At 38.7% G+C, this 133,367-nt stretch overlaps 11 protein-coding genes across 13 annotated transcripts in view; 7 read left to right on the top strand and 4 right to left on the bottom strand.

The window, feature by feature from the left end:
* The window catches only part of LOC121373763 (pyruvate kinase PKM-like), a 98,626-nt gene extending 86,045 nt beyond the window's left edge, over positions 1-12,581 (bottom strand). Inside the window, 2 exon segments of the mRNA XM_041500519.1 lie at positions 7,829-7,897; positions 12,446-12,581. Of these exon segments, the coding sequence (XP_041356453.1) occupies positions 7,829-7,897; positions 12,446-12,490 (114 nt within the window). The 5' untranslated portion in view covers positions 12,491-12,581.
* A 5,216-nt stretch (positions 12,582-17,797) lies between these two features.
* On the top strand, positions 17,798-20,726 carry LOC121373775 (gastrula zinc finger protein XlCGF7.1-like). Its single transcript, XM_041500531.1, has 2 exons — positions 17,798-17,851; positions 18,896-20,726. The coding sequence occupies exon 2, from the start codon at positions 19,558-19,560 to the stop codon at positions 20,464-20,466; it is 909 nt and encodes a 302-aa protein (XP_041356465.1). The 5' UTR covers positions 17,798-17,851; positions 18,896-19,557; the 3' UTR covers positions 20,467-20,726.
* A 6,392-nt stretch (positions 20,727-27,118) lies between these two features.
* On the top strand, positions 27,119-30,663 carry LOC121373782. Of its 3 annotated transcripts, none has more exons than XM_041500541.1 (2): positions 27,119-27,794; positions 30,263-30,663. In XM_041500541.1, the coding sequence occupies exons 1-2, from the start codon at positions 27,726-27,728 to the stop codon at positions 30,572-30,574; spliced, it is 381 nt and encodes a 126-aa protein (XP_041356475.1). In that variant the 5' UTR covers positions 27,119-27,725; the 3' UTR covers positions 30,575-30,663. The 3 variants fall into 3 exon arrangements, with proteins under 3 accessions (XP_041356475.1, XP_041356474.1, XP_041356476.1); XM_041500540.1 differs by having other exon boundaries at positions 27,141-28,013; XM_041500542.1 differs by lacking the exon at positions 27,119-27,794 and adding an exon at positions 28,092-28,518.
* Positions 30,664-34,901: 4,238 nt separating this feature from the next.
* Positions 34,902-43,193, top strand: LOC121373778 (gastrula zinc finger protein XlCGF71.1-like). Its single transcript, XM_041500534.1, has 2 exons — positions 34,902-34,944; positions 40,972-43,193. Exon 2 carries the CDS (start codon positions 41,337-41,339, stop codon positions 42,033-42,035), a length of 699 nt encoding a protein of 232 aa, XP_041356468.1. The 5' UTR covers positions 34,902-34,944; positions 40,972-41,336; the 3' UTR covers positions 42,036-43,193.
* Positions 43,194-56,245: 13,052 nt separating this feature from the next.
* Positions 56,246-64,618, bottom strand: LOC121373779 (oocyte zinc finger protein XlCOF15-like). Its single transcript, XM_041500535.1, has 2 exons — positions 64,589-64,618; positions 56,246-57,626 (listed from the first exon to the last, which is right to left on the bottom strand). Exon 2 carries the CDS (start codon positions 57,259-57,261, stop codon positions 56,563-56,565), a length of 699 nt encoding a protein of 232 aa, XP_041356469.1. The 5' UTR covers positions 57,262-57,626; positions 64,589-64,618; the 3' UTR covers positions 56,246-56,562.
* A 2,455-nt stretch (positions 64,619-67,073) lies between these two features.
* Positions 67,074-73,938, top strand: LOC121373780 (gastrula zinc finger protein XlCGF71.1-like). Its single transcript, XM_041500537.1, has 2 exons — positions 67,074-67,112; positions 72,728-73,938. The coding sequence occupies exon 2, from the start codon at positions 72,875-72,877 to the stop codon at positions 73,562-73,564; it is 690 nt and encodes a 229-aa protein (XP_041356471.1). The 5' UTR covers positions 67,074-67,112; positions 72,728-72,874; the 3' UTR covers positions 73,565-73,938.
* A 2,840-nt stretch (positions 73,939-76,778) lies between these two features.
* Positions 76,779-80,505, top strand: LOC121373773 (gastrula zinc finger protein XlCGF7.1-like). Its single transcript, XM_041500529.1, has 2 exons — positions 76,779-77,039; positions 78,920-80,505. The coding sequence occupies exon 2, from the start codon at positions 79,503-79,505 to the stop codon at positions 80,451-80,453; it is 951 nt and encodes a 316-aa protein (XP_041356463.1). The 5' UTR covers positions 76,779-77,039; positions 78,920-79,502; the 3' UTR covers positions 80,454-80,505.
* A 5,500-nt stretch (positions 80,506-86,005) lies between these two features.
* LOC121373770 (zinc finger protein 708-like) lies at positions 86,006-97,171 on the top strand. Its single transcript, XM_041500526.1, has 2 exons — positions 86,006-86,291; positions 95,214-97,171. Exon 2 carries the CDS (start codon positions 95,681-95,683, stop codon positions 96,803-96,805), a length of 1,125 nt encoding a protein of 374 aa, XP_041356460.1. The 5' UTR covers positions 86,006-86,291; positions 95,214-95,680; the 3' UTR covers positions 96,806-97,171.
* A 6,286-nt stretch (positions 97,172-103,457) lies between these two features.
* On the top strand, positions 103,458-105,950 carry LOC121373764 (zinc finger protein 883-like). Its single transcript, XM_041500520.1, has one exon. It carries the CDS (start codon positions 103,872-103,874, stop codon positions 105,477-105,479), a length of 1,608 nt encoding a protein of 535 aa, XP_041356454.1. The 5' UTR covers positions 103,458-103,871; the 3' UTR covers positions 105,480-105,950.
* Positions 105,951-116,999: 11,049 nt separating this feature from the next.
* On the bottom strand, positions 117,000-118,399 carry LOC121373774 (gastrula zinc finger protein XlCGF8.2DB-like). The gene has a single exon (XM_041500530.1). It carries the CDS (start codon positions 117,991-117,993, stop codon positions 117,043-117,045), a length of 951 nt encoding a protein of 316 aa, XP_041356464.1. The 5' UTR covers positions 117,994-118,399; the 3' UTR covers positions 117,000-117,042.
* A 9,195-nt stretch (positions 118,400-127,594) lies between these two features.
* LOC121373772 (zinc finger protein 708-like) lies at positions 127,595-130,282 on the bottom strand. Its single transcript, XM_041500528.1, has 2 exons — positions 130,169-130,282; positions 127,595-129,337 (listed from the first exon to the last, which is right to left on the bottom strand). Exon 2 carries the CDS (start codon positions 129,220-129,222, stop codon positions 128,263-128,265), a length of 960 nt encoding a protein of 319 aa, XP_041356462.1. The 5' UTR covers positions 129,223-129,337; positions 130,169-130,282; the 3' UTR covers positions 127,595-128,262.
* Positions 130,283-133,367: the final 3,085 nt, after the last annotated feature.

Below are 133,367 nucleotides of genomic sequence, written 5' to 3'. Positions count from 1 at the left end.
GTGTCCCGTGCATGATCCGACAACAATCACATGTTCCTGGACTTACAGGTACACCGTACAGTGTATTATCTGTCACCCGAGGTGGTCAAACTACCTCTGTGACGTTTAGGAAATCAACTGATCGAGAGCTGTCAAGCAAAGTGTCCCGTGCATGATCCGACAACAATCACATGTTCCTGGACTTACAGGTACACCGTACAGTGTATTATCTGTCACCCGAGGTGGTCAAACTACCTCTGTGACGTTTAGGAAATCAACTGATCGATAGCTGTCAAGCAAAGTGTCCCGTGCGTGATCCGACAACAATCACATGTTCCTGGACTTACAGGTAAACCGTACAGTGTATTATCTGTCACCCGAGGTGGTCAAACTACCTCTGTGACGTTTAGGAAATCAACTGATCGATAGCTGTCAAGCAAAGTGTCCCGTGCGTGATCCGACAACAATCACATGTTCCTGGACTTACAGGTACACCGTACAGTGTATTATCTGTCACCCGAGGTGGTCAAACTACCTCTGTGACGTTTAGGAAATCAACTGATCGAGAGCTGTCAAGCAAAGTGTCCCGTGCATGATCCGACAACAATCACATGTTCCTGGACTTACAGGTACACCGTACAGTGTATTATCTGTCACCCGAGGTGGTCAAACTACCTCTGTGACGTTTAGGAAATCAACTGATCGAGAGCTGTCAAGCAAAGTGTCCCGTGCGTGATCCGACAACAATCACATGTTCCTGGACTTACAGGTACACCGTACAGTGTATTATCTGTCACCCGAGGTGGTCAAACTACCTCTGTGACGTTTAGGAAATCAACTGATCGAGAGCTGTCAAGCAAAGTGTCCCGTGCATGATCCGACAACAATCACATGTTCCTGGACTTACAGGTACACCGTACAGTGTATTATCTGTCACCCGAGGTGGTCAAACTACCTCTGTGACGTTTAGGAAATCAACTGATCGATAGCTGTCAAGCAAAGTGTCCCGTGCGTGATCCGACAACAATCACATGTTCCTGGACTTACAGGTAAACCGTACAGTGTATTATCTGTCACCCGAGGTGGTCAAACTACCTCTGTGACGTTTAGGAAATCAACTGATCGATAGCTGTCAAGCAAAGTGTCCCGTGCGTGATCCGACAACAATCACATGTTCCTGGACTTACAGGTACACCGTACAGTGTATTATCTGTCACCCGAGGTGGTCAAACTACCTCTGTGACGTTTAGGAAATCAACTGATCGAGAGCTGTCAAGCAAAGTGTCCCGTGCATGATCCGACAACAATCACATGTTCCTGGACTTACAGGTACACCGTACAGTGTATTATCTGTCACCCGAGGTGGTCAAACTACCTCTGTGACGTTTAGGAAATCAACTGATCGAGAGCTGTCAAGCAAAGTGTCCCGTGCGTGATCCGACAACAATCACATGTTCCTGGACTTACAGGTACACCGTACAGTGTATTATCTGTCACCCGAGGTGGTCAAACTACCTCTGTGACGTTTAGGAAATCAACTGATCGAGAGCTGTCAAGCAAAGTGTCCCGTGCATGATCCGACAACAATCACATGTTCCTGGACTTACAGGTACACCGTACAGTGTATTATCTGTCACCCGAGGTGGTCAAACTACCTCTGTGACGTTTAGGAAATCAACTGATCGATAGCTGTCAAGCAAAGTGTCCCGTGCATGATCCGACAACAATCACATGTTCCTGGACTTACAGGTACACCGTACAGTGTATTATCTGTCACCCGAGGTGGTCAAACTACCTCTGTGACGTTTAGGAAATCAACTGATCGAGAGCTGTCAAGCAAAGTGTCCCGTGCATGATCCGACAACAATCACATGTTCCTGGACTTACAGGTACACCGTACAGTGTATTATCTGTCACCCGAGGTGGTCAAACTACCTCTGTGACGTTTAGGAAATCAACTGATCGAGAGCTGTCAAGCAAAGTGTCCCGTGCACGATCCGACAACAATCACATGTTCCTGGACTTACAGGTACACCGTACAGTGTATTATCTGTCACCCGAGGTGGTCAAACTACCTCTGTGACGTTTAGGAAATCAACTGATCGAGAGCTGTCAAGCAAAGTGTCCCGTGCATGATCCGACAACAATCACATGTTCCTGGACTTACAGGTACACCGTACAGTGTATTATCTGTCACCCGAGGTGGTCAAACTACCTCTGTGACGTTTAGGAAATCAACTGATCGAGAGCTGTCAAGCAAAGTGTCCCGTGCATGATCCGACAACAATCACATGTTCCTGGACTTACAGGTACACCGTACAGTGTATTATCTGTCACCCGAGGTGGTCAAACTACCTCTGTGACGTTTAGGAAATCAACTGATCGAGAGCTGTCAAGCAAAGTGTCCCGTGCATGATCTGACAACAATCACATGTTCCTGGACTTACAGGTACACCGTACAGTGTATTATCTGTCACCCGAGGTGGTCAAACTACCTCTGTGACATTTAGGAAATCAACTGATCGAGAGCTGTCAAGCAAAGTGTCCCGTGCATGATCCGACAACAATCACATGTTCCTGGACTTACAGGTACACCGTACAGTGTATTATCTGTCACCCGAGGTGGTCAAACTACCTCTGTGACATTTAGGAAATCAACTGATCGAGAGCTGTCAAGCAAAGTGTCCCGTGCATGATCCGACAACAATCACATGTTCCTGGACTTACAGGTACACCGTACAGTGTATTATCTGTCACCCGAGGTGGTCAAACTACCTCTGTGACGTTTAGGAAATCAACTGATCGAGAGCTGTCAAGCAAAGTGTCCCGTGCATGATCCGACAACAATCACATGTTCCTGGACTTACAGGTACACCGTACAGTGTATTATCTGTCACCCGAGGTGGTCAAACTACCTCTGTGACGTTTAGGAAATCAACTGATCGAGAGCTGTCAAGCAAAGTGTCCCGTGCATGATCCGACAACAATCACATGTTCCTGGACTTACAGGTACACCGTACAGTGTATTATCTGTCACCCGAGGTGGTCAAACTACCTCTGTGACGTTTAGGAAATCAACTGATCGAGAGCTGTCAAGCAAAGTGTCCCGTGCATGATCCGACAACAATCACATGTTCCTGGACTTACAGGTACACCGTACAGTGTATTATCTGTCACCCGAGGTGGTCAAACTACCTCTGTGACATTTAGGAAATCAACTGATCGAGAGCTGTCAAGCAAAGTGTCCCGTGCATGATCCGACAACAATCACATGTTCCTGGACTTACAGGTACACCGTACAGTGTATTATCTGTCACCCGAGGTGGTCAAACTACCTCTGTGACATTTAGGAAATCAACTGATCGAGAGCTGTCAAGCAAAGTGTCCCGTGCATGATCCGACAACAATCACATGTTCCTGGACTTACAGGTACACCGTACAGTGTATTATCTGTCACCCGAGGTGGTCAAACTACCTCTGTGACATTTAGGAAATCAACTGATCGAGAGCTGTCAAGCAAAGTGTCCCGTGCATGATCCGACAACAATCACATGTTCCTGGACTTACAGGTACACCGTACAGTGTATTATCTGTCACCCGAGGTGGTCAAACTACCTCTGTGACATTTAGGAAATCAACTGATCGAGAGCTGTCAAGCAAAGTGTCCCGTGCATGATCCGACAACAATCACATGTTCCTGGACTTACAGGTACACCGTACAGTGTATTATCTGTCACCCGAGGTGGTCAAACTACCTCTGTGACATTTAGGAAATCAACTGATCGAGAGCTGTCAAGCAAAGTGTCCCATGCATGATCCGACAACAATCACATGTTCCTGGACTTACAGGTACACCGTACAGTGTATTATCTGTCACCCGAGGTGGTCAAACTACCTCTGTGACATTTAGGAAATCAACTGATCGAGAGCTGTCAAGCAAAGTGTCCCGTGCATGATCCGACAACAATCACATGTTCCTGGACTTACAGGTACACCGTACAGTGTATTATCTGTCACCCGAGGTGGTCAAACTACCTCTGTGACGTTTAGGAAATCAACTGATCGAGAGCTGTCAAGCAAAGTGTCCCGTGCATGATCCGACAACAATCACATGTTCCTGGACTTACAGGTACACCGTACAGTGTATTATCTGTCACCCGAGGTGGTCAAACTACCTCTGTGACATTTAGGAAATCAACTGATCGAGAGCTGGTCAAGTAAACATGTGACCATCTGTAGATTTTCACGCTTTCTGCCAGAGGGTAAAACAGGTATGGCGCCATACCCAAATGTTTTAGCAGATTTATTTTGTTTTAAGTTAACCTTTTTGACAAAATCAATTATTCTTATTATTACTGAACAATTTTCTCAACCCTATCCCGTAACCCATTTTCTTTCAAGGGTAGGCCCTCATGCTCCCTGTTGACTGTGGTTGCATTCAATTCTAAATAGTGCCATACCCAAAAATGTCTTTCTGGCAGAAACACTGATTTTATATATAATACAGGTGGGAGTATTTTAAGGTATGTGCTTACTGTTGTTAATAATTACATGACCTTTACACAATCGTTTTAAAGATTTTGTTTTGATTTTGTTTTTGTTTTTTTGCCCCAAAAATGTCCATAATCTCAAGGATGGTGCTCTGAATGACTATCTTATAAATAACGTTAAACACAAATAATAATAATAACAAATACAAAACGATCACTGCCAAATTAGCTAAGTGCTAATTTTTATACAAAGTGTTATTTGGTAGTGGGTTATACTTGGGAACTGGGAAATTGTTTAACGTGCACATTCAGAGCAAGCTGTTGTAGCGCATGCCTGTCCTGGGCACAAGTACATGCCTCGGCCGCTTCCTCCGTCCAGGAGTGGGTTTTGCATTTAGGGCCTACTATTTATGTCGCCAGGAACGGTGACGCCAATTGCTCAAATACAGGGCATTATCCTGTTTCAGACCGATATAAAAAGAATATAACGACGACATCTAATCCGTAAAAAGGTATTATCTTGTATTGGCAGCTGTGACGCATTATCCAAACCACTACACATAATAGGCCAAGTCATTGCATGTTTGGTTACCATTAAAGTAAATTGATTTCCTGATTGCCGATAACCACCTGTCAGCGAAGTGTTAAATTAGAAAACAATAGGAAAATAAAACAAACACTGAAATTCAAAGCATGACTGGGGTTTACTTGATTGAGATTAACCTGTTGTCACGATTGGTGATTTCCAAGTGCTTAGCCTAAAACATATATGCGAGATTAACTACCACGTGACGTGTCCAACCAATCAAAACACGAATGTCATTAGACTTATTTCCTGTGCCAGAAACTTGAAAGGTAAAAGTAAACAATGCATGCTGTAACTGTGATGATTTAGAGATAGCATGTTACTGCAGTTTGCAGACCTAGTTCAAGTGGATTATTATTATATACTGATTGCGTTGTTATTATTCGATGACAAATGTCACAATCAAATTTATTAAATGAAATTTCAGCCGAGAGAAAAAGAAAACCCCCCAAAAAACATGATCGAGTGATAGGGGTGGGGGGACTTAAAAACCACTAGCCATGGGCGTCGGGCTAGCGGATTTGTCGAACTCTGGGAATGTCCCTTTAATAACAGTACTGAACTAAAACAACCTTTCTGCACTCAGAAAAATCCTTGTTGTGCCCAAATGAGTGAGCTGTAAAGCCCTGCACGTTCCTCATTTCATCACTCATTTCATCACACATTTCATCACTCATTTTTAAGGGTTTTTGTTTTATTACACAACTGATTCCAGTTTGGCTTGACCTCACGCCATCAAACATTACCAATGTCGTCATACTCTCCTCGATAAGCGCAATCATCTGATAGCCCATGAATGATGACAAGACTCCATCATATGAGGCCATGTGGGGAAGAAAAAGTACACCTGAGGTGGTAGAAATTTTCACTACCAAGGGTGTACTTTTTCTATCCCACATTACCGGAGTGCATATGATGGAGCCTTTTTCTCTCATTCATTTGGTAAATAAACCATTATTTTACACAAACAGACAAAGATGGCTGAACAAGTAACTTTTTTATTTGACCATTTTATTATAAATAAACTACACTATTATATTTTTTCCGTGTTTGTTTCATGTGTTAAATAAAATTTAACACAACAAATTAATGTTATAATAAAGGTTTTAATTACAAAATATTGATTTAAAATTGTTGTCTGATGACATCACATCACCATCTCGCTTTAATATGACGTCATATTACCAACAACGTCATGTTAAGCACAAGCACGTGATATCCCATAGGGATGTAACAAATACACATAGTGGCGAATACGATACATATCATGAAAATGAGGTGATAAATACGAACATTTATCCATGTCTATGAATACAAAAGTGAAAAGGTATTGCAGAAAGGAAGAACAATATTTTTTAAAAGGGAAAGGTGTTGTAGAGCACTGTCCAATGGGTAGAACAGGCATTGAAATAAGTCGAGAACGGTCATTCAGGTTACCGGGAGATCACCACATGTAAGAAAAGTTGAGAACGGTGTTCGTTCTTGACAAAACTTTCAACCGTAATTTTATTTCCAAATGTAAACCAGGCAATGCATTCCGGACTTCCACGTTTAATTTTTCGTAAGGAATTGCATCGATGTTCGCTTGCACTTGTGCATTTGCAAGCAAATATAGTCATTCCGCGTTTAAGCAGCGTTCACTAGATGAATTTACTTTCACGTTTCCTTTTCTCATACGAAATTGCACCAATATTTGTGTACACTTGTGCAATTGCAAGTAACTTCGGCAATCCGCGTTTAAGCAGCACCCACCAGATAAATACACTTCCGTATTGTGTTTTTTGTACCGATGTTTGCGTGCACCGACACAATTTCAGAACATCCACGTTAAAAGTAGTAGTAACAGTAATTCAATTCTAACGTTCATATAGTTGTGGTAACCTATAAGTGACCAGCCTATATTTTGTGCTTATTTCGATGCCTGTAGAATAAAAAGGGACTGGTCTATAGATGTGCTTGATCTAATACAAAACTGGTCCGGACATTATCAAAACAATCGTATCGGTATTGCCTTTTGGTTAGTGTCAGTTAGAAACATAAATTGTACAGCTAGCATTTCATATATTTATTTGTGTATTCGGTTCAGCTAGAGACGAATATGAATGCAACTACGATACAGATCACTGTTCGGTGCACCGAATATTTGAGTATATCATTACACTCCTAATATCCCATGTGGGGTTATAAGACTCCATCATATGCGGTCATGTGACCAAATATGATGGAGTCTTTTTCTCTCATTCATTCGGTAAATAAACCATTATTTTACACAAACAGACAAAAATGACTGAACAAGTAACTTTTTTATTTGACCATTTTATCATAAATAAACTACACTATCGTATTTGCTGTGTTGGTTTCATGTGTTAAATAATATTTAACACTACAAATTAACAAGATAGCTTTTAAAATGAAGGTCTTAATAACAAAATATTAATTTAAAACTGTTTCTAATGACCTCACGTCACCACCTCACATTAATATGACGTCATATATTACCACAGACGTCATGTTAAACGCAAGCACGTGATATCGCATGTAAGATAGAAATTTCTTACATAACTTTCTTTCATGGGATAGCTCTGCATGTTGCATATACCCGAGGATGAAAGAAAGATTTTTTTTTACATGGCTTTCTTTTATGGGATAGCTCTGTCCCATGTATATGAGGATGAGGGAAAGAAATATCTTCCATAGCCTTCTGTTGATTGGGTACACATAGCTTTGCCCTAGATACAGGTAGACACAAGGATGAGAGAAAATTATATCTTACCCCACTTGATACGGTCTTGCTTCCACTGGGGATCTTAGCAATTGGCCGCGGTGCTGAATCTGATGACATCTATAAACAGACAGATATATGCTCAACAAAGATCAAATATAAAACACGATAAAATATTTGGAATTAAACCTTCCTCACATGGCATATATATATATACAGGGGTCACGTTAAGATACGTCCATACGTCCCTGAACGTATGGAAAGCAGACTTGGACGCCTGCTCATCACCACAAGTGATAATAAAACCGTCCCAGTTTATTTTCAAAGACGCATTCCAGATGTTCATTCCATTATTTCATCATCACCACGTCCTGAGTGATCTGGATGCATGGAATCAGTTAGCCAAGTCAATCCGTCATTCATAATCCCGCCATGATCTCCGCTATCGTTCCCACTATAAACCTATTGTAAAAAATGAGTGGCAATCAGTTTCTTCTCCTGATTGTCTGGTGGATTTGTGGAAATGGCAAGGCGAGTCTATATTTTGAAAAGGTACAGAGAACGCTTTGGTTGATTAGTTTATTCTCTCAGGCCGAAACACCATCAGAAATCCTCGTGTGGCCAATGTACATCACAATCAATGGGGTTTCCGTAAGCAGAACATGGGCTACATTACTAACACCGGAGCCGTGTTAACAGTCAACGTGTACCTTACTATAGTGGAAAGATGAAATGTCACAATAACTTAATAACTGCGGCCACTACATCAGCAAACTACATCACTATATCACTATGTATCTGAACATTGACATAGTTTAGGTATTTTGTGGATTTGTTTAATTATTTATTTAAACTATAAACACGACTATCGAAATTAAAGTTTACAAAATGATGTCATTATGACATAGATTGGCCACAATGATATTGGGCAATCGGAAATCCTCGTAATTTCAGTGTAGCTATACAGTTTACGGACTTGTTTGAATATTCCTACAAGCAGAAAGATTTTCCGTTACATACAAAACAATCTAAATTAGATATGCATCACCAATTGTTTATTTTGATAACAAATAACTAAACTATAACAACATACCAGGTAAGATCAATATGATAACCAAGAGAGTAAAAAAATCGCACCCCTATTTGGAAATTCAACTTGCCCGACATCAGACCTAGAAACAATCATGGCCGCCAAAGTTCCCCACAGCTAATATACCTTACAATTTTGGCAATTGTAAATTCTTATTAGGGTTCCCCTACTTTTTTTGAAGAGTATATATATATATATATATATATATATATATATATATATATATATATATAAATAATTGTAATATGACTGGCATACTTAACTAGAGTACTCTGCCCTTAGAGAGCTAGACAGACGTTTGGACAGTTATATCACTAACCACTACCTCACTGTCCTGGACAGACAGTCCAGATAGCTGAGGTGTGTGCCCAGGACAGCGTGGTTGAACCTTAATAAGATAGGCCCTATAAGCATGGAAAGGTAAGTACGGTTATAATCACTCTTTCATTCAGTTCAGGGCTGGCCATATCAAAAAACAAATCAGTTGCCCACCAGGCAAGTAACTAAACAATTTACTTGCCCACAAAACAATTAACTTGTCCCAACACGTAAGCAGTTTAAATAAAAATTTAAACTGTACGTGTCAAACAATTTCATATCATACAAAGCACTTGTATGCCCTGTGTTACTAAATATAAATATGTTTACTTCCCTTCAACAAAAAATTACTATCAGAATAAAGGAAAATTTGAAATGAGTTTATAATTTTTTTTTTTTTTTAAACTTTAACACTTTACTTTAGAATGATCATCAAAAATATTCTTTTTTGCTTTTAAATATTGTTTTAAAAAGTAAACCCTTGATTTTCCAGGATGAATTTTACTTGTAGAATGCAAGATATTGCATTTCAGGTCATTTAATTTACAAAATGTTCCAGGGAGTATACCCTCAGTTTTTCTTAGAAATTCCGGCGTTTGGAGCTCTCGGTGTGAGTCTGACACACAGACTCAGTTGGAGACTGCTGAGATCCCGTTACAAATTTTCCTACAAGCGTGCCTACTCACTGTTCTTTAACATTTTAAGATTTAGTCAATTAAATGTTAATTGCATCTACATTTAATACATCAATTTAACTAGAAAACAAATGTAAAAATTTACAGATGACCAACTTAAGTTTGTAATACGAAACACTACTACATTAGTGAGAAACTGATCGTCTGGTGGGAATTCCCTGACCTATTTTTACGTCACACGTGTGTTACGCGTGCTCACACAGATAAAGGAAAACTAACTTTACAAAGAGCCTACTTATCAATTTTAGTAGCGTGCTGGATCGTAATGTTGTTCTAAAACAGCTTTTTCTCGATCCTTCAACGTTTTTGGCAATTTACTTCACGGACACTGACATGAAACATGACTTACAAATAAAGGCCTAATTTCTTAAATGCCTTCAAAAACGAAGGGGGAGGGGGACTTATTCAAAGACGTCGGCCTACTTCCGGTCAAATACAGTACTCAATATAATAATCATGGAAAACAAAAGTTTGGGATGGAGAGAGAGAGAGAGAGAGAGAGAGAGAGAGAGAGAGAGAGAGAGAGAGATTGAGAGAGAGAGAGAGAGAGAGAGAGAGAGAGAGAGAGAGAGAGAGAGAGAGAGAGAGAGAGAGAGAGAGAGAGAGAGAGAGAGAGAGAGAGAGAGAGAGAGAGAGAGAGAGAGAGAGAGAGAGAGAGAGAGAGAGAGAGAGAGATTGGAAGTGGGGGTGGGGGGGTGTTGGTGCAGATCAGTTATAGTTTTCTTACTTGCCCAACTAATCGGTGTCTGTGAATGGCCTCGCGGTCTTGGCCAGGCTTTAAAATGGCTGACGACGCTTTCTGCAGACTACGGAATTACAAAACTCACAAGTGTACAAAAGGGATAAAGGAAAGAAAGAAAGAAAAAAATGTTTTATTTAACGACGCACTCAACACATTTTATTTATGGTTATATGGTGTCGGACATATGGTTAAGGACCACACAGATATTGAGAGAGGAAACCTGCTGTCGCCACTTCATGGGCTACTCTTTTAGATTGGCAGCAAGGGATCTTTTATATGCACCATCCCACAGACAGGATAGTACATACCATGACTGTTGTTACACCAGTTGTGGAGCACTGGCTGGAACGAGAGAAAACAAAGGAATAAAGAGGCAGTTTGTGTTTGGAAATTTTGGTTGCCTGGCAGACAACTGAATTGTAACTTTTACTCGTCCGAGCACATTTTCACTCATCTGGGATAAGCAGATGAATACTTTTGGCCAGCCCTACAGTTGGAGATAACTCTATTTATAATAAAAACATGGAATGTTTGCCTTATCATCAAGTAGACTCAGTAGACAAAGATTTCGACTCTAAATTAGAAGAATCCTATGTTTGATATTAAATACCTTTACACTCATCATTTTCAGGCATCGAAATAAGCACTGTGTCTGGTAACCCATTTACAGGTTACCACAAAATATAGCCTGGTAACCTATAGGTTAACACAACTATATGAAAGTTAGAATTTAATTCCTGTTTCTACTACTTTTAATGCAGACGTTCTGAAATTGTATCGGTGCGCACGAACATCAGTACGAGAAACGAAATCCCGAAGTAAATGAAAATGCGGATTGCCAAAATTGCTTTGCAATTGCACAAGTGCACACGAACATTGGTGCAATTTTGTACGAGAAAACGAAATGCGGAAGTAAATTCATCTAGTGGACGCTGCTTAAACGTGGAATGACTATAATTGCTTAATTACACAAGTGTGCGTGAAGATCGATGATAAATTCCGTACGAGAAAATGGAACGCTGAAGTCCGGAATGCATTGCCTGGCTGATATTCGGAAACGAAACTACAGTTCGTTAAATTTTTTGTAAAGAATGAAACACTGTTCGACTTTTCTTACATGTGGTAACCTCCTGGTAACCTGAATGACCGTTCTCGACTTATTTCGATGCCTGCATTTTCGAGTTAGCAGATAACAAATATTTCACATACTAACAACTAATACACACACTCCAAGAGGAAACCCGACCGCACCTCATTTTATTAATGTTAAATACATAGGTGGTGACAGGTTTCTTCCCGTAGATTGTGTATTGGTGATTAATATGTGAAATATTTGTTAGCAAACTTGAAAATGAACGATGTACTAGTAATGGTATTTGACATAAAACATAGAATTACTGATCTGTATTAGAGCTGAAATCTTTGCTGACTAATTGAGCTATTATAACCGTCCAAACGTCCGTCTATCTCGAGAACAGCAGAGTAATCAGGCTATGGTATGCTATATGTTCAATAAAAAAGTATACAGTTTTGCACTTTTTTGTTTTCCTTTAAATTACCCTCAAACAAACTCCAATACAATAAAATTCAATAATACATTTGAATCCTATCTGTTACTAAGTGAAACAGAATCCTGTAAAATGACAGTTTCACTTGTTGGACACTGTCTCACTCTCAGTGTCTGCTAGAACAATCCCGACATAATAATCACTTACAGTCACAGTGTGCATTGAATTTGAAACTCTCCCAAAATGAGATAAATTTTACGACATTGATGATTGAGTGTACGGAATTATTTAGCCTCTTATTTTGTTAAAAACCACCTGTGATTCAGCATTTAGCGTGTGGTCTACGTTGTTGAACTCCATTTCTGGTTTTGGCAACAATCTGACGGCAACTCAATTTTCCGATCTTGCACGACCAAAACATGTGATAGAACTTACGATATTTTCTAGACGACCAGAATGACCTTGAGGATTTCTTTTTACTCGGATGAATATCCTGTAGAATTTTAACCAGCTACATACTACAACTACAACAAAAATGACATTATATGTTTAAATTATCTAAACGTTACTTATTTGTTAATTATTTTGTGAAGGAAAACGATATGTGATATTTCATATAAAACGGGATAAGCATTTGTTCTTAAGAATGTAGCGGGGAAAAATAAACATGGGAATTCCCTTCCGGTTTCTATTTTTAGATCATAAAAGCAAGTTCAAAACTAGCTGTCGGTTTGCTGCAGAATAAAACACGGTTTTAAAAGAATGCAAAACAACACATATCGTTACATTCAAATGTGTATTTAATCCGTACAGATTTAGTCTTTGTATTTCTTCAAATAGCTGAACAACGCGATAATGAAAACTTAAACTGACAGTTGAGGCATTGTAATTACCGTGTCAAGGACAACGTCAAGGCCACAACTTTCTATTCGGTGCACAAAGTTAAGTTTGTATCTTAGAGTTTGAGCGGGTCAGCTGTTTTAAAAACAATCAATGACATAATTACGATTTTATTTCAAGTTACCTTTACTTGATTCTAAAATACCATTACTGGAAATCCTGCAGAAAATTTCTCGTGTAATTCCGGATGTCGTAGATTATGTTATGTTGATACCGAATTCAGATTTACGGGCCCTCCTACTTCCAACGTAGATGGCCCCGATTAGGCGTACTAATGAAAACATTTGGCACATGGCCCACACACAACACCCCATTTGGCAGGCATGGCGGAGCACTGGGGGTGGGGGTGGGGGTGGGGTTTGGGGGGGGGGGTGAAAGAGGCTTTAGCCCCCGTCCAATAATTCTGAATAAAAAGTTTCAAAAAATAATATTGGCATTTACCAGCAGTTATTTATCATAATGACGTTTACCTGAAGAAGAAGAAGAAGAAGAAGAAGCATGTAGGAACATTTGGAGTGGGGGTCGGTTAGGTGGGATCACAATTTCTAGTGTGGAAGAACATAAGCCACATTTTTATCTTTATTTATACAGATGAAAACAAACATACCCCCCTATATTTTCGTCTTTAAGTCGGGGGAAGGCAGCCCCCCCCCCCCCTCCCCCATGATGGGCCCATCGCCTTCCCGGTTCCTATATGGGCCTGTAGTCTGCAGAAAAACAACTAGGATGTAAACTGTCAGTCTTACATCACGACGAGAAACAGCACCCGCAGGAAGAACAATTATTCATTAAAGTTTTAATTTTATTTAACGACACACGAAGAGCATATTGATTTATTAATCATCTGACTATTGGATGTCAAACGTTTTGTCATCCTTACATAATAGTCTTAGAGAGGAAACCCGGTACATTTTCCCATTAGTAGCAAGAGATCTTTTATATGCACCATTCCACAGACAGAATATCACATTCCACAGACAGAATATCACATACCACGGCCTTTGAGATATCAGTCGTGGTGCATTGACTGGAACGAAAATCATCCCAATTGGCCCACCAGCGGGGATCGATCCCAGACTGACTGCGCATCATTCACGCTCTTTACCACTGGGCTACGCCCCGCCCTAGTTCAGACTGATTTCTTCCTCAGGTTTCATAAAGGAAAATCAACACTTGTTGGTTCTGACAGGATAGCACATTCCACGGTCTTTGATATACCAGTCGTGTTGCATTGGGTAGAGCGAGAATTAGCCCACATTAATTATTCTACATAATCCCCTTGTACATTAATCACACCGAGTCCAGTGGTCACGGAGAATACAGACCCCTTCCTTGTCGAAAACGGGAAATGTTTTATTTATTTAACGACGCACTCAACACATTTTATTTACAGTTATATGGCGTCAGACATGTGGTTAAGGACCACACAGATATTGAGAGAGGAAGCCTGCTGTCGCCACTTCATGGGCTACTCTTTTCGATTAGCAGCAAGGGATCTTTCATCTGCACCATCCCACAGACAGGGTAGTACATACCACGGCCTTTGATATACCAGTCGTGGTGCACTGGCTGGAACGAGAAATAGCCCATTGGATCCACCGACGGGGATCGATCCTAGACCGACCGCGCATCAAGCGGACGCTTTATCACTGGGCTACGTCCCGCCCCTACCTACACAAATAGAGATCGGCTGTTGAGTGTCATTGCCCCCCCCCCCCCTCCCCCCAAAAAAGAAGGATTTTCTGGATTCGCCACTGTTACTATTAGTGGTTGAACGACAGTATTAACAAGCATTCTGAGAATACTGCTAAAGCATTACATGTCCTCTACAGGACCCAACGCATTTTCTCTCAAATTCAAGGGTCATAACTCTGAAAAATCGGTAAATCGCCATGAATGTTAAACTTGATCTGTAACGGTACATGATAAAGCTATATACAAAATGTCATCTCAACATCTTCTGGCATTACCACAAAAAGTCCGGAAAACAAATTTTCATATCTTCTAAATTCAAGGGCGATAACTCTGTCAAAAAAGGGTAAATCGCCATGAAAGTCAAACGTGACCTGTAAATGTACACGATAACACTATACACAAAATTTCAGTATGTCAAGGCATTATGAAAAAAATATTCGGAAAACTATATGTTGAACGGACGGACAGACAGAAAGACGGAGATGAAACCTATAGTCATCTCCGGTTCCAAGGAGCGGTAGGGGACTAATACGATTCAACGCCCATTCCAGCTAATGGGGAGCAATTCGAGAATTTTATAAACTGAAAAATGAAATATCTTGAAAACAAAAGAAATATCAACAAAAGATCACCTAACACTCAGCTAGCGGGAAAGGGGGGGGGGGGGGTAGTTCCCCTCACCCCCGAAAACAAATCCCGAAAGCATTATAGAGACTCAAAGAAAATTATCTCTTAATTGTTTAAGAAGTTTTAGACTAGTAACTACTCAGTTGCCTCCCCCCCCCCACCCCCACCCCCAAACGAAACATCCTAGCTACGGCCCTGACACACTGGAAAGAATTTCGTTTTAGCGAATTTTGAAATATATAGAGTATTTTCGTGAACATGATTAAAAAGGGGCTAATTTATATATAATATATAAAAATATTAGCCAAAGACTAAATGTTCTAGCCACTTTGTATATAAATTAGCAATTGGCTAATGTGGCAATGGACGGAGTGAGCCCTAAATACACAATACTCAGTAACATAACCCAAAATTTAAACTTTTTTGCTTTGATATCTACGATACCAGTGTCGGATCCAGAAAATCCGACGGGGGGGGGGGGGGGGGGGGGGGGGGGGAATGACATGTGGCCGAAGGGCACAAATGTCCTCGAAGAGATTTCTCGGATTCTCCAATGTAAAAAATGAACGAATAAAATTATAATATAATTGTCGCAAAATTTAGGGGTGCGGGCGGGTCTCTGGGGCCCTTAGATCCGCCACTGGTTTCATTGTTTATGGATGAAACTGCAGAGAGTCTTTTATCTGTTCAGTAGCCTGTAATACGATTTGTAATGCTGGATGAACATTTTACAAACTGCCGCTACCTTAAAGTGAATTTAATTAACTCTAAAGTATCAAAACAAAGGATAAAAATGTTTTGCTGAAATTTTAGCTTTAAAACCTGAGAGAGCAAAACTCGACAGAAACATTTGGTAATTCCAACACTTAGTCATCGGAGGAAACCCTCTACATTTTTATAATGTAGGAAGGGATCTTTTATATGCACTGCCCTACAGACAGGAAAGTACATACCACGGCCTTTGACCAGCTGTGGTGCACTGACTGGAATGAGAAAAAAAAACCCCAATCAGTTGAATGAATCCACCGAGGTGGTTCGATCCTGCGACGCAAGCACCTTAGGCGAGCACTCAACCGAGATAAAACCCAATCAGTTGAATAGATCCATCGAGGTGGTTCGATCCTGCGACGCAAGCACATTAGGCGAACACACAACTGCGCTAAACCGACTGCATTAAATCCCGCCCCACACGAGATAACTTTTATATGGCACTCCAGTGTACGTACAGCTATACAGAGGAATGTTTTTTATTTGGCCTGCCATAAAAGTATTGTATGTATGTCAAAATGAGCGACATGTTATTCTGAAATTGTGTAATAAGGCCAAACAAAACATAATGCTGGTCTCTGATCAGAAAACGCGGCAATTTAGAACTCGAGCGTCAATTTATTTATTTTTTAAATTTCTCGTGGTAGATACTACAGCACCATCTATACACGGATTAAGGGGTCCAAATGAGGTTATCTGGGGGCAAAGTCAAAGTAATAAAAGTTGCCCTGGCTAAATGGAAAATGTAAAAGAAAGCATTTAGGCTACCACGGCAAATGAGTAGGATATAAAATCAAAACAAATATGTCCACCTTTTTGTGCAAAGAAAGAAACATAAAGAGAAGAAACCCGCATCCCCGCATCAATTCTAGAATTTTTATCTGTCCGGAGACCGACTAGCCTGTTTTCTTTTGGCCTAAAAGTCGTAGATGATAAAGAAAAGCATCAAATCGCTAGGGTTTCGAACACGCCCATCCAGAGTCCGACCTCCGATAAGCCTAATGGGGATGTCATGACAACGCACGTCATTTGAGATTTTGGGGGCGGGACGTAGTCTAGTACGACCGTATTTAATCACTGCACCACCGAGGACGATTCTCCGTGAACTGACGAAGTGGTACAGAAACTTTCTGTAAAGAGGCGGGACGTAGCCCAGTGGTAAAGCGTTGCTTCATGCGCGGTCGGTCTGGGATCAATCCCCGTTGGTGGGCCCATTGGGTCATTTCTCGTTCCAGCCAGTGCACCACGTCTGCCGTATCAAAGGCCGTGGTATATACTACCCTGTCTGTGAGATGGTGCATGTAAAATGTAAAAGATCCCTTGCTGCTGATCGAAAAGAGTAGCCCATGAAGTGGCGACAGCGGGTTTCCTCTCTCAATATCTGTGTGGTCCTTAACCATATGTATGACACCATATAACCGTAAATAAAATGTGTTGAGTGCGTCGTTAAATAAAACATTTCTTTCTTTTTCCCTTCCTTTCTGTAAATCTCGATTTGTTTCACTAGGCGAAATAATTCCTTGGGTAATAAGGAATTAAACACACAGTTAAAAAAGAGAAGTTTAATATATTTTTTTATTTTTAAACATTTTAATTATTATTATTACCGAGTGTCCATACATGGGAGGTAATTAGTCGCAGTCCGCATATCAAAAAATATTATAGTCCGAACAACAGGTCGGGATAGGTTTCTCATGTACGTTTCCTTTGTGATAACCTGATTGTTGTTCGGTAGGTTTATTCAATTTATTAAAAAAAATTCTACGTTTTACATTTATAAACTACAAATTATGTTCGTAGGTATTGTATGTTTTAAATAAATGTCTTCATATATTGTACATATTGCCATTTTAAAGAAAACCTGTTGGTTGTTGGTCGTATTATCTGACACTCGAAGTAGAACAAGGAAACGGACTGATTGTCCTAACCAAAATTTCATTTTTTTTTTCTCAACTACAGTCTCTTGCACTAAATTATTTATTGATATAAATCAATTGATATTGCTGACAACTTTAAAAAGTTCAAATCAAATTAATATAATATTGTTGAATTAGTGCATTTAATGTTGAATGAAATGGACAGGTTAAAGGGACACTCCCGAGTGTACTGCATTGTAAGATGTTTCCGACTAATAAAATATTTCTACGATTAAACTTACATATTAAATATATTTTCTTGTTTAGAATATCAGTGTCTGTATATTCAATGTGTTTCTGGTTGTCTTAATATTTGTAAGAAGCCACAACTGGATTTTGTCGTCAAATAATTTCGTACGTACGAAAAAAATCGTTTTCAGGAAATAAAATAAAATTTAACCTAGTACAACTATTAGAACGATCAGAAACACGTTTAATATACAGCCACTGATATTTTGTGTAGAAAAATATAAATGTAATTACAGTCGTCAAAAAGTCTCTGTTAGTCGATAACATCTTAAAAATTGCAGCAAACTCAGGAATGTCCCTTAAAAAAAATATATAATAAAATAAATAAAAAATAAATAATTAATCCAAAAAATAAATAATTAATCCAAAAAATAAAATTCAATTTAATAAAAAAACCCCATAAATTTACTAGTTTTAAGGCACAGTAAAACACAAAATCCATTCAATCACCCCACTAGTTTTTGCTTTATTTGAGAACAGATGTATGTATAACTTAAACTGATACTGAAAATGTAAGTGCCTTTTTACAACAATAAATCCTGTGGAAAGACTTGCTTTGTACAACTTTCAGTTTTAGTTTTATTTCTGGATTTTCCTGGTTCTGTTTCAGTACCTCCTGACTTCAGACTCCATCTCTGAAGACGTCACAGAGCGTTCATTGCTGGCTGGCTTTACAGAAACGTGTAGGAAAGAAGACATTCTTATATTCTTATAGATGTTACACTGTTAGAGAGATTTGCTCAGGGCTTCTGTATGGACAGCAATACCATATCGTAGTGTTGATACTTCAATGCTATAGACTACATCTATGATGACGTCAGAGAGCGTCCATTCAGGCTGGATTTATAGAAAACTGGTAGAAAATAAATTCTGACATACGTTCAGGGCTTCTCTATGGACAGCAATACCATATCGTAGTGCTGATATCTCCAGACTATAGACTACATCTTTGAAGAAGTCAGATAATGTTCTGTTCAGGCTGGATTTATAAAAATAAAAAACCTGGTAGGAAATAAATTCTGATATACGCTACACTCTTGAAAACATTTACTCAAAGACTTCTTTATGGACAGAAATACCATATCATACAGTGTTGATACCTCCAGTCAACAGACTACATCTTTGATGACGTCCGAGAATGTTCATTCCAGGCTGGCGTTGCAAAAACTCGTAGGAAATAAATTTTAATTACTCAAGTCGTCTGTATGAAAAGCAAAACTCATAGGAAATAATTGTGATACGCTGTTAGAAACCTTTGCTCAAGGCTTTTGTATGGACATCAATACCATGTCATCGAATGATTCTACCGACAGATTTCTTGAACGTGATCTCCCTTCAAAATACGGTAACGTCAATTCTGATCAGGAAACACGAACTCACACACAGAAAGAAAAGTCTTTTAAGAAACCTTTCAAATGCGGGATCTGCTTAAATTATTTCTCCAGCAAGGGTAACATTAAGCAGCATATGAAGACCCACACTGGTGAAAAACCATTTCACTGCGAGGTGTGTAGCAAGGGCTTTCTTCGTAAAGATTACATGAGACAACACATGTTGAGCCACACGGGCGTTAAGCGTTTTAAATGCGAGGTGTGTGCAAACACTTTCTTTCAGAGGTCCAGCCTTCGAAAACATATGGTATGCCATAGTGATGTCGTACCTTACAAATGTGGGATGTGCTTGAAGACTTTCTTGTACAAGGGTAACGTTAAGAAGCACATGCTGACCCACATCGACAAAAGACCATTTCAGTGTCATGTATGCGGGAAATGTTTTCTCAGTAAAGACTATTTGAAACTGCATATGTTTTTTCACACTGGCGTTAAGCCTTTCAAATGCGAGGTGTGCGCAAAATGTTTCAGTGTGAGTTCGATTTTACGAGAACACATGTTGGTTCACACTGGCGTTAAGTCTTTTAAGTGTGACGTGTGCGCAAAATGTTTCGTTCACCGTTCCAGCTGGAGACAGCATGTGTTGGTCCATGCTAATGTTAATCCTTTTAAATGTGATGTGTGTGCAAAATGTTTCTCTCAGAGGTCACATTTGAAACAGCACGTGTTGATTCACAATGGCGTTAAGCCCTTTCAGTGTGATGTATGTGCAAAATGTTTCTCACGGAGTCACACTTTGAACAGACATATGTCGATTCACACTGCTGCTAAGAAGGTTACTATTTGTTAAGAAAGTTCTAATTTGAAACAGGATATGTTGATTTACACTTGTGCTAAGAAAGTTCCAATTTGAAACAGTATTTGTTGATTTTTACTGGTTTTAAGATAGTTCCAATTTGAAACAGCATAATTGTTGATTTACACTTGTGTTAAGAAAGTTCCAATTTGAAACAGCATAATTGTTGATTTACACTTGTTAAGAAAGTTCCAATTTGAAATAGCATATATTGATTTATGCTGGTGTCAATAAAGTTCCAGTTTGAAACAGCTTACGTTGAATTAGTTATGTTAATAAAATTCCAATTTGAAACAGCGCAATTGTTTACACTTGTGTTAAGAAAGTTCCAATTTAAAATAGCATATATTGATTTATACTGGAATGAAAAATGTTTTATTTAACGACGCACTGAACACATTTTAATTATGGTTATATGGCGTCAGACATATGGTTAAGGACCACACACATATTGAGAGAGGCAACCCGCTGTCGGCACTTCATGGGCTACTCTTTCCGATTAGCAGCAAGGGATCTTTTATATGCACCATCCCACAGACAGGATAGTACATACCACGGCCTTTGATATACCAGTCGTGGTGCACTGGCTGTGATTAGAAACAGCCCAATGGGCCCACCGACGGGGATCGATCCCAGACCAATCTAATTAAAATTAGTTCCACTTTTACATGTGGATCTAACAGCAGCCAGTTGGAGCTCATGTCCACCAATCAAAACTTTACTTGCAGAATCATGCCAGTGATTTGAAATAATTTGAAAACATTCCCAATTATCCTGAGGGTATACGACGTTTCATGTGAATTACGAATGTCTTATTTAGACCAGTAGAAATAATTTTAATCAGATTGCTAACAACACTGCGTAGTCTCCAATGTCCAAGTAACATTTCGTCTGTAAATAATAATTTAAAGGGAAGTGAAGGGAACTATTTTAACGTGCCCACATCCTTACGGTTCGGGCACGCCCACCACGGATTCGGATTCTGGCATAGCCAGTCCCCCGACTCCCTGGCGGGAAGGTATAATTTATATATTGACCTTGACCGTGACACTAGTTTTAACATGCCTATGTCCACTAGGGTTCAGGCATGTCTCCCCCTGGTCCCACCTCTGGCAAGGCCAGTGGTTTGACCAGGGGCAGAGAGGTTGTAAAAAAGGGACCAATTTTGAATCATTACACTAAACATTGGGATTTAACCATATTTTGTGTGTGTCCGCCAAAATTAATAAGTAAGTGGTATTATTCATTATGTAGTATATTTAGTTGACACCAATTTTGACTGGGCTTCCAAAATTACCAATTTTTGTTAATATCTTTAGGCCCTGGAGGAAAAGGTTAACGATCGGGGTGGGCATTGCGTACAATCCTGATTCGCGATCCAACACCCAGGTGGAAATATACACCACCGAACCGGGCCGGATCCCCGCGGCAAGTGGGGGGCGGGCAGGGGAGGCCGGACACACCTAGCCCTATCCCTAACACCCAATCGCCAACGCCCTACCGCCCTACTTCCGGCATACCCGCCCCCCCCCCCCCCCCCCCCCCCCCCCCCCTCAAGTCACGGGAGGCCATTCCGGCCAGTGGTGAAAGGTATTGCTATGGTGAGCTTTTTAGGGCTCCATATACACACCTAAGTGTGTTTTGGTTCATGTATTCATGAGTAGACTACCATATGTGATGGGTATTTTAACCACAAGGTGGTGGTTAGTTTAAGATCATAGGAGATGATCCATATAGTTCTTGATTACAGCCGCCGAGCTCGAGTAGTGGAGTGAAACGTATGTTGGTTGTTGTTTTGGAACGGTAGTCCCCAATGTTCTCCTTCATCCGTCGCATGTACGTAAAGTACCAATGTGTCGCATATACCGATGGCCCAGACAAGCCATTAATGTACAAATGCCTGGCATGCACACGGTACTACATAGTACCGCAAACACACCAGGGAGCGATCGGTCCTATGATCACTTTGATTGTTTAAAATAAAAACATGTTATACATTTGGTTAAAATATACATTATCAATTTATTACTAAATTAAAACAATCTATATAAAAATTAAAATTGTCTGTAATACAATTCATGCAATTAATACAACATTATTAAAAAATAAAATTAAAATGAATTAAACATCCAACATCGAGCCGAGTTGAGAAAAGATCCTGCCAGGGATCAGGTCAGACTAGTGTAGGGACGAAGAAAGCAGTCATTCATTCTAAACATAATTATAAAAAATATAGGTCCTGTCTTCCAGGCCTATTATAATACTAAAAATCAACTTATAACATAAAATGTAAACAAATTATACCCAGACTCTACCAGAAGTCTATGGTATATATCAATCTAAAAGAACAATTAACAATGTTAAAAGAAGTAATCCAAGCACTATGCCAGACCCACTTACTAGGTCCATCTTGCATAGTATAGTAAGCAGCACTCCATGCGAATATAATTAATAATTTACCATATTGCCCATAATCTACAAAACAAAAAAAGGAGAAAAAAGGAATTAGTGCCGTCTTCCTGAGAAAAAAAGAAACACAACTACATTACAGGTTATATTAGCAGTCCCGTCTAACCTCCGGGATTGCCCTGCCAGAGGCCATACCCGGTGTGTCGGTCCAAACCAATCCTCCCCCTTGGATTATCCACCATGTTATATTTAGATACATATTTCTGTTTTAGTAACATAGTCCCTAAGTAGGGAAAACACTATTTTACTATTAAATTTATCAGGGTTTAACACATTACGTGGGTTAAAGACCAGACCCATTTCTACCAATTTATTTTTAAAAATATTTCTAATATTGATATATTTATTACAATAAAATAAGTAATGTTCTACATTTTCTACCACTTTACATTGGACACAATTGGGAGATTTGATTTGTTTTAATTTAAATTTCGTGTCATTAAGCCCGGCCACCACTCCAAGCCTTAATCTGGTTATTAATTTAGTTATATATATATTTGGAGATGTGGGACCTACTGTGTTAACTTTATTTTTGAGTTTTAAATGCCAAATATTATCATTTTTAGACCAATCTAGCTGCCAAATTTTAAGTATTTCCATGCTGGCCATAGACATGATTTCGGTATAATTATAACCAAGCCTACAGCCAACATTAATATCATTTAAGGATTTTTTGGCATTGATATCCGCGTGCTCGTTTCCGATAATTCCCACGTGGGCCGGGACCCATTCCAATTTAGTAATGATGCCCCTGCCCACTAGAAAATCGTTTATAGCATAAATTTTATGTATTAGGTCCTTTCTGACTGAGTCAGCCCCCCTCAAAGCCAGAAGGGAGCTGAGACTGTCAGAAAAGATAATGTATTTAGTTTTAATATTTATTTTATAATTAGAGTTGATCCATAGGAAGGCGTGGAAGATAGCCATAAGCTCGGCCGTATATACCGACACATGATCGGACAGCCTGGCTCTCCCCACAAATCGTTTGAGGGGAGGGTCAGGCTGTACATAAAAGGCCATGGCCGCTCTTCCAGTAATAGGGTCCTTGGATCCATCAGTGTATATATGTACATATTCTGAGTATAAATCTTCTGCATTTACTCTAAATATAATATTTTTAAAGGGTTCATAATTATTAATTAGTATTTTTTCCCTGATTAAAAGCGGAATTGGAGGCCTACTTTGGAGCCATGGAGAAAAGTTTTTAAAACTATCGTTACTTATTGTGAGGTTATTAATCTTAAGTAATTTACATAATTTGTGCATGAGTATACCAAAGGAGTCACCAACTCCTTCTGTTGATTTGAACCCCAAGCCAATTTTGTATTCTGGATGAGTCTGTATTAGATTCACCGGTTTATCTGGTGTTATATTTTTAGTTTTCATCCAATATTTTAAACATAATTTATTCCTAATTTGGCTAAGGGGAGGTATACCCAGCTCTACTTGTATGTTAATATTAGAAGTAGTTATAAATGCCTTGGAGATGATTCTCAACGCCTTGTTTTGAACCACGTCCAGGGCATTTAGTATATTAGGATCTTCACAGCAAAATGCCTGTGCTCCATACTGTAGTTTAGAAACTATAAAAGCATTATATAACATAATTAATGATTTCCTATCTCCTCCCCAGGTAGTCCCAGAGAGGATTCTAAGAATATTAATATAATGGCCACTGTGGGCTACAATTTCGTTAATATGTTGTTTAAAGGTAAGAGCCTGGTCGAATATAACTCCCAGGAACTTAACTTTATTGACCTGTATTAAGTCTTTATTATTAAGTAGTAAATTAAGCCTATAGCTTCCGCCTCTACTTTTATGCTTAAAAAAGATACAAACTGTTTTAGAATCGGAAAGTTATATATTGACCAATCACACATCGCCTTTTATAACGTTATTTGGGAGCATACAAATTCTAAAAATATCGGGCGAGTCTATTTCAGTGGTCGCAGTACAGCGAACCATACCAATACGTACTGGATGGGTTATCAGTCTTCAATTTTGCATTACAAATTATTTATTTATTAAAAAAACTAAAAACTAAATCAGTCTTCAGTTTTACATTACAAATTATTTATTTTATAAAATAAAACATGTTTTAAGGCATTCGTAATTCACACGAAACATGTCGTATACCCTCAGGATAATTCGGAATGTTTTCAAATTATTTTTAAATCACTGGCATGATTCTGCAAGTAAGGTTTTGATTGGTGGACATGAGCTCCAACTGGCTGCTGTTAGATCCACATGTAATAGTAGAGCTAATTTTAATTAGATGGATTCCAGACCGACCGCGCATCGAGCGAGCGCTTTACCACTGGGCCACGTCCCGCTCCTGGTTTATACTGGTGCCAGTAAAGTCCAGTTTGAAACAGCGTAAGTTGATTTACACTGATGTTAATAAAAGTCCAGTTTGAAACAGCGTAAGTTGATTTACACTGATGTTAATAAAAGTCCAGTTTGAAACAGCGTAAGTTGATTTAGACTGATGTTAATAAAAGTCCAGTTTGAAACAATTTATGTCGATTTACACTGGTGCTAAGAAAGTTCCTATTTGAAATAGTACATGTTGATTTACACTAGTGTTACAGTATAATTTTGCTAATTTATACTGGTGTTACGAAAGCTCCAATTTGAACAGCATAGTTATGCTAATTTACACAGGTGTTACGAAAGTTCCCATTTGAACAACATAATTATGCTAATTTACACTGGTGTTACGAAAGCTCCAGTTTGACAGCATAATTATGCTAATTTACACTGGTGTTACAAAAGCTCCCATTTGAACAGCATAATTATGTTAATTTACACAGGTGTTACGAAAGCTCCAGTTTGACAGCACAATTATGCTAATTTACACCGGTGTTACAAAAGTTCCAATTTGAACAGCATAGTTATGCTAATTTACACTGGTGTTACGAAATAATTATAATACCTTTGCAAAGCAATTTTAAAATTTACTAATGAAAGTAACGCGAATCAACAGCATCCCCCTGCCACCACAAGGACGAAAATGCATGGGGTTTTGTGTTGTTCCTCTATTTAAATAAAGGTAACAATATAGCTTGTAACACCCCCCGCCCCCCAAAAGTTGTACCCACTCTCCAGATATCGTTACTGTGCAAAATTATTGGTTTTAATAGTTTGTAACGTTTTGTATTAAGATACTTACTTGTCTCAACTTTATTGTAAATCAAAAAAAAAAAGTTTGTTTTATTTAACGACGCCGCTAGAGCACATTGATTTTTTATCTTATCATCGGCTATTGGACGTCAAACATATGGTCATTCTGCCACTATTTTTAGAGGAAACCCGCTGTCGCCACATAGGCTACTCTTTTTACGACAGGCAGCAAGGGATCTTTTATTTGCGCTTCCTACAGGCAGGATAGCACAAACCATGGCCTTTGTTGAACCAGTTATGGATCACTGGTCGGTGCAAGTGGTTTACACCTACCCATTGAGCCTTGCGGAGCACTCACTCAGGGTTTGGAGTCGGTATCTCGATTAAAAATCCCATGCCTCGACTGGGATCCGAACCCAGTACCTACCAGCCTGTAGACCGATGGCCTGCCACGACGCCACCGAGGCCGGTTGTAAATCAAAATGTTCACAATTTGTGAAGAAAAACCTCACAAATGAACGACATGCAGACGAAAACAAATCGGATGTTGATTGTGCGAACTGTGCACAAAAAACAAACCGAACAGAGTTAGGTTCGCTGACGATATTGTTATTTCCAAAACACTTACTTTTCTTCTTACGTCAGAACCGGCCTCGGCGTCGTCGTGGTTAGGCCATCGGTCTACAGGCTGGTAGGTACTGGGTTCGGATCCCAGTCGAGGCATGGACTTTTAATCCAGATACCGACTCCAAACCCTGAGTGAGTGCTCCGCAATGCTCAGTGGGTAGGTGTAAACCACTTGCACCGACCAGTGATCCATAACTGGTTCAACAAAGGCCATGGTTTGTGCTATCCTGCCTGTGGGAAGCGCAAATAAAAGATCCCTTGCTGCTAATCGGAAGAGTAGCCCATGTAGTGGCGACAGCGGGTTTCCTCTCAAAATATGTGTGGTCCGTAACCATATTTCTGACGCCATATAACCGTAAATAAAATATGTTGAGTGCGTCGTTAAATAAAACATTTCTTTCTTTCTTACATCAGACAAAACTGACATTATTTACAAAAACAATTTTGTAGGAGGATGGGACCTCACAACGCAGACAACAACAAATCTAAACCATGCACGACACAAAATATCTAAATTTGAAGCACATGTTTCACGGCGAAATGACACTGTGTCGTCACGCATTCGTATTAAGTATTCAACATAAAATAAACGCTTTAAATTGCAGACTAGTCAATCAGAACAACGATGTTGCCTGTTGGACTGGTGGTTATATTGTTTAGCTAGTCCTTGTGAATTTGTTACTCGCATGTGGCTAGCTAATTAGTAATTTCTGCTTTCCTGAAAAACAAAACTTGAAATGTCCGCCATTTTATCTTCTTGCTGCACCAAGTCATCGACTGGCAGAGGTGGAGTAAGTCCTGGACAGTGTTCCCGTTCACTCCATTACCGTGCGGAGTACTCTGGCTCTCCGGGAGAGTGAAAGGAGCGCACCCATTATGTCACGCGTACGACTGCAGGTGGCCATGGCAAACAGTGACGTCATAACGAAAAGAGCTCTATGACGTTACATCATGTAATGGTGGTTCTTCACAACCGCTTTCGATTTTGACGCCTGATCATGGACAATTTCGGAAACTAATATTACAATCTCAAGATGGAGTGGTTCCAATATTATTTCTCTGGTCTACGTTCGCCACAACCCGTGGAACGTTCGAAACACAAGGTTACCGAAATGCTGGCTTTTTTCGCATTCGAAGGCGATGGGACTCATCCGCACACTGAAGCCACTGTTATGTTTCTCACTGCCTGTCTTCTTTTAGTATTTCCCACCCTGAAGCGGATATGCACCAAACGATTTCTGAGAAAACTCGGTCTACTAGTTTTTGTTTCTTGCAGTTTAACTGTTCTGGCAGCGGTATTGGTTATGCCCTCAGCTATCCAGGTGATGTTTTTGGGGTGGGTTTTTTTCCTATTTGCTCCCCCCCCCCCCCCGTAGGCCCGTATGGACTAGGTCGGTGGCTGTGCCACCCCCCCCCCCTCCTCTTTATGGCGCAAATATGCTTTCGTCTCGGTCATTGATATAGAACAACCTTACCAATAAGATAAATCGATCTACCACCAGTGTCATATGAACACTACGTGATACAGATATCAGACACAATCGTCTCGAAAACAAGGCAAACAATAACAAAATAAATAAAGTTCTAAAACTGATGTGGCGACAGAGGAGATCGGAGAGAGGGGGGGGGGGGGGGGAGGAGAGAGACCGAATGAGAGAAAACTCGGGCTAGTTAAAATGATGCGGTGACAGAGATGGAGGAGGGGGGGGGGGCAATCAAGCTATGTGACTGAGAGATGGAAAGAGAGAGACAGACAGAGAGTCGGAGGAGAGAATGAAGGAATGTTTTAACGGCAAAAATATACATCGGCTATTGAGTATCCAAAAGGTAAGTATATGGGAATATTATTTATATTAAGAATAAACAGAGAGGAGACTCAAGCTAGTTCCAAAATTGATGCGGCGACACCGAGGAGTAGGAGAGAGAGAGAGAGAGAGAGAGAGAGAGAGAGAGAGAGAGAGAGAGAGAGAGAGAGAGAGAGACAGACAGACAGACAGACAGACAGACCGACATAGAGAGGACACTCGGGGTAGTTAAAATGATGCGGCGACAGAGATGGAGGAAGGGTGGGGGGGGGGGGGGCACTCAAGCTATGCGACACCAGAAGACGGAGAGAGAGAGACAGACAGAAAGTCGGAGGAGAGAATGAATGAATGAATGTTTAACAATAAAAATACATATCTGCTATTGGGTGTCAAAAAAGTATATGGAAATATTATTTGCATTAAGAGTAGAGAGAGAGAGAGAGAGAGAGAGAGAGAGAGAGAGAGAGAGAGAGAGAGAGAGAGAGAGAGACAGAGACACACACACACACACACACACACACACACACACACACACACACACACACACAGAGTGAACATTTGAGCTGGGTTAAAATCGACGCTGGCGCTAACCAGAGACCAGTCAATATACATGTATATGTTTTGGCCTTAGATATGTCTTGAAACAGTCCGTAAGATAAATGGGAATATAACGGCCTCATTAGTATTGTCAATAAAAAAAAAAAAAAAAAATATTGTTTAACGACACTACTAGAGCACTTTGAGTTATTAATCATCGGCTCTCGGATGTCAAACTTTTGGTAATTTAGACATATAGTCTCAGAAAAGAAACCCGCTACAGTTTTCCCATTAGTAGCAAGGGATCTTTTATATGCACTATCCCATAGACAGGATAGCACATACCACGGCCTTTTGATATACCAGTTGTGATGCACTGGCTGGAACTATCATGGTAGTAAAGTCACCAACAGAAGTTTGATATACATGTATTTAATGATGCTTATGATTATGTCGATGATGATGATGGTGACAGCTACGTCAACAACAACGTCGTCGACGATGATGCTAACAACAGACGTGTGTGTGTGTGTGTGTGTGTGTGTGTGTGTGTGTGTGTAGGGGAAAGGCTTTGGGGATCGAAACCCCTCCCTGTTTGAAGCCTATTTTCTGTTTTTGAATATATTTTCATGGGGTTATAACACAAACCCTCTAGACATTTCGTTCCCCACAGACTAGAACCAACCCCACCCTGTACAATGCGCCTGAATAATGACAACGACAACGAATATTAAAATTCACCGCCATATTAGGCTAAGCAAAAACGACGAACTATAAATGACTGGAATGTGTGCAGGGTTGGACAGGTAGAGGTCGAACCGCCCTGCTCCAAGCGATTTATAAACATTATTATTATCATTAATTTTATTATTATTATTATTAATTTTATTTTTAAATATATTTTAGGGGTAGCACGACTCGACCCTCCTAAAACCTTCGCTCGCCACAACAGAGACAATCCCTCGCCCGCACCAGTTCTTGTACAGGTGACTGAACTGGGCCCCAGTCTACGAAGTGATCTCAGCGCTAAGACCCAGTCTTAAGGTGATCTCAGCGCTAAGGTCAGTCTTAAGGTGATCTCAGCGCTAAGGTCAGTCTTAAGGTGATATTAGCGCTAAGACCCAGTCTTAAGGTGATCTCAGCGCTAAGGTCAGTCTTAAGGTGATCTCAGCGCTAAGATAGCTTTGTAAAATGGCGTCCTCGTTATTTATTTATTTATTAATTTGCAGGCAAACGATTTGTTCCTCTTCATGGCAACTAAGTGTCTGCGATTCCTGCAGGAAATAAACCAGCAATGGAAGCCGGCAATCGCAGTCCTAATCATGGTCTTGGTCAACATAGCCTGCGCGCGCATCGTCGAGGCTGGCGCGCGCATCGTCGAGGATGGCGCGGTTAAAACGCGGACCTTCGTCAGTGGCTTAATGAAAAAGAAAATATTGGTGAAGCGAAATGCCTGTGGAAATGTCCGTGTGTTGAATACTGATGTCAAAGTCACACGCAGTGGCACTGTTTACGGATCGAGACCATATGAAGATATCTGAGATGGGGAAAGAAAGAAGAGAAACTGTTCATTCATTTACATGTCATTATGATACTACTGTGGGTATATAATAAAGAATATATAATATTATATTGCTGTCACTTTGTTTAAATATTGTTCGTTTGTATTGTTTAACGACACCACTAGATTTATTAATCATCGCTTATTGAATGTTAAATATTTGGTAATTTTTACATAATCTTAGAGAGGAAACCCGCTAAAAATGTCCATTAGAAGAAGGGATCTTACGCCCATGGGGCTACGTCCCGTCCTGCCCAGTCTGTGTTACACACATGCAATTTCCCCTCCAGCTTGTAAAATATTGGTAGAATATATATTTGGTGTATTTCACTGCCCAGTCTGTGTTACACATGCAATTTCCCCTCCAGCTTGTATAATATTGGTAGAATATATATTTGGTGTATTTCACTGCCCAGTCTGTGTTACACACATGCAATTTCCCCTCCAGCTTGTATAATATTGGTAGAATATATATTTGGTTTATTTCACTGCCCAGTCTGTGTTACACACATGCAATTTCCCCTCCAGCTTGTATAATATTGGTAGAATATATATTTGGTGTATTTCACTGTCCAGTCTGTGTTACACACATGCAATTTCCCCTATTTGGTTTATTTCACTGCCCAGTCTGTGTTACACACATGCAATTTCCCCTCCAGCTTGTATAATATTGGTAGAATATATATTTGGTTTATTTCACTGCCCAGTCTGTGTTACACACATGCAATTTCCCCTCCAGCTTGTATAATATTGGTAGAATATATATTTGGTTTATTTCACTGCCCAGTCTGTGTTACACACATGCAATTTCCCCTCCAGCTTGTATAATATTGGTAGAATATATATTTGGTGTATTTCACTGCCCAGTCTGTGTTACACACATGCAATTTCCCCTCCAGCTTGTATAATATTGGTAGAATATATATTTGGTGTATTTCACTGCCCAGTCTGCGTTACACACATGCAATTTCCCCTCCAGCTTGTATAATATTGGTAGAATATATATTTGGTGTATTTCACTGCCCAGTCTGCGTTACACACATGCAATTCCCCCCCCCCCCCCCCCCCCCCCCCCCCCAGCTTATATAATATTGGTAGAATATATATTTGGTGTATTTCACTGCCCAGCCTGTTACACACATGCAATTCCCCCCCCCCCCCCCCAGCTTATATAATATTGGTAGAATATATATTTGGTGTATTTCACTGCCCAGTCTGTGTTACACACATGCAATTTCCCCTCCAGCTTGTATAATATTGGTAGAATATATATTTGGTGTATTTCACTGCCCAGTCTGTGTTACACACATGCAATTTCCCCTCCAGCTTGTATAATATTGGTAGAATATATATTTGGTTTATTTCACTGCCCAGTCTGCGTTACACACATGCAATTCCCCCCCCCCCCAGCTTATATAATATTGGTAGAATATATATTTGGTGTATTTCACTGCCCAGCCTGTTACACACATGCAATCCCCCCCCCCCCCCAGCTTATATAATATTGGTAGAATATATATTTGGTGTATTTCACTGCCCAGTCTGTGTTACACACACGCAATTTCCCCTCCAGCTTGTATAATATTGGTAGAATATATATTTGGTTTATTTCACTGCCCAGTCTGTGTTACACACATGCAATTTCCCCTCCAGCTTGTATAATATTGGTAGAATATATATTTGGTTTATTTCACTGCCCAGTCTGTGTTACACACATGCAATTTCCCCTCCAGCTTGTATAATATTGGTAGAATATATATTTGGTGTATTTCACTGCCCAGTCTGTGTTACACACATGCAATTTCCCCTCCAGCTTGTATAATATTGGTAGAATATATATTTGGTTTATTTCACTGCCCAGTCTGTGTTACACACATGCAATTTCCCCTCCAGCTTGTATAATATTGGTAGAATATATATTTGGTGTATTTCACTGCCCAGTCTGTGTTACACACATGCAATTTCCCCCCAGCTTATATAATATTGGTAGAATATATATTTGGTGTATTTCATGCCCAGTCTGTGTTACACACATGCAATTTCCCCCCCAGCTTATATAATATTGGTAGAATATATATTTGGTGTATTTCACTGCCCAGTCTGTGTTACACACATGCAATTCCCCCCTCCCCCCAGCTTATATAATATTGGTAGAATATATATTTGGTGTATTTCACTGCCCAGTCTGTGTTACACACATGCAATTTCCCCCCCAGCTTATATAATATTGGTAGAATATATATTTGGTGTATTTCACTGCCCAGTCTGTGTTACACACATGCAATTTCCCCTCCAGCTTGTATAATATTGGTAGAATATATATTTGGTTTATTTCACTGCCCAGTCTGTGTTACACACATGCAATTTACCCTCCAGCTTGTATAATATTGGTAGAATATATATTTGGTGTATTTCACTGCCCAGTCTGTGTTACACACATGCAATTTCCCCTCCAGCTTGTATAATATTGGTAGAATATATATTTGGTTTATTTCACTGCCCAGTCTGTGTTACACACATGCAATTTACCCTCCAGCTTGTATAATATTGGTAGAATATATATTTGGTGTATTTCACTGCCCAGTCTGTGTTACACACATGCAATTTCCCCCCCAGCTTATATAATATTGGTAGAATATATATTTGGTGTATTTCACTGCCCAGTCTGTGTTACACACATGCAATCCCCCCCCCCCCCCCCAGCTTATATAATATTGGTAGAATATATATTTGGTGTATTTCACTGCCCAGTCTGTGTTACACACATGCAATTTCCCCCCCAGCTTATATAATATTGGTAGAATATATATTTGGTGTATTTCACTGCCCAGTCTGTGTTACACACATGCAATTTCCCCTCCAGCTTGTATAATATTGGTAGAATATATATTTGGTTTATTTCACTGCCCAGTCTGTGTTACACACATGCAATTTACCCTCCAGCTTGTATAATATTGGTAGAATATATATTTGGTGTATTTCACTGCCCAGTCTGTGTTACACACATGCAATTTCCCCCCCAGTTTATATAATATTGGTAGAATATATATTTGGTGTATTTCAATGCCCAGTCTGTGTTACACACATGCAATTCCCCCCCCCCCCCCCCCCAGCTGATATAATATTGGTAGAATATATATTTGGTGTATTTCACTGCCCAATCTGTGTTACACACATGCAATTTCCCGCCCAGCTTATATAATATTGGTAGAATATATATTTGGTGTATTTCACTGCCCAGTCTGTGTTACACACATGCAATTTCATATTTGGTGTATTTCACTGCCCAGTCTGTGTTACACACATGCAATTTACCCTCCAGCTTGTATAATATTGGTAGAATATATATTTGGTGTATTTCACTGCCCAGTCTGTGTTACACACATGCAATTTCCCCCCCAGCTTATATAATATTGGTAGAATATATATTTGGTGTATTTCACTGCCCAGTCTGTGTTACACACATGCAATTTCCCCCCCAGCTTATATAATATTGGTAGAATATATATTTGGTGTATTTCACTGCCCAGTCTGTGTTACACACATGCAATTTCCCCCCCAGCTTGTATAATATTGGTAGAATATATATTTGGTGTATTTCACTGCCCAGTCTGTGTTACACACATGCAATTTACTCCCCAGCTTGTATAATATTGGTAGAATATATATTTGGTGTATTTCACTGCCCAGTCTGTGTATTTCACTGCCCAGTCTGTGTATTTCACTGCCCAGTCTGTGTATTTCACTGCCAGTCTGTGTATTTCACTGCCAGTGCCCTATTCAGTTGGTGTCACTATGATGGGGGCATATAGTTTTAATGGGGGGGGGGGGGAGTATACTTAAGGCATGCATACATTTTGACAATAGCATGTTTATTCTGAAACTGAAAACACGTCTTTCTAAAAAAAAAAACCCCACCCAAAAACAACAACAAAAAACACCCACCAACGAAAACCAAAAAACAACAAACACACAAAAAAACAACAACAACAAAACAACCATTCCATAAGCATATTCCCAAACTAACAGATCCTACTCCCTTTCGGCGCTCTGTTCATTTATCTTCGACAAACTCGTAAATTAATATTTTTAGAATTATGTGGACCCCACCCCACCCACCCCGTCTAATGCGTACTAGTTCAGACAAAGACGTTGTGGAAATCTGCATTAGCATTGGGAGAATAAAAATTAAACACTTTATTTTTATTATTGGAAAGATAGCAGATCATGTCCGAACAGGTAATTTAATTAATGACAATCCGCATATGAATGTGTGTTATAGTCCGAATAGCCGGTCCGAAGAGTTTCTTGTGAACATTTCTTTTCAGGCGGTTGTTTCATTGTTGTTTGGTAGGTTTATTTAATTAACTGTAACATTTAAAAAGCAACAAAAACAAACGTTTTTTAATTATAAATTACAAATCAAGCTAATATGTGATGTATTTCATAATAATTTTATAACTTGTTTTTTTGACCAAAAACATATACTATGTTCTTCGCAATTTTAGTCACAACAAATGTCTTGATGTTCGAAGTAGAACAAAGATTCGGACTGACGATATTTGTGGAAAGCAAACAGGTCGGCAAATCCCTGTCATTATCCTTTCGGATCTCAGAATGGAGTGCAGCGGCACAATTCCATCAATACTTAAACCAATGTAATTAAAATTACACACACATACACACTGCACAGGCACACACACACACACACATACACACTGCACAGGCGCACATACACATACACACTGCACAGGCACACGCACATACACACTGCACAGGCACACACATACACTGTTCCCAGCACACACACACACTGTGCACAGGCACACACACACACACGCACAGAGGCATGTATGCACACATGTACACACACATACAGACACATACACACACAGAGGCAAGCACACATACACACACAGAGATATACTCCACCACACACACACACACACACAAAGAGATACACAGACATGCACACACACAGACAGACACATACATACACAAACACACATACATAAACACACCTACATACATACAGAGGCACACATACACAGGTATACACAGGTATACACACAAACACTCACACACACACACACACACACATGCACACACAAACACTTAAACCAATGTAATTAAAATTAGTTCCTCTATTCCTCTAACAGCAGCCCGTTGGAGCTCATGTCCAGTTGACCTTTCATTCGACCAATCAAAACCTTACTGTCAAAATCATGCCAGTGATTTGAAAAGAATTTGAAAACATTCGGGATTATGCCGAGGGTATACGAAATGATTCGGTGAATTACGAAGTATGCCAGAAACTAATTTTGATCTAAAATTTGTTTGAAGACGGAAAAAACCCCGTGATGGTATAGCCATAAAATCAGTTTATACTAGTATACAATCCAAAGTTTATTACTGCACTTTTCCCCCTGTTTTTTCAATGTTGAAATAGACCAACAAGTTCGCCTATTGCATAAATAGTCTCGCCCGATATTTTTAGAATGTGTATGCACCCGAATAACACTGTAAAAGGTTAAGTGTAATTGGTTGATATTTAAATTGTTATTTATAGATGAAATGTCACCTGGACATGGGAGTCCACGCAATGCTGTTAGATCTACTGGTAGACCCAGTAGAGCTAATTTAAATCAGATTGTAATTAAACCTCATACTTGGAATTAATTCTTAGTAGCTTAAATTTTAGTGATTAAAATTATATGTAAGCACCAAGCCCGAGTATTCTGCCGTTCAAGAGCTAAACAAACATTTGGACTGTTATGGTCGCTCTCTCAGCCAGAGCTATCTCTATAGCGAAATCATGGAATGTCTGCCTGTCATACGGTATACAAACATCCCCGCTCTAATACAACAACAATTCTAAGTTTAACGCTAAATACCGTTACATTGATCACTTTCGAGTTCGCCGATAACAAATAATTCATATACATGTAGTAACCACTAATACACCCACTACAGGAAGAAACCCGACAGCACACCCTTTCAATAATGTGATTGTTCCAGTTAAATACGCAGGCATTGTATATGTATTAATGGTTACCAGAAGCAGATCTAAGGGAGGGGAGGGGAGGGGGCGTGCCCAGGTGCCTGCCCCCCTAAATTTTGTGACAGTTATAATCTTATTATATATTAATTTTCACCCCCCTCCAAACCTCTCTCAAAGTTTCCTTGACATTCTACCTGATGTCATTGCCCCCCCCCCCCTCCTTAATGGATTTTCTGGATCCGCCACTGATTACTATGTGAAATATGTGTTATCTGCGAAACTCAAAAATGTTCAATCTAGCTTTGTCAAGTTAATTACCAAGTTATACTCGTCACTTGGCTTGTATGACATGACAAACTTGTAACCACAGGGTGAGAACAACAGGAAATAAGGATTTCTCAGTGAAGCAGGGGCTGGGAACATTTTGTTGTTTCTCTTCCTATGGCCCTCGCATAGTATATATCTCATCATATACATTGCTTTCATGGCCGTACCAACTTTCAGTTGCCGAAGCTTCTGTGAGGTAAGAGATTTCCACATGTATATGAAAAAAAGGTTTCAAAGCCTAAATTAGAAAATTATCTTAAAACAAGGCTATTTAAGAAATGTTTGCATGTAAAAACAAAAAAAGAGAAACAAGAAAGAAAAGATGTCTACCTTGAATAGAAGCCTGAATAGAGACTGGATCTCTGGGCGTCACACATACACTGTGCACAGGCACACACACACACACACACACTGTGCACAGGCACACACACACACACAGAGACACACAGACACACATGCACACACACCCAGACACAGAGATATACTCCGGCACACACAGAGGCACACGCACAGAGATATACTCCGGCACACACAGAGACACACACACACACAGAGATATACTCCGGCACACACACACACAGAGACACACACAGAGATATACTCCGGGACACACACACACACACACACACAGATACAAGTTAATTACCAAGTTATACTCGTCACTTGGCTTGTGAAATGTGTTATCTGCGAACTCAAAAATTTTCAATCTAGCTTTGTCAAGTTAATTACCAAGTTATACTCGTCACTTGGCTTGTATGACATGAAAAACTTGTAACCACAGGCTGAGAACAATCTAATTAAAAACAGCTCCACTATTACATGTGGATCTAACACCAGCCAGTTGGAGCTCATGTCCACCAATCAAAACCTTACTTGCAGAATCCTGCCAGTGATTTAAAAATAATTTAAAAACATTCCAAATTATCCTGAGGGTATACGACATGTTTCGTGTGAATTACGAATGCCGTAAACATGTTTTATTTTATAAAATAAATAATTTGTAATGTAAAACTGAAGACTGATTTTTTATATTTTTTTTTATAAATAAATAAATAATTTTTAATGTAAAATTGAAGACTGATAACCCACCCCGTACGTATTGGTATGGTTCGCTGTACTCCGGCCACTAAAATAGACTCGCCCGATATTTTTAGAATTTGTATGCTCCCAAATAACGTTATAAAAAGCGAAGTGTGATTGGTCAATATTTAAATTATTATTTACAGACAAAATGTTACCTGGACATTGGGGACTACGCAGTGTTTTTAGCAATCCGATTAAAATTAGTTCTACTGGTCTAAATAAGGCATTCGTAATTCACACAAAACATGTCGTATACCCTCAGGATAATTCGGAATGTTTTCAAATTATTTTTAAATCACTGGCAGGATTCTGCAAGTACGGTTTTGATTGGTGGACATGAGCTCCAACTGGCTGGTGTTAGATCCACATGTAATAGTGGAGCTAATTTTAATTAGATTGAGGCTGAGAACAACAGGAAATAAGGATTTCTCAATGAAGCAGGGGCTAGGAACATTTTGTTGTTTCTCTTCCTATGGCGCTCGCATAGTATATATCTCATCATATACATTGCTTTCATGGCCGTACCAACTTTCAGTTGCCGAAGCTTCTGTGAAGTAAGAGATTTCCACATGTTTATGAAAAAAAGGTTTCGAAGCCTAAATTAGAAAATTATCTTAAAACAAGGCTATTTAAGAAACGTTTGCATGTAAAAACAAAAAAAGAGAAACAAGAAAGAAAAGATGTCTACCTTGAATAGAAGCCTGAATAGAGGCTGGATCTCTGGGCGTCCCACACACACTGCACAGGCACACACACACACACACTGTGCACAGGCACACACAGACACAGACACACACACACAGGCAGACACACACACAGACACGCGCACACACACAGACACGCACACACAGACAGACACACACATACTGTGCACACACACACACATACTGTGCACACACATACTGGACACACACACACACACATACTGTGCATACACACACACATACTGTGCACACAAATATTGTGCACACACACACTGCACACACACACTGCACACACACACACACTGTACACACACACTGCACGCACACACACATACTGCACAGTATGTGTGTGTGCACAGTATGTGTGTGTGTGCACACTGCACACACACACACTGTGCATGCACACACACATACTGTGCACACACACACATACTGTGCACATACACACACTGCACACACACACATACTGTGCACACACTGCACACACACACTGTGTGCACACACACACATACTGTGCACACATACACACTGCACGCACACACACACATACTGTGCACACACACACACTGCACGCACACACACTGCACATACACACATATGCACAGGCACACACACACACACACACTGCACAGGCACACACACACACACACACTGCACAGGCACACACACATACTGTGCACACACACACACTGCACACACACACACTGCATGCACACACACTGCACATACACACAGACTGCACAGGCACACACACAGACACACACACTGCACAGGCACACACACTGCACAGGCACACACTCATACTGTGCACACACATACTGTGCACACACACTGCACGCACACACATACTGTGCACACACACACACATATAATGTGCACACACACACACATACTGTGTGCACACACACACATACTGTGCACACACACTGTGTGCACACACATACTGTGCACACATACACACACACTGCACACACACACACACACAGACTGCATGCATGCACACACATACTGCACACATACACACACACACAGACTGCATGCATGCACACACATACTGTGCACATACACACATACTGTGCACACACACACACACACACACACGCTGTGCACATGCACACAGGCACACACACACACATACACACACACTGCACAGGCACACACACACACACACACACTGCACAGGCACACACACACATACACATGGCACAGGCACACCCACACATACACACACTGCACAGGCACACACACACTTGGCACAGGCACACACACACAGAGAGAGGCACGCACAGAGGCATGTATGTACACACACATACAGAGAAAAAAATAAGTTTTATCTATGTACATATACCAGTGGTGTATGAAGGTGGCAAGGCGGGGTGGGTGGGGGGGATGTACGCGCACATACACGCTTGCACACTCTCTCACACACACACACAGACACACACACAGACACATATACACACACACACATAAACACACACATACATATATACACACACACACAGAGGCACACACACACACATATACACACATAAACACACACATGTACACACGCGCACACACATACACGCACACACACACATACATAGATACAAACACACCCACACACACACACTAAACAAAAAGAAGAGAAACACTTCTTACTTTATACTTAAAGTTACCTGATGAACACCTGTTACTTTATATTATTTTATTTATTAATTTACTGGATCTGTTTCAGCTCGCTTGATGTGCGGTCGGTGTGGGATCGATCCCCGTCGGTGGGCTATTGGGCTATTTCTCGTTCCAGCTAATGCACCACAACTGGTATAACAAAGGCCGTGGTATGTACTATCCTGTCTGTGGGATGGTGCATATAAAAGATCCCTTGCTGCTAATCGAAAAGAGTAGCTCATGAAGTGGCGACAGTGTGCTTCCTCTCTCAATATCTGTGTGGTCCTTAACCATATGTCTGACGCCATATAACTGTAAATAAAATGTATTGAGTGCGTTGTTAAATAAAACATTTCCTTCCTTCCTCTACAATATTGGAGATTCATAAGACACTGCTCATTCTATGCTGCTTTTGGAGAAACTCAGAGTTTCTGCCAAAAGGTAAAATGGGTATGCTGCGCGCCATACCCAAATTGTTTGGCAAATATTATTTTTTAAAGTTAACTAGTCCATCTAGTTATCGAAAGGCAGTGTATTCGGGCTATGATGCCTTCAGTTGTACAACCCCTGGTTTCATGTTAGTTTTATCATTTACTGGTTTCATTTCAGTATCTCTTCATTCTACAACTTTGGAGATACATCAGAAAATATCCACGCTGTTTTCAGAGGAGCCTGTAAGGAAACGTAGACATTTTGCTATGAATTAAACACTTCAAAACTTTGACTGTAACTCGTCTGTATAACTTTTGACATATACTTTAGGAAATATCCACGCTGGCTTTGGAAGAGCCTGTAATGAAACTAGGCATTTTGCTATGAATTAAACACTTCAAAACTTTGACTGTAACAACTCTGTATAACTTGGGAGATACATCAGAAAGTATCCACGCTGGTTCAGAAAAGCCTTTAAGGAAATGTTGCTATTGAATTAAACACCTCAAAACTTTGATTGAAGATCCTTGCTGTGGTAAGCAATGTCATCATCCAGTGACCAGGCATGTGTCGAACGTGAAGTCTCATCAAACTGTATTGAACGCAACTCTGATTTAAACATCCATGTACAAGCACAGACCGATAGTGAGAAGCGTTTCCAATGTGGAATGTGCTTCAGATGTTTTTCAAGAAAGAGTACCATCAAGAATCACATGAGGACGCACGGTGACGCAAGACCATTTCAGTGTGAAGTGTGCAAGAAGTGTTTTCGGTGGGGTGATTCATTGAAGAAGCATTTATTTGCCCACACTGGTGCTAAACCTTTCAAATGTGATGTGTGTGCAAAATGTTTCTCCAACAGATACCGCTTGAAGCTTCATACATTGGTTCACACTGGCGATAAACCTTACAAATGTGATGTCTGCGAAACGGGCTTCTCACTGCCCGGGAGGTTACGTCGACACGCATTACTGCACAGTGGTGTTAAGGATTTCAAGTGTGAGTTGTGTGGGAATGCTTTCTCGCAGAGTGCTGGCCTGATTTCTCACATGAAGACCCACACACGCGACAAAGCGTTCAAGTGTGAGATCTGCAAAAGGGAGTACACACGCAGCTCGTACTTGAAGCAACACATGTTGAATCACGATCACGGGAACGACTTCGAGTGTGTGGTGTGCGCAGAACGCTTCACGCAACATTCCCATCTGAGACAGCATTGTGTTGCTTCACACTGGTCTTAAAGACTTTTAAAAGTGAAATTGTGTACCTAAGTCTTTTATGGAGTCATGGCAACGATTCATATCAAGGCTTTAGATCTCATCACTAATTTGGGCATTTAAAAAAAAAAAAGTATATATATATTATTTATTTATTTATTTATTTATTATTAGTATTATTAGTATTATTATTATCATCATGATCACTATTATTTTTTATTATTATTTTTTTATATATATATTTTTTTGGTGTGTGTGTGTGTGTGTGTGTGTGTGTGTAGACAGAATATTTCTGTCTCTGTAAAGCTTTATTTCATGATTTGTCTATGTTTATATTTATATCTGGCTTTTACAGAGACTGAACGTAATCTGTGTTAAACGTGGTGGTGGTTAGAGGTGGTCAGTTCTGAGCACAGTTAGGTCTTATGAAGCACACTAATGAAGGGTTGTAGAAATTCGGAAACTGAATAATCGCTCGCCTGATGCGTGTTCGGTCTGGGATCGATCCCATCGGTGGGCCCACTGAGCTTTTATGACCGATATATCAAAGGCCGTGGTATGTGCTCTCCTGTCTGTGTGATGGTGCATAAAAAGATGATAATAATGAAAGAATATATATCGGGTTTTCTTTCAGAGACTATAAATATGTTAAAAATTACCAAATGTTTGACATCCAATAGCCGATGATTTAATAAATTAGTGTGCTCTAGTGGCGTCGTTAAACCAATCATCCAATCAAAGTGTCTAACAGTGTTTTAGGCTACTAACATTACATATAGAGTATAGTTTCTTGTTTAGAATAGCAGTTTGTATATATCCGTGTTCTTATGGCTGTAATGGTCGTTTGTCATTTTACTTCGTAATATATTTTTGGACGTACAAAATTTGTGGAAGGAAAACAAAACTGTTTTGAGTTACTACAAATATTAGGACAACAAACGCCTTGTTTATACAGATATTACAGATATTGATATTCTAAACTGGAAAATATCGTCAATAGCCTCTATTAGAAACATACTTATCTGCCCTTGGTTTTCATCACGCTAAGCGGCCCAAATTAGCCACTAAATTATTTCCGGCGCGTTACGCTCCAGTCGCTTGCTACAAAGGCCCTGTGTTACTACTGAATTGTGTAGTAGTTGTCGACTTGTTCTTTTATTTTTTGACGTTAATAAAAGTTTTCTATTAGTATTATTGTTTGTCAGATTGTGTGCAATCTCCTTTTACAGAATGTTTTGTGCTCAACAAAAATACTTACGAACACGTCTTGGGGGGGGGGGGGGGGGTTGACCAAGAAAAATGGTTCATTTATTATCGACTCGTTAAAACGGCACCTTAATAAACTTTTGATATTTGCAAGTAATATGCATGTGTTTGTGTGTATATATCACTGTATACAAATGGAAGTGTACATTAATTTGACTAAATGACTAGCTGCGATTTTCTGTAGGCCCTGCCGCTAGCTGCATTATTAACTACGACCTATGTAGTAGTTAATAATGAATAAACTAACGATTCAGAAATTCACTTCCTCGCCTAACGATAAGGTTTCTACTGTCTGATTCGCAAACAAATCGAAACAGCGAGTCCAGTGTCATTGTCAGACGGACATATTGTAACAGACACAATTCCATGTGTTACTTCCCCGAAAAGACAACTGGACTCGGTGAAGATATTTTAATAGGGTTCTTTATTCCGGAGAATAAGGATATATATAGTCAAACAAACCCTATAAACAAAAATAGCATTATTAAAATACATTCACACTATACATAAACAGTCTTAAAACACCATATTAAAACGCATTAAAATATATATAAATACTCTGCAGTCTAGTTATTATCTACAGATAATAGCAAATCGCTTAAACAAAAGAAAGAACGATACACTGAGCAATAGTTAACATCGCCACAGTAAACATCAAATATAGACATAATACACATACAGAATTACCGTACGTTAAACAACTGAACATTAATCAATCGCCGATAATCTTAAATCATTATTTACAGCAAACAATTACACATATGGCGATATACAGTATAATAAAATAAAGGTAAGCTACACAAAACATTATCTCCACAGGTGATACGGTTTACCTAGACCCATTGAAATACCAATACCTTTAGCTGTGGGCTTTAGGGCGGTAACACGATGAAAAAGCGTCAAACGTCTACAAGAAACAAGTAAACTAAAACGAATACATTTCTAATTTAATATACACACATACACACTATTCACATACATTTCTAAAACAATAATAACGACTCATTTAATTATGGCTTGGCTATAGGAATATCCATTATTGTTACAGCGTAAGTGCCACGCCCAAATTCTAATACTTACAGTAATTCAGTTTATTCCTTTATCAAAGTAAATGTTAATTGAAGTAGTTATTTATTTAAACCTTATTTGTAATTTATAAACTGTACTTTATATGTTAGTAAAATAGTAAAGTGAATTAGAAAAGTAGAAATATAACTCACCAATTATTCCAGTGTAAGATTGAAAGCAGATGAGTGCGTGGCCTGTGCAGCTCGTGATGTGTCAAGAAATGTCAGGTGAGTGACAGTGAATAGCCACCAACTGGGTCAAACACAGCTGGCCAGTCTATTGGTTGATCGTCACTGTCCCTGGTCAGAGGTCAGATGTAAAGACAGGTAAATGCATGTCCCTACAGCTCCTAGCCAAAAGTTTAGGTGCATGTGCGTTGTGCATAATAAAATCATTAAAACAATAAAACCTACATGGTTACATTTGTGTAATTTAATAATTACGATCGACTATCTACCTGCAATTATTAATATTATGCACAACCATTAAAACTACATTCCCTGGAATATTTTTATTATTTAAGCATATAGAACAGAAAATCCAATTACGTTTGGTGCATATATGACGCCGCACTGCGCATTGATTTCACTACTCTGGCTTATCCAGGTCAAAAACAAAGCCAGTATTTTGAAAGTGGGACACTTTTGACGGGCTCGTACCGATCTCGGTTTTTATTGGCTTATCACAAGTATAGAATTCCACAACAAGCGATCACGTGAGATTTCGCAATTTTTGAACAAATTTAACTGTCTTGATTGAGGGGTCGTCTCACATCTCCAAAACATATTTATATCCATAGAGGTATGGCACAACACCTTTCCAGGGGTCGGTGGGGGATTTGCCTTGAAATTTTGACAGTGGCCAGCTGTTGGCATACGCGTTATATTATTTTAATTCATTACTTAGACCTAAAAAGGTGGGTTTTTTGGGAAATGCGCGGTCAGTCTAGGATCGATCCCCATCGGCGGGTATATATAAACGATCCCTTGCTAAAACAAAAATGTAGCGGGTTTTCAAGGTGCGTGTGCAAGGATTTCAGCGGGGTTGGGGTTATAGACTGTGTTGAGCGAAGTTTATATGGGGCATGGTCCCCCAGAAAATGCATTTCAATTTTTTTTAAGCTTGGACAAGTAAGGGTTTCGACCTCCAATACCCTCCCCCTGCACATGCACCCGATTCCTCTCTAAGATTATATGTCAAAATTACCAAATGTTAGACATCCAACAGCAGATGGAAGGAAGGATAGGATATGTTTTATTTAACGACGCACTCAACACATTTTATTTACGGTTGTATGGGGTCGGATGATTATTAAATCAATATGCTTTATCTTTGATGTCGTTAAACAACACCCCCCTCCCCCCCCCCATCCCAACTTTATCCTTTCCAAACGAAATAATATTTATTTGAATTTGTCGATTTTAACACATAAAATTAAGAAGTCTACTTTAGTATATTTTATTTTAAAAATATATACATGATTAATGTGTTACTAGTATACAAACTAAACTTTGAAAGTTCTACTAACACTTTATAAAATATCAATTCTGAAATAGGAAGGTACGACTGTCGATAATACGTTGTCAAGATCAAACCGGTTTTAACTAAAGACTAGTACCGTATCCTCAACCGAACGTTCTTCGTACAGCGCAAGATTTCTCTTTTAATTTTTTGAGACGAACCCTACAATTTGAAATCGGCAAACGCACGTGTTAACTTGTTAAAGGGACACACCCTAGTTACGGCTAGTTGTTAACCATTACGGCGTTGTTTTTCGCTATTAAACCCATTTTTTCACAAATAAAATTGCACTTTACTTACCGTTTATTATTTAGAATATATATTTCCATTCACCTGAAGTGTTTTTTGGTAATCCTGGTAATCCTGGTGTTTGTAATACCACAAAATGCATTTTTCGTATTTCTGAAAAACGGACGCACGTTTGAGAAAAAACCGTTGAGCAGACAAGGTCTAATCTATTTTTAGACGGGATATTTCCATTTCAATGTCACAGACGTTAGTATACCACGTGACCGTTATCATTTTGGTTCGGTTTGTTTTCTCGTGCACGGTTCGCGCAATCAACATCCGATTTGTTGTTGTTCATTTGTGAGATTTTTCTTCACAGTTCGTGAACATTTTCAGTAACAATAAAGTTCAGACAAGTAAGTATCTCAATACAAAACGTTACAAACCCTTATAAGTCCTACGATATCTGGAGAGGGGATACAACCTGGACAGAACAGTTGGAACATGTCCAGGAGGTGAAAAGAACGCATCACAAGTCTGTGAAATTTGTCGTGACGTAGGCATTGTTGTGCTTCGAGCGACATCTACCGGTGACATCAGAATACAAACTTTCAAAATTATTTCAAGCAATTGGGACATGGGGATTCCCATGGTATTTATCGATATAAAACCTGCTTTTTCACTCCATTTGATAAAAACGTGATCTAAGTGTGTTACAGGTTTGTAGATTAACCAAATTATAATTTATTTTCGCTGGATGGAACTAGGGTGTGCAGCTTTAACTGAAACTGACAACAGGCTGTCGTTTGTGCTTTGCCGAGCTATGGCGGCACAGGCGACGAATCAAGCGTATACGTTTGACGATATCCGTTCATGGCGAACACACGACTTTTTTAAAAGTGCATTTGAGCATTTGTACATGATGTTATAATATTGTAACCAGATAATGTAACTTTAAACACATTTCAGTGGCGGATCCAGAAAATTATTTGGAGGGGGGGGGGGGGGGGCAATGACATGAGACGGAATGCAAATGGAACTGGGGGAGGTTTAGAGAGGATCGTAAAAACAAAAAGGAGAAAGTTATATAATAAAATTATAACTTGCAAAATTTAGAGGGGGGGGGGGGGGGGGCCTAGATTCGCCTCTGCATTTTACAGTCTTTGACAGGAAAGGCGACCAATTTTTCAGTGATCACTCCTCTCTACTCGCCAGGAAAGCTTTTGGGTGAACGGCCATTTCATCGCCTTACAATAAAATGTATTAATCATTTCAAGATAATGATTTCAGCTCATTCATCTGTTTTATGCTGATGATAACATTTTCTGATTTGAAATCTTTGGTGAGAGCAACATGTTTTAGACGCAGCCCGAGCGTAAACATATTTTATGCTATTGGTAAAAATGTTCAGATTACAGATTACAATATCAGCTAAATGTCGCACTGGCGTAGGAAGGGGATGGGGTGGGGGTGGGGGGGGAGGCATGTGCCCCCCCCCCACACTTTGTAGCAGCAGCGAGGGTTTATATATATATTTATTTTTATATTTATATATATATTTGTGTGTGTGTGTGTGTGTGTGTGTCCCACACGTTTTTGTACTTTTGGCGGAACGCATCTTCATAAATCAAGGCTAATGTTCGTTCCTCGTATTCAGCCTTGATACATGTAGTCAAGATTACTGATATCCACTACTAGCGCCCTCTATTGGAAGAAAATGTGTAACACCGATTATGTCCCTTACACGATGACATCGCTGACCAATCACAGCATCGGTAACATGTGACAATCTTGAAAGCAATATCAAAAATTAACCGCCGAAACCTTTTCTTTTTTTTACATATCGTGACAAACACGACACGTTTCCACGGACGCTGACGCTGCCATCTTTGTTTACAATAACAAGGGAATCTATAAGGAGCGTTGCGATTCGTTGCAATCAGATCTCATCGCATCCAATGAAATTTAAGCATTTTGTGGCACTATTTCTTGACGACATGTATCAAGGCTGAATACGAGGAACGAATATTAGCCTTGATTTATGAAGATGGGCGGAACGTAGCCCAGTGATAAAGCGTTCGCTTGGTGCGCAGTCGGTTTAGGATCAATCCCCGTCGGTAAACCCATTGGGCTATTTCAAGTTCCAGTCAGTGCTCCACAACTGGTGTAACAAAGGCCGTGGTGTGTACTATCCTGTCTGTGGGATGGTGCCTATAAAAGATCCCTTGCTGCTAATCAAAAGGAGTAGTCCATGAAGTGGCGACAGCGATCCGTAACCATATGTCTGACGCTATATAACCATAAATAAAATGTGTTGAGTGCGTCGTTAAATAAAATATTTCCTTCCTACGCCCGTGTGTTGTGTTACGTTAGCGTGTGTGTATAAACATCTGATATTACAGGTTTGGAGTTCTATTCTTCTATAAGTTTATACTGAGATGATGCAGTATATATATAATACACGGTAATCTGTATGTATTAATAAATATAAATAAAGGACGGGGCCAGTGGGAACTTGCCCCCTCTTCCAATACCCTTTTTAAAGCCGCACACCCTAGTTCCATCCAGCGAAAATAAATTATAATTTGGTTAATCTACAAACCTGTAACACACTTAGATCACGTTTTTATCAAATGGAGTGAAAAAGCAGGTTTTATATCGATAAATACCATGGGAATCCCCATGTCCCAATTGCTTGAAATAATTTTGAAAGTTTGTATTCTGATGTCACCGGTAGATGTCGCTCGAAGCACAACAATGCCTACGTCACGACAAATTTCACAGACTTGGGGTGCGTTCTTTTCACCTCCTGGACATGTTCCAACTGTTCTGTCCAGGTTGTATCCCCTCTCCAGATATCGTAGGACTTATAAGGGTTTGTAACGTTTTGTATTGAGACACTTACTTGTCTGAACTTTATTGTTACTGAAAATGTTCACGAACTGTGAAGAAAAATCTCACAAATGAACAACAACAAATCGGATGTTGATTGCGCGAACCGTGCACGAGAAAACAAACCGAACCAAAATGATAACGGTCACGTGGTATACTAACGTCTGTGACATTGAAATGGAAATATCCCGTCTAAAAATAGATTAGACCTTGTCTGCTCAACGGTTTTTTCTCAAACGTGCGTCCGTTTTTCAGAAATACGAAAAATGCATTTTTTGGTATTACAAACACCAGGATTACCAGGATTACCAAAAAACACTTCGGGTGAATGGAAATGTATATTCTAAATAATAAACGTTAAGTAAAGTGCAATTTTATTTGTGAAAAAAATGGGTTTAATAGCGAAAAACAACGCCGTAATGGTTAACAACTAGCCGTAACTAGGGTGTGTCCCTTTAAGTTCCCACTTGTTTTGAGTTTGTTTACAATTTTCATTGAAGTGTCATGTCATGTCATATTGCTTTACGTGCATTCAGAACAAGCTGTTGTAGCGCACGCCTGTCCTGGGCACAGGAAAAGGGTTTGGGTGAATGGAAGAGGGGATCGTGCTGGCAAGTACAAGAGAACACCAGCAGACCGACCGGAATCGGTAGCGTGGAGGGGGAAGGGGCAGGGGGATTGAAGTGTCTCTTTCATGTGCCTTTATTTACCCTTGGTCCCCTCATTAAAATATTAACGGGTTCGCATTGGTCTTAATGTTCATGTTTTATTATTTATTTATTTGTTTTGTTTTGTTTTGTGTTTTCTTTTTCTGTACTCTGTGAATGGCAGGCGGACGTTTCGCCCCTATATCCCTACCCCATCTCCTATAGTTAGTGCCAGCCCTGACCTTGGTCCTAAATCTGTTTTAACCCTATATCCCTACCCCTACTCCTATAGTTAGTGCCAGCCCTGACCTTGTTCCTAAAGCTAACCATGGCCGTCTGTTGGTAGACTGTGAAACGAGGCATGCTGGTTAAGCCATATGACATAATGTACGGCTGAAAGGTACTGGGTTCGCATCCTGGTACCGGCTCCCACTCTTGAGCGAATTCAACGACTCCGTAGGTAGGGCTTAGGCCACCACTCCACACGGACCTGTCTCTCATTAACCACTAACTCACTCTCCAGATGTATGAGATGTGTGCCCAGGACAGCGTTACTTGGAACATTAATTGGAGCTGAGCACGAAAATAAATAGAAATACAGGCGCATGTGCAGGGGGAGGGTTTCGGGGAAGGGGGGCATCGAAACCCCTCTCTTCTCAACAATTTTTTTTTTTTTTTTTTGAAAATATATTCTAGAGGAGCATGACTGTCCCCCTTATAAAAAAAAATATTCCCATTCCAGCCAGTGCACCACAATTGGTCAAAAGCCGTGGTATGTGCTCGTCGTACACTAGTTGGAACGAGAAATAGCCCAATGGGCCTACCAACAAGGACCGACTTTACAAAGCCTGTCAATGTCTAACATGCGTTTATCTATATACATTTACAAAGCCTGTCAATGTCTAACATGCGTTTATCTATATACATTTACAAAGCCTGTCAATGTCTAACATGGGTTTATCTATATACATTTACAAAGCCTGTCAATGTCTAACATGCGTTTATCTATATACATTTACAATGCTTAAAGAAGAACTCGAGTCGGATATGAGCCATATGTGTTGGAATGAAAGTAAAGTTTGTTTTAGTTAACGACGCCACTAGAGCACATTGATTTTTTTATCTTATCATCGGCTATTGGACGTCAAACATATGGTCATTTCTGACACTGTTTTTTAGAGGAAACCCGCTGTCGCCACATAGGCTACTCTTTTACGACAGGCAGCAATGGATCTTTTATTTGCGCTTCCCACAGGCAGGACAGCACAAACCATGACCTTTGTTGAACCAGTTGTGGATCACTGGTCGGTGCAAGTGGTTTACACCTACCCATTGAGCCTTGCGGAGCACTCGGGGTTTGGAGGCGGTATCTGGATTAAAAATCCCATACCTCGACTGGGATCCGAACCCAGTACCTACCAGCCTGTAGACCGATGGCCTAACCACGACGCCACCGAGGCCGGTAAAAGTGTGTTGGAAAGATGCATACCCGGACCACTAGCGCATACTGACACTGTAAGAAATGGAAAACGCGTAATTTTAGAGTTCATAAAATAAATTAAAGGGACAGACCCTAGTTTTTAAACACTAAGGCACGTTTTTCACTACTAGAGCCGTTAATGATCGCTGGAATCAAACCTTATATTTTATTGCTTATAATATCCATTTCCGTATAACAGAAGTGTTTCTGGTCATCCTGGTGTTTCTAATACCACAAAATGCAGTTTTCATATTTTTAAAAACGCACGTGCGTCTGAGAAATAACGGTTATGGAGTCGCGTTTTAAGGATCTATTTTTTTAAGGATATTTCAGCGTCACATACTCTTGTTTCACTCTGTTGTATCCAAATTTGTTACATGTTTGTAAATTAACTAAACTTACGCCCGATTTCTCGTTGACCGCTCAAAGCAGCTAGGTTTAAACCTTCGGTCAAGATCAACTAAGCCAAGATCATAATAAACCATGATTCATTTCAAATCCTATTTCACGTACGAAATCATTATCTCGCTCAACTAAACCAGGCTGTTCTATGAAGCGGACATTCCATGTACCCCTTCATATGTTCATGTTTTGTTTCTTTTTGCCAGTAATGACAGCCCGTAGTAACAATTATTCCTTATATGAACGAGAAATACTTATTTCTATTATTAGTGAACATAGGGATGTTGTCGAGGATAAAAAAACACACCCAACAAACAGCAGAAGTAACAGGGAAATAGAACGTGCGTGGACGACAATAACCACTAAATTCAATGCAATTCAAGGCACCTTAAATCGTACAACTAAACAATTAAAAGGATGCTGGAAAAAAGTCGCCGAGTCTTGCGTCAAAACAGCAAAGATGTATAATATTGTTCTAAAGACTTTGCTAGAAAAGAGAACTGATTCATATTCTGCAGTTATAGTTGGATACTCTAGAAAACATACCGACTTTCAGACAATCTGTATATTCAATATTGTCCAGATATATAAAAAAAATGTTTTGTTTAACAACACCACTAGAACACACTGATTAATTAATCATCGGCTGTTGGATGTCAAACGTTTGGTAATTCTAACACGTTTTCAGACGAAAGTCGGTACAGTTTCCATTAGTAGCAAGATATGTTTATATGCACTTTCCCACAAACAGGACAGCACATACCATGGCCTCTGTCTATACCAGTCGTGGGATAGAAAAACCCTAACATTTTAGTAACTCATTAAAGCATATTCAAGTAATAAAAAACACTTTATCTCGCCTTCATGTAAAATTCTTTAATCCCATTGGTTGTTTGCCGTTGGGCAAATCCCTTATCCCCCTGTGGGCGGAGCCAAATTCTCTTATACCCCGTCTGTAATTTCCAACAGTTTCCAGCCGCCCCAGTTAATGCTAAAGCAATAATTAGATTATAAATAACATTGATAATCAACCAAGTATACATAATTAATTTTATTTTTACTATAAAATACACTATTTCAATACTTTTAAAAGCTGCAATGTTGAACTCGGCCACCTAATTACGGTCGTGGTGTTATTGTATTAATGCGCGATTAGCAACAGTTGTTGTTGTTGTTTTGTTTTTTTAATATTTTTATTTTTTTACTACATACATTTCTAATAAAAAAAAAGTGTTTTTTATTTTTGTTATTAATATCTGTTTCAGACAATTTCGTATTACAAACATTTGAAGTTAAAAACTCGTTTATCGACGGAACTATTTTTCGTCACTGGCAAGTGGTTTCGTTCGCGTCCGCGTGGTACGGCTCCGTTAATAAATTGTTAACAATTATTTTCTGGCGTTATTTTGATTATTTGGCTATATGGTTTAACATGTCGGCAAGATAAATTCGTTGTAGAAGCATCTCTCGGGGTATATGGCTTTTTATGTACCCTCTGTGTGCTCTTTTAAGAACACACAGAGGGTACATAAAAAACCATATACCCCTCGTGATGCTTCTACAACTTATATTATAACAAGATGTTAAAACAGATAATGTATTCCCTGTGTCATGCTGCAATGACTAAAATGGTGTGACAGATAGCACGGTTTGCATTTGCTATACTCATAGAAGTTAAATCCGCACATAGGCCTACTATTTGAAATGATCCTGTTGCAAGAAACCTCAAAGTGACCAATAGTTGTTGCATAAGTGTAATGTTATGGCCCCTCTTTATACGTTGTAATTGATTACGAAAGATAATTTCCAAGTTATGCACACCTTCTTTGGTAAAACGGAACCGCTGCAAAAATTCTTCGTCACTGTATACATCAAATGGGTTAAACTGTAATCTAAAAACACGCGGTATGTTGAATATACGCCTATTTTCTAGCATTATTTCCATATCGTCAACGTCCGCGTCCGCCATATTTCCTTGGATCAAGGCCTTAAACGCCCGATTTGGAGGTTTAACTTGAACCTGGTTCAAGAAGATTTTGATCCAAGATTCAAATTTGATTTGCAACGAGAAATTAGAATTTTAGTTAGCAGAGTTTGAACCGCGAATCAGGTTTAAACCGGCGACGAGAAATCGGCCCTTAGTGTCCATTTTTACGGGTTGAAACTAGGGTTTAGATGAAAAATATGCCTTAGCGTGTAAACACTAGGGTCTGCCCCTTTAATACAACAACAGGCTTCATAAATTCTGCCCATTATCATTATTTAGTTTGGCGGATCGACACGGTTAATTAGTGACTTAAAGGTGGCGGCATTCACAAGTGTTATTTATTTATTATTTAATTTATACATTAGCTACGAAATTTATTGTCTAGCTGGCCTTTTAATCCCAAAAGGCAAGAAGCAAATGTTTATGGCGTCACCAACCACATTAAAAATGGTTTGGTTTGTTAAACGACATCACTAGAGGACATTGAGCAAGATCTATTAGCAGCAAGGGATCTTTTATATGGACCATCCCGACAGGATAACACATGCCACGGCCTTTGATCATGGTGCACTGGCTGGGACAATTCACACGGCTTCTAGATTATGGTAGCCCCACTCCCATGGCTAGTGATATTCAATGTTGGGCTAGTAAATAACTACTATTGCCATGCCCGATGGCTAGTGAAAAAAGTTGTTAAATGCCCACCAATCTTAAGTGTCCATGTTCCTCTTTATGTAATATCCGATTATTACTATTAGTAAAATTGTATTAAGTAAAGTAGGGCTAGGGAATTTTTAATCGTGGCTAGTAAATGTTTTCTAATCAGATCCCATGGCTAGTGGATTTTGTACATTTTTTACAAGCCCTGGACTATCCGTAACAGTAACAGTGTAGTTGTGAAACCCCTCTATTAGATTACAAGAATTTTGAAAGAAAGAAATGTTTTAATTAACGACGCACTCAACACATTTTATTTACGGTTATATGGTTAAGGACTACACAGATATTGAGAGGAAACCCGTTGTTGCGACTTCATGGGCTACTCTTTTCGATTAGCAGCAAGGGATCTTTTGTATGCACCATCCCACAGACAAGGTAGTACATACAACGGCCTTTGATATACCAGTCGTGGTGCACTGGCTGGAACCAGAAATAGTCCAATGGGTCCACCGACGGGAATCGATCCCAGATCGAGCGAGCGCTGTACCATTGGTCTACGACCCACCCCAAAAGAATTTAGAAAAGTATCTTCAGTCAACATTTACAAAATGGTCTCAAAATTAAAAACATAAAACGTAAACATTAAGAAGTTCTTTATTAATAATCTGATACAGACATAGACAGGTGTAGACATTGAATATTATCAGAAAATAAACTTATAAGAAAACCCAAAATATATATAGCAAGCTGAATAATTTTGTTCACACGGTCCTGTTTAGAGTATCAATATCTGTAAAAATCATATCAAATATGTATGTTGTCCTAATTGTGGGAGCCCGAGGCCTGTGTCGTGGTTAAGCCATCGGACATAAGGCTGGTAGGTACTGAGTTAGCAGCCCGGTACCAGCTCCCACCCACAGCGAGTTTTAACGACTCGGTGGGTAGGTGTAAGACCACTACACCCTCGTCTCTCTCATTAACTAACCAACTAACAACTAACCCACTGTCCTGGACAAGACATCCCAGATAGCCGAGGTGTGTGCCCAGAACAGCGTGCTTGAACCTTAATTGGATATAAGCACAAACATAAGTTGAAATGAAATGTAGGAGCCTAACCCGGATTTTACCATACAACAATTTCGTACGTACGAAGACATATTGTACATGTAGGGCCTCCAAAATATTGGACTCGATTACTGAAGGGTCAAACTCGACCCGGACCCGAGTACCAGACTAGATATAAGTAGACTAAGATCTCACTACACGTCATCTGCCATTGAAACCCATGTTAAATTTCCCAACTTCAAACGAAGATTGCCAATAGAACGGGTTCTCTTTGGCACTAACAACATACACCATTGTGAACATACATTATATAAGCATTTATTTTCACTCCAAAAGTGAGAACATTTCCGTCTGTTTTTTTTTGCTATATGACCACATCTGGCTGTAGTACCGGTCCGAAAAGGTGGTTCATTAACCGATTCACTCCGGCTGTCTCTTGCGCTATACACCCATGTCCTAAAAGGTCAATGCACAACATCACAAAATAACATGGGCAAAATACAGTCAGAAGGCTTACCATTATTATTAAACATACATATTGTTTTAATTCTTCACCATTTCCTAGAAGTGAATATGTGAATCATAACATGTGTCACAATTAGGAACTATAGTAGACCGTGATAAATGAACTCTCACCCTGAATTGATCTGTGTAGTGAGACCCAAGGAATAAGGTGAAATAGCATTATGCATCTTAATTCTTAGTGCTGAACATGGATACCAAATCAAGCCATTGTATTTCAATCCACACATTCATGTTTTCCCTTTATGTCTCATAGCCATATAATGTAACCGGCGGCAAGCATATGGCAAAATGACGTAATTAAAATAAATAAATAAATTAAGAGTGCTCTCCCATGCGCGGCCTTTCATATACCAGTCGTGGTGCACTGGCTGGAACGAGAAATAGCCCAAAAGGTCCACCGACGGGGATCGATCCCAGACCAACAGCGAATCAAAAGGACGTTTTACCATTGGGCTACCCCCCCTCCCCCCCCCCCCCCCCCCCCCCCCCCCCCCCCCCCCCCCCCCCCCACCAATCACATTTAAACGTCTTTAACACCAGTGGGAAGCAACCTTGGATGTCAAACGTTTGGTAATTCTCACTCGTAGTCATCACAGGAAACCCGCTACATTTTCCCAAAGGATCTTTTATATACACCATCCCACAGACAGGATAACACATACCACGGCCTTTGGTATACCAGTCGTGGTGCCCTGGCTGGAATGAGCCCAATAGGTCCATCGACAGGGATCGATGCCAGACCGACAGCGCATCAAGCGAGCACTTTACCACTGGGTTACATCCTACCCAACCCCCATCATATTTAAGTCTTTAACACCAGTGTGAAGCAACATAATGCTGTCTCAGATGGGAATGCTGCGTGAAGCGTTCTGCGCACACCACACACTCGAAGTCGTTCCCGTGGTCGTGAATCAACATGTGTTGCTTCAAGTACGAGCTGCGTGTGTACTCCCTTTTGCAGATCTCACACTTGAACGCTTTGTCGCGTGTGTGTGTCTTCATGTGAGAAATCAGGCCAGCACTCTGCGAGAAAGCATTCCCACACAACTCGCACTTGAAATCCTTAACACCACTGTGCAGTAACGCGTGTCGACGTAACCTCCCGGGCAATGAGAAGCCTGTTTCGCAGACATCACATTTGTAAGGTTTATCACCAGTGTGAACTAATTTATGAATCTTCAAGTGGAATTTGCTGGAGAAATATTTTGCACACACATCACATTGGAAAGGTTTAGCACCAGTGTGGACCATCATATGCTGCTTCAAGTTATGACCCCACCGAAAACACTTCTTGCACACTTCACACTGAAATGGTCTTGCGTCACCGTGAGTCCTCATGTGCATCTTGATGGTACTCTTTCTTGAAAAACATCTGAAGCACATTCCACATTGGAAACGCTTCTCACTATCGGTCTGTGCTTGTACATGGATGTTTAAATTAGAGTTGCGTTCAATACAGTTTGATGAGACTTCACGTTCGACACATGCCTGGTCACTGGATGATGACATTGCTTACCACACCAAGGATCTTCAGTCAACGTTTTGAGGTGTTTAATTCAATAGCAACATTTCCTTAAGGCTTTTCTGAAACCAGCGTGGATACTTTCTGATATATCTCCCAAGTTATACAGACGAGTTTCAGTCAAAGTTTTGAAGTGTTTAATTCATAGCAAAATGTCTAGTTTCATTACAGGCTCTTCCAAAGCCAGCGTGGATATTTCCTAAAGTATATGTCAAAAGTTATACAGACGAGTTACAGTCAAAGTTTTGAAGTGTTTAATTCATAGCAAAATGTCTACGTTTCCTTACAGGCTCCTCTGAAAACAGCGTGGATATTTTCTGATGTATCTCCAAAGTTGTAGAATGAAGAGATACTGAAATGAAACCAGTAAATGATAAAACTAACATGAAACCAGGGGTTGTACAACTGAAGGCATCATAGCCCGAATACACTGCCTTTCGATAACTAGATGGACACTGGGACAATTGTAATATCTCTCTCAGTCAGAGATAACTCTATAACAAAACAAAAATACCGGTCTCGGTGGCGTCGTGGTTAGGCCATCGGTCAACAGGCTGGTAGGTACTGGGTTCGGATCCCAGTCGAGGCATGGGATTTTTAATCCAGATACCGACTCCAAACCCTGAGTGAGCAAGGCTCAATGGGTAGGTGTAAACCACTTGCACCGACCAGTGATCCATAACTGGTTCAACAAAGGCTATGGTTTGTGCTATCCTGCCTGTGGGAAACACAAATAAAAGATCCCTTGCTGCTAATCGGAAAGAGTAGCCCATGAAGTGGCGAAAGCGGGTTTCCTCTCAAAATCTGTGTGGTCCTTAACTATGTGTCTGACGCCATATACCCGTAAATAAACATTTCTTTCTTTCTATAACAAAAACAGAACTAGTGCCTACCACTGGGTAGACAAATATTTCAGAGCGAGTTCTAATGACTCAATGGATAGGTGTGAGATCACCACATCCTCTTCTCTCTCACTAACCACTAACACACTGTCCTAGACAGACAGCCCAGATAGCTGAGGTGTGTGTGTGCTCAGGACAACGTGCTTGAACCGTAATTGGATATAAGTAGGGAAATCAAGTTGAAATGAAATGAAATGATGTATATCAAAAATAAAGACTTAAAACAATATGCCAAATAGCTGGGGTAATTAAATAAATAGAATTGCAAACTCGGGTACCAGTTATTATCAAATTTATGTCCCTCGTTACAAGTGAAAATTATTTCACTCGGGACATAAATTTGATAATATCTGGTTAAGTTGTTTATTGTCTATATAACCCTAAAATATAGGGCTATATGTTTGACGTTAGATACTACTGCACTGATAATTTTCGAGTTCATCGGTAAGTATTTTACATAGTAACCAAAAATACACATACTACAGACAGAAACCCGACAGCACTGTTCCTGTTCATTATGTAGGTGTCTTGCTGTAGTCACTAGTTTGAAGTTAAATACTTTTACAACGATCATTTTCCACTTCGCTGATAACTCAATATGCTCTCAATATGGGCGATACTGTTGACAACTGGAGAGGAAGGATTGGGTGTTTTCAGCAACCCAGAGCAGTGAAAAGATGGAAAGAGAGAATTACGCATTATGGGTTCGTTTTTGATGCGAAACTTTAAACTTTTTCTCATTTTGAACCTCGCTATCCATGTAAGCGTAATGTTTCTTCCTGTGCCAGTGTGTGGGGGAGACGAACAAGGTAATGTCGCTTTGTTGTGGTGTAAAGCAGACTCATGTAGGTTCGGTGGAAATATTTCAGCTGACTATTTTGATATACCCTACATATCACGTTTACATGAAACATGTGGCGACATAGAACTAAATCCTGGCCCTCGATATCAAGGAAGGGGTACTGCTGTTAGATCAATGAAGGGGTACTGCTGTTAGATCAAGGAAGGGGTACTGCTGTTAGATCAATGACCATTAGACAGTCTACTTTGCGGTTCTCTAATGATGTGTAAGGCGATAATGTTGTGTACAGTAATGACCACGAAAACACCGCTGATTTGCTTAAAGCAATACGGGCTGATATACAAGGTTAAAACAAAAAAATTGATACGATTCGAGATGAACTTAAAGAAGATTTTGAACAACTGAGAGCAGAAAATCATGAACTTAAGAAACAGTTATTAAAGTTAGAGGTTATGGTACACAGTCAAGATGCCCAAAGTAGGATAAGTAATGTAATTATACATGGGTTAGACAGCTCTACCAATGAGACATGGGAGGACACAGAGTATCTTGTTAGAAATGTTTTACAGACTGAACATGGAATGGAAAATGTTGAATCCTTATCTATCGAGAGAGAGCACATCGTGCTAAGTCTAAGAACAAAACAAAGCCATTTATTGTGAAATTCAGTTTTTATAAGGATAAAGTCAGAGTAATTGAGGCAGCTAAATATGAACTTAAAGAAAGTGATAAATATAGGGTGATGAATGATTACACTGCTAAAGTAAGGAGAGAGAGAGAGGGCAGAACTTATTCCATTTATGGTGCAAGCACGAAAATAAAATAAAACTTCGTACCTGTCATATGATAAATTTATTATCGACAACAAGATTTATGTTCACAGTGATGATGGAATACAGCAGATTGGAACAAGACGCAGCAACAATGCAGCCCATAGTGAGAGTAACAAGAAAGCATTGGACCAGGGATGAGAACTTACCACAGGGACTACCTTCAACACAGACACTTAACATTGATACCAGTGAGCAACTTGAAGCTACTACAGTCAGTTAGTGAGCTGGCCGTGGCCATGTATCAGCAGAAAACAGGTGTACTACAAAGGCAATTAGAAAGAGTACAATCAAATACCAGTTGGAATTTTTGTACTTGGAATATACAGGGCATATATTCTAAACTTGGTCAGGGTGACTTTTTACAGTTCTGTCAACAATTTGAAATAATAAATTTGGTAGAAACTATGCAATATGATTGTTTTAAACTTGAAACTATTTTTTCAGAGTACAAGTGTTATTATGTACCTGCTAAGACAATCTTCTTATGGAAGGTACTCTGGAGGTGTTGCAGTCTTTATTAAACATGAATTGGTTAAATATTTTGTTAGAATACATGAAGAATGGGATAACTGTGTATTTTTTTGTTTCTGTCCCCCATCTGTAAACAATATATCTTTTATTCTAGGATGTGTATATATTTTGCCAGAACGTTCTCCTATGTACATGTATGAGTAAAGATAGTAATGGGATAGATGAACTTGAAGCGAAATTATCCTGTATTAGAACAGAAAATGACTTTGACATTGACATAATGTTAACAGGGGACTTTAATGCTCGTATTGGTTTAAATGAAGAATATATTGTGGAACATGAAGATGAAATAGACCAGTTAAATCTCGGAGAGATGTATATAATAGAAACATTTTGTGAACCTAGATTTTCACAAGATTTAACTGTTAATAAGTTTGGTTTAACTCTACTAGAAATGTGTAAGGTGTATGGGATTTATGTTGTAAATGGCAGGAAACCTGGAGATAAACATGGTTCATTTACATGTATTAGCAATAACGGAACAAGTCTGGTTGATTATTTTATTGTTTCTTCATCTATATTTAATTTAGTAAATGATATGACAGTACATTCTAGAACTGAGTCAGATCATCACCCAGTTTCCTGTGTTTTAACATTTACCGAACTGACCATAGTAAGTGTATTGTGCCAGAAGTGGTAGTTACAGAACCAGTAGTTAGATATAAGTGGTCTGATGATAGTTTTCAAACATTTCAACAAATGCTTCACTCGGATAGGGCACAGGTTGTCTTTGATTCATTTGATCACTTAGTGGATATAGATGTAAATAGTGCCTCTGATTCATTAATTGATTTATTGTGTTTTGCTGGAGACCATATGAAGTGTAGATCTTCCATTATTATAAAGGAACATAATGTAGGACAATCTGTTGGGTTTGATAGAGATTGTTGTGAAGCTAAACAAAATAAATATCGCTTATTAAATATGCTCAGAAAGTGCCCAATTAAATCAAATGTGACTGCTTATAATAATGTTAAGCATTTTTTTCGAAAATTATGTAACAATAAGAAAATGTTGTATAACCAAAGTATTATTAATGATATTGATTTTGCTGTTAAAGAAAAGGATGGTCAAACATTCTGGAAAAAGGTAACGTCGCTATTATTTTGCAAAAGTAGCCAATCAAGCATATCTCTAGAAAAGTGTCATTCATATTTTAAAACCTTGCTTAATCCTAGTGTTTGTCATGGTTCATCTTTTGATGATGAGGTAAACGATTTTATTATTAATCATGACCCTGTTGATTGTGTTGACTGCATTACATTTAATTCTACCTTTGATGCTATTAATCATGAAGAAGTAAGAAGTGCTATAAAATCACTTAAGTTAGGTAAATGCCCAGGTGTGGATGGTGTGCCGTCAGAGTTTTTTAAGAATGCATTATTTATTATACCATATCGAAGGATGTTATTTAATTCTGTTGTAAATAGTGGTACATTCCCAGATTCTTGGAATGTGGGCTTAATTATTCCATTGTTTAAGAAAGGAGATATTACAGATCCAAATAACTTTAGAGGTATTTCGTTATTAAATATTATTATTATTGGAAAATTATTTACTTCTATTTTAGAAATTAGGCATTAGGACATGGCTTGAATTTGATAATATTATCCATGAAGCACAGGCAGGTTTCAGAAATGATTACTCCACAATAGATCATATATTTACACTTCAGGCATTGTGTCAAAAATATCTTAGAAAGCCTAGACATAGATTTTATGTTGCTTTTATTGATCTTCGCAAAGCTTTTGACTTGGCAGATAGGAAAAAGTTACTGTATGTGTTGCATATGAGGGTATTCAAGGTAAAATGTTTAACATTTTAAAAGATATGTATGAAAAAGTAAAGGCTTGTGTTAGAGTAAAGAATGTTAGGACATATCCCTTATAACATCTAGTGGTGTCCGTCAAGGGTGTATGTTAAGCCCAGTTTTAATTTTTATTAATGAATTTATAAATAAGATGAATAATAGTAATCTTAGAGGAATTTTTGTGAATGAAAATATTAATGATATATTAATGCTTCTCTTTGCTGATGATGGTGTACTTATTGATGATACAGTAATAGGTTTGCAAAAAAAGCTTGATGTATTAAATAAGATTTGTGTAAAATGGGGATTAGAAGTTAATGTTGATAAATCTAATATAATTGTATTTAGAAATGGTGGGTACTTAAGACGTAATGAGAAGTGGTTTTATAAGGGCAGTCAATTAACAACTGTGTCATATTGTAAGTATCTTGGTATAATATTCTCTTCTCATTTGAAATGGTCTAAGGCTTGCGAGACTATCTATTCAAGCGAGAAAAGCCTGTTTTCCTATTTTTACTTTATTCAAGAAATACCCTACATTATCATATAGTATTGTCCAGAATATATTTGATACTAAAATAGCTATTTTATTATATGGCACTGAAATATGGATATTTACTTACTGAGAATCTACTGAAAAAGTACAAAGTATTTTGTTAAAAAGTTTTTTAGGAGTTTCAAAGAGAGTATCATCAAATGCTGTACTTGGGGAAATAGGCAGAGATCATTTGTGTGTGAAATACTTTAGCAATTGTATAAAATATTGGTGTAAATTGTTATATATGGATTCATCCAGATATCCAAAAGCTTGTTATGATATGTTGAAATGTCATGATGAAACTGGTAAAATTAATTGGGTATCACAATGTGACATGTAAGAACATTGTTGTTTCAAACAGGGTTTTCTTATGTTTGGATTGCTCAAGAATGTGGCAATATCAAATTATTTATGTCCAGCTTTGTACAGAGATGTAAAGACATTCATTTTCAACACTGGCATGATAAAATTAACTCTTCCCATTTTTTACAGACATATTCTTCTTATAAATCTCTTTTAGAAACAGAAAAGTATATAATATATTTGTCACAATACAAAGATCTCTTGAGAATTGTTTCTAAATTTAGGTGTTTGTCACATAAATTAAAAGTACAGAAAAGCAGATATAATCCAGTAATAGAAAGAAATGAAACAATCTGTTTAAAGTGTAATCTCAATCAAGTGGAAGATGAATATCATTTTCTTTTAGTAGTAACTCCTTCAAGAGAAATATTTAATTTATTGATTTCCACCCAAAATATAAAGTGTATTAAAGGAATAGCCTTGTTTTTAAAAAGAAATCTGCCAGTTTAAATTGACTATACATGTATTGTAAATTTGTACACACGTAACGCACAATTAATTTGTTTTTAAAAGTAGTTATCTTGGTCATGTGGCCTCAATAACTGAATAAATATCTTGTCTATCTTGTCTATCTTGTCTTGTGATAACAAATATTTAACATCATAAACATGTTGATCAATATGTTAAATATTTGTTACCAGCAAACTGGAAATCAAAATGATTGTTGTAAAGGTATTTAACATCAAATATAGACTATTGTTATATGTAGTCATAATAGCTGTTGATGCATGGTACTGTGGTCTCTTGGAGTGTGCCGTGTGGCCCAATACCTCTGATTTCAGCACTCGAGGTATCTGTTAGGGTTACCTCACCCTCAGTCCATATCAGTCTAGCTGACCAGTCCAGTTTGGGTGTCCCTAACAGTAGCCAAAGTTCCTGCTGGCATGGAAAAATATCCGCCCGGTCCCCCTCCCCTTCCCTAACCCCAACCCCAACCCTAACCTTAAACCCTAACCCTAACTAAAAATAATGGAAAGGACCGGGCGGATATTATACCCTATATTGAAGCCCAACCCCTTAATTAAGAAAGAAAGAACAAGAAAAAGATGATATATTACTTTTATCTACTCACGTTTCCGTTCATCGTTATATTAATTACCAACGAGCACTTTGTGTTAGAATACATATCAAGATCTTCTAAGACAAGCCGATCTCAGAAAAAAACCCATTAATTACTCACGAAAATTGTGTGTTCGATATAAACAAACGGATAATGGTTTTAAAAAATAAACAAAGGTCACAATAAATATATGACCAAAACACTATGGTACGAAACGACTATTGTACGAAATGACTATGGTACGAAATGACTTTGGTACGAAATGACTAGTAACCACAGTAACGACCAGTCCGATCCAACGGTCTACTCTTACGATTATAATATCGTAAAATAAAATTGATGTTTTTGGTCAAAAATAACCAACACGAACAAGTGATGTCATTTGTTTAAACCTGGCGTTACATATGAACACTAGTTAAAGTTCATATAAGCACAAAACGTATTTAAAATACCCTAATTGATTAAATAAACCTACCCAACAACCTGGGTCACCCATAAAGGAAACGGATACGATATTCAGAGTATTTTAGGGCTGTTGCTCGGACTGTGTAGGTACTGTGATATGCGGACCGATTAATTATATTACCTGTTCAGATATAGTCTGTTACCTACTAATTAAATGTACCATCGACGTCCCAAAATACGTTCACTTAACGGGAAAAACACAAATACGATATTTACGGAAATACAATTCTTCATTTTTCAGCTACGATACGTGAAACAAAATAGATTGCAATTAGTTAAGGTAAAAAAAAAAATCAACAATGTGGACATAAAACATCCATTCTAGTAAACAAAAGTGAAGCGCCCTCCAGTGAACACGAAAGAGGGCAACGTTTCTAACTGTTTTCAAATTTAGATACTTAATTCAGGTCCGTACCCTGATCAAACTCCGGGGGGTGGGGTTGGGTGGGGGGGATGGGGTGGGGTGGGGCACTACTTTTTACAAACAAATGAAACACTATACAAATTAAAGCCTGAGATGTGTATGTCTCAGGGTTTAATTTATACAGTATTTCATTTGTTTATAAAAAAAAGTATAGTGCCCCCCCCCCCCCCCGGATTTTGATCAGGGTACGGCCCTGCACCACTAGCATATGTGTACGGACTCCCATTTTTGTAAGGGGGGGGGGGGGGGGAGAGACTAGTTTTACCTGAACTAAAATTACTGAATCAAGATAACAACATGTATTCATATTAGCATTACTACCAAACAGCTATTATAAGGTTGCAAACGAATCACAACGCACTTTTACATGGATTACAACTAATTTTGAAGGTAGAATGATGCAAATACATGGTAAAAAGGTCTCATGTTAGCACATTCTTCCCGAATATCTCTTAATTTTTGCCCGAATTTGAGGTTTTGCTTCAACACTCGGGGGGGGAGGGGGAGGGGAGGGGGAGTGGGGGAGGGGGAGTGGGGAGGGGAGGGGGAGGGGAGGGGGGACTCGTACACTTATGTTTACTAGGGCGCATTGATTTATTATAATTAATGATCGGCTATTGAATGTTAAATATGGATTAATTTGTTTTAAAGTAATTAAAAAAGACACGGGACCTGTGTGATGCCCCCCTCTGGATAAAGTGTCAAACAGCGACTCCATTCACACATTTTTGAAGTTAAAACTATCTTTCGAAGTATGTGCGTCGTATCGCGTTGACATCAATAAGCATATATTAATTAAAACGTTAAAGCATTGTTGACGTCACGCAACGTTTTTAAGGGAACGTTTCCGGCAATTTTCGTAACTTAACGTCGCAGTTGCATAATTATCTCAGAAAGGAAGGCGGTTGCAATAAATAAATAAATAAATAAATAATAATGAAAAAAATTTAATAAAAAAGAGAAAGAAATCAAAGGCATCCACATTATTTCAAAGTACACTAACATGCATTAAATAAACCCCCAAATTGTGCCTGTCAGGGGCGGATGCAGTGGCGTAGAGAGGGTGGCCCACAGAGGCCATGTCCTCCAATGAAACCTTTATACCCCCACCCCCAACCCCAACCCCCCCCCCACAACAACACCTATTAATTTTTATAAAATCAAATACATACATACATACATGTGTGGGTTGGTCCCCCCAATATGGACCCCCCCCCCATATAAAATCCTGCCTACGCCAGTAGGGGGGAGTAGGATTTTTGTAGGGAGGGGAGCACCCTTCCACAAAAGGCGTATACAGTAGGCTATTCAGGGCGTGGAATGTTTAAAAAGGGCTTCTACAGCGTTCAAACGTAGGCCTACATTAACAGACATTACGTATGCATATGGCAAGTGTTTTTCCCTAAACACCCAGCTGATCAATATTATTATATTACAATATAATACCTTCACTGAATGAATCCACGTGATAAACACCTCACCACCCTCCTCTGAAACCGTGCCTCACAGGGAATAAACACCCTCACCACCCTCCTCTGAAACCGTGCCTCACAGGGAATAAACACCCTCACCACCCTCCTCTGAAACCGTGCCTCACAGCAAATAAAGGTACAGCACGATTTCATGTTCAAAAACGCGTTTTAATGTAAGATAACAATTCGTGCGATTGTATATGTCGTCTCGGATGTCCATTTGCGAATCTGCCCCTTAACTTTATTTTGTGGATGGTGAATAATATATATATATATATATATATATATATATATATATATATATATTTATATATTCAAAGTCATTAAAAGGGGCACTTCAAACAGTCGGGTAGAGGGGGGTCACGGGATCCATGTGACACACACACCCCTGGAACCGTTAATGTGACCCCGGTTGTGCGGCACCTGTGACATAATTAGAGAGGAATAAATCGTTTACCGCCAAAATTAATTATTTTATGATACGAATAATTCCTTGGATAATCTGTGAATAGAAGATTTCGTCTGAAGATGAGATGTAGTTGAACAGAGTCCGCATATCAAAGTATATTTTAGTCCGAACATCAGGTCGGAAGAGGTTTATCATTTCCGGTTCATTTGTGATAACCGGATTGTTGTCAGTAAGTATTTAATGTATTGTAACAATTCTCTACGTTCTAAACTTATAAATTAGAATTTTTGTTCACGGATATAATATGTTTCAACAAAACATTACTTCACAATATGATCATATTGCCTATTTTCGGCCCAAACATTTATTTTGCTAATAATTAACTGATACTCGAAATAGAACAAGTGTATGGGCTGTATGATTCAAATCTTCTGGGTGGCGTCAGGCCATTAAAAAAAAGAAGAACAAAAAAGAAACACACACGTCACACGAGAGAGAGAGAGAGAGAGAGGGGGGGGGGGGGGAAGGAAGGAAGGAAATGTTTTATTTAATGACGCACCCAACATATTTTATTTACGGTTATATGGCGTCGGACATATGGTTAAGGACCACACAGATATTGAAAGAGGAAACCTGCTGTCGCTACTTCATGGGCTACTCATTTTCGATTAGCAGCAAGGGATATTTTATATGCACCATCCCACAGACATGATAGTACATACCACGGTCTTTGTTACCAATTGTGGAGCACTGGCTGGAGCGAGAAATAGCCCAATGCCAATGGGTCAACCGACGGGATCGATCCTAGACCGACCGCGCATCAAGCGAACGCTTTACCACTGGGCTACGTCCATTTTAACACCCTGTTAGCATGTAAATTTACATGGTTGTGACAGGCCTCTGAGAACTGAAAATCTGCGTGACCCATTTATCGGTTACACAGAAATACATCCAGGTAATCCATTTCCTTTCAGCGTAATACGTTATACCCAAGTAAATGATGATTCATATTTCTCGCGAACAAAAAATAGGTTATGCAAAATTAGATTCGCGTGACCAACGCGCGAATGAAACAATCGTTCTCGCAATTTTTAGGGGCCTGTTGTAATATCTTTTATCCCGAGTACTTTGACGGTATGAGAGCTATATAGTCCGTCCCACAGGGAACGCCTTTTATCCCGAGCACTTTGACGGTATGAGAGCTATATAGTCCGTCCCACAGGGAACGCCTTTGACGGTATGAGAGCTATATAGTCCGTCCCACAGGGAACGCCTTTTTTTCATACTATGAAATTTACTACAACTTATTTATTTGTAATTTGCACACACAAATAGTTGGGGTTTGTTTTGTTATTTCAAAAACACTTACGGTAGTTTTCTTCATACATCAAACCAAGCCAGGCCCGTACGCAGAAATTTATGGGGGGGGGGGGGGGGGGCATAATCGACAGCCCAAAGGGCCGGAGTTGCTAGGGGGGTCCGGGGGCATGCTCCCCCCCCCCCCGAAATGTTTTTAAATCTAGAATGCAGGAGATGCATTTTCCTGCATTCTGGGAAGTAAATTTGAAATGTTTCTTTGCCTCAAAATATGTCAAATTATTATTTTATACAGAAATTGTAGAAGAAAGGTTATTACCCCATGTCTGCTGCGGTCTGACCATGCCCTATGTTGTCGACATTCAGTCATCGAATGAAAATGTTTCGCGTGCACAGACTGATCTGGAAGTTCCTAACTACACGTGTGACAAATCCATGGTCTGGTAACGGAAGGTTGTGACTGCTATGCATAGCTGTTATGACCGTCTGTCACTAGACCATTGGTTTTCTATATGGCCATAGATGAAATCTCAAGTTCAGACAGTAGCATAATGATTGTTTTATACAAAGTTTCTATAATGCTTTCCGGATTTTTTTCGGGGGGGGGGGGGGGCAAAGGGGGCCCTCCTTGCCCCCTGCTAGCTACGGCTCTGAAAGTGTACACTCGGTATCAACCAATCTATTTTGCTTGAGTTTAAAATTTCAGCAAACTGGTACATGTATAATCACACCATTGGGTCAACCTACTAAAGGCGTGTATTGCCACACATTTCAGTATTGCAATATTTGTTTCTGAAGCAATAAATAAGAATACTAACTATAAATGAACAAAAAAAAGTTTATATTTCTTGCCATAACAATATAAACAAGTAATGACTAGAACATAATTGTATCAAAACATATTTGTGGCGGCATAGATATAGGGAAATAGTATGGGGCCGTTTTGAACTGGGGCCGTATATGACTGGAGACGTTTTGACCACACCGAGTCTTTTGGACTCACTGGGACCGTTTTGAACAGGGGCCGATTTGACTTGCTTCCTATTGCCTACTGACAAATTAAGATAACATTACTTACACTGTGGTCTATAATCGGGGCTTGGATATGGCATAAAGCGTGCAATTATACTGAATCTTCAGGACTCGAACTTACGAATTTGTCTCCCACGGCAATTTTGAGCCTGCCTGTGACAATTGTTTTTAAAGTGGCATTTGCAGCAAATAAACCTGACTGAAAGGCTATCTTATTATATGTAGTCATCTTTTAAATGTGCAAATGTTAAATATTGGCAGATAATGTACACCAGGTGTATACATTTCGCCATTATTGAGGAGCACAAAAGTGCCATCGGTGATGCTCTCTACCTATGGCAATTTATATCTCAACGACGGCAATTGAAAGGGAGATAATGAAGTTAGTGTCAGGATCCGCGAAAAAGTTAACGACATTGGTTACGTTACAGCACATTTCTACTGCGCATTACGCCATAACTGCGAAAACTTCATATAGTTCACATTGTCGGACTATTTTTTTTTTTACACATCCACGGACGGACCTCGGCAGACTATGGGGGATGGATACGCACCCCTCGCACCCCCCTGCGTACGGGCCTGCTAAGCTGAAATTATTTGCACCCACCTCCCCTCCCAACATATTGTATAGAATGATGGGACGGACTATAGACTGACATTTGGACAATCTAATTAAAATCAGCTCCACTATTACATGTGGATCTGACAGCAGCCAGTTGGAGCTCATGTCCACCAATCAAAACCTTACTTGCAGAATCATGCCAGTGATTTAAAAATAATTTGAAAACATTCCGAATTATCCTGAGGGTATACGTGTGAACTACGAATTCCTTAAAACATGTTTTATTTTATAAAATAAATAATTTGTAATGTAAAATTGAAGACTGATAACCCATCCCGTACGTATTGGTATGGTTCGCTGTACTGCGGCCACTAAAATAGACTCGCCCGATATTTTTAGAATTTGTATGCTCCCAAATAACGTTATAAAAGGCGAAGTGTGATTGGTCAATATTTAAATTATTATTTACAGACGAAATGTTACTTGGACATTGGAGACTACGCAGTGTTGTTAGCATTCAGATTAAAATTAGTTCTACTGGTCTAAATAAAGCATTCGTAATTCACATGAAACATATCGTATACCCTCAGGATAATTCGGAATATTTTCAAATTATTTTCAAATCACTGGCATGATTCTGCAAGTAAGGTTTTGATTGGTGGACATGAGCTCCAACTGGCTGCTGTCAGATCTACATGTAATAGTGGAGCTAATTTTAATTAGATTGACATTTTGACAGTTGTCAATGCTCTCTAACCGTCTGCGCAATACAAAACGGTAGTCACAGATTCCCGCTCTATTACAGGTTCTAATAGACCAATTCAATTTCTATTGCCGATAATGTTCACGTTTACTAATAAAACATTGTGACACACACTTGCACACACAGCAGAGCACACAAAACATACATTATACAAACAACATGCACGCACGTGCGTGTACACACAAAACAAACACATTACACATACAGCACACAAACACGCGCACGCAACAATTGTATTGCCAGGCCTGTAGAAACCATTATGAAATCTAGTGTACGGGCACAAGCAATATGTGTATTTATTTATTTATATAGAGTAGGAGAAAAAATCCCGTACATTTTTGCCACCAAGTGGGTTGGGGCAACAGCCCAATCGCGATTCCTACAGGCCAGGGGCCTAATTCACAAATGTCTCTTAGGCTCTGCTAGACAACAACACATCATCTGTCTTTTAGCATGGCACTGCGAGATCCCAGGGTCCTAATTAACAAATATCTCTTAGGCTCTGCTAGACAACAACACATCATCTGTCTTTTAGCATGGCACTGTGAGATCCCAGGGTCCTAATTAACAAATATCTCTTAGGCTCTGCTAGACAACAAAACATCATCTGTCTTTTAGCATGGCACTGCGAGATCCCAGGGTCCTAATTAACAAATTAGGCTCTGCTAGACAACAAAACATCATCTGTCTTTTAGCATGGCACTGCGAGATCCCAGGGGCCTAATTCACAAATATCTCTTAGGCTCTGCTAGACAACAAAACATCATCTGTCTTTTAGCATGGCACTGCGAGATCCCAGGGGCCTAATTCACAAATATCTCTTAGGCTCTGCTAGACAACAACACATCATCTGTCTTTTAGCATGGCACTGCGAGATCCCAGGGTCCTAATTCACAAATGTCTCTTAGGCTCTGCTAGACAACAACACATCATCTGTCTTTTAGCATGGCACTGTGAGATCCCAGGGTCCTAATTAACAAATATCTCTTAGGCTCTGCTAGACAACAAAACATCATCTGTCTTTTAGCATGGCACTGCGAGATCCCAGGGTCCTAATTAACAAATTAGGCTCTGCTAGACAACAAAACATCATCTGTCTTTTAGCATGGCACTGCGAGATCCCAGGGGCCTAATTCACAAATATCTCTTAGGCTCTGCTAGACAACAAAACATCATCTGTCTTTTAGCATGGCACTGCGAGATCCCAGGGGCCTAATTCACAAATATCTCTTAGGCTCTGCTAGACAACAAAATATCATCTGTCTTTTAGCATGGCACTGCGAGATCCCAGGGGCCCAATTCACAAATATCTCTTAGGCTCTGCTAGACAACAAAACATCATCTGTCGTTTAGCATGGCACTGCGAGATCCCAGGGGCCTAATTCACAAATATCTCTTAGGCTCTGCTAGACAACAAAACATCATCTGGCTTTTAGCATGGCACTGCGAGATCCCAGGGGCCTAATTCACAAATATCTCTTAGGCTTTGCTAGACAACAAAACATCATCTGTCTTTTAGCATGGCACTGCGAGATCGCAAAGTTGCGAGAATTTAATGAATTAGGCCCGCAGAGTTGCGATCTCGTAGTACAGTACAAAAAGACTAGCAAAGACGGTGCGGTATTGCTTAAGAAAGCCTGAGAGGAAATAAACGACGCACTCTACACATCTAAGATCTTATTTACGGCTATATGGTGTTGGACATATGGTTAAGGACCACACAGATATTGAGAGAGGAAATCCGTTGTCGCCACTTCATGGGATACTATTTTCGATTAGTAGCAAGGGATCTTTTATATGCACCATCCCAGAGACAGGATAGCACATACTACAGCCTTTGTTACACCAGTTGTGGAGCACTGGCTGGAACGAGAAATAGCCCAATGGGTCCGCCTACGGGAATCGATCCTAGACCGACCGCGCCTCAAGTATACGAAAAAGACTAGCAAAGATGGTGCTGTGTTGCATAAGATAGCCTGAGAGCTTTGTGAATTAGGCCCCAGGGGCCGAATTCACTAAATTCTCGCAACTTTGCGATCTCGTAGTGCAATGCTAAAAGACTTGCCAAGAGGATGCTTTGTTTCTAGCAGAGCCTAAGAGAGCTTTGTGAATTAAGCCCCTGGTCACTTTGTTTACAGATTATTTATGAATTATCTGTGTCCTTTTTCAGTGTTTCCTCTACACTGTCGCAGTGTCGTCAGACGCTGTTCATTCCTGGTTGATTAATAACTCGTAACAAAAGCAGGACGTTCTGATCTGGATAATACTATTCAAACCGTTTTTCGCAGAATCATTGGACACTAATCATTCCTGGCCGATGTTAGACAAACTCGTAACGAAAACAGACCATTCTGATCAGAATAATACCATCCAAAACGTTTTCACCAGGCCTGTCCGAAAACCAAGAACCTGTATTATAATGTATTCCTGTGATGACAGATGCTTACAATGTGAGGTTTCATCAGAGCATTGTAAAACCAATTCTAAACCGGAAATACATACCACAGAAGATTCTTCTGGCAAACCTTTCAAATGTGGATGTGTCCAATTTGAGGTTTCGTCATCAGAGCACTACAAAACCGATTCTAAACCGGAAATACAAACCTCCGAAGACTCTTCTGGGAAACCTTTCAGATGTGGAATGTGCCTGAAGTGTTTCACTTACAAGAGTCAGGTTATGCAACACATGCGGGTCCACACGGGTGAACGACCATTTCAATGCGAGGTCTGCAAGAAGTGTTACCTGCGCAGGATTTACCTGACACAGCACATGCTGGTTCACAGCGGAGTCAAGGGGTTCACGTGTGAGGTGTGCAGAAAGTGTTTCTATCGCAAGAAGTACTTGAAGCGACACATGGTTGTTCATACTGTTAACAGTTTCAAATGTAACGTGTGTGAGTCGTGTTTCTCACGCAGCTTCCAGCTAAAAGAGCACATGTTGAGTCACTCTGGTGTCAAGAATTTCAAATGTGAGACGTGTGCTAAATCGTTTTATCAGCCAATTTGATTGAAATCGGTTGATCTATAACGTTTTGATCTGACACCATTGACTCCCATATCCAGGTCTGTACACAGGCGTGGATGCTTAGGTTTGTAGGGGGGGGGGGGGGGGGGGGGTGGGGGGAGAGGTCGGGGCGGGACGCCGGATATTGTAAATGATGTTCGAACCAATTAGCACCAATTAGTACATGTATATAACGGGTTACGCAAACAGTAAATGAGTTGCATGGATTTTTTTTCTGCGTAACCGATTAATGGGTCACGCAGATTTTCAATTCTCAGAGGCCTGTCATAGCACACATTATTACATAGCTACGGCCCTGATTCCACGTGTAGTCTGTGTCTGTATAGTATGGAAAACATAAATAAACAACTTCTTTACGTTTATGTTTGTTTTCTGTTGGGTTGTTTTTTTTCATTTTGAGACTACTTTTATTTTAGAATTTCAGCCGTAACTAAATATGACTGTGTTCCTTCTGAATTTGAAAAAAAAAGAAGTAATTCTGAATTCATGGGCAAACGACTATAGCCCCGTTTTACGAAGTGATCTTAACGTTACGATCGCTTCGTAAAGTGGAGTCCATGGTACATTTTCAGTCTTTCAACTAATATACGTTTTCCTGACTACGATACTTCAGCTTTTAAAAACAACCTAGTTATCTATTGATGTTGAATTTTATTCAAAATTTTAATATACTTACCTATGACATTCATAATAATACTCAAAATTTTAATGAAGCGGGATTTAGGTCATTCGGTCGAGTGCTCGATTGAGATGCTTGCGTCGCAGGGTCGAATCACCTCGGTGGATCCATTCAGCTAATTAGTTTTTTTCTCTCGTTCCAACCAGTGCACCACAACTGGACAAAGGCCGTGGTATATGTTTTCCTGTCTGTGGGAAAGTGCATATAAAAGATCCCTTTCTGCATTAAGAAAAATGTAGCGGGTTTCCTCTGATGACTACGAGTCAGAATTACCAAATGTTTGACATCCAATAACCAATGATTAATTAATCAATGTGCTCTAGTGGTATCGTTAAACAAAAGAAAAACAAAGGAAATTTTAATATACTGGTGATATTAATAAGTTGAAGCAGGGCTCGAACTTAATGATGGCACCGACGCAAATGCCATCGTTGAAATATAAATTGCAATTTTGTCATCGACAGGGATCGATCCTGGACCGACCGCACATCCAGCGAGCGCTTTACCACTGGGCTACGGGGCGGAACGTAGCCCAGTGGTAAAGCACTCGCTCGATGCACGTCGATCTGGTATCGATCCCCGTCGGTGCGCCCCTTGGGCTATTTATCGTGTCAGCCAGTGCATCACGACTGGTATATCAAAAGCCGTGGTATGTACTATCCTGTCCGTGGGATGGTGCATATAAAAGATCCCTTGCTGATAATCAAAAAGTGGCGACAGTGGGTTTTCTCTCAATATCTGTGTGGTCCTTAGCCATAAGACTGACGCCATATAACCGTAAATAAAATGTGTTGAGTGCGTCGTTAAATAAAACATTTCCTTCTTTCCTTCCTTCCTCCCTTCTGGTCTACGTCCCACCCCTACGCTGCTATTGAATGTCAAACAGTTCGTAATTCTGACAATCTTAGAGAGGAAACCCACTACATGTTGTTACTGATGATATTGCTGAACGCCATGGGCACTTGTGTCTAAGACTGCCGACAAGACATTCTGAACTCAATCCGATAGAACTGATCTGGAGTCAAGTCAAAGGGCACACAGCTCGTCATAATGATGGTAAAATGACCACGTTGCGGAGAGAACTTGCACATGCATCGAACTCTGTCACACCTACACACTTCTCTGACGCAGTTAAACATGCAATAAAGATCGAAGAAGATTTTAGAAAACAAAATAGTTTTATAAGAAATAAAATACCCCCTGTGATAGTCCCCCTTAACGAAGATGGTGATGAAGAAATGAGTTCGTCTACTGATTAAGTTATTTCTCCATACCCATCTGGAGTATTACTTTAATGTATGCATGAACTCTTTAACACCAAAAACAATTTATTTCCATATCATTCACTATCAAACAACCTAACAACCTATAAACTAATCGACTAGAAATGCATATAGACTACACATACATACGAGAGAAATGTTTATTTAATGACACACTCAACGCATTTGATATACGTTTATGTGGCGTCAGACAAAACGGTTAAGGAGCATTATGACAGTGAGAAAGAAACTCGATACCGCCACATGGGCCACTGTTTCCGATAAGCAATTTTGATAAGCAATAAGGGACGTTTTATATGCACCATCCCATAGACAGGATAGCACATACCACAGCCTTTATACATCAGTTGTGGTGCACAGGCTGGAACTAGACACAACCCAATGGGTCCACCATGTGGGATCGATCAGTCGACCTACCATGAGCGAACGCTTTACCTCTGATCTACGTCCCGCTCCATATACAAAAGAAGCCTTAAGTGGGGTTGGGGTTGTGCAGCGGGTCACACCTCCACCAATCGCATGCATACCATATTCTTCTCTCGCTCTCCCTATAACCATATAACCAAAGATTAAAATATGTTGAGTGCGTCGTTACATAAATAACGTCTCTCTCGCTCGCTCTCTCTCTCTCTCTCTCTCTCTCTCTCTCTCTCTCTCTCTCTCTCTCTCTCTCTCTCTCTCTCTCTCTCTCTCTCTCTCTCTCTCTCTCTCTCTCTCTCCCTTCAGCGCGCTTGTGTATTCCACAATATAATTATAATATTTGATACATTTTTTTTTTCAAACTGAGGTTTTGTCACTTGAATCCGCGCCTGCTTCATGTTTACATAAACTTAACATTTGCAAAAAACTTTGGGTCTAAATAATTGAACAGGATAATAGTAAACTTGTTCTCTGTCTTAAGATTTATTACCAATAATATTTTTTATTCAGGATTATTGGGGGTGTTCTACTCCTGCTCTGCGTTGCCAGAAATTGACTGTACACCAGGCGATATGGAATATGTCTAGTAACTATATTCCGTCCCATAGGGATCGCATTTCTTCCATACTATGTAATTTACTACAAGTTATTTATTTGCGAGCCGATTAATTTGTAAATTGCACACGCAAATTGTATTTCTTTGTTATTTCCAAAACACTTTTACTTTTCTTCTTACGTCAAACCAACTTAAAATTATTTACAAAAAAACATTTTAATAGAATGATGGGACGCACTATTGATTAGTTCTTTTAAGTCTTTTGTTTTATAGGCGAAATAATTACTTAGTAAACAGGAATTTAAAATAAAATAATATTAAAAAGTTAGCAGATCATAACCCAACAGGAGAGGTGAATAGTCGCAGTCCGCATATCAAATAACATTATAGTCCGAACAACAGGACAGAATAGCTTTATCGTGTGTCGTGCGTTGCCTTTTGTTGTCACCGGATTTTTGTCGAAGGGAACATTTTTCTACATTTTTCATTTGTCAGCTACAAATTATCCTGATAAATACGGTGTGTTTCAAGTAAATGATTTCGCAGTTTGTTAACATTGCCTAGTTTTGACCGAAAATATTAATTTTATTCTTTCCTGTTGTAAGCGATACAAGTCAAAACGTACCCAAACCGAGACGAACCCAGTCAAAACGTACCCATTTTAATAACGTTTGGAATAATAACAGCTGATAATTTATTTATTTTAAAAAAAAATAATATTCTGGTATTAACTGATTTTAAATATTTTCTGTACAGGCTATTGCATTAACAGGTTGATGCAAAATTTATTAAACGAGTTTGGAAATAGCTTTAATGTTGTTTGTTTTTGTTTTTTGTTGTTGTTTGTTTTTGTTTTGTTTTGTTGTTGTTGTTTTTTTTTTTTTTTTTGTTTGTTTTTTGGGGGGGGGGGGAGGGAAAGAAAACAATTCTCAGACTTGTTCAAAACGTTTCAATTGGTACCTGAGCAAGTGTGAAAACTTTATCTACTCTCCACAAACTGTAATTTGACCACAAATGGGTACATTTTGGGTTAGGTACGTTTTGGTTACTTTCGTTTTGTTTCAAGTACGTTTTTCTTTCCAAAACCTGTTTAAAATGTATTTTAATGTTTTGGGGATATTTTAATGTATATAAACATGGTAAATTTTGACAAAAGTGGGTACAATTTGACCATAATTGGGTACATTTTGGTTTGGTACGTTTCGGGTTGGGTATGTTTTGACCAGCTGGCATTGTGAGTCTTCTTTATTGCCTGGTACTGGAAGCAGAACGAAGCCATAGGATCGGACTAAAGGTTGTTAATAGTATATAATACAAATTGTTGGCAAGTCTCTGACAAAATAACAAGCAGATCATATTCATAATTAGGACTAATTATTACCAAAAGAAAAAGAAGAAGGGGAAAACAGAGAGGCTTTTTAATGTATTTATTTTTTATTATGTAGATGAACAGTAAAGTTTGTTTTATTTAACGACGCCACTAGAGCACATTGATTTTTTTTATCTTATCGGGTAATGGACGTCAAATATATGGTCATTCGGACCGCTGTTATCAGATAGGCTACTCTTTTACGACAGGCAGCAAGGGATTTTTTATTTGCGTTTCCCACAAACAATGGCCTTTGTTGAACCAGTTATGGATCACTGGTCGGTGCAAGTGGTTTACACCTACCCATTGAGCCTTGCGGAGTGCTCACTCAGGGTTTGGAGTCGGTATCTGGATTAAAAATCCCATGCCTCGACTGGGATCCGAACCCAGTACCTACCAGCATGTAGACCGGTGGCCTAACCACGACGCCGTCAATCCGGTGTATGTGAAAAGAGTACATACTTAATATTTTATTTGGACCCGTTGGGGTGAATATAGTTTTAAAACAACAACGAAAGGTTACTAGTATTCAGGGTTTCTGCCAGAGGGTACGAAGGGTAAAATTGCGTACCTTAGAATCTCGGAAATTAATGGACACATTTTAATTTTATTTTTTTTTTTTTTTAGATCATAATAAGAAAAACTGCTGTTTAAAATTTGTCAAAGTACATGACAATTTAAAAATATTTCCATTGGGCTATTGCTCGTTCCAGCCAATGCACCACGACTGGTATATTAAAGGTCGTTGTATGCGCTATCCTGTTTGTGGGATGGTGCATATAAAAGATCCCTTGCTACTAATGGAGAAAATGTAGAAGGTTTCCTCTGTAAGACTATATTTCAGAATTACCAAATGTTTGACATTCAATAGCCAATGATGAATAAAACAACGTGCTCTAGTGGTGTAGTTAAACAAAACACACTTTTGTATCTTAAATCTAACGCACTTTCGGAGTTGAATATAGACTAAAGTTACTTGACACATTAAATTGTTTGTCTTTTATATATGACTTTACTGGGTCCGTTTCAGCACATCAGCAACAATACACCAGATACACAAGATGGTGTTCATTCCAGACTGGATTTCGAGACACGCACAACGAAACAAGACATTCTGATATAAATTATACTGGATCTACTTCATCACTTCCTCTACAGTACTGGAGATGCACAAGATGGTGTTCATTCCAGGCTGGTTTTAGACTGGATCTACTTCATTACTTCCTCTACAGTACTGGAGATGCACAAGATGGTGTTCATTCCAGGCTGGTTTTAGACTGGATCTACTTCATTACTTCCTCTACAGTACTGGAGATGCACAAGATGGTGTTCATTCCAGGCTGGTTTTAGACTGGATCTACTTCATCACTTCCTCTACAGTACTGGAGATGCACAAGATGGTGTTCATTTTAGGCTGGATTTAGAGACACGCACAACGAAACAAGGCATTCTGATATAAATTATACTGGATCTACTTCATCACTTCCTCTACAATACTGGAAATACACAAGATGGTGTTCATTCTAGGCTGCATTTAAAGACAGTCATAACAAAACAAGACATTCCGATATAAATTATACTGTTGAACACCTGAAAATCCTCTGAAAAGCAGTATGTCATCTAGAGTTGATATGGGTATCCAGTGTGACCTATCGTCGAAACATTGTAAAACGAACTCTGATCAGGAAATACGTACGTCGGAAGATCCCACAGACAAACCTTACTCTGATCAGGAACTACGTACGTCGAAAGATCTCACTGAGAAACCGTACTCTGATAAGGAAATACGTACATCGAAAGATCCCACTGACAAACCTTACTCTGGTCAGGAAATACGTACGTCGAAAGATCCCACTGACAAACCTTACTCTAATCAAGAAATACGTACGTCGAAAGATCTCACTGACAAACCTTACTCTAATCAGGACATACGTACGTTGAAAGATCCCACTGAGAAATCTTTCAAATGTGGAATGTGCTTGAAACGCTTCTCGTCACAGGTCCAAATTGAGGAACATATCTGGATCCACGTTAATGAAAGACCATTTGCATGTGAGGTGTGCGCAAAAGGTTTTATTCGCAGAGATCATTTGAAACTGCATATGTCGACTCACAAAAAAACGTTCGAATGTGCATTTTGTGCAAAATGTTTCACTCGCTATGCAAACTTGAGATGGCATTTGAAGATTCACTCTGGTGTTAAGCCTTTTCAGTGTGAGAAGTGTGCAAAATGTTTCTTGAGGAATAGTTGCCTGAAGGCTCATCAGTTGATTCATACTGGTATTAAACATTTCAAGTGTCAAGTGTGTGCAAAACATTTCTCTCGACTTTCCGGCCTAAAGATGCATATGTTGATTCACACTGGTGTTAAACCTTTCAAATGTAACCTGTGTGCAAAATGTTTCGTACGGCGCTGCCACTTGAAACGGCATATGTTGGTTCACACTGGAGTTAGAGATTTCAAATGTCAGTTCTGTGCAAAACGTTTCTCTCATAGTTGCAACTTAAAGGTGCATATTTCCACCCACACTGGTGCTAAGCGTTTAAATGTAAATAGTATGTGAAACGTTTAACACTGAGTTCCTGCTTAAAAGACCATATTAATTACACCTTCAGGCCCGCAGCTATGTGGGTTTTTTTTGGGTTTTTTTTTTTTTTTTTTTTTTTTTTTTGGGGGGGGGGGGGGGGGGGGTTGTTTGGTTTTTTGTTTGGTGTTGTTGTTAGGTTTTTTGGGGTTTTTTTTGGGGGGACAGATGAATTCTTGGAACGAACGAGCATGGAAGGTGCAATCTAGAGGCTCTGAAATACCAGTTTACAACCATTTCATGGAGCTTACACACTTAAAACGTCAATATTAATAACCAGTAAATTGTTTTGGGAATTAAAAAAAACACCCAACCAAATCCCACCCCGCTAGCTACGGTTCTCTGACCTGTATACCTAAAAGTAAAGAAAAAAGCTTCATAAAAAAAAGTATAATGCTATTTAATGCTGCTGAAAATATCGAATTGTTTGGTGAGTTTTATTAACTGTTGGAGCTTAAATATGTTTTATGCTGTTGATAAACATTTTAACTGAGGAATGTTTGGTGAGCTCAAAATGTTTTACTTTCAGTTCGAGCTTAAATATATTGAATGCTGTTGATAACAAATTCAAGTAAGAAATGTTTGGTGGGCTCAAAATGTATGTATCAACAGTTAGAGCTTAAACACATTTTAAGCTGATTATAAGATATTCAGATGTGGAATGTTTGGTGAGCTCAAAATGTTTTATTATCAGTTCAAGCTTAAACATATTTTAAGCTTATTATTTAATATATATATTGATGACCGTAATCAACAGTTGTCGAAATGTGCAGTTGGGTGTAATATTGGTGGGGTGTTTGTAAATAACTTCAGTTTTGCTGATGATATGTCACTTCGTTGCCCATCTATTTCTGCATTAAGAAAAATGTTAACGATTTGCGAGAAATTTGCAGAAGGTTATGATATTATATATAATACAATGAAAACTGTTTGTATGTGTATTGAGCCAGAAACTCTGAAGTTGATCAATGTGCCTTCGATATATTTGTGTGGTGATGTACTGAAATTTGTTGACAACTATAAATATCTAGGTCATATTATATGCAAAAACATGAAAAACGATAAGAAAGAAGTGTTTATTTAACGACGCACTCAACACATTTTATTTACGGTTATATGGCGTCAGACATATGGTTAAGGACCACACAGATATTTTTTTAGAGGAAACCCGCTGTCGCCACATAGGCTACTCTTTTACGACAGGCAGCAAGGGATCTTTTATTTGCGCTTCCCACAGGCAGGATAGCACAAACCATGGCCTTTGTTGAACCAGTTATGGATCACTGGTCGGTGCAAGTGGTTTACACCTACCCATTGAGCCTTGCGGAGCACTCACTCGGGGTTTAGAGTCGTATCTGGATTAAAAATTCCATGCCTCGACTGGGATCCGAACCCAGTACCTACCAGCCTGTAGACCGATGGCCTGCCACGACGCCACCGAGGCCGGTCTGAAAAACGACAAAGACATTAAACGACAGTATAGAGCCCTTTGTGTACGTGCAAACATGTTGTTGCGGCGATTTGCAAAATGTTCAGAATCTGTTGAAACACAATTATTTGTGAGTTATTGTAGTAATTTGTACGCGGGTGCATTATGAGTGAAATTTACACAGGATACCATGAAGGATCTTAACATATGTTATAATAATGCATACCGATGGATGGTCGGACAACGACGGCCATACAGTGCCAGCAAGATGTTTGTCTGCCATCGAGTAAAAATCTTTGGCGCTTTACTTAGCTAAACAGCATATTCGCTGAAGAGCAGAATCGAAACAACTTCAAACGACCTACTTGCCCACCTGCGGTGTACAACTGTGTACGTCAAATCTGTATGTGTAAATCGCTGGCACAAGCTGCTGTATATTATGTAATCAGTTTTGTATGTGATATTTAAATGTTTTATGGATTACTGATCTGAAATAAAAATGTATTATTATTATTATTATTATTATTATTATTATTATTATTATTATTATAAGATTGTCAGATATGAAATGTTTGTTGAGCTCAAACTGTTTTATTAACAAAGCTTAAACATATTTTATGCTGATGATACGATTTTCACATGTGGGATGTTTGGTGGGCTCAAAATGGTTTATTAACAGTTACAGCTTAAGTATATTGTATGCTGTTGATGAGATTTTTCAGATTTGAAGAATTGCACACAATACTTTACTGACAGTTTTAATATCGGTTTATGCTGGTGGTAAGATTGTGTGATGTGTTTTGTGCACAGAATGTTTTTGATTTTGTGATGTGTGTTTGTTGATAATGCAGTATTATTCACTGTCTGTAGTAAATATCAGTAAACAGATTGTTAATACTTAACATGTTTTTTGTTTTTTTCACCTTTCTTTCTTCATTTTCACAGGCGCATGTGACACCCCTCCCTCCCCCCAACCCACTAGACAAGCCCGTAGGAACGATATCTTGAATGGAGGGGAGGCACACCCTCTACAGGAGGAACTGGGGGAGGGTCATCATAGGCGTACGGGCTCCAATTATTGTAGGGGGGGGGGGGGGGAAGCTTATTTTTGCCCGAATTAAACGAAAATTTCCCGAATCTGGGTAACAACATTTATTTATATTAGCATTACTATAAAACGGCTGTAAGTGGTTACAAACGAAGTATTACGTACGTTTACACGGATTACAACTAATTTCAAGGGTAAAATGATTTAAAAATGCATTGTTAAAAGGTCTCGGGTTTAGCACATCTTGCCCGAATATCTATCATTTTTGGCCGAATTTGAGGTTTTTCTCCAGAACTAGTGGAGGGGGGGGGGGGGGGGTAGTTGCTCCCCGCCCGCCCCCTGACTCGTACGCTTATGTGGATCATATCTTCCATAGTGGGGATTCCTAGCTTCAATAGAACGGGTGGGGGAGGGGCACAAGCCATATTTTTACCTTTATTTATATAGATGTGGACAAGAATAAAAACAGACTGATCCTTGTTGTAGCCCACTGGTCTACCCAATGGAGCTAGTTTTAATCAGATTGGTTCTAATCCAAACCCTGACAATATCTGTTGGCAAAATATCACCGACTATTCACTTGTTACGTGTGTGTGTGTGTGTGTGTGTGTGTGTGCACACGCGCGCGCGCGCGTGTGTGAATGTTTGTTAGGGTGATCCTTTTGTGTTCGACAGTTGTGTTAAAAGGTTTTTGGTTAACGACACCACTAGAGAATATTGATTTATTAACCATCGGCTATTTGATGTCAAATATTTGGTAATTCTAACGTAGTATTTTAGAGGAATCGCGCTACATTTTTTCCATTAGTACGAAGGGATCTTTTATATTCACCATCCCATAAACAGAATAGTACATACCACGGCTTTTGGTATACCAGACGTATATTATGTATTTGTTCATGTTTCCCCATACTCCGTTGCCTAACGGCCTGGGTGTAATAAAGTTCTGCACTGGCTATTGGGAAAATATAGCGGGTTTCCTCTAAGACACGAGTCAAAGATGATTAGTAAAACAATGTGATGTGGTGGTGTCATTAAGCAAAACAAGCTTTAATTATAAATAAAAATGAAAACATCTTACTATATTAATTATCACGTGACGGGACGTAGCCCAGTGATAAAGCGCTCGCTTGATGCGCGGTCGGTGGACCTATTTGGGCTCTTTCTCGTCCCAGCCAGTGCACAAATACTAGTATATGAAAGGCCGTGGTATGTGCTATCCTGCCTATGGGATGGTATATATAAAAGATCCCCTGCCAGTAATCGAAAAACAATTATATGTCAAAATTACCAAATGTTTAACATCCAATAGCCGATGATTAATAAATCATATACGACTATATGTCAAAATTACCAAATGTTTAACATCCAATAGCCGATGATTAATAAATCAATGTGTTCTAACGGTATCGTTAAATAAAACAAAGTTCAAACTTTAGTTACTCTCGGTTAGACCATTGTGAATAATAATAAAACAAAGTTCAAACTTTAGTTACTCTCGGTTAGACCATTGTGAATAATAATAAAACAAAGTTCAAACTTTAGTTACTCTCGGTTAGACCATTGTGAATAATAATAAAACAAAGTTCAAACTTTAGTTACTCTCGGTTAGACCATTGCGAATAATAAATAAAACAAAGTTCAAACTTTAGTTACTCTCGGTTAGACCATTGCGAATAATAAATAAAACAAAGTTCAAACTTTAGTTACTCTCGGTTAGACCATTGCGAATAATAAATAAAACAAAGTTCAAACTTTAGTTACTCTCGGTTAGACCATTGTGAATAATAATAAAACAAAGTTCAAACTTTAATTACTCTCGGTTAGACCATTGCGAATAATAATAAAACAAATTTCAAACTTTAGTTACTCTCGGTTAGACCATTGTGAATAATAATAAAACAAAGTTCAAACTTTAGTTACTCTCGGTTAGACCATTGTGAATAATAATAAAACAAAGTTCAAACTTTAGTTACTCTCGGTTAGACCATTGTGAATAATAATAAAACAAAGTTCAAACTTTAGTTACTCTCGGTTAGACCATTGTGAATAATAATAAAACAAAGTTCAAACTTTAGTTAATCTCGGTTAGACCATTGCGAATAATAATAAAACAAAGTTCAAACTTTAGTTACTCTCGGTTAGACCATTGCGAATAATAATAAAACAAAGTTCAAACTTTAGTTACTCTCGGTTAGACCATTGCGAATAATAATAAAACAAATCTTAATATAATAGTCATAGTAAAAACAGTATATGGTAATAATTATAAATGTGTTTTGACACAATTAATAAATTGACACATGTCCAGTGCGTAGACTAGTTGGCGCAGAATCGGTCAGTAAATATCTTGTTTCAATAGGCGAAATCATGCCTTGAATAAACGGGTAATAAATTGACACATGTCCAATGCGTAGATTAGTTGGCGCAGAATCAGTCAATAAATATCTTGTTTCAATAGCCGAAATCATGCCTTGAATAAACGGGTAATAAATTGACACATGTCCAATGTTTGGTTAATTTACAAACCTGTAACACATTTGGATACAACAGAGTGAAACAAGAGTCTGTGACGTTGAAATATCCTTAAAAATAGATTAAAATGCGTCTACATAACCGTTACTTCTCAGACGCACGCGCGTTTAAAAAAATAAAATAAAAATGCATGTTGTGGTACTAGAAACACCAGGATGACCAGCAACACTTCGGTTGCACGGAAATGGCTCTAATAGTGAAACAATATGATTGTCTAAGTATTTTAAAACTACGGTTTGTCCCTTAACGTGACTTATCCTAGTTTTTAAACATGGGCGTATTTTGCACTAGTGGAGCCCAATTTTTGTATAACTGAAATCAGATATTATTTAGATTAAAAATAATAATAATAATTAAATTAAAAAAAAAAAATTGTTTTAGATTATCCATTTTCGCAGATCCAAAGTGTTTCTGGTCATCCTGGTGTTTTTTAATATCACTAAATGCATGTTTCATGTTTTAAAAAACGCACGTGCGTCTAAGAAGTAACGGTTATGGCCCTTATGGGGACAAGTTTTAGTCTATTTTAAAGATAATTTCACCATTTCAACGACACAGACTCTTGTTTCACTCTGTTGTAACTTTATCAAAAAGTGTTGCAGGTTTGTACATATATTAACTAAACTTAGTGTCTGTTTTCATGGGTTGAAGCTAGGGTCAGTTCATTTAATGTCTGGCAGATTATGTCCGAACAGTGGAAAATAAGTAGTCTCAGTCCGCACATCAAAGAATATTATAGTCCGAACAATAGGTTGGAATAGGTTTCTCATGGCCGTTTCCTTTGTGTTGAACCGATTTTTGTTCGGTAGGTTTATTCATTTTATTGTAACAATTTTATGCGTTTTTGATTTATAAACTACGAATTATTCTCGTACGTATGACATGTTTCTCCGTAACTTGTATATATTGTCTATTTTTGATCAGAGACGTGTATTTTATTATTTGCTATTGTTAGACATTATAATTGTTAGATTGTGTCATAATCGAAACAGAACAAGTGATCGGACTAAGCAGAGTGTTTGTTTTTTGTTTTAAAAAGAAGAAACTAAAAACCCAAACAAAAGTCGCTAACACTTGTCTAGATTTAAAACCAAAAAAAAAAAAAAAAAAAAAAAAAGACCCCCCCCCCCCACACTATTTTTTTTTATATGCAATTTAAACAACCTTAATTCACCAAATTATCTTCAAATATGCAAAATGCACTGTTATTTTTCAACAAAATACCAATTATTACATGAAATGTTTTCGCCAAATCAAAATATAATTCGCCAAGTGTTCCTGAAATTTGCATTTGGCGAATTTGGTGAGTGGCAGATGTATACATTAAGCTGATTGTAGTACTATATGTATACATTAAGCTGATTGTAGTACTATATGTATACATTAATAGATTGTAGTACTATATGTATACATTAATAGATTGTAGTACTATATGTATACATTAAGCAGATTGTAGTACTATATGTATACATTAATAGATTGTAGTACTATATGTATACATTAAGCTGATTGTAGTACTATATGTATACATTAAGCTGATTGTAGTACTATATGTATACATTAAGCAGATTGTAGTACTATATGTATACATTAAGCAGATTGTAGTACTATATGTATATACATTAAGCTGATTGTAGTACTATATGTATACATTAAGCTGATTGTAGTACTATATGTATACATTAATAGATTGTAGTACTATATGTATACATTAAGCTGATTGTAGTACTATATGTATACATTAATAGATTGTAGTACTATATGTATACATTAAGCTGATTGTAGTACTATATGTATACTTTAAGCTGATTGTAGTACTATATGTATACATTAAGCAGATTGTAGTACTATATGTATACATTAAGCAGATTGTAGTACTATATGTATACATTAAGCTGATTGTAGTACTATATGTATATACATTAAGCTGATTGTAGTACTATATGTATACATTAAGCTGATTGTAGTACTATATGTATACATTAAGCAGATTGTAGTACTATATGTATACATTAAGCTGATTGTAGTACTATATGTATATACATTAAGTTGATTGTAGTACTATATGTATATACATTAAGCTGATTGTAGTACTATATGTATATACATTAATCTGATTGCAGTACTATATGTATACATTAAGCTGATTGTAGTACTATATGTATACATTAAGCTGATTGTAGTACTATATGTATATACATTAAGCTGATTGTAGTACTATATGTATATACATTAAGCTGATTGTAGTACTATATGTATACATTAAGCAGATTGTAGTACTATATGTATACATTAAGCTGATTGTAGTACTATATGTATATACATTAAGTTGATTGTAGTACTATATGTATATACATTAAGCTGATTGTAGTACTATATGTATATACATAAGCTGATTGTAGTACTATATGTATATACATTAAGCTGATTGTAGTACTATATGTATACATTAAGCTGATTGTAGTACTATATGTATACATTAAGCTGATTGTAGTACTATATGTATACACATTAAGCAGATTGTAGTACTATATGTATACATTAAGTTGATTGTAGTTCTATATGTATATACATTAAGCTGATTGTAGTACTATATGTATACATTAAGCTGATTGTAGTACTATATGTATACATTAAGCAGATTGTAGTACTATATGTATACATTAAGCTGATTGTAGTACTATATGTATACATTAAGCTGATTGTAGTACTATATATATATACATTAAGCTGATTGTAGTACTATATATATACATTAAGCAGATTGTAGTACTATATGTATACATTAAGCTGATTGTAGTACTATATGTATATACATTAAGCTGATTGTAGTACTATATGTATACATTAAGCTGATTGTAGTACTATATGTATACATTAAGCTGATTGTAGTACTATATGTATATACATTAAGCTGATTGTAGTACTATATGTATATACATTAAGCTGATTGTAGTACTATATGTATACATTAAGCAGATTGTAGTACTATATGTATACATTAAGCTGATTGTAGTACTATATGTATACATTAAGCTGATTGTAGTACTATATGTATATACATTAAGCTGATTGTAGTACTATATGTATACATTAAGCAGATTGTAGTACTATATGTATACATTAAGCTGATTGTAGTACTATATGTATATACATTAAGCTGATTGTAGTACTATATGTATACATTAAGCTGATTGTAGTACTATATGTATACATTAAGCTGATTGTAGTACTATATGTATATACATTAAGCTGATTGTAGTACTATATGTATATACATTAAGCTGATTGTAGTACTATATGTATATACATTAAGCTGATTGTAGTACTATATGTATATACATTAAGCTGATTGTAGTACTATATGTATATACATTAAGCTGATTGTAGTACTATATGTATACATTAAGCTGATTGTAGTACTATATGTATATTCATTAAGCTGATTGTAGTACTATATGTATATACATTAAGCTGATTGTAGTACTATATGTATACATTAAGCTGATTGTAGTACTATATGTATATACATTAAGCTGATTGTAGTACTATATGTATACATTAAGCTGATTGTAGTACTATATGTATATACATTAAGCTGATTGTAGTACTATATGTATATACATTAAGCTGATTATAGTACTATATGTATACATTAAGCTGATTGTAGTACTATATGTATACATTAAGCAGATTGTAGTACTATATGTATACATTAATAGATTGTAGTACTATATGTATACATTAAGCTGATTATAGTACTATATGTATACATTAAGCTGATTGTAGTACTATATGTATACATTAAGCTGATTGTAGTACTATATGTATACATTAAGCAGATTGTAGTACTATATGTATATACATTAAGCTGATTGTAGTACTATATGTATACATTAAGCTGATTGTAGTACTATATGTATACATTAAGCTGATTGTAGTACTATATGTATATACATTAAGCTGATTGTAGTACTATATGTATATACATTAAGCTGATTGTAGTACTATATGTATACATTAATAGATTGTAGTACTATATGTATACATTAAGCTGATTGTAGTACTATATGTATATACATTAAGCTGATTGTAGTACTATATGTATACATTAAGCTGATTGTAGTACTATATGTATATACATTAAGCTGATTGTAGTACTATATGTATACATTAAGCTGATTGTAGTACTATATGTATACATTAATAGATTGTAGTACTATATGTATACATTAAGCTGATTGTAGTACTATATGTATACATTAAGCTGATTGTAGTACTATATGTATACATTAAGCAGATTGTAGTACTATATGTATACATTAAGCTGATTGTAGTACTATATGTATACATTAAGCTGATTGTAGTACTATATGTATATACATTAAGCTGATTGTAGTACTATATGTATACATTAAGCTGATTGTAGTACTATATGTATACATTAAGCAGATTGTAGTACTATATGTATACATTAAGCTGATTGTAGTACTATATGTATATACATTAAGCTGATTGTAGTACTATATGTATATACATTAAGCTGATTGTAGTACAATATGTATATACATTAAGCAGATTGTAGTACTATATGTATACATTAAGCTGATTGTAGTACTATATGTATACATTAAGCTGATTGTAGTACTATATGTATATACATTAAGCTGATTGTAGTACTATATGTATATACATTAAGCTGATTGTAGTACTATATGTATACATTAAGCAGATTGTAGTACTATATGTATACATTAAGCTGATTGTAGTACTATATGTATATACATTAAGTTGATTGTAGTACTATATGTATATACATTAAGCTGATTGTAGTACTATATGTATATACATAAGCTGATTGTAGTACTATATGTATATACATTAAGCTGATTGTAGTACTATATGTATACATTAAGCTGATTGTAGTACTATATGTATACATTAAGCTGATTGTAGTACTATATGTATACACATTAAGCAGATTGTAGTACTATATGTATACATTAAGTTGATTGTAGTTCTATATGTATATACATTAAGCTGATTGTAGTACTATATGTATACATTAAGCTGATTGTAGTACTATATGTATACATTAAGCAGATTGTAGTACTATATGTATACATTAAGCTGATTGTAGTACTATATGTATACATTAAGCTGATTGTAGTACTATATATATATACATTAAGCTGATTGTAGTACTATATATATACATTAAGCAGATTGTAGTACTATATGTATACATTAAGCTGATTGTAGTACTATATGTATATACATTAAGCTGATTGTAGTACTATATGTATACATTAAGCTGATTGTAGTACTATATGTATACATTAAGCTGATTGTAGTACTATATGTATATACATTAAGCTGATTGTAGTACTATATGTATATACATTAAGCTGATTGTAGTACTATATGTATATATTAAGCAGATTGTAGTACTATATGTATACATTAAGCTGATTGTAGTACTATATGTATACATTAAGCTGATTGTAGTACTATATGTATATACATTAAGCTGATTGTAGTACTATATGTATACATTAAGCAGATTGTAGTACTATATGTATACATTAAGCTGATTGTAGTACTATATGTATATACATTAAGCTGATTGTAGTACTATATGTATACATTAAGCTGATTGTAGTACTATATGTATACATTAAGCTGATTGTAGTACTATATGTATATACATTAAGCTGATTGTAGTACTATATGTATATACATTAAGCTGATTGTAGTACTATATGTATACATTAAGCTGATTGTAGTACTATATGTATATACATTAAGCTGATTGTAGTACTATATGTATATACATTAAGCTGATTGTAGTACTATATGTATACATTAAGCTGATTGTAGTACTATATGTATATTCATTAAGCTGATTGTAGTACTATATGTATATACATTAAGCTGATTGTAGTACTATATGTATACATTAAGCTGATTGTAGTACTATATGTATATACATTAAGCTGATTGTAGTACTATATGTATACATTAAGCTGATTGTAGTACTATATGTATATACATTAAGCTGATTGTAGTACTATATGTATATACATTAAGCTGATTGTAGTACTATATGTATACATTAAGCTGATTGTAGTACTATATGTATACATTAAGCTGATTGTAGTACTATATGTATACATTAATAGATTGTAGTACTATATGTATATACATTAAGCTGATTGTAGTACTATATGTATACATTAAGCTGATTGTAGTACTATATGTATACATTAAGTTGATTGTAGTACTATATGTATACATTAAGCAGATTGTAGTACTATATGTATACATTAAGCTGATTGTAGTACTATATGTATACATTAAGCTGATTGTAGTACTATATGTATACATTAAGCTGATTGTAGTACTATATGTATATACATTAAGCTGATTGTAGTACTATATGTATATACATTAAGCTGATTGTAGTACTATATGTATACATTAATAGATTGTAGTACTATATGTATACATTAAGCTGATTGTAGTACTATATGTATATACATTAAGCTGATTGTAGTACTATATGTATACATTAAGCTGATTGTAGTACTATATGTATACATTAAGCTGATTGTAGTACTATATGTATACATTAAGCTGATTGTAGTACTATATGTATACATTAAGCTGATTGTAGTACTATATGTATACATTAAGCAGATTGTAGTACTATATGTATATACATTAAGCTGATTGTAGTACTATATGTATACATTAAGCTGATTGTAGTACTATATGTATATACATTAAGCTGATTGTAGTACTATATGTATATACATTAAGCTGATTGTAGTACTATATGTATACATTAAGCTGATTGTAGTACTATATGTATATACATTAAGCTGATTGTAGTACTATATGTATATACATTAAGCTGATTGTAGTACTATATGTATACATTAAGCTGATTGTAGTACTATATGTATATACATTAAGCTGATTGTAGTACTATATGTATACATTAAGCTGATTGTAGTACTATATGTATACATTAAGCTGATTGTAGTACTATATGTATACATTAAGCTGATTGTAGTACTATATGTATATACATTAAGCTGATTGTAGTACTATATGTATACATTAAGCTGATTGTAGTACTATATGTATACATTAAGCTGATTGTAGTACTATATGTATACATTAAGCTGATTGTAGTACTATATGTATACATTAAGCATCATTCCCTGATGGGAAGGACTATAGTTGAGTGCTTACCTGATGTGCTCAAGTCATATGACTGGACCCTCTCTGTGGAACCACTATTTATCCCATTCCAACCAGTGCCTATTTATCCCATTCCAACCAGTGCCTATTTATCCCATTCCAACCAGTGCCTATTTATCTCATTCCAACCAGTGCCCCATGACATATATCAAACACCATGGTAGAGGCCTCTACATTGCGACTGATTTGGTGACATAAGCGACCATGTTTTCATTTGGCGACTTAAACATTTCATACTATCTATATAAAAGATATCAGTATGCGTCATCTGGCTCTTAGATGGAAAAGATAAAGTACAGGGCTATGGTATATGCAGAACTCAAACTTAACAACGGCACCGACGAAAATTGCCATCGTTGAGATATAAGTTGCCGTAGATAGAGGCCATCACTGATGACACTTTTGTGCCATCGGTAAAGCTCCTCAACAATGGCAAAGTGTATACACCTGGTGTACATTGTCTACCAATATTTAACATTGGCACATTTGAAATATGTCTATATAGAGCAAAATAGCCTTTCAGTCATGTTTATTTGTCACTTTTTAAACAATTGCCATAGGCAGGCTCACAATAGCCATCGGTGGGACGGTTTACCTATGGCAGTTCTTTTTAAAAGTATATACTGTCATGTCTCTGAGAAACTTGTGACAGTGAGAAAATGTTTCCTGGGGCAGAGCATAGCCTTGTGGCAAAGTGTTCGGCTGATGCATGTTCGGTCTTGGATCGATCCCTGTAGCTGGACCCATTGGGTTATTTCTCGTTCCAGCCAGTGCACCACAACTGGTATATCAAAGGCTGTAGTATGTGCTGTCCTGTATGGGATGGTGCATATAAAAGATCCCTTGCTGCTAACTGAAAAGAGTAGCCCATGAAGTGGCGACAGCAGGTTTCCTCTCTCTATATATGTGTGGTCCTTAACCATATGTCTGACGTCAGATAACCATAAATAAAATGCATTGTTAAACAAACATTTCCTTCCTTTGTGGGATGGTGCATATAAAAGATCCCTATTAATGGAAAAAATATAGCGGTTTTCCTATATCAAAGGCTATGGTATGTGCTGTCCTGTTTATGGGATGGTGCATATAAAAAGATCCCATACTGCTAATCGAAAAGAGTAGCCCATGAAATGGCGACAGTGGTTTTCCCTTCTTAATATATGTGTGGTCCTTAACCATATGCCTGATGCCATATAGCCATAAATAAAATGTGTTGATGTGTCGTTAAATAAAACATTTCCTTCCTTCCGTTGTGGGATGGTGCATATAAAAGATCCCTATTAATGAAAAAAATATAGCGGTTTCCTCTCTAAGACTAAATGTCAAAATCACCAAATGTTTGACATCCAATAGCCGATGATTAATACATCAATGTGCAGGATTTATGCCAGAGGGTACAACGGGTATGGTGCCATTCCCAGATTTATGCCAGAGGCTACAACGGGTATGGTGCCATTCCCAGATTTATGCCAGAGGGTACAATGGGTATGGTGCCATTCCCAGATTTATGCCAGAGGCTACAACGGGTATGGTGCAATTCCCAGATTTATGCCAGAGGCTACAATGGGTATGGTGCCATTCCCAGATTTATGCCAGAGGCTACAACGGGTATGGTGCAATTCCCAGATTTATGCCAGAGGTTACAATGGGTATGGTGCCATTCCCAGATTTATGCCAGAGGGTACAACGGGTATGGTGCCATTCCCAGATTTGTTTGCAGAATTTGTTTTTTTAAAGTTAATCTTTTGACAAAATGAATTACTCTTATCATTATTCATTAATATATGGTTTTCTTAACCTTAACTTAACCCATTTTCTTAACCTTAACTTAACCCATTTTCTTAACCTTAACTTAACCCATTTTCTTTTGGTTGCATTCAATTCTCAGGGGCGACACAAATTCACATGTGAAGGAGCTTTTCACAGATACAACAAATATAACACACACAAAGATAAAAAAATTTATACGGTCATAGCCATACTGGCTGTATCGTCTACGCCGCCCCTGATTCTATAGCGCCATACCCAAAAAGTTCTTTCTGGCAGAAACACTGATGTGGTGTCATTAAATAAAACTGCCAGTGTAAGTGCCAGAATGATCCAATGTTTGACATCCAACAGCCAATTTAATAATTAATTATTAATCAGTGTGCTCTAATGGTGCTGAATGGGCTGAATGTAGCCCTGTGGTAAAGCACTCATGGTCGGTGTGGGATCGATTCCCGTTGGTGGGCCCATTGGGCTATTTCTCGTTCCAGCCAGTACACCATGACTGGTATATCAAAGGCCGTGGTACGAGCATATAAACGATCCCTTGCTGCATTAGAAAAAATGTAGCAGGTTTCCTTTGATGACTATATGTCAGAATTACCAAATGTTTGACATCCAATAGCCGATGATTAGCAGTCAATGTGCTCTAGTAGTGTCATTAAACAAACCAAGCTTTTTTTCATTCCAGGCTGGTTTTAGACTGAATCTACTTCATCACTTCCTCTACAGTACTGGAGATGCACAAGATGGTGTTCATTCCAAACTGGTTTTAAAGACAGGCACAACGAAACAAGACCTTCTGATATAAATTACACTGGATTTGTTTCATCACTGTCTCTAGAGTACTGGAGATACACAAGATGGTGTTCATTCCGGGCTGAATTTGGAGAAAATCTTGACAAGACAAGACATTCTGATATAATGTCCTCAATGTCTGTTCGAAAAACAATATGTCCATCATTAATGTTAGATGTGTCAAATATGAGGTCTCATCTAAACACTGTGAAAACAACTCTGACCTGGATATGCGTACATTAAACCGTAATCCGCAAGGCCTCTCTATGAAAGGCCAAACTTGTAGTAAATAGCTCATTCTGATATACCGTTACACTGTTAGAAACGTTTACTTAAGACTTCTGTGTGGACAGCAGTACCATGTCATCCTCTGATGCTACTGATAGATGTCTGGAAGGTGAGGTTCCTTGGAACTACTGTAAAGCTAGCTCTGATCTGGAAATATATACACAGAAACACAAACAGTCTCTTGAAAAACCCTTCGCATGTGGGATGTGCTTAAAGACTTTCTCTTACAAGAGTAAGGTAAAGCAGCATATTTGGACCCATATTGGTGAGAGGCCATTTCCGTGTGAGGTGTGCGGGAAAGGTTTTCTTTGCATGAACAACTTAACACGACATATGCTCCTTCACACTGGCACTAACAATTTCACGTGTGATGTGTGCGGAAAGTGTTTCCTCATGCAGAAGTACTTAAACCAGCACATGGTTGTCCACACGGTTAATTTCAAATGTGAGTGGTGTGCCAAATGTTTCGTAGCCAGTTCCAGACTAAAAAGACACATGGTCGTCCATACTGGCGTCAAGGACTTCAAATGCGAGCTGTGTGGGAAGCTGTTCTCGCTAAGTTCGGGCTTGAAACAGCATCTTCTGATTCACACGGGCATCAAGCCGTTTCAGTGCGAGGTCTGTGCAAAATGCTTCCTGCGAAGTACCGACCTTGTGACGCACATGCTGATTCACAACGGAGCCAAGAACTTCAAATGCGAAATCTGTGCGAAATGTTTCTCACGTGGATTCAGCTTGAAGCAACACATGATTGTCCACACGGACGACAAGCCGTTCATATGCGAGGTTTGTGCTAAGGCGTTTCCTCGTAAGTCGAGCTTGAAGAAGCACGCCTTGCTTCACACGGGAGAGAAGCCGTATTCTTGCGAGGTGTGTGAAAAGCGTTTCTTGCTGATTACCTATTTGAAAGAACACATGGCCGCCCACTCCGGCATAAAGCCGTTCGTGTGCGACGTCTGTGGGAAAGGTTTTTACCAGAAGAAGCTTCTGAAGGGCCACGTGACCATCCACTCTGACGTGAAGAGATTCAAGTGTGAGACGTGTGAGAAGTGTTTCACAAACAGAACAGGGTTGAACAAACACACGGTCGTCCACTCTGCTGTTAAAAGGTTCAGCTGTGACGTCTGTTCTAAATGGTTCACAATGTCTCACAACCTTAAACGTCACCAGTTGATCCATACTGGTGAGAAACCTTAATAATTCAGTGGCGGATCCAGGAAAATCCATTGGGGGGGGGGGGGGGGCAATGACATGAGGCTGAATGGCAAGGGAACTTTAGGGGAGGTTTGCAGAGGGATCGTAGAATTAATTTGTTTTTAATATACAATAAAATTATGCCCCCCCCCCCCCCTCCCTAGATCTGCCTCTGTAATTGGCAAGGTGCCTGTAAAGCTAAGCATTATCCCTTTTGTGCGGAATTGACGGGGCTTGTAACCAGGACTTTTCTAAAAAAAAGATATAAAATCCACTAGCCATGGGATCAGTGATTAGAAAAAATTACCTGCTACGATTAAAAATTCACTAGCCCTACTTTAAACTTTAACTTTATACAATTTTACTAAATAATAGTAATAATCAGATATGTCACCTAAAGAGGAAGATAAGAGCTTAAAAACACTAACATTGAGGGATGGGGTGGGGACAGGATATTCAGATTTACAAAATAGGCTTAACTGCAACATTTGCAAAAAAAAAAAAATTCATTAGGCGTCGGGCATAGCCCAACATTGAATATCACTAGCCATGGAGTGAGGCTACCATAATCCAGAAGACCTGTTTGTGGGCAATGACTGTTCAGTTCAACTTTATTTCCATGCTTATATCCAATTAAGGTTCAAACACGCTGTCCTGGGCACACACCTCAGCTATCTGGGCTGTCTGTCCAGGACAGTGGGTTAGTTGTTAGTGGTTAGTGAGAGAGAAAATATTGTAGTGGTCTTACACCTACCCATTGAGTCGTTAAAACTCGCTCTGGGTGGAATCCGGTACCAGGCTGCGAACCCAGTATCTATCAGCATTATGTCCGATAACCTCTGGGTGGGAGTCGGTACCGAGCTGCGAACCCTGTACCTACCAGCCTTGGGTCCGATGGCTGAACCACGACACGACCGAGGCCGGTGGACAATGACTGTATGATCAAACATCAGCGCTACAGAATTAAACTTTTCAATACCCTCAACGTGTTCTGTTGTGTAATCTTTAGTAAGATGGCGTCTACGGGTTGCTAGGGGACGGGACGTAGCCCAGTAGTAAAGCGTTCGCTTGAGTCTAGGGTCGATCCCCTTCAGTGGGCCCCTTGAGCTACTTCTCGTTCCAACCATTGCACAACTACTGGTATGTCAAAGGCTGTGCTATCATGTGTGTGAGATTGGTTAATATAAAATATCCGTTACTACTAATTGAAAATTGTTGCGGATTTCCTCACTTAGATTATATATCAAAATAACCAAATGTTTGACATCCAATAGCCGATAGTTAGTAAATCAACGTGCTCTAGTGGTGTCATAACACAAAACAAACAAACAAACGAGTTGCTAGGAATTCACGCATGCGCAATTAAAATGTGAATTAGGTCTGTTGACCCACCGATCCTAGACTGACCGCTCATCAGACGAGCGCTTTACCACTGGGCTACGTTCTAAGTGTTCAACCATTTTTGGCTTGTTATCATCTCACTGTCCATTCCGGTCGTAATCTCATAATTACGTTAGCTTTACGACACCACTAGAGCACATAGATTTATTAATAATCGGCTATTGGATCCCAACATATCCATGCTATGATTTGAAGTGCAGGGACATTTGCATGGGAAGGCAGTGTGACGTAGCCCAGTGGTAAAACGCTAGATGCGCGATCGATCTAGGATCGATTCCCGTCGGTGGGCCCATTGGGCTATTTTACGTTCCAGCCAGTGCTGCACAACTGGTGTAACAAAGGCCGTGGTATGTATTATCCTGTCTCTAGGATGGTGCATATAAAAGATCCCTTGCTGCTGATCGAAAAGAGTAGCCCATGAAGAGGCAACAGCGGGTTTCCTCTCTCAATATCTGTGTGGTCCTTAACCATATGTCTGATGTCATATAAACATAAATAAAATGTGTTGAGTGCGTCGTTAAATAAAACCTTTCTTTCCTCTCTCCATATCTAGGTGCAGGACGTAGCCCAATGTTAAAGCGCTCGCTTGATGCGTGGTCGGTTTGGGATCGATCCCTGTCGGTGGGCCGGCCCATTGAGCTATATCTCGTCCCAGCCGGTTATGCCGTGTTATGTATTATCCTGTCTCTGGGATGGTGCATATAAAAGATCCCTTGGTACTAATGGAAAAAGGTAGCGGGTTTTCTCTCTAAGACTATAGGTCAAAATTACTAAATGTTTGATATCCGATAGCCGATGAATAATAAATCAATGTGTTCTAGTGGTGCCATTAAACAAAACAAACTTTTTAAGTCTCTATATTTGTGTGGTCCTTAACCATGTCTGACGCCATATAACTGTAAATAAAATGGGTTGAGTGCTTCGTTAAATAAAACATGTCCTTCCTTCCCCATAAGTATTTTATTCATGCCATCGCGACAGATACCCAGCAAAACTCTCAGTGTCAGGTTTAAACTCTGTCGGCACGGACATCTACTTCTAGACGCTTTTTTGGCTGCAAGACAATTCAGGCGGTGCTTAATTAATGTCTTACAGTTGCGTTATTAGTTGGCACAATTAATACAGAATAAAATAGTTTCCGCAAAAATGTTTGCATGGAATTGGGTCAACATTTCTAAAACCTAAAGTAGTTGGTACAAAATCGGTGTGTAAATCTCTTGTTTCGGCTTATGAAATAATTCCTTCAATAAACAAACATTTGTCGGAACAGTCCAGGTAAGTAGTCGCAGTCCGCATAACAAATTATATTATAGTCCGAACAAGTGGTCGGAGTAGGTTTCTTGTGTCCGTTTCCTTTGTGATTACTTGGCAGTGACTGTTCGGTAGGTTTAGTAAATTTATTGATAGTGTGCCAACTTTCTACATTTGCCATATATAAAGAACGGATTATACGAATTCATATGGTATATTTCACATAAATGTGTTCATAACTATCACTGATTGCAATATTTTACAAAAAATGTGGATTGATATTGCTTGCAAATGTTGGCTATAACGTTTATGTGACACTCGAACTGGAACAATGTTTCGGACTGAGAGTCTTTGTTAAAAACTAACCGTTCAGCATGTCCCTGACAAGTTATCATTTTGGTTGGGAAGTACCGACGTAGCTGGGTGTGTGTGGGGGGGGGGGGGGGGGGGAGGTGTGTGTGCATGTGAGGTCCTGCAAAGACATATTATAAGTAGTACTAAACGAAATAACTTCCAGCTGGGTCAAAGTTCGAGGTGCACCAAAGTTTTGATAGAGAAGTTAACACCAAAAGTCCTGTGATTGGTGATAAATGTGAGTGTGTTGGGTGTAAAAAATATATACAATTTTATTTCATCTAGTACCACTGTGTCAATTAGCCTTGTGCTTGAAACGTGATGGGTACCTGTAAAAAAGTACTCAAATTTTGTGCGGAACTAGGGTAGTGATAGATGCTACCTGTTATCTCTGAAATGAGCAGCTTCACCCCCAATCTTTTCTGATTCACTTTAAGAGTAAGGATTGGTTGTATTTATATCTGGTGTATGTCGATTGATACACTTTAGGTAGGAGTTTTAGCTACATATGTTACTATTGTCAGTGGGATTTGATTTGGTAGTATTATATACACCCTATAAAAATACTTAATCCTAAATCCCATGACATATTTAATCGCAGGGTTTACTTTTTATCTGTTTTTCTAAACAATATTTTTCCTACATTAATTTTGCTCACTTATTTAAATACATCAAATGTGTTTTGCAAAGATTTGATTTCAAATAGCATATTTATGTTCACTCTGGTGTTGATGCGTTCAAATGTGCAAAATGTTTTTTGCAAAGATGTGAATTAAAATAGCATATTCAGGGCTTCTAGATTATGGTACCCCCACTCCCATCATGGCTTGTGATATTCAATGTTGGGCTAGTAAATAACTACTAATGCCATGCCAGACAGGGCTTCTAGATTATGGTATCCCCACTCCCATCATGGCTTGTGATATTCAAAGTTGGGCTAGTAAGTAACTACTAATGCCATGCCAGACAGGGCTTCTAGATTATGGTATTCCCACTCCCATCATGGCTTGGCTTGTGATATGCCATGCCAGACAGGGCTTTGATTTGGGGCTAGTAGTAATAACTACTAATGCCATGCCAGACAGGACTTCTAGATTATGGTATCCCCACTCCCATCATGGCTTGTGATATTCAATGTTGGGCTAGTAAATAACTACTAATGCCATGCCAGACAGGGCTTCTAGATTATGGTATTCCCACTCCCATCATGGCTTGTGATATTCAATGTTGGGCTAGTAAATAACTACTAATGCCATGCCAGACAGGACTTCTAGATTATGGTACCCCACTCCCATCATGGCTTGTGATATTCAAAGTTGGGCTAGTAAGTAACTACTAATGCCATGCCAGACAGGGCTTTTAGATTATGGTATTCTCACTCCCATCATGGCTTGTGATATTCAAAGTTGGGCTAGTAAGTAACTACTAATGCCATGCCAGACAGGGCTTCTAGATTATGGTATATCCCCACTCCCATCATGGCTTGTGATATTCAGTGTTGGGCTAGTAAATAACTACTAATGCCATGCCAGACATGGCTTCTAGATTATGGTATCCCAACTCCCATCATGGCTTGTGATATTCAATGTTGGGCTAGTAAATAACTACTAATGCCATGCCAGACAGGACTTCTAGATTATGGTATCCCAACTCCCATCATGGCTTGTGATATTCAATGTTGGGCTAGTAAATAACTACTAATGCCATGCCATGCCATGCCAAGAACAAGAACAAAACTTTATTTAGTCAAAACACCAAACGGTGTTACATTGAGGTGTACCGGCCTTGGTGGCGTCATGGTTAGGCCATCGGTCTGCAGGCTGGGATTTTTAATCCAGATACTGACTCCAAACCCTGAGTGCTCCACAAGACTCAATGGGTATGTGTAAACCATTTGCACCGACCATTGATCCATAACTGGTTCAACAAAAACCATAGTTTGTGCTATCCTACCCGTGAGAAGTGCAAATAAAAGATCCCTTGCTGCCTGTCATAAAAGAGTAGCCTATGTGGCAACAGCGGGTTTCCTCTAAAAAAAAAAAACAGTGTCAGAATAACCATATGTTTGACGTCCAATAGCCGATGATAAGATAAAAAATCAATGTGCTCTAGTGGCGTCGTACCGGCCTCGGTGGCGTCGTGGTAGGCCATCGGTCTACAGGCCGGTAGGTACTGGGTTTGGATCCCAGTCGAGGCATTGGATTTTTAATCCAGATATCGACTCCAAACCCTGAGTGAGTGCTCCGCAAGGCTCAATGGGTAGGTGTAAACCACTTGCACCGGCCAGTAATCCATAACTGGTTCAACAAAGGCCATGGTTTGTGCTATCCTGCCTGTGGGAAGCGCAAATAAAAGATCCCTTGCTGCTAATCGGAAGAGTAGCCCATGTAGTGGCGACAGCGGGTTTCCTCTCAAAATCTGTGTGGTCCATAACCATATGTCTGACGCCATATAACCATAAATAAAATGTGTTGAGTGCATCGTTAAATAAAACATTTCTTTCTAGTGGCGTCGTTAAATAAAACAAACTTTACTTTGAGGTGTTTACAATACAAAAGAGGCTGTTGATTAAAATATACTTTTATATATATATATATATATATATATCATATACAAAAGCTAAAATATATTAGTTGAATAAATCTATGCGCGACGGCTAGTGAAAAGTAGTTGTTAAATGCTGCATTTGTCTATTTTGTAAAAATTAAGATTTGCCACCCCCCCCCCCCCCCCCCCCCATATCTTAGTGATTTTAAGCTCTGTTTACCTCTTTATGTGACATATCCATTTATTACCATTAGTAACATTGTATTAACTTAAAGTAAAGTAGGGCTAGTAAAGGTTTAATAGTGGTTAGTAAAAAAAAAAAAATCATTGATCCCATGGCTAGTGGATTTTATAAAAATTCTAGAAGCCCTGATATTTATGTTCACTCTGGTGTTGAGGCATTCAAATGTGCAAAATGTTTTTTGCAAAGATATGAATTAAAATAGCATATAGTTTGGTTCATACTGGTGTTAGGGCAGGATTTAGCCCAGTCGGTTGAGTGCTCGCTTGAGAAGTTCATTGCTTGCATCAAGTCTTTTACTTTGAGGTATGTGCTGACTCAATGTCTCACTAAGTCCATTAAAGGGACAGTCCTGAGTTTGTTGCAATTTTTAAGATGTTATCAACTAACAAAGACTTTTTAACGATTGTAATTACATATCAAATATATTTTTCTGCATAAAATATTAGTGGCTGTATATTAAACATGTTTCTGATTGTTTTAATATTTGTACTAGGTTAAATTTCAGCTTATTTCCTAATTATTTTTTTCGTACGTATGAAATTATTTGAAGACAAAATCCATTTTGGGCTTCTTATAAATATTAAGATGACTAGAAACACATTGAATATACAGACACTGATATTCTAAACAAGAAAATATATTTAATATGTAAGTTTAATCGTAGAAATACATGTATTTTATTAATCAGAAACATCTTACAATGCAGCAAACTCAGGAATGCCCCTTTAACAGAACTTATGTTGGCTCACATGTATACAAACACACAGGCATCAGCAACAGCAGCAGCAGCAACAACAAGAACTGTACAGCTGTTATTTTCTCATTTATTTATGAAATTTCTGTGTTGTTTCAGGACTTCTTCTAGTGTTTGAGATACAGCAAGTGATGTTTGTTCCAGGCTGTGTTTAGAAAAACTCTTGACAAAACAAGACATTCTGATGTAAACTACACTGGATCTGTTTCATCACTTCCTCTACAGTAGTGGGGATACACAAGATGGTGTTCATTCCAGACTGATTTTAGAGAAACTCATAATGAAACAAGACATTTTGATATAAATTACACTGGACCTGTTTTATCACTTACTCTTCGGTACTGCGGATACACAAAATGATGTTCATTCCAGGCTGGATTTGGAGAAACTCTCCATAAAAGAAGACATTCTGATGTAATTTCCTAGATGTCTGTTTGAGGAGCAATAATGTGTCCTCCATTAATGATAGATGTGTCCAATATGAGGTGTCATCTAAACATAATCAGAACAACTTTGATATGGAAGAACATCTATTGAAACATCAGAACAACCCTGACATGGAGGAAGATCCCTTGAAACATCAGAACAACCCTGACATGGAAGAACATCCCTTGAAACATCAGAACAACTCTGACATGGAAGAACATCCCTTGAAACATCAGAACAACTCTGACATGGAGGAAGATCCCTTAAAACATCAGAACAACCCTGACATGGAAGAACATCCCTTGAAACATCAGAACAACCCTGATATGGAAGAACATCCCTTGAAACATCAGAACAACCCTGACATGGAAGAACATCCCTTGAAACATTATCAGAACAACTCTGACATGGAAGAACATCCCTTGAAACATCAGAACAACCCTGATATGGAAGAACATCCCTTGACACATTATCAGAACAACCCTGACATGGAAGAAGATCCCTTGAAACATCAGAACAACTCTGACATGGAGGAAGCTCCCTTGAAATATTATCAGACCAACTCTGACATGGAAGAACATTTCTTGGATGATTCTTTTGAGAAACCTTTCCAATGTGGGATGTGTTTGAGGACTTTCTTTAAGAAGGGCATTATAAAGCGCCACATGTGGGTGCACACTGGTAGAAGACCCTTTCAGTGTGAGGTGTGCGGGAAAGGCTTTCTCTGCAGATACTACTTGAACGAGCATATTCTGCTTCATACCAACTCCAAGAATTTCACATGTCAAGTGTGCGGAAAGTGTTTTCCTGTGCAGAAGTATTTGAACCAACATATGGTTGTCCACACCGATAAGTTCAAATGTGAGGTGTGCGAAAAACGTTTCTTAAAAAATTCCAAACTGAAGCAGCACATGTCGGTTCACACCGGTGTTAAGAATTACAAGTGTGAGCTGTGTGCGAAATGTTTCTACGACATTTCCGGGTTAAAACAGCACTGGCTGATCCACACTGGCATTAAGTCTTTCCAGTGCGAAATCTGTGCAAAATGCTTCCTGCGAAGAACCGACCTGATGACGCACAGGTTGAGTCACGATGACGCCAAGAACTTCAAATGTGAGGTCTGTGCAAAATCTCTGTTGTGGAGCTCCAGTTTAAAGCTACACATGCTGAGTCACAATGAAGTGAAGAAGTTCAAGTGTGAAGTGTGTGCAAAAAGTTTCTCCCAGAGCTGCTACCTCTCACAACACATGCTACTCCACTCGGGCGATAAGCCCTTTAAATGCGAGGTGTGTGCAAAAAGTTTCTCTCTGAGATCCTACTTGAAGAAACACATGACAGTCCACACGGGTGTAAAGTCCTTCGCGTGCGAGCTGTGTGCAAAACGATTCTCCCAGAAGAAACATCTGCAGAGACATGCCTTCACTCACACGGGCGTCAGGGCTTTCAAATGTGATCTCTGTGAGAAGTGTTTCCCATGTAGTTCCGACGTGAAGCGACATATGCTGGTGCACACTGGAGTCAAGCCCTTCCAGTGTGAGATGTGTGACAAATGCTACTTCTGCAGCAGTCACCTACAGCAGCACATGCAGGTGCACACGGACGTCAAACCTTTCAAGTGTGATGAATGTCAAACATATTTCTCCCACAGTTATCTTCTTAAACGCCATAAGTTGATTCATAAGAAACCTTTAACATGTTGAAAGTGCACAGATGCAATCAATCAATCAATATATCAATCAACCGTTAGACAAGGCATGGCAGTAGTAGTTATTTACTAGCCCAACATTGAATATCACTAGCCGTGGGAGTGGGGCTACCATAATCTAGAAGTTCTGCTAGCCGTCGGGCATGGCAATAGCAGTTATTGACAAGCCCAACATTGAATATCACTAGCAATGGGAGTGAGGCTGCCATAATCTAGAAGCCCCGTCGGGCATGACAGTAGTAGTTATTGACTAGCCCAACATTGAATATCACTAGCCATGAGAGTGGGGCTACCATAAATTGCATAATCTAGAAACCCTGTCGGGCATGACAATAGCAGTTATTGACAAGCCCAACATTGAATATCACTAGCAATGGAAGTGAGGCTACCATAATCTAGAAGCCCCGTCGGGCATGGCAGTAGTAGTTATTTACTAGCCCAACATTGAATATCACTAGCAATGGGAGTGGGGCTACCATAATCTAGAAGCCCCGTCGTGCATGGCAATAGCAGTTATTGATTAGCCCAACATTGAATATCACTAGCTATGGGAGTGGGGCTATCATAATCTAGAAGCCCCGTCGGGCATGGCAATAGTAGTTATTGACTAGCCCAACATTGAATATCACTAGCCATGGGGAGTGGGGCTACCATAATCTAGAAGCCCCGTCGGGCATGACAATAGTAGTTATTGACTAGCCCAACATTGAATATCACTAGCCATGGGAGTGGGGCTATCATAATCTAGAAGCTCTGCTAGCCGTCGGGCATGGCAATAGTAGTTATTGACAAGCCCAACATTGAATATCACTAGCCATGGGAGTGGGGCTACCATAATCTAGAAGCTCTGCTAGCCGTCGGGCATGGCAATAGTAGTTATTGACAAGCCCAACATTGAATATCACTAGCAATGGGAGTGGGGCTACCATAAGCTAGAAACCCTGGTTCAAGCTCGATTCCCCGATGGGTGTGTCCAAGATGGGGTAGTGCTGGTTGGTTGGGTAATAAGGCTATGGAATCTACAGTTTGAATTGGAAGAGAATTTCGGGTTTTTTAATGCATCTTAATAACTAAACTAAATAAAAAAATACAAAATAAAAAAAAAGGAGAAAGAAAACCGTTAATGCTCAGATTGTTTTATCAGGCAATACCAACTTGACAAATAACATATATATGTATGTATGTTAGTACAGAAAATAATTAGATCATAAGTACCCCCTACTGAGAGAGAGAGAGAGAGAGAGAGAGAGTGAGTGAGTGAGTGAGTGAGTGAGTGAGTGAGTGAGTGTGAGAGTGAGTGAGAGAGAGAGAGAGAGAGAGAGAGTGTGTGTGAGAGTGAGTGAGTGAGTGAGTGTGAGAGTGAGTGTGAGAGTGAGAGAGAGAGAGAGAGAGAGACAGAGAGAGAGAGAGTGAGTGAGTGAAAATGTGAGTGAGTGAAAGTGTAACGCGACAACGAAGTTTTATTGGTGATTTTGCATGCAGTTTTCTAGAATATACTAGGTTTATGTAATAAATAATAATAATAATACATGTAATAATAATCCTAAATAAATAAATACATAGTAATAAAAGAGTTGATTATATAGTTTGGGCGTAATGATCAAGGGTCGTATCGAACTATAACTTTGGGGGTTGGGGGTTAAAAGTTGAATGTTTAACGTATTAACCAACTTAAACTACTAGTATTTTAATGTCTTTTTTTTTTTTACTGGTTTTTTTTTTTTTTTTATGTTGTGTAAAAAATATTTATCTTGTCATGCGTTTATGGAGTTTTCTTATAACTTTATATTCTATTATTATTCACTGTGTGTATCTGTAGCCAGTGTCTGTCTGTAACAAACCTATACATAAAAACGTGTTCATGTTTGTTTTAACTTATCTATTAGTATTATAAAGTAAAAACGTTTCGCATGGTTTGAAAGTTATTTATTTGTGTGATCAGAAACAACGTGTAGTATTACGTTTTATCTTTGACTAATAAAATATTCTTTAAATCAACCACATTTTAATAGTTTTCAACGATATATTCTCCATATTTTAATATTGCCGTTTGTACCAGTGTGAGCCGTGACGTTTTAAATCACAGCTATTTGGTATCCAGTAGTATTAGGGGCGAGACGTAGCTCAGTGGTACAGTGTGAGCCGTGACGTTTTAAATCACAGCTATCTGGTATCCAGTAGTATTAGGGGCGAGGCGTAGCTCAGTGGTACAGTGTGAGTCCTGACGTTTTAAATCACAGCTATTTGGTATCCAGTAGTATTAGGGGCGAGACGTAGCTCAGTGGTACAGTGTGAGCACTGACGTTTTAAATCACAGCTATTTGGTATCCAGTAGTATTAGGGGCGAGACGTAGCTCAGTGGTACAGTGTGAGCCCTGACGTTTTAAATCACAGCTATCTGGTATCCAGTAGTATTAGGGGCGAGACGTAGCTCAGTGGTACAGTGTGAGCCTGACGTTTTAAATCACAGCTATCTGGTATCCAGTAGTATTAGGGGCGAGGCGTGGTACAGTGTGAGTCCTGACGTTTTAATTCACAGCTATTTGGTATCCAGTAGTATTAGGGGCGAGACGTAGCTCAGTGGTACAGTGTGAGTCCTGACGTTTTAAATCACAGCTATTTGGTATCCAGTAGTATTAGGGGCGAGGCGTGGTACAGTGTGAGCACTGACGTTTTAAATCACAGCTATCTGGTATCCAGTAGTATTAGGGGCGAGGCGTAGCTCAGTGGTACAGTGTGAGCACTGACGTTTTAAATCACAGCTATCTGGTATCCAGTAGTATTAGGGGCGAGGCGTGGTACAGTGTGATCTGACGTTTTAAATCACAGCTATTTGGTATCCAGTAGTATTAGGGGCGAGGCGTGGTACAGTGTGAGCACTGACGTTTTAAATCACAGCTATTTGGTATCCAGTAGTATTAGGGGCGAGGCGTGGTACAGTGTGAGCACTGACGTTTTAAATCACAGCTATTTGGTATCCAGTAGTATTAGGGGCGAGGCGTGGTACAGTGTGAGCACTGACGTTTTAAATCACAGCTATCTGGTATCCAGTAGTATTAGGGGCGAGACGTAGCTCAGTGGTACAGTGTGAGCCCTGACGTTTTAAATCACAGCTATCTGGTATCCAGTAGTATTAGGGGCGAGACGTAGCTCAGTGGTACAGTGTGAGCCCTGACGTTTTAAATCACAGCTATCTGGTATCCAGTAGTATTAGGGGCGAGGCGTGGTACAGTGTGAGCACTGACGTTTTAAATCACAGCTATTTGGTATCCAGTAGTATTAGGGGCGAGGCGTGGTACAGTGTGAGCACTGACGTTTTAAATCACAGCTATTTGGTATCCAGTAGTATTAGGGGCGAGGCGTGGTACAGTGTGAGCACTGACGTTTTAAATCACAGCTATTTGGTATCCAGTAGTATTAGGGGCGAGGCGTGGTACAGTGTGAGCACTGACGTTTTAAATCACAGCTATTTGGTATCCAGTAGTATTAGGGGCGAGACGTAGCTCAGTGGTACAGTGTGAGCCCTGACGTTTTAAATCACAGCTATTTGGTATCCAGTAGTATTAGGGGCGAGACGTAGCTCAGTGGTACAGTGTGAGCACTGACGTTTTAAATCACAGCTATTTGGTATCCAGTAGTATTAGGGGCGAGACGTAGCTCAGTGGTACAGTGTGAGCACTGACGTTTTAAATCACAGCTATTTGGTATCCAGTAGTATTAGGGGCGAGACGTAGCTCAGTGGTACAGTGTGAGCCCTGACGTTTTAAATCACAGCTATTTGGTATCCAGTAGTATTAGGGGCGAGACGTAGCTCAGTGGTACAGTGTGAGCCCTGACGTTTTAAATCACAGCTATTTGGTATCCAGTAGTATTAGGGGCGAGACGTAGCTCAGTGGTACAGTGTGAGCCCTGACGTTTTAAATCACAGCTATTTGGTATCCAGTAGTATTAGGGGCGAGACGTAGCTCAGTGGTACAGTGTGAGCCCTGACGTTTTAAATCACAGCTATCTGGTATCCAGTAGTATTAGGGGCGAGACGTAGCTCAGTGGTACAGTGTGAGCCCTGACGTTTTAAATCACAGCTATCTGGTATCCAGTAGTATTAGGGGCGAGGCGTAGCTCAGTGGTACAGTGTGAGCACTGACGTTTTAAATCACAGCTATTTGGTATCCAGTAGTATTAGGGGCGAGGCGTGGTACAGTGTGAGCACTGACGTTTTAAATCACAGCTATTTGGTATCCAGTAGTATTAGGGGCGAGGCGTGGTACAGTGTGAGCACTGACGTTTTAAATCACAGCTATTTGGTATCCAGTAGTATTAGGGGCGAGACGTAGCTCAGTGGTACAGTGTGAGCCCTGACGTTTTAAATCACAGCTATCTGGTATCCAGTAGTATTAGGGGCGAGACGTAGCTCAGTGGTACAGTGCTCGCCTGATGCGCAATCGTTCCAGCCAGTGCTCCACAACTGGTATATCAAAGGCTGTGATATGTACTATCCTGTTTGTGGGATGGTGCATATAAAAGATCTCTTGCTGCTAATCGAAAAGAGTAGCCCATGAAGTGGCGACGGTGGTTTTCCTCTCTCAATATCTGTGGTCCTTAACCATATGTCCGACGTCATATAACCGTAAATAGAATGTGTTGAGTGCGTCGTTAAACAAAACATTTCCTATTTCCAACAATTGTTCTTTGTTGTTTTTGCATCTCTGGAAGGTTATTGAGGACCTAAGGAGTGCAAATTTGGTACCTTTCAGCATAACGACTGGTCTATCAAAGGCCGTGGTATGTGCTATCCTATATGTGGGATGGTGCATATAAACGTTCCCTTGCTGCTAATTGGAAAAGGTAGCCCATGAAGTGGCGACAGCGGGTTTCCTCCCTCAATATCTATGTCTGACGCCATATAACCGTAAATAAAATGTGTTGAGTGCACCGTTAAATAAAACATTTCCTGCCTTCCTCATAAGTAATTTATTTGTGTCATGACGACAGATACCCAGCAAAACTCTCAATATCAGATTTATATCCCGTTGGCACGAATAGCTACTTCTGTTTTGTCTGCAGTACAATTCAGGCGGTGCTGTATTAATTTCCTACAGTGCTTATAAATACGTTATGAGTTGACACAATTAATACAGAATAAAATAGCTTCGACGCCATATAGCCGAAAATAAAATATGTTGAGTGCGTCGTTAAATAAAACATTTCCTTCCATCCTTTAAGCGTTTTCAATTATTCAAGATGGCATCCAAAATGGCTGCAAAACACAGAACTGACAATAGATCTGATACTTGCAATCATCTATGCCCCAACTGTCGCCAGCGACTGGGTTTTAGGGTCAAGGAATTCATTTCGACATAGGAACGTCATCTATGTGGTGTGCAGTCTAGAAGTAATGTTGCATCACATAGACTATGTTCATGTCTATAACGCCAACCGTAATCTGGTCAATGGACGGGACGTAGCCCAGTGGTAAAACGTCATCTATGTGGTGTGCAGTCTAGAAGTAATGTTGCATCACATAGACTATGTTCATGTCTATAACGCCAACCGTAATCTGGTCAATGGACGGGACGTAGCCAAGTGGTAAAACGTCATCTATGTGGTGTGCAGTCTAGATGTAATGTTGCATCACATAGACTATGTTCATGTCTATAACGCCAACCGTAATCTGGTCAATGGACGGGACGTAGCCCAGTGGTAAAACGTCATCTATGTGGTGTGCAGTCTAGATGTAATGTTGCATCACATAGACTATGTTCATGTCTATAACGCCAACCGTAATCTGGTCAATGGACGGGACGTAGCCCAGTGGTAAAACGTCATCTATGTGGTGTGCAGTCTAGAAGTAATGTTGCATTACATAGACTACATGTTCATGTCTATAACGTCAACCGTAATTTGGTCAAGGGGAGGGACGTAGCCCAGTGGTAAAACGTCATCTATGTGGTGTGAAGTCTAGAAGTAATGTTGCATCACATAGACTATATGTTCATGTCTATAACGCCAACCGTAATCTGGTCAATGGACGGGACGTAGCCCAGTGGTAAAACGTCATCTATGTGGTGTGCAGTCTAGAAGTAATGTTGCATCACATAGACTACATGTTCATGTCTATAACGCCAACCGTAATCTGGTCAATGGACGGGACGTAGCCCAGTGGTAAAACGTCATCTATGTGGTGTGCAGTCTAGAAGTAATGTTGCATCACATAGACTACATGTTCATGTCTATAACGCCAACCGTAATCTGGTCAATGGACGGGACGTAGCCCAGTGGTAAAACGTCATCTATGTGGTGTGAAGTCTAGAAGTAATGTTGCATCACATAGACTACATGTTCATGTCTATAACGCCAACCGTAATCTGGTCAATGGACGGGACGTAGCCCAGTGGTAAAACGTCATCTATGTGGTGTGCAGTCTAGAAGTAATATTGCATCACATAGACTACATGTTCATGTCTATAACGCCAACCGTAATCTGGTCAATGGACGGGACGTAGCCCAGTGGTAAAACGTCATCTATGTGGTGTGCAGTCTAGAAGTAATGTTGCATCACATAGACTACATGTTCATGTCTATAACGCCAACCGTAATCTGGTCAATGGACGGGACGTAGCCCAGTGGTAAAACGTCATCTATGTGGTGTGCAGTCTAGAAGTAATATTGCATCACATAGACTACATGTTCATGTCTATAACGCCAACCGTAATCTGGTCAATGGACGGGACGTAGCCCAGTGGTAAAACGTCATCTATGTGGTGTGCAGTCTAGAAGTAATGTTGCATCACATAGACTATGTTCATGTCTATAACGCCAACCGTAATCTGGTCAATGGACGGGACGTAGCCCAGTGGTAAAACGTCATCTATGTGGTGTGTTGCAGTCATAGAAGTAATGTCTATTGCAACCATAGACTACATGTAAAACGTCATGTCTATAACAGTCTAACCGTAATCTGGTCAAGACTACATGTTCATGTCTATAACGCCAACCGTAATCTGGGGACGTAGCCCAGTGGTAAAACGTCATCTATGTGGTGTGAAGTCTAGAAGTAATGTTGCATCACATAGACTACATGTTCATGTCTATAACGCCAACCGTAATCTGGTCAATGGACGGGACGTAGCCCAGTGGTAAAACGTCATCTATGTGGTGTGCAGTCTAGAAGTAATGTTGCATCACATAGACTACATGTTCATGTCTATAACGTCAACCGTAATTTGGTCAAGGGGAGGGACGTAGCCCAGTGGTAAAACGTCATCTATGTGGTGTGCAGTCTAGAAGTAATGTTGCATCACATAGACTACATGTTCATGTCTATAACGCCAACCGTAATCTGGTCAATGGACGGGACGTAGCCCAGTGGTAAAACGTCATCTATGTGGTGTGCAGTCTAGAAGTAATATTGCATCACATAGACTACATGTTCATGTCTATAACGCCAACCGTAATCTGGTCAATGGACGGGACGTAGCCCAGTCATAAAACGTCATCTATGTGGTGTGAAGTCTAGAAGTAATGTTGCATCACATAGACTACATGTTCATGTCTATAACGCCAACCGTAATCTGGTCAATGGACGGGACGTAGCCCAGTGGTAAAACGTCATCTATGTGGTGTGCAGTCTAGAAGTAATATTGCATCACATAGACTACATGTTCATGTCTATAACGCCAACCGTAATCTGGTCAATGGACGGGACGTAGCCCAGTGGTAAAACGTCATCTATGTGGTGTGCAGTCTAGAAGTAATGTTGCATTACATAGACTACATGTTCATGTCTATAACGCCAACCGTAATCTGGTCAATGGACGGGACGTAGCCCAGTGGTAAAACGTCATCTATGTGGTGTGCAGTCTAGAAGTAATGTTGCATCACATAGACTACATGTTCATGTCTATAACGCCAACCGTAATCTGGTCAATGGACGGGACGTAGCCCAGTGGTAAAACGTCATCTATGTGGTGTGCAGTCTAGAAGTAATGTTGCATCACATAGACTACATGTTCATGTCTATAACGCCAACCGTAATCTGGTCAATGGACGGGACGTAGCCCAGTGGTAAAACGTCATCTATGTGGTGTGAAGTCTAGAAGTAATGTTGCATCACATAGACTACATGTTCATGTCTATAACGTCAACCGTAATCTGGTCAAGGGGAGGGACGTAGCCCAGTGGTAAAACGTCATCTATGTGGTGTGAAGTCTAGAAGTAATGTTGCATCACATAGACTACATGTTCATGTCTATAACGCCAACCGTAATCTGGTCAATGGACGGGACGTAGCCCAGTGGTAAAACGCTCGCTTAATGCGCGGTTGGTCTGGGATCGATCCCCATCAGTCGGTGGGCCCATTGGGCTTTTTCTCATTCCAGCCAGTGCAATATGACTGGTACATCAAAGGCCGTGGTATGTGCTATCCTGTCTATGAGATGGTGCATAAGAAACATTTTTTGCTACTAAATGGAAATTTTTTAGCAGGTTTCCTGTCTTAACACTGTCCACTGTCCTGGAAACCTGGACATACAGCCCAGATAGCTGAGGTGTGTGCCCAGGACAGCGTGTTTGAACCTTAATTGGATATAAGCACGAAAATAAGTTGAACTGAAAAAAATACCAAAATTACCAAATGTTTGACACCAATAGCCAATGATCAATAAAATTAATGTGCTCTTGTGGTGTTGTTAAACAAGCAAAGTTTTACAAGCAACAGGACAGGTATCACTAGCAAGAAGAAACACTTTCGAACGAGTACACAATATTATGATTAAATGACCATTGTCCACTTGAATGGAAAGGAACAGACGTCATGCTGACGACCTGAGCCCGTGCTTATAAAATTTTTGAGTCCAGACTCAATCTGTAATGACGTCATACGCATACGATTTGTATGGAGGAGGAAGGAAATGGTTTATGTAACGACGCACTCAACACATTTTATTTACGGTTATATGGAAAGTAAAAAAGTAAAGTTTGTTTTATTTAACGACCCCACTAGAGCACATTTTTTTTTTTTATCTTATCGGCTATTGGACGTCAAATATATGGTCATTCTGACACTGTTTTTTAGAGGAAACCCACTGTCGCCACATAGGCTTCTCTTTTACGACAAGCAGCAAGGGAACTTTATGTGCGCTTCCCACAGGCAGGATAGCACAAACCATGGCCTTTGTTGAACCAGTTATGGATCACTGGTCGGTGCAAGTGATGTACACCTACCCACTGAGCCTTGCGGAGCACACACTACGGTTATATGGCGTCGGACATATGGTTAAGGACCACACAGATATTGAGGGGGGAAACCGCTGTCGCCACTTCATGGGCTACTCTTTTCGATTAGCATCAAGGGATCTTTTATATGCGCCATCCCACAGGCAGGATAGTACATACCACTGCCTTTGTTACACCAGTTGTGGAGCACTGGCTGGAACGAGAAATAACCCAATGGGTCCACCGACGGGTTGTATGACGGTGTCATGACATTATTATAAACCTTTTTGAGTCGAGACACGATACTCTATCGAGTCTGTATTTCTCATTCCAGCCACTGCACGACGACTGGTATATCAAAGGTTGTAGCATGTGCTATCCTGTATGTGGGATGGTGCACATAAAACATCCCATGCTACTAATGGAAAAATGTACGGATTTCCTATTTACTTTAGGCTATATGTCAAAATTATCAAAAGTTTCACATCCAATAGCCGATGACAGTAAATTAATGACTTCTAGTGCTGTCGCTGAAGAAAACAAACTTTAATTTTTATCATCATCATTGTGGGAGTTAGATACAGCAATGAAATTATTACACCAAAAGTTGTTCCTCTAGCACAACAGCAAGAAACAGATTTCATTTTCATGAGAAATTTAGTTTGTTTTGTTTAACAACACCACTAGAGCACATTGGTTAATTAATCATCGGCTACGGAATGTCAAACATTTGGTAATTCTGACACGTAGTCAGAGGAAACAGGTGGTTCGATCCTGCGACGCAAGCATCTCCGGCGAGCATTCAACCGACTGAGCTAAATGCCGCCCCTTACTTTGTAAGTGAGAAATATGTTTTACACATCTCATATTTGAAAGGGTTAAAGGGACAGACCCTAGTGTTTAAACACTACAGCATATGTGTCACTATTACAGCCGTTTATGATCACTGAAATCAAACATTACTTATATTTTATTGTTTAGATTACCCATTTCCGTACATTCGAAGTGTTTCTGGTCATCCTGGTGTTTTTAATAACACAAAATGCATTTTTTATATTTTTAAAAACGCATGTACGTCCGAGAACAAACGGTTATGGAGCCGAGTTGTAGTCTATTTTAAAGGTATTTCACTGTGTCAACGTCACAGATTCTTGTTTCAGTCTGTTGTAACTTTATCCAGGCGTGTTACAGGTTTCTAGATTAACCAAAATTAGTGACCATGTTTACGGGTTAAACATGACCGTCTGCGCCTTTAAGACGAGTATAAACAAACATTGTTGTGAATGGAATGGTGGCGCTTGATGCTGGTATTGTCTGTAAAACATTCCGTGCACATTTCACATTGTAATGGTTTCTCACCTGTATGAATCAACTGATGACGTTTCAGCTCATGACACGTCGTACCACACTTGAAAGGTTTAGTATGAACTAGCTCGAGTAACGTCTAGCCCTCCCCATATTGATATGTTGTAGGGGAGGGCTAGAGAGAAATATGTGTATTAGCTTGAGTCACCTCTAGCCCTCCCCTTAGTGATATGTTGTAGGGGAGGGCTAGAGAGAAATGTGTGTATTAGCTCGAGTAACCTCTAGCCCTCCCCTTATTGATATGTTGTAGAGGAGGGCTAGAGGGGACTGTGTGTATTAGCTCGAGTCACCTCTAGCCCTCCCCTTATTGACATGTTGTAGGGGAGGGCTAGAGAGAAATGTGTGGATTAGCTTGAGTCACCTCTAGCCCTCCCCTTATTGATATGTTGTAGAGGAGGGCTAGAGAGAAATGTGTGGATTAGCTTGAGTCACCTCTAGCCCTCCCCTTATTGATATGTTGTAGAGGAGGGCTAGAGGGGACTGTGTGTATTAGCTCGAGTCACCTCTAGCCCTCCCCTTATTGATATGTTGTAGAGGAGGGCTAGAGAGAAATGTATGTCACACTTCGGCAATCGCCGACGACCAAATGGTAGCCAGCTAATGTGTCTAAAATACACACTTTGCTCTACGTCACCACCAGAAAGTACAGCGCGGATTCGTTTCGCATAGAGGTGTCGGGTTTCTTCCTGTAACGTTGGTACTGGTTAACAAGCAGTAAGCTTAATGTAATAACTTCACTCGAGAATAATTAAACTAAATCTCTGTGGCATCAAATCTAGGAAAAATATAGCATTATAGACACAGTAGCTGGCTACCATTTGGTCGTCGACAATTGCCGAAGTATTACACAGTCCCCTCTCGCCCTTCCCATCACTATATCAATAATGGGAGGGCTAGAGGTGACTCAAGCTAATCCACACATTTCTCTCTAGCCCTCCCCTACAACATATCAATAAGGGGAGGGCTAGACGTTACTCGAGCTAAGAGTGAAGCAACATATGTTGTTTCAAGTTGCTGCTACGTGAAAACTGTTTATCACACACATCACAAGCGAAAGGCTTAACACCAGTGTGAATCCACATATGTGTTTCCAAGAGTCTTCTCGTGGCGAAATACTTTGCACACACCTCACATATGAACGGTTTAAAACCAGCGTGAATTGTCATATGCTGTTTTAAGTGGAAACTTTGTGAGAACTGTTTTGCACACACCTCACATTTAAAAGGCTTGACATCCGTGTGAATTAACACATGTCTTTTCAAAGTATTGTTCCGAAAGAAACGCTTTGAACACACCTCGCATTTGAACTCTTTAACGCCAGTGTGAACCAACATATGGTTTGTTAACTCGATTTTTCGTAGGAAACATTTTGTACACGCATCACACTGAAAAGGTTTAATACCTGTATGAATTAACAAGTGTCTTTTCAAGAGAAAATCACGAACAAACCGCTTTTCACACACCTCACATTTGAACTCTTTCACACCTGTGTGCACCAACATATGGTTTCGTAATTCGCTTTCCCTTAAGAAACGTTTTCCGCACACCTCACATTTAAAAGGTTTGTCACCAACGTGAACCACCAGCATATGCCTTTTCATGTTGGACCTTCGAGAGAAGCGCTTTGTACACAGCTCACATTTGTAGGTGGTAACACCCCTATGGATCAACATGTGTTCTTCCAGGAAGAACCTCAGAGGAAAACACTTCCTGCACACCTCACACAGGAATGGGTTTCTACCAACATGGATCCTCATGTGCTGCTTAATCCTACACTTGTAAGAGAAACATTTTAAGCACTCCCCACATTGGAAAGGTTTCTCTTTAGACTGCTCATGGGTAAGATTATGTATTTCCACATCAGTGATGGTTTCTCCCTGTGTTGGAGAGACTTCCTCCAGTTCGACACATCTATCACCACTGGTCGACATAATCGTTCAAGGTAGACGATGTCCAGTGCATGCATTAAAGAGTATAATTTATATCTGGATGTCTTTCTTCAGTAACTGCTTTGAAGAGTATAATTTATATCTGGATGTCTTTCTTCAGTAACTGCTTTGAAGAGTATAATTTATATCTGGATGTCTTTCTTCAGTAACTGCTTTGAAGAGTATAATTTATATCTGGATGTCTTTCTTCAGTAACTGCTTTGAAGAGTATAATTTATATCTGGATGTCGTTCTTCAGTAACTGCTTTGAAGAGTATACATTATATCTGGATGTCTTTTTTCAGTAACTGCTTTGAAGAGTATAATTTATATCTGGATGTCGTTCTTCAGTAACTGCTTTGAAGAGTATAATTTATATCTGGATGTCGTTCTTCAGTAACTGCTTTGAAGAGTATAATTTATATCTGGATGTCTTTCTTCAGTAACTGCTTTGAAGAGTATAATTTATATCTGGATGTCGTTCTTCAGTAACTGCTTTGAAGAGTATAATTTATATCTGGATGTCTTTCTTCAGTAACTGCTTTGAAGAGTATAATTTATATCTGGATGTCGTTCTTCAGTAACTGCTTTGAAGAGTATAATTTATATCTGGATGTCTTTCTTCAGTAACTGCTTTGAAGAGTATAATTTATATCTGGATGTCGTTCTTCAGTAACTGCTTTGAAGAGTATAATTTATATCTGGATGTCTTTCTTCAGTAACTGCTTTGAAGAGTATAATTTATATCTGGATGTCGTTCTTCAGTAACTGCTTTGAAGAGTATAATTTATATCTGGATGTCGTTCTTCAGTAACTGCTTTGAAGAGTATAATTTATATCTGGATGTCTTTCTTCAGTAACTGCTTTGAAGAGTATAATTTATATCTGGATGTCTTTCTTCAGTAACTGCTTTGAAGAGTATAATTTATATCTGGATGTCGTTCTTCAGTAACTGCTTTGAAGAGTATAATTTATATCTGGATGTCGTTCTTCAGTAACTGCTTTGAAGAGTATAATTTATATCTGGATGTCTTTCTTCAGTAACTGCTTTGAAGAGTATAATTTATATCTGGATGTCGTTCTTCAGTAACTGCTTTGAAGAGTATAATTTATATCTGGATGTCTTTCTTCAGTAACTGCTTTGAAGAGTATAATTTATATCTGGATGTCTTTCTTCAGTAACTGCTTTGAAGAGTATAATTTTATATCTGGATGTCTTTCTTCAGTAACTGCTTTGAAGAGTATAATTTATATCTGGATGTCTTTCTTCAGTAACTGCTTTGAAGAGTATAATTTATATCTGGATGTCTTTCTTCAGTAACTGCTTTGAAGAGTATAATTTATATCTGGATGTCTTTCTTCAGTAACTGCTTTGAAGAGTATAATTTATATCTGGATGTCTTTCTTCAGTAACTGCTTTGAAGAGTATAATTTATATCTGGATGTCTTTCTTCAGTAACTGCTTTGAAGAGTATAATTTATATCTGGATGTCTTTCTTCAGTAACTGCTTTGAAGAGTATACATTATATCTGGATGTCTTTCTTCAGTAACTGCTTTGAAGAGTATAATTTATATCTGGATGTCTTTCTTCAGTAACTGCTTTGAAGAGTATTTTAATCTGGATGTCTTTCTTCAGTAACTGCTTTGAAGATATAATTTATATCTGGATGTCTTTCTTCAGTAACTGCTTTGAAGAGTATAATTTATCTTATATCTGGATGTCTTTCTTCAGTAACTGCTTTGAAGAGTATAATTTATATCTGGATGTCTTTCTTCAGTAACTGCTTTGAAGAGTATACATTATATCTGGATGTCTTTCTTCAGTAACTGCTTTGAAGAGTATAATTTATATCTGGATGTCTTTCTTCAGTAACTGCTTTGAAGAGTATACATTATATCTGGATGTCTTTCTTCAGTAACTGCTTTGAAGAGTATAATTTATATCTGGATGTCTTTCTTCAGTAACTGCTTTGAAGAGTATAATTTATATCTGGATGTCTTTCTTCAGTAACTGCTTTGAAGAGTATAATTTATATCTGGATGTCGTTCTTCAGTAACTGCTTTGAAGAGTATAATTATATCTGGATGTCTTTCTTCAGTAACTGCTTTGAAGAGTATAATTTATATCTGGATGTCTTTCTTCAGTAACTGCTTTGAAGAGTATAATTTATATCTGGATGTCGTTCTTCAGTAACTGCTTTGAAGAGTATAATTTATATCTGGATGTCGTTCTTCAGTAACTGCTTTGAAGAGTATAATTTATATCTGGATGTCTTTCTTCAGTAACTGCTTTGAAGAGTATAATTTATATCTGGATGTCTTTCTTCAGTAACTGCTTTGAAGAGTATAATTTATATCTGGATGTCTTTCTTCAGTAACTGCTTTGAAGAGTATAATTTATATCTGGATGTCGTTCTTCAGTAACTGCTTTGAAGAGTATACATTATATCTGGATGTCTTTCTTCAGTAACTGCTTTGAAGAGTATAATTTATATCTGGATGTCTTTCTTCAGTAACTGCTTTGAAGAGTATAATTTATATCTGGATGTCTTTCTTCAGTAACTGCTTTGAAGAGTATAATTTATATCTGGATGTCTTTCTTCAGTAACTGCTTTGAAGAGTATACATTATATCTGGATGTCTTTTTTCAGTAACTGCTTTGAAGAGTATAATTTATATCTGGATGTCGTTCTTCAGTAACTGCTTTGAAGAGTATACATTATATCTGGATGTCGTTCTTCAGTAACTGCTTTGAAGAGTATAATTTATATCTGGATGTCGTTCTTCAGTAACTGCTTTGAAGAGTATAATTTATATCTGGATGTCGTTCTTCAGTAACTGCTTTGAAGAGTATAATTTATATCTGGATGTCGTTCTTCAGTAACTGCTTTGAAGAGTATACTGGATGTCTTTTCAGTAACTGCTTTGATAATTTATATCTGGATGTCGTTCTTCAGTAACTGCTTTGAAGAGTATAATTTATATCTGGATGTCGTTCTTCAGTAACTGCTTTGAAGAGTATACATTATATCTGGATGTCTTTCTTCAGTAACTGCTTTGAAGAGTATAATTTATATCTGGATGTCTTTCTTCAGTAACTGCTTTGAAGAGTATAATTTATATCTGGATGTCGTTCTTCAGTAACTGCTTTGAAGAGTATAATTTATATCTGGATGTCGTTCTTCAGTAACTGCTTTGAAGAGTATAATTTATATCTGGATGTCTTTCTTCAGTAACTGCTTTGAAGAGTATACATTATATCTGGATGTCTTTTTTCAGTAACTGCTTTGAAGAGTATAATTTATATCTGGATGTCTTTCTTCAGTAACTGCTTTGAAGAGTATAATTTATATCTGGGTGTCTTTCATTGTGAGTCTCTTTAAAGCCATACTCTTTGTCAGATACAGGCTTTCCGTCAATGTTTTAAACAGTATAATTATATTGATATAAAAATGTGAATCTTAAAAACCAGGCTGCCAGGAACATCCTTGGGTATCTTCAGTATTGTAGAGGAATACTGAAAAAGGCCCAGGAAATTCATTGAACAATAATAAAAAATAATCTATCTCTCTCTCTCTCGGTCTTTCTCTGTCTGTCTCCCTCCCTCCCTCCCTCCTCGGTCTGTCTGTCTGTCTGTCGGTCTGTCTGTCTGTCTGTCTGTCTCACTCTCTCTCTCTCTGTCTGTCTGTCTGTCTCCCTCCCTCCCTCTCTCTCTCCCTCTCTCTCACGGTCTCAGTCAATCTAATTAAAATTAGCTCCACTATTACATGTGGATCTAACACGAGCCAGTTGGAGCTCATGTCCACCAATCAAAACCTTACTTGCAGAATCATGCCAGTGATTTGAAAATAATTTAAAAATATTCCGAATTATCCTGAGGGTATACGATATGTTTCATGTGAATTACGAATGCCTTATTTAGACCAGTAGAACTAATTTTAATCGGATTGCTAACAACACTGCGTAGTCTCCAATGTCCAGGTAACATTTCGTCAGTAAATAATAATTTAAATATTGACCAATCACACTTCGCCTTTTATAACGTTATTTGGGAGCATACAAATTCTAAAAATATCGGGCGAGTCTATTTTAGTGGCCGCAGTACAGCGAACCATACCAATACGTACCGTCCCCTTCTCTTTGTCTGTCTGTCTGTCTGTCTGTCTGTCTGTCTCTCTCTCTCTCTCTCTCTCTCTCTCTCTCTCTCTCTCTCTCTCTCTCTCTCTCTCTCTCTCTCTCTCTCTCTCTCTCTCTCTCTCTCTTTCTGTCTCTCTCATTGTTGTGAAAAGGCCAAGATAACCGATAGAAAGGTTTATTAGTAGTACATGATCATGTATTGGTTAACATGCCAATAACAACTGAGCATTATATTATAATGATGGATTGGGGAATTAGCAGCAGCAGCAGCAGCAATAGTAGTAGTAGTAGTAGTAGTAACAGCAACAGCAGTAGTAGTAGTAGCAGCAGCAGCAGCAGCAGCAGTAGCAGTAGTAGTAGTAGTAATAATAGTAATAGTAGTAGTGGTAGTAGTAGTAGTGGTAGTGGTAGTAGTGGTAGTACTACTACTACTAGTAGTGGTAGTACTAGTAGTAATAGTGGTGGTGATAGTAGCAGTAATAATAGTAGTACTAGTAGTAGTGATGGTGGTGGTTATGGTAGGCGGTAGTAGCAGTAGTAGTAGTAGTAGTAGTAGTTGTTGTAGTTGTTGTAGTAATAGTAACAGTAGTAGTAGTATTAGCAGCAGCAGCAACAGCAGCAGTAGTAATAATAGTAATAGTCGTAGTGGTAGTAGTGGTAGTGGTAGTAGTAGTAGTAGTAATAATAATAGTAGTAGTAGTGGTAGCAGTAGTAGTGGTAGTGATAGTGGTAATAGTAGTAGTACTAGTAGTAGTAATAGTGTTGGTGTTGGTGGTGCTAGTAGCAGTAATAGTAGTAGTAGTACTACTAGTAGTAGTGATGGTGGTGGTGGTGGTAGGTGGTAGTAGTAGTAGTAGTAGTAGTAGTGGTAGTAGTAGTACTACTACTAGTAGTACTAGTACTAGTAGTAGTACTAGTAGTACTAGTACTAGTAGTAGTACTAGTATTAGTGGTGGTGGTGGTGGTGGTGGTGGTGGTGGTGGTAGTAGTAGTAGTAGGAAGAAATATATTTTAATTAGTTTGCTTTACACTAATATTTTAAGTGGTAGCAATATTATATCCCAGTTATAATTATGTAAAATAAAACTAAATACTAAGAACACTATTAAGGTCAGTACTTATAAAACTATAGTAGATTTACTTATTTAAGAAAAGAAGCAATCCCATCTTATCCAAACTTGCGACCAAGTCTTGTGCTTATAAAAGTTTTAATCTAGACTCGAGTCTAAGAGTGTCTGAGACACTATTGTCATGACATCGCCATACAACTTGTATGTGTGTGACGTCATTAGAGATCGAGTCTGGACTAAAAGCATTTATAAGCACGGGCCCATTTTGTTTTTAACAACAACAAAAACCCACTCAGTCCGATTCCTGGTTCCAGTTCGGATATTGGGCCACTGACTTTGACTTCATACCACTGAATGAAATAAATGTTCCGAGTTAAAAGAGGCAATACATACAGGACGTTTATTTCAAACATATTATTAACTATACCAATGAGCATATGTTGTACTTAATAAATAAAACACGTAAACTGTTACTGTAAACTTAATAAACCTACCGAACAACAATCAGGTTACAAAACAGGAAACGGACATGTAAAACCTATTCTGACCTGTTGTTCCGACTATAAAATGCGGGTTACATCTGCTATGTTTGGTTCATTTAATATAATATATATATAGATAAATAGATAGATAGATAGATAGAGAGATAGATAGATATTCATACATACACACATACATGCATACATACATACATACAAAATACATACATACATAGATATCTATCTATGTATGTATGTATGCATGTATCTGTAGATAGATACATACATACATACATCTATCTAGATACATACATATGTATGTATGTATCTATCTATATACATACATACATACATACGTACGTATGTATGTATGTATCTATCTATCTATAGATGTCTATATATACATATATATACATCTATCTATCTATCTATCCATCTATGTATGTTTGTATGTATATTTGTATGCATGTATTGATATATGTATTTATGTATGTATGTATTATGTCTGTCTGTCTGTCTGTCTGTCTCTCTCTCTCTCTCTCTCTCTCTCTCTCTCTCTCTCTCTCTCTCTCTCTCTCTCTCTCTCTCTCTCTCTCTCTCTCTCTCTCTCTCTCTCTCTCTCTCTCTCTCAATGTTTCATGCACGTAAGCGGGATAGACCGCGTAGATTGTAGGCTCAATGTTTCATGCACGTAAGCGGGATAGACCGCGTAGATTGTAGGCTCCATGCATATGGTAGAGTTAAAGAACTTCTTTTTTTATTGAAGCTTCGATAGCTCAGAGCGTATCGTGGTTAGTCTTGCAATTTGTGGGGAATCGGTGCCACAGGTTCGAGTCCCAGCAACGGCATGGGACAATTTGTGAGGCCAGAAAGGATTTAATTATCCCCTGCGCCAGTGCGTTAATATCTATGTAACAGTCAACCTCGAGATACATACAATATATAGAGATTCATACATCAATACGTACGTACGTATGTACGTATGTATGTATGTATCTATCTATATATATAAATATATCTATCTATGTATGTATGTATATTTGTATGCATGATTGATATATGTATTTATGTATGTATGTCTCTCTCTGTCTCTCTCGGTGTGTGTGTGTGTGTGTGTGTGTGTGTGTGTGTGTGTGTGTGTGTGTGATGTATGTAATACATAGATAGATAAATAGATAGACAGACAGACGGACGGAGGGACAGAGATAGACCGACAGACAGACAGATTATTGCGTGAGCCACACGGTATTTATGTAACGAGTTTGGGGATTGTTTTATTCCTCAACTACGAGTTTCATAAATTACATATGGCACATCCAGGCCAGAGGTCTTAACGTGCACATTGAGAGCAAGCTGTTGTAGCGCACGCCTACCATGGGCGCAGGTGTTGACTTGCTCCGGCTCCTTCGTTCAGGACAGGCAAATGGCACCCTCTTGATAACCATAGTCGTACGGGATTCCATTTTTGTACGGGGGTTGGGTGGTGGTGGTGGTACAGGCTCGTGTTTGCCCGAATTCAACAAAAATAGCCAAATCTGAACATTTATTTATAAATATATAAGCATCACTACTAGGCCCCTGCGTGTGCTGTAACCTCACCGTGGTGCAGGGGTGTAACATTCTCTTTGAGAATGGCCAATACAGCACAAATTGAAGTTTAGAGTAAAATTCAGTATCCGTAAAATTCTGTGATATTTGTATTTGAATTTTTGCACAGTTCTTTACACTGTTTTTGTTTAAACCTTGAATTTTTATATTGATATTGATCATCACTTTAATTATTTGCATTACCATAGTTTGACACCCAATAGCCGATGTATTTTTCGTGCTGGGGTGTCGTTAAACATTCATTCATTCATTCATTGCATCACTACTAAACAGCTATATATGCTTGCAAACTAATAAACTAATAACTACGTATTTTCCCCCATGGATTACAACTAATTTTGTGGGTAAATTGATGGAAATACATGGTAAAAAGGTCTCAGGTTAGCACATCTTGCCCGAATATCTCTATCGTTTGTGCCCGAATTTGAGGAATTGCTCCAGCACTAGGGGTTTGGGGGGGGGGGGGGGGGGGGGGGGGGGGAAATCCTCCGGCCCCTATGTCGTACGCTTATGTTGATAAGATAGTTTACAGAACTAATCTTCCAATCGTTTCCAATATTGCTTCAATATTTAACCGCCGTCGAGCATGGTGGAATAAACATTTTATTACCCCGTCGAGCATGGTGGAATAAACATTTTATTACCCCGTCGAGCATGGTGGAATAAACATTTTATTACCCCGGGAATACGACTCTGAAATTATATCTTTTGACATGCAATTTTGATTCTGTCAGTACTTCAGACGCATTCAACCCAAATACTCGAGTTATTACACCCATATGATATCAGGTGTAAACTATCACTGTCATGGTGTTAACACTTTTCAAATTATTAATCAGTAAAATGGGGTACAGGTTATATTTTTCACACCAGAGGTATCCGAATTCCGTACCATTCAGCTATATTCCGCCCCAGGAGCAAGAAGATCAGACTAACACGTGGTTCCTATAATATATGAATCAATATCTGCAGATCGTAGGAGACCAAACGCAGATATCATGTCACCATAGAACCATAAATTATTATTGCTTTTAAAAAATTATTATTAGAATCCATAATTGGTTAAAACAGTTAGTTTGTTTGTGTTTAACGACACTAGAGCACATTGATTCATTAATCATCGGTTAATGGATGTTAAACATTTGGTAACTTTAACATATAGTCTTAGAGAGAAAACCCGCTACATTTTCCCATTAGTAGCATGGGATCTTTTATATACACCATCCCACAATAGCTGGCATACTGTCAATATTGAGGTGTAAGCAATAACTATTTAAAACCATGAACGTTTATAGACTAGTAGTTATAAATTCTAAAGTTTAAATTGAAAATAATTTTAGAAATAAAAAAAAAAAAAAAAAAAAAAAGGGGGTGGGGGGAAGAGTATTAATAATAATAATAATAAATAAATATATATATATATATATATATATATATATATATATATATATACGTATATACATTGTATATATACACACGAAAAAAAGTTCCTATGCATCATTAAAATTTCAGTAGGACTTAAAGTTTTAAAATTTTTAAATATTGTGATTTACATAGATGTACTATTTATCTGTTAAAAGTACGGTGATCCTCTCCTGCCTTCTGAACACAATGTTTGGTGCACCGTCGGTGATGATGTAACAGAACAACATATTACGGTCATGGTCGTACTTTGTTATCACCTAATCGGTTGCGTTCAGTTCTTCCACGGATTGACCTTAACTTAGAGATGCATTTGGATGTTACATGTATCATTTCCAAATGATTCCCGCTTAATACTGACGATTTGCTGACGTGGCGTCACGTGTCGACTCCCTAAACATGGAAGATCCCTAGTACCCCTAAACTGTCGAGAACATCTCCGCAGATATTGCATAGTGTTCTGATGAACACCAATGAATACCAAAATTACTAGCAACAGCGTTTGTGCCGTTCTAACCTCAATCATACCCATCGTTCGAAGGAGTCAATTTTCTGGGAGGCGTGGCATCACACTGACGACGATCAGATACCAACAAAAATATTTTTCTGAGTGATGAGAATCCATACAATAGTTTTAAAGTCCAATGATAAGAAAAATAACGTCAAACAGGAGCACGTGACCAAGAATGCTAGTAATGCAACGTGTGATCACAAAGTATGAATAGTTCGTGCAATTGACAGGACACCGTTGGAATATCGACGGGGGTGATAACCAGATTTCAAGTAAATTATATTCTATATGCAATCATTTAGTGCACAGGAACTTTTTTCCCCGAGTATAATATATATATATTTGTAATTAAAAAGATAAAATATGAAGTTTTTAATTCATATTTAATAAAGACAAATTACATACATGTATGTAAACAGTACATATTAACCGAATGTAAATTGATAAAATAATCAAACAATAAAACAATTTGTGTACCTCTCGCACTAAATAAACTTCTTTACCACAATAAATACCATTACACTATACGACAATTGAGACAATTACCCGCTCCACCCAACTCAATACACCAGTGCATGAATAACTGAAACTTAAAAGTTAGTCTGTTTTGTTTAACAACACCATTAGAGCACATTGGTTTATTAATCATTGGCTATTGGATTTGGTAATTTTGACACACAGTCTTAGAGAGGAAACCCGCTACAATTTTGCATTAGTAGCAAGTTCTTTTACATGCACCATCACATAGACATGGTAGGATATACCACGGCTATTGAATTGTTTGTTTTAAAGTTTGTTTTGTTTAACGACAACACAAGAGCACATTGATAAAATGTGTTGAGTGCGTCGTTAAATAAAACATTACTTCCTTCCATCAATAGCAAGAGCCAACATATGACGTTTCAAATTAAGATGTTTTCTTAATAACAAGAGCCAACATATGACGTTTCAAATTAAGACGTTTTCTTAATAACAAGAGCCAACATATGACGTTTCAAATTAAGACGTTTTTTTAATAACAAAAGCCAACATATGTTTCAACTCTTAAACGTTTATCTCGCTAGCATGAACCAACACATGATGTTTCAACTGCTTGCGTTGAGAGAAACATTTCGTACACATGTCACACTTGTAAGGTTTGTCACTAGTGTGAACAAGCGTGTGTCGTTTCAACGTCGTACTGCGTGAGAAGCACCTGTCACACGTCTCACATCTGAAAGACTTAACCCCCGTATGAATCAACATGTGTCGCTTTAAATGCTTGTTCTGGGAGAACCGCTCAGCACACACCTCGCACAGGAACGGCCTGGCGTCAGAGTGAACGAGCATGTGCGTCTTCAAGTTGTTATTCAGTAAGAACAGTTTGGCACACACCTCACATTTATACGGCTTGACGCCAGCGTGGATTAACACGTGCAGTTTCAGGCTCGACTTCTGTGAGAAATATTTCACACACATCTCACATTTGAAAGGTTTGACGCCAGCGTGAATTAACATGTGCTGTTTCAAGTGAGAATTCTGTGAGAAATATTTTGCACATATCTCACATTTGTAAGGCTTGGCACCGATGTGAGCCAGCATATGCTGTTTTAAGTTGGATCTGTATGAGAAATATTTTGCACACACCGCACATTTAAACGGCTTAACGGTGGTGTGAACTAACGCGTGTTGTCTTAACCTGAAGCTGTGAGAGAAACAGTCCCCGCACACGTCGCACGTGAAATCTTTAACACCACTGTGAATTAACATGTGCTGTTTTAAGTTACCATTCAGACGAAAACACCTTCGGCAAACATCGCACTGATATGGTCGTTCACCACTGTGGATTCTCATGTGCCGCTGGACACGACTCTTGCACGAGAAACATTTAAAGCAAATTCCACATTTGAAAGGCTTCTCAAAGGAATGTTGCTGATCTGTGCCAAATATTTTCACATCAGTGTTGGTTTTACAGTGTTTTGAAGAGACCGCCCGTTCGACACATCGACCATCACCGGACAACATACTGGTCTAGATAGACGATAGTATTCAGTAACTGCTTTGAAGAGTATACATTTTATCTGGATGTCTTTCTTCAATAAATGCATTGAAGGGTATAATTTGTATCTGGATGTCTTCCCTAGAAAGAAAATGGGTTAAGTTTAGGGTTAGGATTAAGAAAATCATACAGTAATGATAAGAGTAATTAATTTTGTCAAAAGGTTAACTTAAAAAGAAAAAAAAAATGGAAATGATTGGAAACAGAATATATTTTTTTCTGTATTATTACAAATATCTAATGCAAAAGATTTGTTATCGATGATATTACTCAGAAAATAATACTTGGCTATATTGTGAAAATTATACATATTTGAGTTATATTTATAAAGAAACGTTTATTAATGGTGTATAATGTGTATATTGTACTTAAGTTTTACAAAGCTGTGGCGGATCCAGAAAATCCATTATGGGGAGCCCCAATGACATGAGGCGGAATGCCAAGGGAACTTTGGGGAGGTTTGGAGGGGGACGTAAATTAATATATAATAAAATTATAACTGTTGAAAAATTTAGGCCCCCTTCCCCCCACCCCTCCCCAAGATCCGCCTGTGCAAATGTAAATGAAAAAAACCCCCACCCCAAACTAAAACGAACACCTACACTATTGAGCAATTTTTTTTTTTTAAATACATTTTGCGGGGGTGGGGTGGAGACGGTGGAGGGGGACATATTTCGACACCCTATAAACTTCACTAGCCATAGTCTAGACCTCCACCCCTGCTAAAATGCCTGCACACGCCATTGGAACACGTTTAAATGAACAACCCGATTCGATTCACAAAAATAGTCCGAACCCACGTTCTATTTCGACTTCGAGCATCAGATATTAAGATCGAACATTTGCAAAGACTATAATAAATGTTAAAAACCCCATGTAATGAGTACAAGTTATAAATTGATTTATAGGAACCTCAATATTTAGATTAGCATCGCTTGCAGTTTATAAATGAAAATCGAAGAAAATACTCTAATAAATTCAATAAACCTTCCGATCAAAAATGACATTATGTGAAAGGAAATGAAAGCCAGAAAACAATTCCCACCTGCTGCTCGGACTCTTTAATTACGTTGATATGCGGATTGCGATTTATTATGTCGCCTCTTCCCATATTCTGTTATTTTGTTAATATAGAAATTAACACAAGTGTTAATAAATTTTGTTATAAAGAAAGAATCATGAGCATTATTTCGCTTAATAAATTATGAAGGTAAAATAATATTTGCACCCAATTTGTGGTCCTTAACCATATGTCCGTAAATAAAATGTGTTGAGTGCGTCGTTAAATGAACCATTTCCTATCGCCGTTAATGGGTCTTTTGTTCCAACCAGTGCATCACGACTGGTGTATAGAAGGCCGTAGTATATGCTATCCTGTCTGTGGGATGGTGCATATAAAAGATCCCTAACTACTAATGGAAAAATGTAGCAGGTTCCCTCTCTGACTATATGTCAAAATTACCAAATGTTTGACATCCAATAGCCGATGATTAATAAATCAATGTGTTCTAGTGTTGACGTTAAACAAAACAAACCTTTTTTGACACCCCATAGCCGATGTATTTTTCGTGCTGGGGTGTCGTTAAACATTCATTCATTCATTCATTCATTCATTCATTTATACCAACACTACTACGCACCGACACATCAAAGTTGGCTACATCACGGAGCTGTGGACCACGGGTAATGGGTCCTGACTGTGTTATATATGTATTCTTGTGTTACGAACACACAACTGACCTTTGTGGTGTGATGGTTAGGCCATCGGACATAATGCTGATAGATACTGGGTTCGCAGCCTGGTACCGGATTCCACCCAGAACTAGTTTTAACGCCTCAATGGGTAGGTGTAAGACCACTACACCCTCTTTTATCTCACTAACCACTAACAACTAACCCACTGTCCTGGACAGACAGCCCAGATAGCTGAGGCATATGTGTCCAAGACAGCGTGCTTGAACCTTAATTGGAAATTAGCACAAAAATAAGTTGAAATGAAGGAACACACCCAGTCCCTACGTCGGCTCCATTGTAACGGATTCGTTGAAGGAAGGAATGTTCTATTTAACAATGCAATCAACACATTTAATTACGGTTATATGGCGTCGGACATATGGTTAAGGACCACACAGATATTGAGAGAGGAAACCCGCTGTCGTCACTTCATGGGCTACTCTTTACGGCAAGGGATCTCTTATATGCACCATCCCACAGACAGGATAGTATATACCACGGCCTTTGTTACACCAGTTGTGGAGCACTGGCTGGAACGAGAAATAGCCCAATGGACCCACCGACGGGGAGCGGTCCTAGATCGATCGCGCATCAGGCGAGCGCTGTACCACTGGGCTACGTCCCGTCACCGGACTCGTTGAAAGAAAGAAAGAAAGGAATGTTTTACTTAACGACGCACTCATCACATTTTATTTACGGATATATGGCGTCGGGCATATGGTTAAGGACCACACAGATATTGAGGGAGTAAATCCGCCGTCGCCACTTCATGGGCTACTCTTTTCGATTAGCAGCAAGGGATCTTTTATATGCACCATCCCATAGACAGGATAGCACATACAACGGCATTTGTCCAGTTGTGGTGCACTGGATGGAACGAGAAAAAACCCTGTCAGCTGAATGGATCCACCAAGGTGGTTCGATCCTGCGACGCAAGCACCTCGAGCGAGAACTCAACGGGACAACTAGGCGAGATCAAGGTTCAGCGTTTTATTTCCAGGCGTAAACAGCTACAACAGAAACGACTCCACAAAATAACAACAATAAAAAATAATAATAGAAATAGTGTTTTACTATATTAATACATTTGTAATCCATCTACACTTATATACAATTCAATTTACAAGTGTAACTTCTTCAATGGAAATTAAAATATAAATCTTGAACAATACTAATATACACGTTTAAATTGTTACTTAAATTTAAAGGGACATTCCTGAGTTTGCTGCAAGTTTTAAGATGTTAACGACTGTAATTATTATATATCAAATATTTTGTTCTGCATAAAATATTAGTGGCTGTATATTAAACGTGTTTCTGATCGTTCTAATATCTGTACTAGGTTAAATTTCATTTTATTTCCTAAAAAAGATTTTTTTGTACATACGAAATTATTTGAAGTAAAAATCCAGTTTGGGCTTCTTACAAATATTAAGACGACCCGAAACACGTTGAATATACAGACACTGATATTCTGAACAAGAAAATATATTTAATATGTAAGTATAATCGTAGACCTATTTTATTTGTCGGAAACATCCTACAATGTAGCAAACTCGGGAATGTCCCTTTAACAGTACATGTATATAAAAATATCATTATTATCGGCATCATTTAAAACATATAGAAAAATATTGCATATTCCGTCATTTTCAAAATACCAAATAATATGCTTGATAGATACATATTTATACAAACAAACAATGTAAAAAAAAGTCGTCTTTTGGATGTGAAACATTTGCTAATTTTCACTCGTAGTCATCAGAGGAAAACCGCTATATTTCTCCATTATGTGGGTGTGGGTAATTTTTGGCATGCTTCCATCAGAGAACTGTTCAAGCACGCCTATCGTGGGCACAACGTCTGACTTCGCCAGAGAGGTCTGTCCATGACGGGGGGTGGGTGATTTCGAGCTATGGCTTTAAGTTTTGTTTAGTATTGGCTAATTGATAGATAACAAAATTTAAATGTACTATATATACTCAGCGTCACTATTATTGTTTTTACTACACGTTAACGATGCCCGTCCAACACACTAATTATGAAAGAAGGGATGTATGGCCTTTGTGGATTATGCCCAGAGTGAGGTTTGCTAAGTAGCATTTGCATTTCAATATGAGTAATGGTACTTCCTGTTACAGGCCACAACAAACTGGTAAAAGTTATGCAAACACATGTACCTACTATCACCCCAACAAATGGGTTGTCTAAACGCACCCATGTCTGAAATTCTGTATGTTGTGCCCGTGTAATTCGTTCTCACGATGGCTATAAAAGTGTGCATGATTGCCACATATTCACGCACACTTCAGTTGAAAATGCGTTGTGTTTTGACTAATGTTGAGAAGGGCAATGGAGTAGGTTGGATACAGGTTAA

Source organism: Gigantopelta aegis, chromosome 5 (genome assembly GCF_016097555.1).
Source record: "Gigantopelta aegis isolate Gae_Host chromosome 5, Gae_host_genome, whole genome shotgun sequence".
NCBI lineage: Eukaryota > Metazoa > Mollusca > Gastropoda > Neomphalida > Peltospiridae > Gigantopelta > Gigantopelta aegis.
The sequence above is the reverse complement of the archived record's forward strand: the minus strand, read 5'-3'. Positions and strand labels throughout refer to the sequence as shown.

What these genes read in the sequence shown, in the direction of transcription:
- LOC121373775 (XM_041500531.1), top strand. Translation starts at nt 19,558, where the DNA reads ATGGACATCAATACCATGTCATCGAATGATTCTACCGACAGATTTCTT.
- LOC121373782 (XM_041500540.1), top strand. Translation starts at nt 27,726, where the DNA reads ATGGAGTGGTTCCAATATTATTTCTCTGGTCTACGTTCGCCACAACCC. An exon ending in TTATGCCCTCAGCTATCCAG is followed by an intron (nt 28,014 to 30,262) that starts GTGATGTTTTTG and finishes ATTAATTTGCAG; the next exon opens with GCAAACGATTTGTTCCTCTT.
- LOC121373778 (XM_041500534.1), top strand. Translation starts at nt 41,337, where the DNA reads ATGTCATCATCCAGTGACCAGGCATGTGTCGAACGTGAAGTCTCATCA.
- LOC121373779 (XM_041500535.1), bottom strand. Translation starts at nt 57,261, where the DNA reads ATGTCATCATCCAGTGACCAGGCATGTGTCGAACGTGAAGTCTCATCA.
- LOC121373780 (XM_041500537.1), top strand. Translation starts at nt 72,875, where the DNA reads ATGTTAGACAAACTCGTAACGAAAACAGACCATTCTGATCAGAATAAT.
- LOC121373773 (XM_041500529.1), top strand. Translation starts at nt 79,503, where the DNA reads ATGTCATCTAGAGTTGATATGGGTATCCAGTGTGACCTATCGTCGAAA.
- LOC121373770 (XM_041500526.1), top strand. Translation starts at nt 95,681, where the DNA reads ATGTCATCCTCTGATGCTACTGATAGATGTCTGGAAGGTGAGGTTCCT.
- LOC121373764 (XM_041500520.1), top strand. Translation starts at nt 103,872, where the DNA reads ATGGAAGAACATCTATTGAAACATCAGAACAACCCTGACATGGAGGAA.
- LOC121373774 (XM_041500530.1), bottom strand. Translation starts at nt 117,993, where the DNA reads ATGTCGACCAGTGGTGATAGATGTGTCGAACTGGAGGAAGTCTCTCCA.
- LOC121373772 (XM_041500528.1), bottom strand. Translation starts at nt 129,222, where the DNA reads ATGTTGTCCGGTGATGGTCGATGTGTCGAACGGGCGGTCTCTTCAAAA.